Below are 144,179 nucleotides of genomic sequence, written 5' to 3'. Positions count from 1 at the left end.
TTCCTCCCACCTTTCAAAATGTACAGGAGTTGTAGGTTAATTGGTATATTTAGGGGACACGGGCTCATTGGCTAGAAGTGCCTGTTACTACTGTGCTGTGCCTCTAAATTTTAAAAATACAAGATGAAGTGCAGTTACTTCCTGAGTTACACCAATAAATTCCCACAAACTCAAGTATTTTAGAGGAAAGGAAAAGGTCAGAAAGAACTGCAAGCTGCACACTACCCTGACTTAGATATATATATTTATTCCATCCCCACTCCTGAAACTAATTCTTGCAACTCCTTACTCAGTTCTGCAGTAAGAGCACCCTGACCAGATGGACTGCTGAGAACAGTTGGAGCTGGGCAAAAACCAATGGCTTCATCAGAAATACTTTGGGCTGAAAATATAAAGAAAATATATGGCTGACAATGTAAAATATTGATTGTAGCTGGTTATGAAATGTCAGTTAAGAATCTGCTCCATATAACTGCCATTCAAATCTTACAACATTAAGAAGCATTAAGGAAGCTTATTTAGTTTTACGAGCCCAAAGGACCCCAAAACCCAGCAGCAATAGACATTCACCAAGACAAGTGACTTTCAAAACAAAAATTATTTTTAATCAACTTCAAAAATGAAAATAGAATCAAACTTTAACTTAACTCTATACTTAATTAACCCAAATTACCCCCTTCTAATTCTAAGCGCACGTGTATGTAATGTGTGTATAAATTGAAGAAAAGTTCTTTGGTTCACAGTTCAATCTCACTTCTCCTTCTTCGAAGTTCTCTGGTTGCAGGCAATCACCATACTGTGCACAGAATTTAACATGTATAAAGTTCACCAGGCTTGGTGCTTGAAGGATAAATGTTTACTGCTCAGGAAGGTTCTTGTAGGGTTTGCAGAGAGAGATATTTGTTACTCCAGGATTTCCACAACTGAGGTACCACCACTAGTCACCTCAGGGTCTTGCTGATGAAAGATGCCCCATCAGGGTCTTCTAGACAATAACCTCTTTCTTCAAGCTACCACAGAGTTCCATTCCTTCCTCTATTTCAAGAGAAACATCAGTCAGATAGCACTTCCAGCCATCTACTGCTCTGGAACTTGCTTTCATCAATATCAAAAAGTTTTCCCTGGATTGCACTTTTCAGTTACTTGTCAGTGTCCCACACACTGACTGACTGAGTGACTGAGCTGTTAACTCAACTCTCTCTCTTTTCCAACTGAAACTCCAAAGAGAGCATGTGACTCATGTCTTGCAAAACCCCCACCTTCTCCAGCAAACAGCAGGAGTTCTTTCTTCTGCTTCATCTGTTGTTATCTTAGGTAAACAATCCAGAATTGATCTTTCTGTGAGCACTTTGCAGAAAGGGTATTGATAGACAGCATGACTCCAGCAAGTCAATGGTCAAGCATTTTATGACCTCAGTTCAATTAACACCAATGTGAAATGTGCTCACATTCTCCAGAGATCTTCAATGTGAATTCTTCAGTCTTTCAAATAAGATCTGTTTTAAAATGTGTGTATGTATGTGACCTACTCTAAATCTTATAAATTCTCCCCAAATATTAATATTGTTACAGTAGACATTAATTGAACTTTGCAGTTTGGGTCACTTACCTCACTGGCAATGAATTTCAGCTATGTCTTGATTTGTGGAGTCAGGAGGAAGAAGAAATGGGGTGGGCAGTCATGGGCAGCAGGGATCCTCAGAGTCACTTGAAGTCGGGAGGAACTTAACAGGAGCCATCGAAAATTGCATTTGAGAGATATAATATTTTGGGGATTATTTTTCCACCAAAGTAATCTGCTCAAATTAGTAAAACAGATCCATTGTCATCTTGGCTTGGAACTGACTAATATTGTTGAGATTCCTTAATTGATTCTTGGTCATTGATTAGCCTGTGCTAAAGATAAAACCTGTTTGGGTGCTTTTATTTTTTTTAAATTTGTTTTTATTAATTTTCCATAAAAAAAAATAAAAACAATATACAGAAATAGTCCAAAAGTAATATACATCGTCCTTGAATCTAACAATCAAGTACTTTTAAATTAATTCAGTATTTCCATATATTGGCACTTACATTGAGTAAGAAAATTAAAAGTTAATGCATAAAACAAAACAAAAACATCTAACTCCGATGGAAAAATGATAACCCCCCCCCCAACAAAAAAAACAACAACTGGAGAGTAATTTCAAAGTAAGTAGGAAAGAGATTTTTCATGAGTAAACACAATGAACTTGGAGAATAAAAAACAAACTGGAAGAGCTTCAATTTTGTTTATTAGTTTATGTCATATGAAAATATTGAAAAAATGGTCGCGAGGTTGTTTTGAAGTTAAAACCTGTTGGTGTGTTAACCCATCCCCATAAATATCAATTGTTCAATAACTCTGTAAAGACTAGCATATTGGAAACTAACGGAATATCCCTATTTCTCATCAAATACCATTTGTTTTTATTGTAGCCGTGTGCTACTCGAAGGAAGACAAACACACATAGTGCAGTCAGGTTAAGCTCTGCATTTTATTAGGGGCTGAGACCCACTTTTGTACTCGCCATGTTCCCTCACGTCATAACAAAAGTGGGTTTTCCGCGTGCGGGTATCATCTTGCATTAAAATGGCCTTCTTCCCCGCGTGCTGACCCTATCTGTTGGCTGTGTGCCAAGCCGAGTGCCATTTTGGGGTGACTGGCCTTTAAGCTGCCCTTGCCGTCCGCCCACTAGTTCACCTGTTGGGGCTAGTGCCACTGCGCGGGCTGCTGGCCTTTAGTTGTGCTTACTGTCCAGAGCACCAGCAGGCCACCGCATTATTTAGTTTAACTCCCAGAATAGAATGGCGCCATTTGCTTTTATTTATATTTTCTTTCCTGCCTCCCAATCCTTGTCATGAATGTGATTTATTCATTTTAATACATTGGAATTTCTTGCTGAAGATTCGTTCAAAATAAAATGGGGAGGTTTTTTTTTCAAATTTCTTTTGACAAATATCAAAACCGGTTTCTATCTGCTGTGGTTGAAGCTGGGCAGAGTAATTGACCTGCTCTTCAAGGTCAGCCAAAATGTGTTTCTGGTCTGATTTAAATATTTCAAAACAAAATCTCTAACTGACACTAGCACAGAATTTTAATATAAATAATTTCAATTATAAAATGTTTGCACCTTTGATGCAAACATCAAGAATTTCCTTGATGCAGCTTATGCAACAATATTTGTAAGTGATGGCTCCTTTAGTTAATTTGTTATCTATTTAATCAAATTAATGGTCAGAGACTTGGTGGATTATTGTGGTGCCCTTAACAATATAACAACTCTACCAATTATGGGAAACAAAATGATGAACATCACAGTTAAGAATGGATGGATTTCTATGAATTATTTTCATCCACGTACTTTGACAGAATCAAATGTCAAAAGAGAGAAACGTATTTCATTTCATTAAAAGATGATAAATTAATGGCTGGTTTCAATTACAAAGTCTCCTCGCCAGACAATGGAATTGTGTTCCGAGAAACCCATTGTAAGTGGAAAAATTGTAAGTAGGAAAAGAATACCGCACCTACCGAACATCATAGCCTAGCCTAGTCAATCTTAAATGTGTTCAGACCACTTTTCACAGCCTACAGCTGGGCAAGATCATCTAACACAAAACCCATTTTATAATAAAGTTTTGAATATCCCATGAAATTTATTGAATATTGAAAGAACTTTTGTTCAGCCTAGCCTAGCCCAATCCAGGCTAGCCTACCTTAAACGTGTTCAAACCACTTTCCATAGCCTACAGCCGGGCAAATTTATATAAAACAAAGCAGGAGACACACATGGGTGTTTAGTAGACATGATGGGATGCGAAAACACAAAATTAAAAAAACGCTTTCAACACGGTGTCGGTTGCTTTCACTTGCAATTGTTTACACTCGTTCACGTGATCGCTACGGAGACTGTGAGCATGGTTGAATGGATGCCTCAGGTCACTGCCATTGCCTAGCATCAAGAGAGAGTATTGTACAAGCAGAGGAACAGATCAAAATTTAAAATCTGAAATAGGGATTCGACCGAATGCATTTCAGATTTCAGATTTATTCTCAGAGTATGTACATGACATCACATACAACCCTGAGATTCCTTTTTCCTCCAGGTGTTGGAGAATTACCATCAAAACGATCAAAAGAACTGTAAACAGGTAGCGAATATAAACAAACGGACGTTTGTGCAATACAAAGAGAACAAAGAAAATCAATAAAGTGCACAAGAAAGGGTCCTTAAATGAGTCTCTGATTGAGTTTGCTGTTGAGGAGTCTGATAGAGGAGGGGTAGCAGCTGTTCCCGAACCTGGTGGTGTGAGTCTTGTGGCTCTTCGACCTCATTCCTGATGGCAGCAGCAAGAACAGAGTGTGTACTGGATGGTGAGGGTCTTTGATGATTGCTGCTGCTCTCCGACGGCAACGTTCCCTGTAGATGTACTCAATAATGGGGAGGGTTTTGACTGTAATGTTCTGTGCTGTGTCCACTACTTTTTGGAGGGCTTTATGCTCAGGGGTATTGGTGTTCCCAGACCATGATGTCAGCATACTATCCACCACACATCTGTAGAAATTTTGCAGCGTTTCTGGTGTCATACCAAACCTCCGCAAACAACAGAGGAAGTAGAGGCACTGACGTGCTTTCTTCATGTTGCCATTGGTGTGTTGGGTCCAGGAAAGATCCTCCGAGATATTGACTGCCAGGAACTGCTCAACCTCTCCACCTCTGATCCCCCAATGATCACTGGATCGTACACCTCTGGCTTTTCTTTCCTGAAGTCAACAATCAGCTCCTTAATTTTGGTGACATTACATGCAAGGTTATTCTTGGTGCACCAGTCAGCCAGGATTTCAATCTCCATCCTGTGTGCTGACTCATTCCCTTCCTTTATACAACCCACTACTGTGGTATCATTGGGAAATGGTCTTATTGTCGTACCGAGCCACACATAGTTGTAGGTGTAAAGTGAGTAGAGTAGGGGGCTAAGAATACAGCCCTGTGGTGCTCTAGTATTGATGGAGATTGTGGAGGAGAAGTTCTTACCAATCTTCACTGATGGTGGTCTGAAGGTGAGGAAATCCATGATCCAATTATGCAGTGATGTGTTAACTCCCAGGTCTTGGGGTTTGCTGATCAGTTTTGAGGGGATGATGATGTTAAATGCCAAAATCTAGTTAATAAAGAGCATCCTGATATATGCACCTTTGCTGTCCAGATGTTCCAGGGCTTTGTGAGACGACATCTGAAATAGACCTGTTGCCACGATAAGCGAACTGGAAAGGATCCGTGTCACCACTCAAACAGGAGCTGATATGCTTCAACACCAGCCTTTCAAAAGACTTCATCACTGTTGATGTAAGTGCTACTGGTCGACAGTTGTTAAGGCAGGTTACTACACTCTTCTTGGGCACCAGTATGATTGACCATAACTTCATACCATTGTAACTTTGAAAAATCATAAGTCAAAACATCGTAAGTAGAGGAGCATATGTATTTGGAGAATTGTCTTAAGAGTTCTGGACACAATAATAAACATGAACTGATGCAAATAGCTCTGACCACCATGGTAAGTGGGTAGTGGTGGAATATGTATGTCACAGCTCATCAAATATTAATTGCCTTATAGAATCACCCAATCCTATTGAGTTTATTTTTTTGCTATGAACTCTCTTTCAGAATATTGATATTATTAATAAAAGAGGTTAGAAACTTCTGCTAAAAATAAAGAGAAATCCAAAGCAACTGTACCCTTACACAATGTCCAAATGAACCTATCACTCTCAGCCTGCTATGGGCTGCAAATGACTGTATTCTCTCACTTTGCCATTTAGACTCTTCCCACCTATCACAGACACTTCTGATCTCCTCATCTAATTTAATACTTTCCAGATTCCTTGCCCCTGCGGCTTATTTCTCCATGGATGTCCAGACCTTTTACACCTTCTTTCTTCGTCAAGATTGACTGATGCATAATTAGCCACTTCTTTGCCAAGCTGAACTTGTTTTCACATACAACAAGTTCTAATTCAGCTCATTACCTCCAAATAAACAATTTAACTACAGGAACCATCAAACAATCCCAACATGTTTGTGGAATATACATTATTACAGTCCTACTCAGGACCCTGACTCACCCCTAATTTCAGTATATTGAAAACTGCATTAGCACTGCCTCCTGGTCTGGTGCAGAACTTGCTAAATTCCTGCTAAATTCCACTCATTTCTCATGTTCATAAGGTTCATTACTGACTCTGCTCTTCAGGACTACAGTTCAAGAACAGGTTAGCCTGGAAAGATGGCATGCAGAACTTTGTAGCTGTATAACATTAGAGAAGATGACTTATAGTCTGTGAGATAAATATCATGTGTTTTGAAAAATATGGCCCCCGTATTTACAAAATGTGGCTTTTCATGTTTAATAGATTCTCTGAAGACCTCTCTTCTTGGTAACCCCCAATACAGACTTTATGGTATAAATATTTTATTCCCTTAGCATTCTCCAGATTTTCTTTCACTTTCTCTTTTTTTTGTTTTCTTTCCTTTTTTCTCTTTTAGGGATTGGGGGAGGAGAGGTGGGAGGATGGGATGGGGGAGGGGGTGGGGTTATATACCACATATGTAACTTTTTAAAATAATTTTTGAATTGAACATAATGCCATTATTACTGAAGTTTAAATTCATAAATAACTAAAAAAAAGAACAGGTTAGCCGCCAGTAGCCATTACATGCCCACTGATATCCAAAGCTCCTTTGATGACACTTCCACCCACTCTGCTTCCTTAGCATTCAGTTCTGTTCTCCTGGTTTCTTTGCCTCCTTTACCTTTCTTCTGATGACACCACCGACCATATCAATGTGATGTCTTCCCTTTTTTATTCTCAAAAATTATTTCCTCTCCACTACATCTAACAAGGCTCTCATCTGTTCCATTTCCACACATTTTCTTACTCTTCTTCCAACGACTGAAAAGATTGGGTTCCCTTGTCCCAGTTCATCTGCTGCCACATTAATGGATCACTCCACAGTGTTATGCTGTGTCCAAATACATTTTCAGTGCTGCAAAGGGGCTGTCCTCTCTGTGATTTTGTGATCCTCTTTTCCATTTCCATCTAATCCCAATCTTCATCCCACACAATTGAAGAAAATACAATGTCTGCTCTTTAACCTTATTTCTTCCCATCATCCAAGAACTCAAACCTACTTTCCAGGTGAAGAATCAATTGACTTTTATATCTTCCAATGTAGTATACAATATTGCCTTTATCGGGGAAACCATATGCAGATTAGATACCTGGTTTGTGGAGCACCTTCAATTTGGGAACCGTACATGGAACACAACAGAGAAGTCCTACCATGGACCTCCACCGCCTAAAATGACGGAAGGAAAAGAAGACGAAATGAACTGACCCAGTATGTAAAAGTAGATGACACAATTTTCTTGTTTATTTTCATTGTGTGATGACATTGTTTAATGGGTTTAATGTATCATATATGTTGAATGTTGAGGGAGTGAGGGGAGGGGGTGAAGGAGGGAGGGAAGGGAGGGGGGAAAAAGGGGAGAAAATGACACTGTGTATATTCAAGAGGGAAATGTTTGTGTGTATTTTGGTCAGTATGGTTCATAGTGTGAAAAATAAAAAAATAAATAAAGAAAGAGATTATTCTATATTCTCTGTTGCCTGTCACTAATACTTCAATCCATTTTCACTTTGGTCTTTGCACCTTTGTCTTCTTAAGTGGTTCTGTTGAATCTTAATGCAAGCTCTTCATCAGCTGAATTTAATTGAACTATTCACTTCAATTCTCCATCTCATAATTCCACCACTTTTTTCTCTCTCTCTCTCTCTCTTCTCTTGGATTTTGTTTATCTCCTCTAATTTACACAAACCTCCAACACAGCTTTCCATTATTGTTCGGATATTAACATTTTTTCAGTGTGGACTTGCATTATTCAACCTCTCCTCGAATCAACTTCGTCACATTAGTTACTTCTTCATTTTCCATCTCTCCAGCCTTCCCTACAATTTAAAACCTACTTTGTTTCTAAGTTTTCCTGGTTCTGAGGAAAAGACCTGGTTCATTAACTTTGATTGTTTTCTTCACAGATGTTGCCTGCTCTGCCAAATCTTTCAAAGATTTTGTTTTTGTTTTTTTTTAATTGCAAATGCACATGCAATAAGTACTAAATCTGTTAGGTCACTATGATGGTGAACTCTATTCCTATTCAGAATTGGATGTTAATTGATCGAAATACCTCCCGTGTCTGGTTGGCGATCTTGTTTCACAAAAAAAGTTGATAAATTTGCCTCTAGGTGATGTCAGTCTGTAGGATTGGAAATGACAGCTATGGGGGAATTGGCATTTTAGATTACAGTGATAACAAACTATTATTCTTCAATAATCCACAAGAAGATAGACAAGATGGCAGGCAACAGATAACATTTGGAACATGAATTGAGTCAATACATATTATGAATGTTTAAATTTCCAAAGCTGACAAATTATCCCAATGAAATAAAAATGAACTATCTGTTTGATTATGTGAGTGCTATGTCTGCAATTAAATGTTTCTTCGTGTCATTTTTTAGGCAAGATAAAAGAGAAATGGCAACACATGTCTTTATGAAACATGAAAGTCTGCAGATGCTGGGTTTGTAGTAAAAACATACCGAAATGCTGGGGGGGGGGGGGGTCTCAGCCAGTCTTTTCAGCGTCCACAGGAGACAAAGATATATGGCTAACATTTCAGATTTGAGCCTATCTTCAAAGAATAAGCAGAATAAGACAGAAGCAGGAAATCTCAGAAAATCTCAGATTTCAAAGCATGGGGGACGAATCTGGATCCACAAGAGGCGTTAATGGGATATGATAAGGGACAAGATAAGAATTTATCGTGTTTGTGCAAAAGGAGACTGAACGGAGAGACAGAGATAGGGAATGGCACTGGGGGAAGAAGAGGGGAGGGGATGATATAATGAAAGGCAGAGAATTCAATATTAATGGCATCCATTTGGAGGGGGCCCATTTGGAAGATGTGTTATCCCTCCAATTTATGAGTGGTCTCAAATTGGCATGTCTTTTGCTGTACTAGTACTGACAAATTTTAAATTTAACTTTTGAGTTTACATGGGATAACAGCTCCTATTAAAGGCTGCTCCTAACCTTTTTAATTCTTCCAACTTCCATACCTTTTTTTCACCCTAAAATTCTTTTTAAATAAGTTTAATATAAATACATGAGGAAAAAAAGAAGAAACTTCCTCCTCTCGGAATCGACATCTATTATTCTGGAATATATTGAAGACCTGAGGAAGGATGTTAAAGAATCTAAAATTGATGGAAAAGTTATCAAAGAATCTATTGCTTAGGTTGCCAATAAACTGGATGTGTTACAGACTGTTATTGATATTCACAGTGCCAAAATTAAGGATACAGATACTTCATCTGAATTTCTGGAAGCCCAACTTCAAGACTTGCAATGAGATAACACTATGTTAAACAGATCTAATGTTATTTTACTGAAGAAAGTCACAGATTTGGAGGTTGGGAGCAGAAAAAAAACAATTTAAGAATTATTGAACTCAAGGAAGAAACTGAATTTGGCCACCTTACCAAATTCTTTGCTGAGTTTCTCTGTGAAGAGTTTGGTCAAGACTTGCTGCCTACAGTACCAGAGGTTGATAGAGCACATAGATCACTAATTCCTAAACCAGCTCCCATTGGCAAGCCTCGTTCAATTATTCTCTGCCTACATCATGTTCAGATTAAAGACCAACTTACACAGGAATCCCAGTGTAGAGGAATGTTGCAGTATCATGGACAATCCATTTGAATCATTGATAATTACCCCATAGAAGTCATGAAGGAATGTAGTCAGTACAAAGAAGTTATGTTTCAAGTTTACAAAGGTGACTTTAAACCATCTCTGCTTGTCGTGGCTTGACTACGAATAACTTTGTCAGATAACTCTAAGAAATAGCTGTTTAGCAATTTCTGGAAGAATTTTCTTCTGCTTCAGTTGTCCAATAAAGTACTGAGATTCCGGGTTTGACTAAATCTCCTTTTGATCACTATTTCCCTGTTTTTGTGTGGCTGTTTAATTATGTCAGTGTTTGATTCTCTTTGGAATTAAATTTTTTAGATTTTCTTTTGATTATTTTTATAATTGGGGGAAATTCCATTTTATTTCATTAATCTTTACTCTTTTTATAAGACATTTAATTCTTATTTTCCTTTTATAATTAATAAATTTTTCACTAGTTGGGATCTACTGTAAGGTTACTAATTTGAAGTATTTTAAATTTCATTAATAATTCTGATTTTGGTAACATAATCGCAAGTACATAGCTGTCTTCTTTTTTTTTAACCTTGTCTTTCTTTCTTAATCAAAACATGTCTAGTGATTTATGGGAGTATGGGTTTTGCTTTCAACTTATTAGGAACACTGCCAACAGAGAGATGTGGGAGTTATTTGCTTTGTTTGCTAGCTGGCTGTTTCCAAGATAGCTTGGGGTAGTTGGGTAGGTGGAGGGAGTGGTAGTTTTAGATTGGGCTTCTTATGTGAAGTTTTTTTTTGCTTCTTCAAAGATGAAGCTATTTTGGCACTTACAGAGTGTTTATAATTTTACTGCTGACTAACTATATTGATCTCAATTTTGCTTTCAGCTGGCTAAAAGTATAAAGATAATTAGTTGGAATGTTTCTGGTTTGAATCATCCTATGAAGCAGTGCAAGATATTTTCACAAGTTAAAAACCATCAACCAGAGATACTTATTTTACAACCCATTTTCATTTATCTGATACCTCTCTCTCTTTAAGATTTCGGAAGGGACAACACTTTGATTCAGTCTAGAGCTGTCTCAATACTGATTGATTAGTCTCTTCCATTTATTAAACATAACGTTATTGCTGATCCTAATGGACACTATTTGATTCTCTCCGATAAACTTTATGATAAATTGATTGTTTTAGTTCATATGTACAGTCCTAATAGAAGATCCAAATATTTTGAACGGCTCTTTTTCTCTTTTACTGGATTTAAATTTATATTGTTTGAGTGCAGAAAGTGACCTGAACTGTTGGGTGACCAACTGTTCGACCATTCGTCTCCCAAAACTGCCGCATTAAACAAGTCTGCTATATCCATTAACCCGTTCTTGTTACAATGTGGCATTATTGATATTTGGATATTTTTTTCATCTTGATGGTAAGGAATTCTCTTTTTTCTCTAAGGTGCATCACACATATTCTTGGATTTATTATTTTCTTGCAGATAAACAATTAATTCCATCCATTGTTTCTTGTAAATATGAATGCATATTAACCTCTGATCGCTCTCCAATGATATTACCAATTACTAATCTGGATTTACCTAGAACTTCTAAACAATGGCATTTGAATCCTATTTTATTGTCTGATCCTGACTTTTTGGAATTCATAAAATATCTAATTACTTAATTTTTTTAAAAACATCCTCTCTGGAGGTTTCTCATTTGATAATTTGGGATTATTTTAAAGCCGACATTAGAGGGCAAATTATTTCATTTAGGGATAATGTCAAAAAGAGAGCTAATTTAGAGAGAAATAAATTGGCCAATCAATTGAAGCTTATAGACCAGCAGTATATGGTGACTTTGAAACCTGAGCTTTATATAAAAAAGGGTCAAACTTAATACTAAGCATGTTTTACTTCTTACTTATTGTATTCAGACTCAAATTTTACAGAGTAAATCCAAATTCTATATCCACGGCGATAAAGCTGGAAAGCTTGTAGTTAGCCAATTGAAATATTAATCTACTAAGCAACTTATTTCAGAAATTCAAAAAGTTTATGGGGTTATTACTATGCAGATAGATAAATGAAGCCTTTCAACAGTTGTATTCCAACCTTTATAAATCAGAATCTCCTAAAGATTCAATTTTTATGGAAGAATTTTTAGATAAATTGACTCTTCCTTTGCTTTCTTCAGAAGTCCACTTACTGTCGGAGAAGCCTATCTCCCTTGAGGAGATGGTTGCAATAATTAACTTTTTTTACAATCCAGTAAAGTTCCTGGCCCTGATGGTCTTTGAGCTGAATTTGATAAAAACCTTTTCGCAGTCATTGGCACCACATTTAGATTCAGTTCTCTCTGAATCTTTTGCTGTTGGGAAATTACCTGCTTCTATTAAGCCTAAATTTCACATATTCCCAAATAAGGACTGATCTGATTGTTCCTCTTATAGACTGATCTCTCTTTTGAACACTGATGTGAAGATTCTGTCCAAAATATAGGCCTGTAGGTTGGAAAACTTTATCCTTTTATTATTTATGAAGATAAAGCTGGGTTTTATTAAGGGTCATTATTCTCAATTTAATATCTGTAATTTATTAAATATTGTTTATTCTCCACCTGTCTCATTTCCTGAGTATGTTATCTCATTAGATGCTGAAAAAGCTTTTGATAGGGTAGAATGGGATTATTTATTTAAAGTGCTAGAAAAAAATAATTTTAGCCCTAAATTTATTAATTGGATTAAATTGAAATATATCTCCTGTTGCCTCAATTTTTACCAATTCTTTAAAATCCAAACATTTAATCCTTACCATAGAAATAGGCAAGGTTGTCCTCTTAGCCCATTACTATTTAATCTAGCATTAGAACCATTAGCTGTGGCCTTTCAGCAATCTAATGACATCTTTGGAATCTTAAGATTGGCAGTGTTCATAAGCTCTCTTTATTTGTGGATGATTTCTATTGTATATTTCAGACCCTGATTTTTCGGTCCCATCCATTATGTCACTGTTCCACTAATTTGGTCAATTTTCAGGTTCTAAATTAAATCTTCAGAAAAGTGAGCTGTTTGTATTAAAGTCTTCTGGCTCTCTGGATACTGCCCTTCCTTTTAAAATACAGGTAGGTCCCAGGTTAAATACTAGTTCCATTAATTAATGCTTTAGGAAAGCAGATAATTTTGTCGCATCATATGGGAGAATTATCCCTTATTTTTCTTTTTTTCCTTTTCATTTGGGGAGAGGGTCTTCATCTTTTTCTTTTTATCTCTTTCCATCTTTTTTTCTCTTTTGTACTTTTCTTTCAAAGATCAGCATGGTGTGTAATTTTGCATTTATAAAAAAATAGTGCAGAATTTGATAATTGTGATAAAGTGTGGATTCTTATTTCTTTTTATATCAACGTGTAGTTTGGTTTTGCTATTTTATTCTATATATCTGTGATATTTATTTGATTCTGTTTGCTTTGTAACTCTATGTTGATTGAAAATCGTTAAAAAATTCTTTAGCTCAGTGGTCTCCTTTTTTGATGTCCTTAATTGGATGAATTAATATTATTAAGATGAATATCCTACCCAAGTTTTTATACATTTTTTGTTGTTTCTGCTTTTGTTCATAAAACTTTTTTTGATTCACTTGATTCAATTATTTCCTCATATTGTGGAAAAATAAGCATCCTTATCTTAGTAGAGTTTTCCTTCAAAACCTTAAAAAGAAAGGTAGTTTGGCTTCACCTAATTTTAGATTTTATTATTAGGCAGCTAATATTAGATGTATCATTTTTTGGATTCATTCTAATGGAGACTTCAAATTGGATTAATTTAGAACTTAACTCTACTACAAAAAACTCTCTTATTTTGATACTTGGAGTGTCTACTTTTTTCTGCTTCCAAATTAATTGCTAATTTTGTTGTTTATCATACTTGGAGAATTTGGTTTCAATTTAGAATTTTTTTTGGATGCCATAGATTGTTATTTGTTTGCCCGATACTAATTAATTCTTTTTTCCACCTTCTGTCCAAGATTCTACTTTCCATGAATGGCTTAAATTGGGTATCCACTCATTTGAAGATTTATTTATTGATAATAATTTAGCCTCATTCGAACAACTATCTCTTAATTTTAAATTACGCAAACATCATTTTTTTGGGAGGATACCGTTTGTACCTTATCTTTTGTTCTCAATGTGAATCTGAGACCTAAACCTATAATTGGCCTTTTTGGATCAACTAAGAAAACTGATTTGAATTTAACTATGCCTCAATCCCATGTAGTCTTTTTTGCTTCCCTTTTGCTAGACGTTCAATACTGATGAGATGGAAAGATATTGTCCTTCCTATTTATTCTCAATGGCTATCTGATATGATTGTATGACTATCTTTGGGAAAAAAATCAGTTATTCTACTATTGTGATGAATTTTAATTTTCTAAGTTTATACGGTCCTCTTATCAATTATTTTCATAATTTATAAGATCACTCGGATCTTGCTTTGTGAGTTTGGGTTTTTTTAAATGTGAGTGAAATTATATGTACTTATTCGATAACTTCAGAAAGGAAGGGGTTAGAATTTGCAGTAGAATTTAATATTTACTTTTTAAAAATCTTTTTCAATTAGCCATATGTTGTAACTGGTTAAGTGTTTACCACTTTTCTTTCTGTTTGACTGTTATATAATTGAATTTATATATATAATCATTTAATTTTTTCTTATATAACAGTATTTTTTTTTGTATTTTCCTTTTAATATATTGCTTTTAATTGTATAAAATCCTATAAAAATATTGAAACATTTAAATTTAGACACTCGGCATTATCAGACCCTTCCAGCCCACGAGCCCATACCTCCCAATTACACCAAATTGACCTACATGACAGGGGCATTTTGAAGGGGGAAGGAAAATGAAGTGCCCAGAAGAAACTCATGCAAACTCCTGACAGACAGTGGTGGCTTTGAACCCCAAAGGCAGGCTCTGTAATAGTGTTGCTCTAACTGCTATACTAATTGTACCACCCATCAAAAATAGAATTCCATAGCAAGCTTGTTTAGAGGATTCTGTCTTCCACAATAAGCTAAGTGCTGAAACATAGACACCTTGGCCTTCAAGAAATATTGAGAAAATGATACTGAATATCAGCCCAGGGCAAGTTATCATTTGTAGAGGATAAGCTTACAGCATTTGGAAGGAAAATTATGATCTCATGTTATACGCATCAGCAAGAATGGTTCAACCATCAAATCTTATAGTCCAATAAAAATGTTATCTCCTCTTGAGAATGTTGCAAGGGCCATTGTAAATGAAAGACCATAATTTCAAGAGTTTTCGTCAAAGGCACAGAAGGTCTCCAGCGCAGGATTAACACACAACATGATTCAATAAAGAGGGAAAGTCATTAGGTCTTCATGGATGCAGATGATTAGATACAAAGCTGTGGGTAATTAACTTGTGAAAACAATTAAGAATAAATTGGTGGGAGATATCACCAAATGACCCATGAAAGGGACAAGGAAAATGTAATACGCACAATCAATGTGATTTAATGGCTTTGGAGCTGCGGAAGCTACCTCAAGGTCCATGACCTGGTCTTGATCCTGTCCTCCGGTGTTGACTGCATGGAACTTCATGCATCCCAAATGTTTCTCACCTGAGCACTCTGGTTCCCTCCCTCATCCCAAAGGTGTGTTCGTTGGTAGGTGAAGTGAAATGAGGAAGAATTGGAATGCTTTGAGAGTTCGTATAGACTTCACAGTCTAGGGTGCTTCTCCATTGCAAGAATATTAATATGTATGAAATACCATTGGGGTGAATAGTACCTGGGTCTGACCAACAATTCTGTGATGAATTTCAGGCAATGTGTTTCTAATATCCTTCACGGAAAGATCACTGTTGAAGACTCTCCTGCCATTGGGCAATAAGGAACTAGAACCTATGTATGAACCTCAGGCACTTTGAGCTCATGGAAAATATGTGGGGGGGGGGAATGTCACAATATAACAGAAATATTGTGAACAAATAGAATGGCATATTTTCCATTGTGTATATTTGTGATGTAGAAATGTACTTGGAAAGCCTTTGGTGGATAACACCTTTAGCTGAAGAACCTTGTCCCCCTCCACTTTCTAGCAGCTGCTCTGTTTTCCCAATGTATTTCACTTTCGAGGGAATTAGTAATAAAAGTATCCATAGGGATAACAGGGTTTTGATGAAATCCTCAGCCAAACTTGAGTGAAATCTGGAATCTCCAAGCAATTGTTTAACTTGCTCACAAATCATTCAGCAAATAATCTGCATGAAATTGATGATCTTGCTTAAAAAATCCTGGATCGCTGTCCCTTCCTGCTGCTCAATGTTGAATCCTGTGTGTTAATTAAACCATTTTTAAGGTTCAATTTTGATAGCAACTGCATTAAGTCAGTGCTGCATATTGATTAATATCAAGATCTGTCTATTCTGTGCACTTGGAATGTGCACATTTCCCAAAATGGAGTGTCAGGGCATTTGTGTTAACATTGAGCATCAATGTACCAGGCAGTGCTTGCTACAGAACATGTCAATCAATTGGATAATACCATACTAACCAGCTGATGCTTGTGAAACACAAACAGTGAGCCCACATTTAATGGTTTGTCAACTGAAATGTGAAATATCTTTCGTAATTACATTAATAAATCTACTGAACTCATCAATGATTTTTCTTAAGTTTACAATATTTTCATCAGAAAATGAATCTGATGCAATAAAAATGTTATCAAAGGCTTACGGATATTTCTGTGAAAAATTACAATGAAAATTTGCCAGATCTTACTATTATTTGTTTCCAATTAACAATGTCTCTTGAATCCTGATGTAGGGTCTTGTCACAAAATATTGACGGACAACCTTTGCCTCAACAAAATGCTGACACACAGAATTGTTCTACTTTATGTTCTTTTAATGTACCTGCTTAGAAATTCATCACCATCAGTAGAGCTAAACTTCCTCTATAGTAGTATTTCTGCACTGCGTTCTGCTTCTGAAATCATTTCACTAATTTTATGGGACAACACGCTTCAGCTATGACATATACAGGAACTCCCGACTTAGGATCATAATTCGGACTGAAGGATGGGTCATATCTTGGAATGGATGTAAGTTGGAATTGTGTGTTTATGATAAAAAAAATAAACAAAAAGGATAACATTTATGCAGTTTATGTTGTATTTTACAAACTATAACAGGGATACAGGGCATGTAAGATCCAAAATGTGCTTACTTACCTTGTTAGTCAGTGCCCCAGGGTCCTTAGGCTGCGTGAGTCTTAAAATCCAAAGGGAGTAAGTATAGGATAGCGAAGCGGAGTGGGAAGTTAGAGGATTGGGAAACCTTCAAAGAGCATCAGAGGGTAACTAAGAAAGTCATAAGAGACGGGAAAATGAAGTACAAGAGGAAATTAGCAGATAATATTGCGGAGGATAGCAAAAGCTTTTTTAAGTATGTGAAGAGGAAGAAATTGGTTCGGTCTAAAATTGGTCCATTAAGAATGGAAAAGGGTGAAATTATTACCGGAAACAAGGAGATGGCTGAGGAATTTAACAAATACTTTGCAACTGTCTTCACCAACGAGGATATAGGTTATGGTCAGTTAGGGGGTAATGGTCATGCGGTGTCAAGAGACTTGGGAAACTTTCCTGGGGAAGTAGGGGATCTAATGGATATCCAGATCCAGAAACAGGAGGTTGTGAGTAAATTGTTGGGACTGAGGGCTAATAAATCCCCAGGGTCTGATGGGCTGCATCCCAAGGTGCTTAAAGAAGTTGCTATGGAAATTGTGGAAGCACTGGTCGACATTTTCCAAAGTTCCATAGATTCGGGGGAGGTCCCTGAGGATTGGAGAGTGGCTGATGTGGTGCCGCTTTTTAAGAAAGGAGGGAGGGAGAAAACGGGAAATTATAGACCGGTCAGCCTGACGTCGGTGGTGGGGAAGATATTGGAATCTATCATAAAAGGAGTAATAGCAGAACACTTAGGCAGAAATAACAATATAAGGGCTAGTCAGCATGGATTCCTTAAGGGTAAGTCATGCTTGACTAACCTTCTGGAATTTTTCGAGGATGTGACAAAGAGAGTGGACTTGGGAGAGCCAGTGGATGTGGTGTATTTGGACTTCCAGAAGGCCTTTGATAAGGTACCGCACGGGAGACTAGTGGGCAAGATCAGGGAGCATGGTATTGGAGGTAAGGTGCTGACATGGATAGGAAATTGGTTAAGAGATAGGAAACAAAGGGTTGGGGTAAGCGGGTCTTTTTCAGGATGGCAGGATGTGACAAGTGGAGTGCCGCAGGGATCGGTGTTGGGTCCTCAGTTGTTTGTAATTTATGTAAATGATTTGGATGAGGGGATTATTAATAACTTGAGCAAATTTGCAGATGACACGAAACTGGGTGGCGGTGTGGGGTGTGAGGAGGATGTCAAGAAAATGCAGAGGGACTTGGACAGGTTGGGGGAGTGGGCGGCTAAATGGAAGATGAATTTCAATGTAAGCAAATGTGAGGTTATCCATTTTGGGGGCAATAATAGGAAAGCTGAGTATTATTTAAATGGAGACAAGCTAGGGAGTGGGGAGGAGCAAATGGATCTGGGAGTACTTGTTCACCGGTCACTGAAGACTAGCATGCAGGTTCAGAAAGCTGTGAAAAAGGCTAATAGCAATATTGGCTTTCATAAAGAGGGGATTGGAGTATAGGAACAGAGACGCCCTTCTGCAGTTGTACAGGGCCCTGGTGAGACCCCACCTGGAGTATTGCGTCCAGTTCTGGTCTCCAATTTTGAGGAAGGACATACTAGCTATAGAGGGTGTGCAGCGCAGATTTAAAAGGTTAGTTCCAGGGATGGTGGGGTTGACATATGCTGAAAGGCTAGAAAAACTGGACTTGTATCCGATGGAGTTTAGAAGGATGAGGGGGGACATGATTGAGGTATACAAAATTATCAGGGGGATAGACAGGGTGAAGTCGGATTACTTGTTCCCAATGATGGGGGAGACGAGGACTAGAGGGCATAGTTTAAGAATACAGGGTAGGCCCTTTAGGACGGAGATGAGAAAACATTTTTTTACCCAGAGAAGTGTGAATCTGTGGAATGTTCTGCCACAGAGGGTGGTAGAGGCAGATTCGCTGATTATGTTCAAAAGAGAGTTAGATAAGACTCTAGTGGGCAAAGGAGTTAAGGGTTATGGGGATAAGGCTGGAAAGGGGTACTGTTGGTAGTGATCAGCCTTGATCTGTAAAATGGCGGTGCTGGCTCGACGGGCCGAAGGGCCTACTCCAGCTCCTATTGTCCATTGTTTATTGTCTATAATTGGCTCATGCACGGTGGGTTCACGTATTGGAATTCAATTGGTGCATGCGCGAGCTAAGCATCCTAACGATATTGAATGCGCGCCCTTAACTCTCGCGCATGTGCCAACCAAACTCCAATGCATGAATCCACCGTGCATGCGGTAACCAAAGACTCGCGCATGTGCACAGGAATCAAGATGGCCGTGCCCAGCCTCTGGACTCCAGGATGCTGAATACCAAGGTAAGTATGTATACTTTGGCTCTTACATGCCTTTATAGCTTGTCAAATACAACATAAACTGCATGAATTTTATAATTTTTCTTTATTTTTTTAAACAAAATTTCTGTCATACGTGCAGATAAGTCGCATAGGTTACATGTCGGAGAGTACCTGTATTTAGCATTACCAACTCTGGAATGAGTTCCTTTCCAATAGTTGGATTGAGATTCATCAATGAATAGTCTGGGAGGACAGATAGTCCAGAATGCAAAGTTTGGTCATGTTTGGCTCCTTGCTTCTTGTACAGCAAGTCTTAGGAAATCAAGAGTGAACCTGTCACTGAACTAATAAATTCAAACAGCAGTTGATAATTTTCTCTGTGTATTTATAGTGTATAAAAATTTGTGTTAAAAGTTCCAAGCATTAACATTGAAAATCTCTATGGCATCTCTTTGCAAATCTTCCTGACAAACATACATCCCTTAAGGGGATGAATGATGGTTTTATATCTAATTTAAAAGCCTTGAGGGCAACATGTGGCCAACTTCCATGAAGGATCTGATAGAGAGTACCTAGCTCACCACCAGGCAAGCAGCCTTGGCACTTGTTTGAAAGCTACGTCAATTTAAATCAAGTCAAGTTTATTACCATCTGATTGCACAAGTTCAATCAATAAAGCAGCATTGTCCGGTCTTCAGAGCAAAACACGCAGACGCTTAACCAGACATACTGCAGCACACATACAGACAAACTATACACATGAAGGATAAGTATTCATATAATCAAATAAATCAATCAATATTGTTCATTTGGTCATTCAGCATTCTCACAGTCAGTGAGAAGAAACTGTTTTTAAACCCTTTGCTCTGGCTCTGATTCTCCTGTATCTCTTTCCCAATGGGAGCAGCTGTATGATGCTGTGTGCGGGATGGAAGGAGTCCTCAATAATTTTGTGCACCTTCTTCAGAGAAGGATCCCAGTAGATCACATGGGGTGGGGGGGGGGAGTTGATATGGGTCAGGAGATACTTAGGGTTCTATGGATAGACCTCCGATCCATTTATCTGCAGCAACCATACAGGAACCAGATGCAGCTGGCCAGAATGCTCTTGATAGAGCTTCTGTAGAAGGTTGACATGATGATGGCCAATAGCCTTGCCCACTTAACTCTTACGAGGAAGTGCAGAAGCTTTTATGCCTTAGAGACAGGAGAAGAGCTGTAATGGGTCCACAATAGGTCCCTAGTTAAGTGGACACCAAGGAACTTGATAGAATGATCCAAATGCCTATCAGAGAATGTCCTGGTGACTGACATGTTCTGTGTAAAACTACTGGCAACATGAGGCTGGAGTCCTCAAGTTACTTCATATGGCACACATATTTTCTCTAGTCTTGGAAGTGTTTAATTGAACAACCCCTTAAGCCTCTCCTTCAACTTGTCCCAAAATTCGACAGCAGAATTTCACACCTTCCTGGTTTCCAGATTTCAAGCTGCTCCTGGTCATTTTAGAGATTACAATACATTAGAAATGTGGTAATTCTCAGCCTTTTCTTCTTTGTCTTGAATAAATTCAATTATTTCTCCATTCTGGAAATATGAACTGAGATAAACTGTTATTTATCTTGGATCCCTGAAGGATAGCTTTAAGTATCTTCAGTGGAAGTGGGACAGCCAGAAAATAATATTAAGTCACATGGTATACGAGTCAAAACATTAAAAAAAGGTTTACTGGTTACAATCCCAGAGGACCCCAAAACCCAGCAGCAATAGATATTCACCAAGACAAATGGTTACTTAAACAAAAGTTGCTTTTAATTATCTTTAAACATTAAAACAGGATGAAACTTTATCTTATTACTATTAATTTAACTTAACCTAACATAACCCTCTTCTAATTCTAAGCACACTTGTATGTAATGTTTATATAAGTTTAGAAAAGTTCTTTAATTCACAGTCCAATCTCACTTCTCCACTCCTCCAAATTTACTGGTTGCAGGCCATTCTTATACTGTGCACAGAATTTAACATTTATAAAGTTCACCAGGTTTTGATGCTTGAAAGGTAAATGGTTACCACTCATGAAGGTTCTTGTCAGTTTTTAGAGAAATTTGTCGTTCGCTGGACACAAACTGATCCCTTTTAATCAGCCATGTCAGTGTCTTGTTGAAGAAATTTGCCCCATCAGGGTTTACAGATGATAACCTCTTTCTTTCAGGTCACCACAGATATCCTTTTTGTTTCTCTTATTTCAAGTGAAACATTAGACAGCCAGTTGTCTCCTTTTGTATGACTAGGCTGAACTAAGCACTCACAACCCATCTTCCAAGTGGGGCTTTTCCACAAGCTTTCCAGCTTGTCCTGTTCCAGTCCCAGCTGTTACTGCTGACTGTAAAACTGCAGAACTGATCTCTCTCTCTCTCTCTCAGACAAACGTCAGTTTGACTCTCTCTCTGCTTGCAAAACCACATGACCCTCTTAGAACAGTAAACATCACTCCCAGACAGCCTGCAGCTCTGAACCTACTCCTCCAAGTTCTTTCATCAGTTGCTTTTCAAAACAACAATCCATTAGTGAAGTCCCTTGGGCACTCCCCAAAGCTTTTGCAAAGGCTCTTGGAACCGGACTGTCTAGCATGAGCAGAGCTCCAGTATTTTAAATGAAATCCATTTTGAAGTGTTTGTATGTGATCTACACTAAAAAAAACCTTCCCCAATTTATCTATAATTTGTCACAACTTCCATAATCCCCTGTGTAGATTGGAAATAGTGGAGGAAGTATACAGGGAAAGTAGATCAGGGGTCATGATAAAAAGGGTCCAAGGAGTTGCAAAGTCAGGCTGGGGAGTCTGGGGGTATATTTCTGTCATGTAGGTCACTGGCAGGGTTATTGATTTTGGGCAAAAAAACAAACAAAACAAAAAAAATTCATGGTATCAATCTGGAAAAATGGTTTATCACTTCAGACTTCTCAAATTCTAGATAGGATGAAGTCCTTTAATTAATGGTGAAGCAGCTAAGATTCTAAATTTCAATAATATTCAACAAGTGACATACATATCAGCCTCCATGCTCACATATGTCATGCATATTCGACCCTGTGTTGAAATCCCAGAAGGGGGCTGCTGAACCACGGGTGCATGAAAACTTTGTGCCACAGAATAGAAATTTTTGGCATAATTTCCTTAAACTATCTTGGATGTCAGGTTAAATATTTTATTAATACATGACTTGGATTTTGCAGATGTTATGAATTGTGCGTAAAGAGCTGCAATAGACAATGAACCAGACAGTGTATAATTTTAAAACACTAATTTTATTTCTTACTCTTAAACTATCCTTGACTAAATCTATCCCCAACTTTGCGCGGGTGTACTAGTGTGTGTGTGTGTGTGTGTGTGTGTGTGTGTGTGTGTGTGTGTGTGTGTGTGTGTGTGTGTGTGTGTGTGTGTGTGTGTGTGTGTGTGTGTGTGTGTGTGTGTGTGTGTGTGTGTGTGTGTGTGTGTGTGTGAGATATACCCAAACCATTGCAGTCCAGGCCAAAATCTACAAAGTTACTTCAAAGTTTAGTTTTTCAAATTCAGTGTTGAAGCATAGGGCTTTGAATTTGATGCCCAGAATTAATGTTGAATTGATGGGAAGACTGGAGTTGTGGCTGTTACAGACTCACAAATTCTCCTTGTGTTGCCTTTCACATGAGCTGTGGTCACAACACTCCAGGTCCTTTTGCAGGCAAGTCTTGAACTGGGCAGCCTCCATGAAGTTTCCAAGACCCTGGCACTGGTCTCTCCAAGTGACCTTTTCACCGTTAGTCACACTCAAAATGAAACAGCCTCTCCAAGTGACCTTCAAGTGACAATCAAAATGAAGCACTTTGCTTCCCAAAAAACCCTCCTGGCACAGGTCTATCCACCAAAAAAGCCCATTCCACACAAAAAAATAGCTAGCCACAAGAGCTGCTTCAAAAAGTTGTTTTCTCTTCAGCAGTCATAATGGTTGACTCTTTGCAAAATCACAGTGTCTTTGCAAATGTATCGAATCTGGAACCGACTGTGACAAACCTTCCCTCGGTTCTTCCAATGTATTGAATTCTCACTGGGCTGTGATTTGTGTTGTGATGGTGCTTGTATGAAATGTTAAATGTTAACTGTTACCATTCAGTTCCTCCTGTCTATACTAACCCTTACAGTGGTAATCCCATTTTACTGAAATATGAGCTTGTAATACAGAATTAAGCCAAAATTTATTACACGGCACAACAAATTACTGCCTGAGATGAAAAAGAGCTGCAGCATTCCAAAAGCACACAAATCAATGTGAATTTTAATGAATCTTGGAAAAAGATATTCTCATAATATTTATTATTGATCATCGCAATAAAATATTCATATGAATTTGCCTTTTAGCACATACTTAACCATATAACTATATAACAATTACAGTATGGAAATAGGCTATCTCGGCGCCTCTCGTCTGCACTGATTTAAATGATCTCCTCTAGTCCCATCTACCTGCTCCCTGTTCGTAACCCTCCAGTCCCCTCACATCCATGCACTTATCCAACCTTCTCTTAAATGACAAAATTGATCAGCCTATGCAGAAAACATGAAACTTACAATAAAAAAAAATATTTATGGGGCAGCCCTGTTGCCGTAGCAGTTAGCACAACACCTATACAGTGCCAGCAATTGGGACTGGGCATTGAATCCTGCGCTGCCTGTAAGGCATTGTTATGTTTTCCCCATTTCTGCGTGGGTTTTCCCCCGGGGACTCGGTTTCATTCCACTGTTCGAAACAGGTTAACTGGGTGTAAATTGGGCAGCATGGACTCGTGGGCCAAAATGGCCTCTTAATGTGGTGTATGTCTAAATTAAAAAATTAATTAAGAAACAATACTGAACAATTCATTCAGCATTAAGTCTTTAAAGAACATGATACTGCAACAAATATCATCATTTTGAATTTTTAAAAATGCATTACTTTCTTTTATATTTTGTGGATTCCTTCTGTAAGTTGCTGGAGATGTTCTTTCAAAAGCCTTTTGTCCTACTTCTCATTTATTCTGAGTTTTAATATGTGACCTCTTTCAACGAATGACATCCCTTGCTTATCAGGACTGCAGTGCAGAGCTCCGCTGACTGATGTTTCTGCGCCTTGGCTGCTGCATTTATTGCTCTGCTCCTTATTCTCCTCAAATTTAGTACAAGGCTGCAAGCTACAGCCCCACTGCAGCACAGTTTCAGGGAAACGAATGGGTCATGAACCTGTCCTGATTTTTGTCTCTTTATCAAGAGATAAAAATCAGGACTATAACTTTTAGTAAATGATCCTGAATGCTGGTAAACAAGAAAAACTGCAGGTGTTGGGGGGTCTAGTGCCACAGAAACTCAGCAGGTTACAGCATCCAAAGGAATCATTTTCCTGACATCTTCAGTTGTCATCTTCCTGAATACTTTCTGGAATGTCTCTACCATTCGAGCTATTCCCTTTTGGCCACGTCACATTTTAATTCATTTTTGGGACCTGAGTGCTACTGGTAAGGCCAGCATTGATCACTCATTCCTAATTGCCCTGAGAAGGTGAAGGTGGATCAGTCCTTCTCGTGATGGCTGTAGGGCAGGATGTTCTGTATTACCCCGAACCTCAGCCTAATTCGGACTTCAAATTTACCAGCAGGAAATAATTTGTTGTATTTTGTTTCCCCTTCACCTCAGCAGGATGTTCTCTTCCACCCAACAAAAAAAAACATGTGGTTGCCAGTAAGGTCATAAAAACACCCAGAAATGCTGGAGGAACTTAACCAGTCTCAAAGCATCCATCAGAGGTAAAGATGTATTACTGTGTTTGGGCTTCAGCCCTTCTTCACACCTTTAATTATTTAAATTGCAACAAAAAAAAAGAGTATCATGATAATAATGTTGCCTTTATGAGCTGTATGTCAAATGAGTCATAACGAGTGGGGGTTTCCAGATCAGGCACATTGAGTTAACTAGCTATTGACTACAAAATTAATTATATCAGTTTCCAAACAACAAATATGTAGGTTTTTAATCACAGCACCAATAGAACAGAGCATGACCTCAATGCAGTAACTATAAATTCAAATATAAATAAGGACTCCAACGGAGCAGTGTTTAAATCCCGCATCCAGACATCCTCCTTCGCTAATTCCATTATTTATCGAATCATTTGACTGAATTGAATTGATTTGAAGAGGAGCTTAAATAGTATGGGTCAACCTTTTTAATAGCTAGTAAGTCTCGCACCAACCCTCTTTTCAATCTTCTTCAGCATGATGCTGAACCAAGCCATGAAAGACCCCAACAATGAAGACGCTGTTTACATCCGGTACCGCACGGATGGCAGTCTCTTCAATCTGAGGCGCCTGCAAGCTCACACCAAGACACAAGAGAAACTTGTCCGTGAACTACTCTTTGCAGATGATGCCGCTTTAGTTGCCCATTCAGAGCCAGCTCTTCAGCGCTTGACGTCCTGCTTTGCGGAAACTGCCAAAATGTTTGGCCTGGAAGTCAGCCTGAAGAAAACTGAGGTCCTCCATCAGCCAGCTCCCCACCATGACTACCAGCCCCCCCACATCTCCATCGGGCACACAAAACTCAAAACGGTCAACCAGTTTACCTATCTCGGCTGCACCATTTCATCAGATGCAAGGATCGACAATGAGATAGACAACAGACTCGCCAAGGCAAATAGCGCCTTTGGAAGACTACACAAAAGAGTCTGGAAAAACAACCAACTGAAAAACCTCACAAAGATAAGCGTATACAGAGCCGTTGTCATACCCACACTCCTGTTCGGCTCCGAATCATGGGTCATCTACCGGCACCACCTACGGCTCCTAGAACGCTTCCACCAGCGTTGTCTCCGCTCCATCCTCAACATCCATTGGAGCGCTTACACACCTAACGTTGAAGTACTCGAGATGGCAGAGGTCGACAGCATCGAGTCCACACTGCTGAAGATCCAGCTGCGCTGGATGGGTCACGTCTCCAGAATGGAGGACCATCGCCTTCCCAAGATCGTGTTATATGGCGAGCTCTCCACTGGCCACCGTGACAGAGGTGCACCAAAGAAAAGGTACAAGGACTGCCTAAAGAAATCTCTTGGTGCCTGCCACATTGACCACCGCCAGTGGGCTGATAACGCCTCAAACCGTGCATCTTGGCGCCTCACAGTTTGGCGGGCAGCAACCTCCTTTGAAGAAGACCGCAGAGCCCACCTCACTGACAAAAGGCAAAGGAGGAAACACCCAACACCCAACCCCAACCCACCAATTTTCCCTTGCAACCGCTGCAATCGTGTCTGCCTGTCCCGCATCGGACTTGTCAGCCACAAACGAGCCTACAGCTGACGTGGACTTTTTACCCCCTCCATAAATCTTCGTCCGCGAAGCCAAGCCAAAGAAGAAGAAGCAGTGAATGATATTTATTTGTGTTAGGCTATATCTATTATAATAGTCAAGATCTCATTTGGAATAAAATTCATAAAGTGGAGCAACCAATTGCCACAGGAGTTATGTTACTATAATCTGAATCTTGAAATTTTTTGACAGGCAGTAAAGTGACAGGAAGGGAACTCCATTCTCTCATGTGTTCCACGAGATATCAAAAAGTATATCTCGTCAGATGTTTTGTTTAATATTCACAGCAAAGTCTTCCTGGCTGGCAACAAAGGAAATTGGATCAGCTGCTGCAGTTAAAAGGATGCTGCTGTGGGGCAGAATGTTCCTGGAGTGAAAAAGTAAGTGAGACGAAATTGTAGGAACTCTAGAAAATGAATGACAAAAAGAGAGGACCAACTAGAGAGTGGGGGTGGGAAGTTTGTAGGGGTTGTAGTTAACCTACAAACTTTTAGGACTCAAATATTCTTAGAAATTTAAATAGAGATAACTAAGGCTTTCTTTAGGAATTATGACGCAGGAAAAAAAGAGTTGACAGAAGTCTGATGGAACCTCGGGCGGGAGTGGGGGGATCAATTGCAATACTACCCCTCTACAATCTCCTCACATCCAAGTAGCTAAAAGAGGTAGAATTGGCTTTTATGCCCTCACCTGTTATTCCTTGACATACGTCCATGTTCTGTTCTGGATAACCAGTCAAATCTCGGAATGGGTATATGTTGGAATGGTGTACTTACCTTGTTAGTCGGTGTCCCAGGTTCCGTAGGCTTGGTGCAGCTATCTTGGTTCCTGTGCGTTTGCGGGAACCTTTGGTAGACGCATATGTATTGGGTTAGCGTTTTGGAGTTTAGTTGACGCATGTGTGAGAGTTAAGTGTCTTAAAGATATTGAATTAGTGCCCTTAGCTCTCGTACATTTGGCAACCAAACTCCAATATGAAACCTCACCTGACAGTTGGTTGCATGCACCAACTGAAGACTCAGGCATGTGCACAGGAATCAAGATGGCTGTGCCCAGCCTACAGACCCCAGGATGCCGACTAACGAGGTAAGTATGTACATTTTGGCTCTTACATGCCCTGTATCCCTGTTATAGAAACAAGCTATCAGCTAAATTGATGAATGCGGGCTCAATTTTAACATTTAAGAAGAATTTGTACAGGTACATGGATGGGAGGGGTTTAGAGGGCTAAAGATTGGGTGCAGGTCAATGGGACTGTGATTAGTTAATCACAGACTAGAAGGGCTGAAGGGCCTGTTTCTGTGCTGTAATGTTCTATGGTTCAGCTCCAGTTCCTTAACATGGTGTGTAAGGAGCAGCAGCTGGATGCACCACTTAGAGGTGTAGCCATCAGGAACACTTGTGCTGTCCCAAATTTCACACATTCCCAATTGGTGCATGCCACTGCCCAAGCTGCCATCTGCTCTATTTACTTGGGTTATTATGAAAATATCTGATCCGACCTTACCTATATCACGTTCTCAGCCTCTGCTCACTGAAGTATCTCGAGCAAAAACCTCTAACTCTCCACTCCTACACTGGACCACTCTCACACTGGCTGCTCTACTTGAGTTTCCTCTCTTTATATTTGCTGCTAGATTTATCTGTATCATAGGCTGCAACCAGTCATTGAGGTTCTCACTCTGCTTCTAATTAAATGCCCCTGAAACAAAGCACAGATCCCAACACTCACCAGTTGTTGAGTTCTTGCTCTGCTTGTATTTAACATTTGAATTCTGATACAGAGACTTGACATACATATCTTTCCCTCCACAGATGCTATTTTACTGAGTGAGTTCTTCCAGCACATTGTTTTTTTTTTTGCCTCAGATTTCAGCATCTGCCATTTCTTAAGTGGCTAGAATTTTTGATTGGGCAGCAGCCATAAGCACAATACCAGTTAGCACATTTATAAGTTAAAATCTCTTTGCCATTGTCCATTTCCCCTCATAGGGACTAGAATGTGCTGCATTCAGCCAAGGACCTGCAGAAAGAAGTGTTGAACAAATCTATATTTGAAAGGGTCTTTTCTCATGTGATGCAGATGGAGTGATCATCAAGCAACATTGAGAGTAATATTCAAGCACAATAAATTTCCATTAAAAACACAGCAGAAACGGATCTTCTAGGACATCAATGCATGTATATTAATACTTTCTAACTGATAGCACTGACATTTTCGTACCTGATTCCATAAACATCCCATAAAACAGATGCTGTTAAGGATATCTGAGATTGAGTTGAGTTGAATTGAATGGTTATTGTCATGTGTTGTAAGATACAGTGAAATACTTTGTTTTACATGCTATCCAAGCAAGTCAACCTATCCTTGAGTACAACAGGCAATGCAAAATAAAACGTAAGTGCAGAGAACAGAACAAATATTCCATTTAAACCAATGCAAAAACAGCATTGCTTTACAAGTAAAAGATCCATTCAGTAGCCTGGCAATAGGGAAAAAACTGTCCTTGAATCTGATATTGTGTGTCTTCAGACTTGTGTATCTTTGCCAAAGGTGTTGGGGAGTGGGGGGATAGGAAGCATGGCCAGGGTAGAATGGGGTCTTTTCATAATTGTAAGTGTACCCAAGCCATGGGAAGTGCACATTGTGCAGATGAAGGGGAGATTGGCATGAGCTGCAATTCACAAATCTCTGGAACTGAATAATTAATAAGATTACACACAAATTATTTTTTCCCATTAAAAACATACCAAAGCGATGCTAAAGGAAGATAGAAACATGGGGCAAAGAGCTGGTTCTTGTAACTTTGGACTGATGGATACCAAGACAGAAAAAAGGCTTGGACAATTTGTATCACTTTGAGCTTTCTATATTTTCTTTTATATTTCCAACTAAACACTTATGTTAAACTGTAAAACATTACTATTCTGACCTCCATGGGCTTTTGCTTCACTGTATTTCAGATGTATCGTGTTATATGGCGAGCTCTCCACTGGCCACCGAGACAGAGGTGCACCAAAGAAGAGGTACAAGGACTGCTTAAAGAAATCTCTTGGTGCCTGCCACATTGACCACCGCCAGTGGGCTGATATCGCCTCCAACCGTGCATCTTGGCGCCTCACAGTTCGGCGGGCAGCAACCTCCTTTGAAGAAGACCGCAGAGCCCACCTCACTGACAAAAGACAAAGGAGGAAAAACCTAACACCCAACCCCAACCCACCAATTTTCCCTTGCAACCGCTGCAAACGTGCTTGCCTGTCCCGCATCGGACTTGTCAGTCACCAACGAGCCTGCAGCAGACGTGGACATACCCCTTCATAAATCTTTGTCCGCGAAGCCAAGCCAAAGAAAAGAATTTCAGATGTGATATTCTCAGCCCCACAATATTAGTTTGCTTTTCATTCAACCTGTAACCTCCTCCATACTGCAGCTTCAGGGCTCTCCATTTAAGTATAAGCTCTTGCACAGTCTTCACAGACCTCTATCTCATTGTTGTTGACTATTGTTTAAGCTACCAATTTATCTAATTAGGGGATTTCCTTTTAAGCCATTGTAGAGATTTCTTAAGAATGGAGCTCTTAATAATACAGATTTACATCACCCCTTTACTACTTTACCAAGAATAAATGATGTTGGAGACAATTATGAACGGTTTTGACCTGAAAGGTCATCAATTCATTTCTCTCCCACTGATATTGGTCATCCTTCTTAGTTATTTCAGCAGATTATTTATTTTCTCTTTAAATTGTGCTAAAAATCATTTTTGGATGAAATTGTGCCAGTCCTGAAATTGAAATGGCCATATTTGTGTGTTATCCATGCTGGTGTGTGTAACCTTTTCCCCAGCATCAAGTATCACCTGATGACATTATTATTATAACAACAGTTATTTCTCCACACGTTGACATAAATTGGAACAGAAAGCAATTGAGCCAAAAACACAACACACCAGTTTGTTACATTTCTTGCTACTTAATCTATTGATATCAGGGCAAATGACAAGTCAACTTTAGAAATGACTGCAGGCGAATTATGCATCTCCCAAAGCCTACAGAGTGTACTTCAACTGTAAGGGAAGATTTTTTTTTTAACATTGATGCTGAGACACTCATTTCAGAATGGCTCAGAAATAACACGGCTGGAAGTATCCCACTCTGGAGGCTATATTATGGCCAAGACTGGCTACCAGCGAATGTTTGAAATCGCAGGATGGGAGGTAAAGACATGTCCCTTATTGAGAAGGCTTGGCCAAGTGATTTTTCAGATGCCACTACCTAATTCGACCTCTCACATGAATGAAGCTTTCCCAAGCTCCAATTTTGTAAGTGTGAGAACACTGAAACTTCTGATTTCCTCATAACAGCCTTCTGCCATGGTTTCAAGCCTAGCCTTCTATCTCCTTGGAGATCACAGACATGTTGATGGTCTACTTCCTTGACATAGGATCATTCTAAGCAGCTACATTGGGTCTTTCTTTAACCCAATTTGCTACTAGTTCAGTAAAGGTCATCCAGGCAATGTTTTCATGAAGAAATTATTTAATCTACTTTGATTTCAGTGAGCATCAAATGGCACTCCTCAAGTGCAATACAGACATTGACTGCATGGTTATGGCCATAAAGGCTTCCTTTAATGGGCTGAACATTGTTATGGTCAGGAAAAAAAATTACTCTCACGATTTGCTAATTGTGGATCACAAGAAGACTTTGCTGTGGCTGAGGGATTCTGAACTCTGAATGTTGTCATTAGCCCTGCCATTTCAAGGTTGGAATACTCCACCTTTATTGAACCACGCCATCTGTGTAAAAGCTATAAATGTGGAATGGGGGATGGGGGGGGGGGGTCATTGTCTCCCTGCCTTTAACCTGACAGTGGAGGTAGTCCACTGACATCTGTGTAAAAAGGGTGAGCGGGCAAGCTGGGACCAGAATGGGAAAGGATGTGTATGTTATACATCACACTTGAGGACACAAGTCCTCCCTCTTTTGCCCCCGGAATGGCAGCTTGCCCAGCATTATGCCCTCATTGTTTGGTTCAGGGTAAACAAGCAAAGCTGGCTTAATGGCGGGTCCTCTTCACGGCAGTATTACGGGATCTCTGTGTTAAAAGGGCTATAGTCTCAGGATGCCAGGGGGATGGAGTGTAGTAGCAGAGGACATTCTAATCACTGAAATGAGTACAGATACAAAAGACCTTGCAGATTGTGATGGTCTGTACTAGCAGCAAGTAGACACAATTTATTCTCCTAAAAATCTGTACACACAAGTTTCAGCTGTGGTGGCTATCGAGTGACTTGCTCAGGAGGGACCAACTCAGGCTTACATTCAGGTCGGCTGATTGACAGCCGGTCAGGTGGAGTCAGTCCCAGGCGGTCCTTCTACAGGTACAGAGATCGCCCCCCTGCAGTATGCTAGTGGTCATATCACCACACAGCTACAGAAAATCTGTAACTGGTCTTCTGAAAATGAGACTTAGTTGCAGATATCATTTCAGGGTGGGATGGTGCCTTGCAGTGTACGTCAAGCAGGCATAGATATCTCATTGTCATAATTATAATAAGTGCATTGTAATTCCCCGATCAAAGCAGTTATGACATGGAAATGAATACGTGAAAATGTGACTGTTTTTACATGAATCTATCCAAAAGCAGTGGTGGACTTTGGTATCTATTTGGATATTCCAGGGCCATTCTGGGATGGATGGTCCCTGCATCTGGAACAGGATAGTTAAGTGAATGGGCTGAATCCAGGACCATCTAGCCCATGTATGCCTTTTTTGAATTGCCCAGCTAAGGAAGAGCATACTTCCCTGAAGCATTACAGCAAAGGTTAGCTAAGTTGTTTCCTGGGATGATAGAGTGACACCAACAGACAAGTTTTCCTGTTTAAAGAGTTTAGGATTAGGTTGAAAATTCAAGCTTCCATTATGGTTATTTACTAATACACAAAATGTAACAATATACATCGACCTTTGCTTGCTATAAAACAAACAGACTGGCACCCCCAAAATAAGAAAAAGAGAAGCAAAATGGAGTCTCTTCCGAGACACTGAGTGTGGGCAGATTCACCTCCAGTACTCCCACAGCTGCTGATGCCACATAGACACCTGAGGTCTAGATCCAAAACTCCAATATGATCAGGAAGTTTTCAAGACCTGATACCCTTCAGGAGCCTTTCTTGCCCTCCGTCTACTCTCAACTCCTGGTCTGATACCTGGTTCCCATGACCCAGGCTCCAGTAGTACACAACCTGGTGTGAGTCCTTCGACCATAAGTCATCATCAGCCCACAGTTTGTGTGAGTCCTTTGACTGCAAGTTGCCGCAGCCTTCAGCCTGCATGGGCTCTTCAGCCGCTGAGCCCCTCATGGATCCATTGCCATGGTCTCCTTTCTTGTAGGGTCATCGGCCAGGATTTTCCTTCTCAGGGGAGGGTGTTCTGTTTCTGGTGACCTGCGCCAGGCTGCTGCTCCCCTGGAGTCCCAGCTTGCCCGCTCACCCTTTTTACTCAGATGTCAGTGGACTACCTCCACTGTCAGGTTAAAGGCAGGGAAACAATGACACCCCCAAACCCCCCATAATCCACTGCCAAGCACAGATGATGCCATCTTGGGAACAGATATTTTAAAAAAACAGACGGTTCCTCTAACAGGCTGTTTAAACATCATAACCAGGCAGTAGGACCCTTCAGAGGAGCTCTGTGTGTCCTGGGTCCACACCAGCAGCTGTGCTGTCATTAGAGCAGCTCCAGCTCTGGCAGAGCCACCATTTTCTTTTCTGAGCATAGCTTCAATTTAATGATTGGCCAGAGTGCGGTGGAATTTTGGAGTTCTTCACTCCAGGCCAGGAACAGCACCAATGCCTGTCCCAGACAAGTCAAACTGCACACAGGACAAACAAACAGCATCCAAACTAAAATGTGAACTCTGCTTCCCTTTCCAAAGATTCTGTCTGACTTGCTGAGAGTTCCTGACATCATCCATTTCAATGGAGGATCACAGGCATATCAAATGGCATAAACAGTATGTATCAGACAGGATCAATTAATTGCACAGGCCAAGTATAAGAACAAAACTTTGCAGCCCAAGTAAATCTAGTAATCAAAGTTAAAAATCAGATTTATTGTCAGAGTACATCCATGGCATCACATACAACCCTAAGATTCTTTTTCCTGTGGGCCAGGCAGAAGTTCTACTTATCGGATGTGCAAAAAAACTGGTACTCAAGAAAAGTTATGTATATAAAAGAAAAGAAATGTAAGCAAACTGATTGTGCAATACAAAGAAAAAAGTATTCCATAATAAATAACATGAAAAGACAGAGTCCTTAAACAAGTCTGAACGACTCTGTGGTTGAAGATGCCTATCCATCTTCAGCTGCTTTATTAATAATCTTCCTTACACCATAAATTCAGAAGTGGAGTCGTCAAAGTTCAGATTTATTGTCAGAGTGCATACATGACATCACATACAACCCTGAAGTCTATAATCAGTCTATAATCAGTTTCTTGGTTTTGGTGACATTGAGTGTGAGGTTGTTGTTGGTGCACCATTCAGCCATGTTTTTAATCTCCCTCCTGTTTGCTGACTCATCACTCCTTTTATACAACCCACTACCGTGGTATCATCAGCAAATTTGTAGATGGTATTGTCATACTGAGTCACACTGTCATAAGTGTAAAGTGAGTAGAGGAGGGGGCGAAGCATGCAGCTCTGTAGTGCTCCGCTACTGATGGAGATTGTGCAGATGTTCTTGCCAGTCTACACTGATTGTGGTCTGAAGGTGAGGAAATCCAGGATCCAATTACACAGAGGAGTGTTGAGGCCTTGGAGTTTGCTGCTCAGCTTTGAGGGGATGATGATGTTGAATGCCAAAAGATAGTTGATAAAGAGAATCCAGATGTATGCATCTTTGCTGTCTAGGCATACATAGGCAATAAAAGAATGTGGGCAATTGAACTGGTAAAACAAGAAGTGGCTCCAAGAACAATCCTGTCCTCGCGATGAAGGGATTTGCAACAATATTCAGCCGGGACTGTTGGATGGATGATCCATCTACACCACTCCAAGATCACCAACGTCAGAGAGCCAGTAGAATTCATTTCACGAGATATGAAGAGATGGGTGAGAGTGCTGAACCAGCCATGCACTGAATATCTGACACCTTCCTGTTCTTTGTTTATTCCTTGAAGAAAGGCTCAGGCCCGAAATGTTGGCAATATATCTTTACCTCCTATGAATGCTGCGATACTGGCTAAGTTCCTCCAGCATTTCTGTGTGTTTTTAATATAATGACAGTGTCTGTAGACTTCTGTGTTTCACTGAATATCTGTGCTCCAGAAGAGGCAGTGCCTTCAGCCAAGCTACTCCCCTACAGTTACAATACTGACATCTGCCTAATACTGTGAAAATTGCCTAGGAATGACCCATTGCAAAAGGCAGGACAAATCCAATCTGGCTAATTACTGCATTCTCAATGAGAAAATGCTGGAAGCTGTCCTTAGACAGGACTATCAACTAGTACTTCCTCACCAATGATTCCAATAGCTGGATTTTGTTAGAGCAATGCACAGTCCAAATGTGGACCAAAAAGCTGAATTCTAAAGAGAGGTGAGACTAACTGGCCTTGAAAATAAGGAAACATTCAACTAACTATTAAATAGCCCTGGAACATCTTAAAACAATGGACATTAGGCATTCTGATGACTGGAGCCATAACTCACACAAAGAAGACGATTGTGGTTGTCAGAAGGCAACCATCCCAACAATAAGGAATCACTTAAGGATGTGTCCTTGGCCCATTTATCTGTAGCTGCTTCATCAATGACCTTCCTTCTATCACAAGGTCAGAATTAGGCACATTTGATGATCAATGTATCATGTTAAACTCCATTTGCTGCTTTTCAGCAAATGATGTCGCCCAAGTCTGTGTGCAGCAAGACTAAATAACAATCTTTGTCCTGAAACATGAACTCTGTTTCCGTTCCCAAGAATATAGCTTGACCTTCTCAGTATTTCCAGGATTTTTTCTTCTTTAATTTAGATTTCCAGCATCTGCAATTTTATTTTGTATCCAACATTCAACATGGGCTGATGAGTAAAATGTAAAATTCACATCAGAAAAGTGCCAAGTAATGTCCAAGTACACCAAGAGATCATTTAATAGAACATTGAATAGTACAGCACAGTTGGCTGACCCATATATTCCTTCCTAAGAAAAAGTACTAAACCCTCCTTATCCCATAATCCACTACTTTTCTTTCATTCATGTGTCTCTTAAATGCCCCCAATGTTTCAGCTTCCACCAGCATTCCCGACAAGGCATTCCACAACTTAACTTTTGCCTTGCACATTCAATGGTATTACAGATGCTGAGAGCCCATCATCAAAATTGTGGGGCGGGGGGGGAAAATATTTACCAGAAACTTATACAGAGCAGGCATAGACACGGTTAATACACAAAAGGGCTGTGCCTCCATTGGAGGTAAAGATTTATAACCAACATTTCGGGCCTGAGCTCCTCCAGCACTTTTGTCATCGTCTTGGCTATCCCTCAAGATCGAGGATGATGGCCTTCGTTCCATTGATTTACAGAGCAAAGACACATGTGCATCTATTTGTTTAACGTGTACTTGCACTCCAAGAAGCACACGGTACGTCACAAATCAACCATTAGTTCCAATGGCTTGGAAACCACGAAGATTTGAGCTGATGGATTTGATGGAGCCTTCATCCGCCTTCACAACCATTGAGTTCAGAGTATCTTCATCCACCTGTTCCACCACTGAAAACTTGGTTGGATTGTTCTTTGTCAGGGACCTCACCCTTGACCTTAGCACCATGGATAACCCTATCAGGACCGTAGCTCCAGACGGAATCACACTCAGGATCACAGGACCTCACAAGTGTCTCCACCACAACAAGGTGACAATCCACGGAGAAGACTTTTTTCTTCACTTTGGTCAATAGCAGCATATCTTGTGGTGAACGACTTGGCTCCAAAAAAATCTCACATCATTCCAACAGTGCAGGCACAAGTTTGGAATGCAAAGCAAACAAAAATGATTCAATAAAATCGAGGACAAAGCTGCTTATTGGATTGACATCCTATCAACCATGCTAAGCAATCAGTCCCCTCATCAGTGGCACACAAACACTGCAGTGTGCACCATCTACAAAATACAAAGCAGTTACTTACCCAGGCTACTCTTTCCAAACCAATCGATTCTACACCAAGAAAAATAAGAGCAGCATGTGCACAAGTAAACACCAACTCCAGGTGGTCCTCCAAATAGCGTGGGATTTGAACCCCGGTCCTGATCGCTGGCGCTGTAACAGCATTGCATTAACTGCTACTTCAACCGTGCCACCCATCTTCTTATCACTAAAATCAAAGCAACTTTGCAAAAATAATTGGTGAACATCACAATGTTGCAAGAGATCCAGAATACTTGAAGAGTAATTTTTTTTGGTAATACAAAAGTAACAATAATGGCCATAAATGTTATTGCACAGAAATAAAACGCATTTAGATAATTGAAACTGTGCTAGTATATACTTCAAATCAGCTATGTATTTCAAATGTACTCTCCTGCCTTATCCACAAACCCATTATCTTTTATCACTTTTGGGTAGAATGAAGCTGATTGATCCTATTGGTGGAGATTCATTTCCTTCCTCTGGTACCAGTTAACAAAAGCAATGATGTTAATATATTTTAATATATTTTTCCTTGTTTTGTACCAGGAGGCCTATATTTACAATTTCCTGTTGAAAGTTTGAATCATGTCTCATTCTAATCATTTCACCATCTTTGTTATTTGCAAATTGTCATTCATATTATGGAAAATAGTAATCGAGTTTCACCGAGCAGAAATAGGCCCTTCACCCCTTTGCACCCATGCCCACCAAAGTGTCAACCCATATCTTTCTGAAACTTTACTAGCAATGAACTTGTCCATAGACTAACAATTAGAAAAGATTTGAATCACGACAAAAGAAAAAGAGCATCAAGAGAAAAATAAACTTGCATGGGAGATCAAAGTCTATGCTTGATTTTGTTTTGCTGTGTATTTATTAATATTACTTTTAATTGTCTTTTAGCAATCAATGGCTATTTTTGAGAAATTCTTTGGACATTATTCGATGAACTGGTTCAATATCATGTCTTCTTTTCATTACTCTGGCCACTATAATGTCACATCCCACTGCCAATATTTCAGCTTCTCTGGCAATTTTATATGGTTCCTTTTCAATAACTACATTGAATCCTATTACAGGATCCTGTTTTATTTAGTGAGTGTCACTTTGGGGGGTTGCTGCAGGCAACATTTACAGAGTACATGCCACCATCAGGTCCAAAATATAAACAAGGTTGATGCTCACAGCTAAAACAAAGAACGATGATTGCTTACTCAGGGAAAACAGATGGTGAGACAGGGTCATGTGATTATGAGTCATGTGATTGGGACACTTGAAGAAGCAGAATTCAGAATTGATCAGCCAACCATCTGATAACCACAGAGGTGGAATGACTTTGTGTGCAAATGGACATTTCTGCTGATTCTCCTTGTCCAGGAAGTACTGAAGCACTGTGACCATTCTAATGGTCATTTTGATTGACCCATATTTGGGTAAAGGAAACAGACAAATTCCTGCATTAGATTGAGGAAGGAAGGGGTTAAAAACCAGTGAGAGTAAAAGCTAGGTTTTGCAGCATTCTAGTAAGGCGGGCAAGGCAATTCAAAAGGAACAATTAGCATGACAACTATAGGAATTTACTCTGAACCAATCAATAAGCAGGTCTGATAAGAGGCTGTCAATCTTATGTAGCAAGGGAATTTGTACTTAGTAGTAACTGCATTGGGTAAGAATGTATTGTGTGAACTTTTTATTGGGCCAAATGTAGCCCGACCCCTGTGTAAACTGAACAAAGGCAAGCTGCGAAACACAAGGTCAGTCTCTGCCAGCCTTTATAGAGAGAGCATCTTTGTGAAGCCTTGTGCAGATAACTCACAATTCTGCAGAATAAAAAGTGTCTGACCAGGACGAAAGTTTGGGTAATGTCATTTTGTGAAGTCCACTGAATGAACTGGAATCCACAGGATCGTGACCATTATGATGTCATTTCGACTGACCTGTGCCTGGGTATTGTAAGCATTATGGAAGTCATATGTTTTGTTTCCCCTGCACAAGGAAAAGTTGTGAAGTGGAGTATGAAAGGACATTTCTCTAGAAGGAACTCATCAAGGATTCATGAGTTTTCTAATCCCCTTAGGGCAAAAACTTTTAGGCCCATATGGGATAGAGTCAAAGTTGAAGGAAGTCAACTACATAGTTAGAACACCTGAATGAAGATCTAAAACACAGAGTTGCTATGTCAACATGTTAAAACTTTATTTTGAGAACTTGACCTTCACCAAAGAACAGCATTTACCAAATGTATTATTTGTTTTTTATGTTATTTACAATTTTAAACCATAATAATATTTATATTATATTCAATTCAAAAATTATTTCAAAAAGTTATACATGTGCTATATAAAACAAACCCTCCCACCCTCCCACCTCCCTTCCGCTGCCTCCAAAATGCCTAGAAAGAAAAATAAAAGAAAGAAAGTAGAAAACATAAAAAGAAGGACCGGAGAATGCTAAAGGAATAGAGCATTCATATCATAAAATCTATTATTGGAGGTTTCCAGGAGATTAGGTCTTCAGGGAGTCTATTTAACATACACACCCACATTTTGTAAATATGGGCACCATATTTTCCAAAATATATGATATTTATTTCATAAACTGTAAGTAATCTTCTTAAGTGGTATACAGGTATGAGGTTTTGCATGCAATTTTTCCATACTTAAATCTATATCTGACTTCTGTGATATTGCTACACATTTCCTGGAAACTGCTAAGGCAATTTCTACAAATTTAGTTTGATAGATAGTTAATTTTAATTTAGGTCTTATAACCTTAATATTACTCAATAAAAATAATAATAGAGCCCGTGGGAAGTTAACCCCTGTAATTTGTTCCAAAAAGTTACTGACTTCCAACCAGAAATATTTAACTTTAGGACACTGCCAAGCAGAATGCAAAAAAAGATTCAATCTCATATACACACCTAAAATATAAATCTAATAATGCAGGATTCAATCTATTTAGTTATTGAAGAATCAAATATAACGGATGCAAAAAATATATTGAACTGACCAATGCCTGATGTTTATAATTTTTGTAATATTATTGTTACATAATTCCATCCAATCTTTTTCATTTATTAGTCCTGTTTAAACCCATTTCCTATCTTAATCTCAATTTATGCACCCCTGTTTTGGGAGCTTTCCTTTGAAGTAAATTATGCATTACAGAAATATATTTATGTACATTATTATTGCAAATCAATAATTCCAATGCACTCCAGTTAGGTATCATCAGACTCAGATATATTTTATCAATAGAAAATGCCTTAACTTGATAATAGCAAAGGAAAGTATTATTAGGCACATTGAATTTATTCTTTATTCATTCAAATGTTATAAATCTTCCAGCTTTAAAACAATCCTCCATCCTCTCAAATAATGGGGACAAGGCAGATAGGTGGAGTTAGGTCATAAATTAGATCAGCCATGATCTTATTGAATGGCGGAGCAGGCTCGATGGGCCATTTTTGGTCTACTCCTGTTCCTACTTCCTAAAGTGTTTCAAAATAGGTGTTTCCCGACTTACAAACAACAATTTAGAATTGCATTTATAAATAAAAACCAATAAATTTATTTCTCCTATTTTACTATATTAACCCAAATAGCAATTTTATCTAAACTAAACAATATATTAATAAATCTCATTTGAGCAGCTTTATAATAATTCTTAAAATGGGGAAGTTCTAAGCCCCCTAATTTAAAATTCCAAGTCAATTTTTCTAAAGAGACCCTCGGCATTTTCCTTTTCCATAAATACTTCCTAACCATCGCATTTAAATCCTTTAAAAAATGTTGAGGAATTGAGATGGGGATCGACTGAAAGAGATATTGAACTGTAGGAAAAATATTCATTTTAACACAATTTACCCAACCTACTAAAGTAGGGTATTCCACTCATTCAATCATCAGCAATTTTATTAAGTAAAGGTAAATAATTTTATTTATATAATTGTTTCAAATTATTATCAACCTGAATACCTAAATATTTAATTCCAGGATCTGGCTACCTACATTTAGTAGCCATTTCATAATGTGTGTAGTCACGCTTAACTAAAGGCATAATTTCACTTTTCTCCCAATGAATTTTATACCCAGATATTTCCCCATATTCTTCCTATCTTTCATGTAATTGAGACAAAGAATTTATAGGATCTGTCAAATAAACCAAAACATCTTCAGCAACTAATTTTATATTCTTCTTGATTAATCTTTATACGCTTAGACTTAAAATCTTGTTTTATAAGCTCCACTAAGGGTTCTATTGCCTAAATAATCAAGGTTGATGATAAAGGACAACCCTGCCAAGTAAATCTACTAAATTGAAAAGAAGTAGAAACTTGTACCTTAGTCATCCCCTTGCACAAGTATCTTTATTCAATGTTTTAACCCAATTTATAAATTTCAACCCAAACCCAAACATTTCGAATATTTTAAAAGACCCATTCTAATCTATTGAAGGCTTTCTCTGCATCCAAGGCTACTGCCACACTTAGATCACCTCTTTTCTGAGCTAAATGAATTAGGCTAATCAATCTAATAACATTATTAGCAGATTGTCACATTTTGTCAAGTCTTATTTGGTCCATATGAATTAAATTTTGTAAATATTTAGCTAATCTATTTGCTAAAAATTTTGCAACGATTTTATAATCTGCATTCAGTAATGATATTGGTCAATAAAATACTGGATTTAATGGATTCCTGTCTTTCTTTGGTGTAACTGTAATTAATGCAGTTGAGAAAGATTCTGGTATGGAATAAGATTCTGCCACTTGATTTAACAACTCCATAAAAGGAGGTATTAAAAATCCTTAAACTTCTTTAAAAATTCAGACAGAAAGCCATCCTCCCCTGGTGACTTAACATTTTGCAATTAATTAAATGCTTCACTAACTTTTTTTGTCTTGAACGAAGCATAATTCAAACTAGGTAAAAATATCTGAGATTTAAAGAAAAATCTCTACAGGAATCAAATTTATATATTAGAATGAAAAACTTTAAATAAATCATTACATTCTTGAAATTTATAAGTAATCATTTTCAAGTTTTTTTTAATGGCATTAATTATTCTAGAAGTTTGTTCTGCTTTTAACTGCCATGCAAGAACATAATGGGCATTTTCTCCTAATTCATAATACCTCTGCTTGGTTCTCTCAATTAATTTTGCTGTTCTACAAGTCTGAATCATATTATAGTGAAGTTTTTTTGTTATTAATTTCTTTCTCATCTGAAACCTTTCTTTGCAAATCCTTCCCTGAAATTTCTATTCCCGTTTCCAATTGATCAACCTCTTTCATATAATCTTTCTTAATTTTTGCTGTAAAACTTATTATCTGACCTCTTCAATGCATCTCAAACAATAAACTTATTAGCTACCGAATCAGAATTTATTTCTAAAAATTCTTGGATTTGCTTTCTTATAAATCACAAAAATCCATGCTCTTCAACAATGTAGAAATATATCTCCACCTATAAACAAATTGCTCTTTCTCAGGAACCAAACATGTCATTAAAACCAATGAATGATCAGACAAAAGTTTTGGCCTTATAGTCCATATGCATAATTCTTCCTTGCAGTTGCACTGATATCAAAAATAAATCTATTCTAGAATAAGAGTCATGCCTATCTGAATAAAAAGAATAATCCCTTTCTTTAGGATGTAACCTCTGCCAATTATCTATCAAGTTCAATCATTTCACTTAAAGTTACTTTGCTGCTTTAGCTCGAATAACTGATCTTGTCATTTTATCCAAAACCAGATCAAGACAATTAAAATCCCCTCCTATCAATATTTTTTCATGTGCTTTAGCTAAAAATGTAAAAATATCATGAATAAATCTTTCATCATCAATATTTAGTGAATAAATGCTCATAAGTGTCCACATTTCAGAATAAATTTGACAATAAATCAAGACAAACTTCCCCACAGGATCAGTAACCACCCTTTTAATTTTAACAGTTAACATCTTCTTAAGCAATATAACCACACCTCTTGCTTTACAATTAAATGTTGAAGCTACCACTTGGCCTACCCAGTCTCATTTTAATTTCTGATATTCTTCTCGGTTAAGTGAGTCTCTTGCAAGAAAACAATGTCAACTTTAATTTTCTTTAAGTAATTATCTCTAAGTAAGCTAAAAAAAAACCCTCTTTCTCTTAATATAATTATTAACCCCATAAAATTTAGTACCCTACCAATAGCCATTGATCTACTTCTAAACTATTTGGAACTCCCCTTTGCCTCACAAGAAGTATTGGTTGTTGATGGAACTAAGAAATATAGGGATCATGAGATGGTACAAGCTGACTCTTGTGAGAGTCATTTCAAACAAAACATTGTCCCAGTTTTTCTGTCTAATTCAACTGTTTTTCAGAATTTGGATGCTAAATTGTCTCATCTTCAGCCCCAGGAATAGGAGCAAATGAAACTGCTCCTTTTAAAATTTAGGAACCTGTTTCTAGACGTGTCTAAAAGAACTCCAATAACTTGTCATGATGTTGATAAACCTATCAAAAACATCCATATTTAATGTATTTTGAAAAGTGTAAACTGGTAGGTCAAGAGATTGAAAACATAAAAAAAATGATAGTATTAGACGTTCAACCTCAGATTGGAGTTCACCTTGTTTCCTCGTGCCTAAATGAGATTGGATGGTTAGATTTTGCACTGATTATATAAAAGTTAATAAAATAACAAAGACAGAGGCTTATCCTATCCCTATGATGGATGATTGCAAAGACAAGGTTTGAAAGGCTACGTTTCTTACAAAAGTGGACATTAAAAGGTTACTAGTGTGTTCCCTTAACAGACAGGTGTAGGGAAATTTCTGCATTTGTGACATTACCAGGGTTATATGAATACAAAGTTTTACCATTTGGAACAAAAATTGCTCAAGGAAAATTCCAAAGGATGACTAGTTCTATGATTCAAAGTTCAGAGCATAGGAATGCATATATTGATGATTTGGTGACAGGGAATGACACCTGGGAACCATATATCTCTGCGTTAGAGACATTGTGCTACAAACTTTCAAAGGCAAACCTTACTGTTAATTTAGCTAAAAGTAAATTTGGCCATGCTACGGTGACTTACCTTGGTTATGTTGTTGGCCAGGGCAAGTTGGCACCTATCCAGACCAAAGTTCAGATGATTTCTGAGTTTCCCATTCTGATGGGTAAGAAAGCTATTCAAAAGTGTTTGGAATGTTAAAGTACTATACAAAGTTCTGTAAAAACTTTAGTCAGTCTTCTTTTGATTAATCTTCTGAAGAAGGGTGAAAAACTTATTTGGACAGAAATTTGTCAGAAAGCATTTGATAAACTGAAAGCCATTTTATGTCACCAGCCTGTGCTCAAGTCACCAGACATTTAAAAAAAGCCATTTTCTTTAGCAGAAGATCCTAGTGTGAAGCTGCGGGAACAGTGCTATTATAAAAGAAGGGTTGTGATGATATTGACCATCAAGAGGTTTACAATCCAAGAAAGTCAATGAACATCAACCATAGAGAAAGAATTATTGTCCCTTGTACTGGTTTTACAACATTTCAAAGTTTACATCTGCATAGCTCACGGACCCCTTTTGGTATATACTGACCTTAATCCTTAGTGTTCTTAGATAAAATAAAAAACAAAAATTGATGATTGTTAAATTGGATTCTGCAAGGATATGATTTAATGATAAATCAAAGGTAAATTTTATTAAAGGTAAGTATAATGTAATTGCTGATGACTTTCAAGATGTTATATATCTTTTATTTTAACTGTTTTGAGGGGGGTTGGGAGGCTCCTATTCCTGACCTGTAGATCATATCTCTCTGGTCCATGGCAGATCATATCTCTCTGGCCCTGCACTCTGACTTTGGACACTTGATAACAATGACGCCAATGGCAGGCTCCTATTCCTGACCTGTAGATCATACATTCTGGTCCATGGCAGAACATATCTCTCTGGCCCTGCACTCTGCTTTTGGATTCTTGATAACAAGGTCACCAATGGCAGGCTCCTATTCCTGACCTGTAGATCATATCTCTCTGGTCCATGGCAGATCATATGTCTCTGGCCCTGCAGTCTGCCTTTGGACACTTGATAACAAGGTCGCCAATGGCAGGCTCCTATTCCTGACCTGTAGATCATATCTCTCTGGTCCATGGCAGATCATATCTCTCTGGCCCTGCACTCTGCCTTTGGACACTTGATAACAAGGTCGCCAATGGCAGGCTCCTATTCCTGACCTGTAGATCATATATTCTGGTCCATGGCAGAACATATCTCTCTGGCCCTGCACTCTGCTTTTGGATTCTTGATAACAAGGTCACCAATGGCAGGCTCCTATTCCTGACCTGTAGATCATATCTCTCTGGTCCATGGCAGATCATATGTCTCTGGCCCTGCAGTCTGCCTTTGGACACTTGATAACAAGGTCGCCAATGGCAGGCTCCTATTTCTGACCCGAGATCATAAGCATGAGTGACATCACCTCCTCCAGTGATAATCCTTAAAACCAGTGCCGTGCAAGATGCATCACAGCTTGGTATGGAAATAGTTCTGATTAACACTGCAAGAAACTACAGAGAGTTGTGAATTTAGCTCAGACCATCATGCATATGAACCCACCCTCTGTTCACTATGTCTATACCTTCCACTGTCCTGGGAAAGCTGCCAATATATTGAAGAATCCATGCAGTCAAACTACCCACTCCCATTTCCATCATGACCTTCAAAATATGAATCTAGATTTAAGGAGAATTTCTTTCTTGCTATTATCAATCTTTTAATTAGAACTCTCATTGATAAAAGAGTACTTTTATCTATGCCATTCACTTTATCTTTGTAGCACCATATCCTGCAATTTTTGACTTTCTGTTACATAATACCCTCCATTTTTCATTTATATTATTGCTCTACCTGGTGTACCTAAGTATGTACTTGTTAAAATGTCAACATACAGCATGGTAATAGGTCCTTCCGGCCCACGACCTTATGCCACCCAAATACCCCAATTAACCTACAAGTCTCATGTGTTTTAAAGAGTGGGAGGAAACCAGACTACCCAGAAGAAATCCATCCATGCACAGGGAGACAGCACCATATTCAAACCCATGTAACATCATGGATAACATATAAAACAAAACTTTTTACTGTATCTAAGAACATGTGACAACAAACAATTCAATGGAAATGAGAACTGTGTTATTTGACACGAAAACCATCTTCTCCATACCTGAACAGTACATTACTTCTTAATTTCTGAAATATTTACTTTATTAACATGATTTTATTGCAAATCACATCAATATACTATTCATTCACCTATGATAATATTAATTTGTGGTTTTGCATCATGCATGTCAAAATAAAAATGTTATGAAAATTCAAAAAGCAGTAGAAGCAGAAGTAGGAAAATATTGATTTCAATGTATTCTGTGAAAAAACCTTTATTCTTTCTTCTCACTGAGATAGCTTTCAAAAACTAAAAAACCTTATTAGTACTAACAAAGGAACAACAATGGAAAATATACCAGACAATAGAAAATTTAAAAATAATAGTTTTTATTAAACTATTAATTACATCACATTTCTTAATTATCGCTTAACTTAACTATCTTAAACCCCACTATGCATATATGAATATATGTGTGTGTGTGTGTGTGTCTGTGTGTGTGTGTGTGTGTGTGTGTGTGTGTGTGTGTGTGTGTGTGTGTGTGTGTGTGTGTGTGTGTGTGTGTGTGTGTGTGTGTGTGTGTGTGTGATTAAATAAAAACCATTAAAGTTTAAGTTTGATTCTGAAAAAGTCAATTTTAAAGTTTTTTCAAACATCTTGTTGAACTTAATATTCTTAAATTGGTAATTATGAAGCACTTTTAAATATTATGTCTTCAGATCTCTTTAAACTCACAAGTCTTTTGAGGAATTGTCTTTCAGAGAGATATTCTTCACATGAGTGTTCTCTTCTGTTGTTTGGAGATTTTGGAATCTGTGTTCCACATAATGAATCTGCCCTCTTTATCTTAAAGAGACAGTCAGAAGTGATCTTACTTATTTTAAAGCCACTTATTTTGTGTTCCCCTTTTCCAGGAGTAACACATAACAGTACTTTTCTGGTTATTGTATCTTCAGTTCCAAAACTGTCATCCTTATTCAAAGAAACAATTAAGTGACTCTTTGTTATGGCCACTGATTTTGTGTATCTCCTATGATAAAGATAATACAATACAGAACAGCATCTCCTTCTTTCTCCAGAGACTACTGTTTTACCCTCCATCTTTCAGAGGAGGGTCAATTTCTCCTGGTTTCAAAATGTCTCTCTCTTTCTCTTCATTTATGTTTCTCTGAAATCATCTTTCAGTTTAATTTCTGTCCAAAACACACTTGTCACTTCACATTCACAAATTTCTGACCTCCACCAGGATGTGGACTACACATTACAACTGAAAATAGGAAAAGCATGTCAGAAGGAAAATGTCAAAATAATTAGGGGGGGGGGTAGAATTTTAACATGAAAAGGAATTGGGAAAGTCAAGAAGGTACTGGATCTCAGGAGAGAGAGTTTGTAGAATGCCTATGGGATGGCTTTTTGGAGAAGCTTGTCAATAAGCCCACCAGGGAATCGACAGTTTTGGATTGGGTGCTGTGCAATGAACCTGAGGTGATTAGGGAACTGAAGGTAGTTGAACCCTTAGGGAGTAGTGATCATAATATGATTTAGTTCAGTTTCAAATCTGAAAAGGAGAAGCTGATATCAGGTGCATCAATATTTCAGTGGAACAAAGGAAATGACAGTGGTATGAGAGAGGAAATGGCCCAAGTTAACTGGAAAAGTAACCTAGATGGAGCGAGGGCAGAGGAGAATTGAATGATATTTCTACAAGAAATAAGGAAAGTGCATGATAGATATATTCCAAGAAAAAAGAAAATTCTGAATGGAAAATGGCACAAGTGTGGCTAACAAGGCTAAAATTAAAGCAATAGGGAGGCCATACAAGGATGCAAAAATTAGTGGGAAAGCAGAAGACCTGGAAACTTTTTTAAAATTACAGAAAGAAACTAAGAAAGTTATTAAGAAAGAAATGATGAATTATGAAAGGAAGTTGGCAAATAACATACAAAAGGATACTGATATTTTTAAAATATATGAAGAGTGAAAGAGAGACACATGTAGATTGCATATAATGCTGGAGAAATTATAATTGGTAATAAAGAGATGGCAGAGGAACTAAATGAGTATTTTGCATCAACCTCACTGAGTAAAATATTAGCAGTATACCTGATAGTCTCAGGTCTCAGGGAATAGAATTAAGTACAGTCAAGATTACTAGAGAGAAAGTGGTTGATAAGTTAAATAGACTAAAGATAGATGTCTCTTGGACCGGATGAGGTGCACCCATGGGTTCTGAAGGAGGTGGATTTAGAGTTTGTGGAGGCATTGGAAATGATTTTCCAGGAATAAATAGACTCTCTCATGGTTCAGGAGCATGTGGTTCCACTATTTAAAAAGGAGGGAAGCAGAAAAAAGGAAGTTACAGGCCTATTAGTCTGACATTAGTGGTTGGAAAGATATTGGAGTCGATCCTCAGCGATGAGATGATGAAATACCTTGAGGTGCTTGATATGATAGGTCCAATCCAGCATGATTTTATGAAGGGAAGATCCTGCCTGACCAAACTAATGGATTTTTTTAAGGAAATCTCAAGGAGGTTTGATAAGGGAGATGATGTGAATGTTGTGTATTTGGATTTTCAAAAGACCTTCAATAAGGTGTCTCATAAGAGGTTGCTTAATACGATGGGAGCCCATGGATTTAAAGGAAATATATTAGCAATATTGGGTGCAGCATTATCTGATAGGCAGAAGGCAAAGGGTAGGAATAAAGGAATCCTGTTCTAGTTGGTTGTCAAATACCAGCGGTGTTTCACAAGGTTGGGTGTTGGGGCTGCTTCTTTTTACAATGTATATCGTTAATTTAGGTGACGGATTAAATGGTTTTGTGGCTATGTTTGCAGATGACACCAAGATAAGTGGAGGAACAGGAACTGATAAAGAAAGTGAAAGGTTGTAGAGAGACTTAGACAGCTTTGGAGAGGGGGCAAAGAAATGGCAGATGAGATACAATGTTGAGAAATGTACAGTTGTACATTTTGGAAAAGGAAATAAACAGGCAGATGATTATTTGGATGGGGAGAAAATTCAAAATTCAGGTGCATAAGGATTTGGGGGTCCTCAGGATATCCTGAAGTTGAACCTCCAGGTTGTATTAGCAGTAAAGAAAGTGAATGCTACATTGGCATTCATTTCAAGAGGAATCGTGTCTAAGAGTAAGGAGGCGTTGATGAGGCTCTATGGGGCACTGGTGAGACCTCATTTGGAGTAGTGGGTGTAGTTTTGGGCCACTTATCTAAGAAAAGATATACCTGTATATATTTTACCATGTGTATGATTTTTTTTAACTTGACGTAGATTAGAAACAAAATCTTGGTTGCGATGGTTTCCATGGATATTTGATTGTTGGTGTTTAGAGGTCCAAAGGAATGTTTCATATTCCTTTTATATATATAAAAAAAGAGAGATTAAATAAGCTTTGGAGAGTAGGGTCTTACTTCGGGCAGCTAGAATAAACAAATTTCTGAGATCATTATCATGTAAAGTAGAGCTAAATCTATTCTGATTTGGCATGCATGTTGCAGCCTCTTGCATGTAACACTTTGAATTAATGGCTTATGTTATCAGGAATAGCACTGGTAATGCAATCTGTTGTTTGTGACATTTCAGTATGAGCTTCAGATTGTCTACAAATTATTAGTGAGCAGAAATTCTTGAGCATTGGCTCTTGCCAATCAGAGAGGAATGCCAAAACAATGTTAATGTTACTTGTGGCACAGCAAAATAAGGCTGGATCCTGATAACAAAGTGTGATCAGAAGCACCAGCATTCAGATGTTAAAGCTGAAGGCAATCCCAGACTCATACACATGCTCTGTGAAATGCAGAAGTCCAGACTTGCTGACAGATTCAGAAAACTGAAGCTGGTCATTTGTCCACTGTTGATCTCCATCTGGATTGGAACCCAATCTTTTTAATTTTAGCAAGGATTGCAGGGCAAAGGTTTAGAAACCAAAAGAGATAATTTGCTTTCTTTACAAGTTATTTACAATTTGAGCAGGCTCGAAGGGTCGAATGACCTACTCCTGCTCCTATCTTCATCTTCTATGAGTGCATGCTTCAATATTAAATTTAATGAATAACATTTATTTCAATAATTTATAAATGTTTATCACATTCAGAGACATTTTAAAAATATTACAATCAATTCCATATTTATATCCCTAATTTTGAAAAAAAAAACAAAGATTGAGGGATGTGTTGGGATAGCCTCTTTCACTGGTCAAAGATCTGTCACCACTGAGATCACATGCTGCCCCCAAGGTTGTAGAAAATTACCACAATGGATTTGATGCATCCAGACATGTGGAATGTAATCCCACTTGGGCAATTGGTAACTTCCAGACAGAGGTTTTGATCAATGTACAGTTCTACATTTGTTCCCTACTCTCTCAGAGCTGCGCTGTTTCTTTTTTTTCCAAACTTTATCTATTGAAGAATTATTGGTAAACATACAAAATACACTTCACAACAAAATTTATATATATATGAAAATAAAGAGAAAAAAAGAACCCCCCCCCACCACCTCTTCAGCCAGCTCTCTTAAGGAGAGCCAAAAAAAGATATATGAAAAAAAAACGAAAAAAATAATAAAATAAATCAAAGTACCTCTAAATGCGTATATTCCAAATATAAAGACCACTTATTAACAAAAATGAATAATTATCATGCAAATCATGTGATTTTATCCATAACAATACAAGCTTTCATTTCATTATGCCATCGCATTATACTAATCACTGTCTTATCCTTCCATGTACTTGCTATACATTTTCGAGCTATGGACAACGCTAAATATACAAATGCGATTTGAAATTTATCTAACTCAATCCTTTTAAAGGAATCACATAACTCAGTAAGAAAAAACAGATGGATCTAATGGTAACTTAATCATATACAATTTTTCCAAAATTGACTTAATTTCTTCCCAAAATGGTTGTACATCCATACAAGACCAAACAGCATGTAAAAAAGTTCCAACACACGTACCACATCTAAAACATGAATCTGAATTACTAAAGCAATATTTTTTCAATTTCTCAGGAGTTAAATATAACTGCCTGTCCCGCATCGGACTGGTCAGCCACAAACGAGCCTGCAGCTGACGTGGACTTTTTTTTACCCCCTCCATAAATCTTCGTCCGCGAAGCCAAGCCAAAGAAATATAACTGATGCAAAAAATTATAATTAACCATTCCATATCGTGCATTTGTCAATCTAGTAACACTATCATGACACGCATCCATCCAGTAATCTTCAGGAAAAACAAAAGTTAAATCATTTTCCCATTTAAACTTAGATTTCTCCCATTCCAACTTATCCATATTATCTTGTTATACTTGATACATAACAGAAATATAACCCTTTTTAGGCATAGAAGACTCAAACTCCGACAATACAGGTAAAACCATCTCTCTACCATACATTTTTTTTTACCAGTGACTGAAGTTGATAATAAACAAATAAAGAAGCTTTACCAATATCAAAACACTCTTTCAATTGAGTAAAAGAAAGAAATTTGCCTTCTACAAAACAATCCTGCAATATTTTTATACACTTAAAATCCCAGTTCTTTAAATGACTATTAAACAATGAAAAAGGAATAAGCTGATTATCATATAATGCCGTTAAAATAGATAATTTACCTTTTGATCTTATAGTCCTATTCTTTTTTATCCATAACATCAACAAATGTTTTAATATCGGCACATTATACTTCCGTAATAAATCTATATTCCACCGAAATATAAATTGATGTACTGCAGTTTCAGAAATACATGTCATCTCAACTTTAGCCCAACTTGGAGATTAATCAAAATCCATTAAACCACTAATAAATTTAAGTTGGGCTGCCTCATAATAATTCTGAAAATGAGGTAATTGCAATCCACCTAATGCGTACTTCCAAGTATGCTTATTTAATGCTACCCTTGGTAATTTACCTTTCCATAAAAAAATTCCTAGTAGCTTTATTTAAATCCTGGAAAAAGTTGCTTGTAAGAAAACATGGTATTGATTGAAACAAATATTGAATACGTGGGAAAATATTCATTTTAATACAATTAACCCAGCCAATTAAAGTTTACGGAAGGTCTTTCCACTTAATTAAGTCTGCTTTTATCTGTTTCAAAAATGGAACATAATTTAATTTATATAAAGATTGATACTCAGTATTCACAATTATTCCTAAATATTTAGTTTTATCTGTCCATTTCAAATTAATAACATTTTTATAAACTGAATTATCTCCTTCACCTACCAGTAAAATTTCACTTTTATCCCAATTAAATTTATACCCAGATAATGATCCATACTGTAATAAACATTCCAGTAAATGTGGCAAAGATTGTTCCGGATTTGTTAAGTATGTCAAAACATCATATGCAAATAAATTAATCTTATATCCTTCATCCAAAACTCTCATCCCTTGTATCTGCTCATTTTGCCATATTAATTGAGCTAACAGTTCAATGACTAACGCAAATAGGGCTGATGACAATGGACAACCCTGTTATGACTCCCTGCAGGGTGGTCAATTTCCAAATTTCCAAAAAGAAGAACATGCACGGTCATCTTCAGAACAAGTCTAATGGCGGGACCATTAGGGTAACAGCAGAGGGGACACAAACTGACATTCGCTGACTCTCTCGGGGGGAGGGTGGGGGGGGAGGAGCACACATATGGTGTTCTGATGCCTGTGACGCTAGTGCTGCGGGTGCTGGCCCTGAGGACATGGTCATAGGTTACCATATATATATATATATATACATATAGTGTTTAAAAATATATATATTTTAATAAAATTTGAACTGTATTGCAAAAGCAACAAATCCAAACAAATGATCACCTTAGTTATTTATTAAATAAAAATTCTAACATGAATTTTTTTATTTGCCTATATAAATCCAGCAAAAACCTATTTCAACATAAATCAGCGATTTTCCGCTAGAGCCATTTTTCCTATTCAATGATTTATCATTTTGCATACTACATACAATACATCCATTTATCTTTCTTTGGCTTGGCTTCACGGATGAAGATTTATGGAGGGGTAATGTCCACGTCAGCTGCAGGCTCGTTTGTGGCTGACAAGTCCGATGCGGGACATCCATTTATACAATATAAATAAAGAACTGAAAGAAATGAATATGGACCCTCACTCACCCTCTTTCTAAGCCCTCCAAAACTCCACTGGACGTCGACGGGCTAGCACTGCCGAAGATTGCACTAGAACTATGGGCCTGAGCTACATGTTCCAGGATCCCCGGTCTGTGGCCCACCATGCACGCACCAACCAGCCCCTACCGCACATAAGCTGTCCGGACCCGGTACTCCAATCCATCGTGCATGCGCCAGCTGGCACTCATACATGCACGCAAGAAGAAGCATGGCCACACACAACCTATGGACCCAGGATGCTGCATTTAGCAGGTAAGTGCCCCTCCCTTGCACTTTCTGTGGTTTCTGCTTCTTAATTTGTCCTCCATTTGGGAATGTACGGCCTATACTCCAAAATGGAGGACAAGTTAATGTCCAACTTGAGGTGGCACCAGATGGAGGACAGAGTTATAACCATATAACCATTTACAGACAGAAACAGGCCAGTTTGGCACTTCGAGGCCTTGCTGAACATCTTCTCCCACCTAGTCCCACTGACCTCATAACCCTCCACACCTCTCCCGTCCATATACCTACCCAACCTTTCCTTGAACATTAACATCGATCTTGCTTCTCCCCCCACTGCCGGAAGTTCATTCCACAACCCTCTGTGTGAAGAAATTTCCCCGCATGTTTCCTTTAAACTTTTCCCCTTTTACTCCCAATCCGTGCCCTCTTGTTTGAATCTCCCCCACTCTCAGTGGAAAAAGCCTATCCACATTGACTATCTGTCCCCCTTATAACTTTGAATTCCTCTATCAAATCACCCCTTAACCTAGTACGCTCAAGAGAATAAAGTCCCAGCCTGCTCAACTGTTTCCCATAACTCGAGCCTTGAAACCCTGGTAACAATCTTGTAAACCTCCTCTGCACTCTCTCTACACTGTTTATATCCTTCCAGACATCTGGCCACCCTACAGTGTTCAGTGTTGTAATCTAGGACCAGTCCGTACCGTCCAGCAACTCATTACTGCTGGGAAGGGGTATAGCATGGGAAGGGAAGATTTTGCTTCCTGAAAACTTTTGGGTGTGTTTTCTGAATTTTGGACTGCTGATCATGAAAATCACCTTAAAAATTTCCAGTTTTTAGATATAATATACTTCTGTGATTTCCTCTCATAATTTAAGACTACGTCAAGCATATAAAATCATGAAGTGAAACATGCCATTGAAAATTCATTTTCTGCATTCGCACTTGGACTTCTCCCTGCTGCAGTCAGTAATGAACATGGAGAAAAGTTTCAAATAAAACACAAAGATCTGCAGGCCACCCTGATTGAGGTAAAAACACACGCTGGAGAAACTCAGTAGATCAACCATTGTACTTCATTCTTTCTTTTTCCTCTTTGGCTTGGCTTTGCGGACGAAGATTTATGGAGGGGTAATGTCCACGTCAGCTGCAGGCTCGTTTGTGGCTGACAAGTCCGATGCGGGACAGGCAGGCACGGTTGCAGCGGTTGCAAGGGAAAATTGGTGGGTTGGGGTTGGGTGTTGGGTTTTTCCTCCTTTGTCTTTTGTCAGTGAGTTGGGCTTTGCGGTCTTCTTCAAAGGAGGTTGCTGCCCGCCGAACTGTGAGGCGCCAAGATGCACGGTTGGAGGCGATATCAGCCCACTGGCGGTGGTCAATGGGGCAGGCACCAAGAGATTTCTTTAGGCAGTCCTTGTACCTCTTCTTTGGTGCACCTCTGTCACGGTGGCCAGTGGAGAGCTCGCCATAGAACACGATCTTGGGAAGGCGATGGTCCTCCATTCTGGAGACGTGACCTGCCCAGCGCAGTTGGATCTTCAGCAGCGTGGATCGATGCTGTCAGCCTCTGCCATCTCGAGATGTTGGAGATGAATTCGCTCCAATGAATGTTGAGGATGGAGTGGAGACAACGCTGGTGGAAGCGTTCTAGGAGCCGTAGGTGATGCCGGTAGAGGACCCATGATTCGGAGCCGAACAGGAGTGTGGGTATGACAACGGCTCTGTATACGCTAATCTTTGTGAGGTTTTTCAGTTGGTTGTTTTTCCAGACTCTTTTGTGTAGTCTTCCAAAGGTGCTATTTGCCTTGGCGAGTCTGTTGTCTATCTCGTTGTCGATCCTTGCATCTGATGAAATGGTGCAGCTGAGATAGGTAAACTGGTTGACCGATTTGAGTTTTGTGTGCCTGATGGAGATGTGGGGGGGCTGGTAGTCATGGTGGGGAGCTGGCTGATGGAGGACCTCAGTTTTCTTTAGGTTGACTTCCAGGCCAAACATTTTGGCAAAGATAAAGGTAACATAACTAACGTTTTGGGTTAGAGCCCTTCATCAAGTTATGGAAAAATGTCATCAGGTACCCAAACAAAATGGGGGGAGAGGTAGGGGATGGAACACAGTTCCAAAGGCAGGAGGCAATAGGTGGATAAGGGAGGGAGGGCACAGGAGCGAGAAGGGGGAGGAGGGATGGCTCAGGGAATAGAGAGAGAAAGGGATGGAGAGCTAGGGGATAGAAGACAATGGGAAAGGGAAGGGAGGGAGAATGGAGAGTAGGTTAGCAGAAACCAGAGAAGCCAATGCTAATGCCATTCGTTTGGAAAATCAAGTGTTGTTCCTCCAATTTACAGGTGGTTTTGGTGGGATAGCACATGAGGCCATGGACAGATGTGAGCATGGCAGTGTGGCACAGATTTGAAATGGTTAGCCACTAGGAGATCCCTGTCACTGATGCGGACAGAGTGAAGGTGCTCAGCGAAGTGATCTCCCAGTCTGCGCCCAGTTTCTCCAATGTAGAAAAGCCACAAAGGGAACACCAATGCTTAATTTGAAAGAATTGTTTGTGCCCCCGAATGGTGGGAAGAGGTGTGGGTGCAAGTGTGGCACAGGTGTATTGTGAAGGGTTGTGGCTGTCATGTGACAGCACTGCCCACTACCTAGTCAGAGGACAGACCTCCTGCCAATCAAAGTTTGACTACACCCCACCAATTAGTGTACACCTTGCCTTGGACCAATTTAAATTCCTTTCTAATCATCTTAGCCTTACTGGCACTGATCCATTGGTCCCCCTTAAATTACCTGAGCTGGAATCTCCAACCTGCTTGTACTTGGCCTTGGGCCATTGGCCATTGTAATCAGCTTAACCTTACAGACACTGAGTCATTGTACCTTTGTTCTCACTCTTTGCCAGCTTGGGACCACCCTGCTTCACTCCAGACCTAGAAATGTGGAAGGGTACTGGAGAAATAAACAGAGTGGAGAGAGTGCAGAGAAGGTTTACCAGAATGTTGCCTGGGTTTAAGCATCTGGCGTATGGGGAGAGATTGGACAGATTGGGTCTTTATTCTTTGGAGCGTAGAAGGTTGAGAGGGGATTTGATAGAAGTATTTAAGATTATAAAAGGGATAGACAGAATGGATGTGGATAGACTATTTCCATTAAGAGGAGGAAAGTTTAAAACAAGAGGACATGAGTTAAGAATTAAGGGGCAGAGGTTTAGAGGTAACATGAGGGGGAACTTCTTTACTCAGAGAGTGGTAGCTGTGTGGAATGATCTTCCGGGAGAAATAGTGGCGGCGGAGTCAATTGTATTATTTAAGAAAAGGTTGGACAGGTATATGGATGAGAAGAAGATGGAGGGTTATGGGCATTGTGCAGGGAGGTGGGATTAGAAAGGGGTGTTTGGTTCGGTGCGGACTAGAAGGGCCTAATGGCCTGTTTCCGTGCTGTAATTGTTATGTTATGTTATGTTATGTTATGAAATTATTGGTAAAATGTGCACAGTTTAAAAGAGTTGAGAGCATTTAATTAGTGCCCCTTGTAGCATAGAGCCAAGCCTGCACTGAGTTCCTCACCATTGATTTTTCCTTAATTATTGTATTTACCCAGTTCATTGTATGAGGATGTATACTTTGTTTCCATATGATTTTCCCATATTTGTTATCAATTATAAGCGTGTGTTTCATTGCTGCTATTTTTCCCACACCTGCTCATAAATTGTGCAGTTTGTTTCAGTGCCATTATATTTTCCAAACGCTGCTTTAAAGTGTGCGTGTGTGTGTGTGTATACGTGCACACGTGTGGCCATTTTCTCACGCATTCCTACTGTAAATAAAATCCTTTACCACTGAAACTGTGTGTCCTGAGTCTTAGCCTTTGTGACCCACCAAACCTGTTTTCTCACTTACAACAACAGGAGAAGGTGCTGGGTGTGGGGGTGCCATTGGTGGGGAGGGATGAGTGGACAAGGGAGTCACAGAGAGAGCGATCCCTTCCGAGGTCAGAGAGAGGAGGTGCGGGGAAGATGTCCCTTGTAGTGGAATCATGTTGTAGGTGATGGAAATTACGGAGAATAATGTGTTGGATGCGGAGGCTGATAGGTTGTAGGTTAGGAAAAGGCGACTCCTGTGTTTGTTACGTCTGGGGGGAGAGGGAGCCAGGGCAGATGAGCGGGAAATTGAGGTGATGCAGGAAAGGACTGAAATGATGGTGGTGAAAGAAGGTATACATTTCAGATGATCTGGACTGGAAGATCTCATCTTGAGAACAGATATGGTGGAGACAGGGAAATTGGGAGAAGGGAATTAGAATCCTGGGAGCAAATTATAGTTGATGGAATGATTAAAAAATTTATTTCAATTGGTAAATTTTGTTACAAGAACAAACACCTAAAGTAGGTTTGTTTAATTCAAAAGAAAGGTGGAATTAAGATCTAGAGATGATAAGAGATCAGCAGGATTGGCAAATATGTCTATAAATATTGGAACCATATAAGAATCGAACTGCAGTTATTGGGGGGACATTAACATGCATATAGACTGAGTGGATCAGGTTGGTCGGGGTAACCTTGAGGATGACTTCATAGAATGCATCCATGATAGCTTTCTTGAACAGCATGTTGCTGCACTGACAATGGAACGTGCTAGCTTGAATCTGGTCTTATGCAATGAGATAAGTGATCTTGTCATTAGGGATCCTCTTGGAAAGAGTCTTCACAGTATGAATGATTTGCACATACAAATGAAGGGTGCAATAGTTCAGGGCTCTGTGCACAGAGATTGTAACGCCAGATCCAGCTCCAACAGAGTCATCAACTTTGCAGATGACACCACTGTGTCACGTTGGCCTCATCAGCAACAATGGCGAGTTGCACTACAGAGAAGAGGTGTGAAATCTCATGAAATGGTGAGGGAATAACAACCTGAGTCTCATCGTGGACAAGATAATGAGGATGATTGTGGTCTTCAGGAGGAGGAGGGATGACCACCTTCCAATACACATCAATTGCTCGGTAGTAGAGAGAGCACTAAGTTCCTCGGTTAATAAATGATGTATCATGGGCACATAACATCTCTTCAATTGTCAGGAAGGCACCACAGCGACTGCACTTCTCGAGAATACTGATGTGGGTAAGGCTATTGGCCTCCATTCTGTCAACTTTCTACAGTAGCTCTATCTAGAGGTTCCTGGCTGGCTGCACTATGGTGCTGTAAGGTACTGTACAGCATTGGATCAGAGGACAATCCAAGAGACCATAAAAGCGGCAGAAAAGATCACTGGGGTCTCCCCCCAAACCCCACCACCGACATGATCTGCCAGGATCGTTGAATGAAGAGGGCACATAAAATCATTGAGGACCCCTATCACCCCATACCCAGCACCTTCCATCTCTTTTCATCGGGAAAGTGATACAGGAGTATCAGAGCCAGAACTACCAGCTTCTTCCCATGGGCAGTGCGACTGCTGAATGACTGATGAACTGCTCATACAAACCCTCCATAGGTCTACTATTTATTGAACAATATTTATTTATTTTTATATATGTACTGCATCTGTATTGTTTGTCTGCATAGTGAGAGGATTTGAGTCCAGGAGTAGGGAGATCCTGCTGCAGCTGTACAGGGCCTTGGTGAGACCACACCTGGAGTACTACGTGCAGTTTTGGTCTCCTTATCTGAGGAAGGACATCCTCTCCATGGAGGGGGTGCAGAGAAGATTCACTGGACTGATACCAGGGATAGATGGACTTGCATATGAAGAAAAGTTGGATAGACTAGGCTTGTATCCTCTGGAATTTAGAAGACATATAAGAATTATAGAAACATATAAAACTCTTAAGGATTTAGGTAGACTAGATGCAGGAAGGTTGTTTCTAGTGCTGGGAAAAACCAGAACCAGGGATCACAGTTTAAGGATAAGAGGGAAGTTTTTTAGGACTGAGATGAGGAAAAATTTCTTCTCTCAGAGGGTGGTGGATCTGTGGAATTCTTTGCCACAGGAAGTAGTTGAGGCCGGTTCATTGTCAATATTTAAGAGTAGGTTAGATTTGGCCCATTGGCTACGGGGATCAAGGAGGATGGGAAGAAGGCAGGAACTAGGTACTGATCAACCTTGATCATATTGAATGGCAGTATTATCTTGAAGGGCCAAATGGCCTACTCCTGCACCTATTTTTCTATATTTCTCTGTCATATCTAGAAGTGTGTTAGCATGTTTCTGCACTAGGACCAGAGAATGCTATTTCAATGGGTTGTACTTGTTCAATCGGATGGCAACAAAGTGCTGGAGAAGCACAGCATCTATAGGAAGCAAAAGGCAATCAATGTTTTGTGCCTGAGCTCCTCAACAGGAATGTGAAAAAGCAGGTAGATACCTGAATAAGAAGGTATAGGTGAGGGGGGAGGAAGTGGGGGGGGGGGGGGAACACAAGGTCATGGGTGAGAGTTAATAATAGAAGAGAAAAATGCTGAAAGGGGAAGTGGGCAGCTGGGAAGGGTAGCTCCCTGATAGAAGGAAGGGAAGGGGATGGGGAATTGGAGAGATGAGACATAGGGATGAGGGAAAGGGAGTGACTGGAAGAGATGGTCCACAGAAACTGGAGAACCTGCTGTTAATATCGGCCTGCTGGAGCTTGCCAAGGCAGAATAGAAAGTGTTGTTCTTCTAATCTGCAGGTGGTCTCTGGGAGTACTTGAGGCAGTGGGAAGACAGATCAGTGAGGCAATGGGGCGTGAAATTGAAGTGGTTGGTCCACTGGGAGGTCCGTTGCCACTGCAATGGACAGCACAGTTGCTCAACAAAGCAATCTGTATCCAGTCTCTCTGATAATGAGGAGACTGCATCGGAAGCATCAGATGCCATAAATTACCTCTGTAAACTCACAATTGAAGTGTTGCTACCCTTGAAATTGTTGTTTGGGCCCGTGATGGGTGGTGAGGATGAAGGTGTAAGGGCAAGTGCAGCACATTTTGCAGCCACAGAGGTAAAGTTCTCTGCTTTTCTTTTCCTCTGATCATTTAACTTTTGTTATTATAAAGCAGTTACATGCCTGCATTATTATGAGATGAGGATCAGACAGTTTATATTTAATAGGGGTCAGCTAAGATGAGCAATCAGTGCAACTCGGAAGTTTGAAGACCAGCAAATCATGGGTATTAGCTGAAAATCTTCCATGGTCATTCACTTTGTGTAGATATACAAGCATTAGTTACACTCTGCCTCCGCACATTTAGTTTCAATAGAACCAAATGTACAGCGTATGAATGTGGCTGGCTCGCTTGCATGTGTTTAGTGCGACAAGTCAGTGTTTAAAAGCTGAGAATAATGGAGATTAAGTGGATGGAGAAATGTAATGAAGTGTAAGGAAGCATTAATGGATAGCGTGTAAGAAAGAAAAATTAATCTGCATCGTAAACCACACTGTAGCTTTGTGTAATCTTGTTCAATCCACATGGCCAACTAACAAGTTGAACACACTCGATGGCAGAGTTCTAGCAGTAATTGCTCCCTTGCAGGAATTCTGGATTTTTATTTGTTTTACATCCTCTCTGGCCATCTGAGATCTCAAAGATTGTTGAATAATGATAGAGAACATTGAAGCATCTGAGTAGAGAAAGCTGGTCCTGTTGCAAGAAGGATAGGGGAACAAAGGACTTGGACTCCAGTGTGACCACACATGAATGGTGATTGTACAGCAGGAGCTAAAACTTGAATTAAAAGGCAAATCCCACTAAAGCAAATACTAGAAAAAATGTCTGCAACTGACCAACATAAATACTGGAGAGTGATAGGGTAAAGTCAAACTAACAGTGTTAGCCAAGTGCCACATTAGCAAGATTATTGTTTGTAAGATTAACAGAGCAATTAAGGTGAAACGAAACAAAGGACAAAATTGTGAGAGGGGTAAATGCAGATGTTCATATCTTCAGGTCAAGATTATGACTTTTTTAGTGATATTTGGAGGAAGAGGCCACCTGCAAATTGGAGGAACAACACCTGATTTTCCATCTGGGCACTCTCCAGCCAGATGGCATTACTATCTGGTTTTTGTTAACATGGTCTCCTCTTCCCCCTCCCCCCTTCCCTTCTTAGCTCTCCTCCCTCCCTTCACTCAGCCATCCATCCTCCCCTTGCTTGCTGCTGTCCCCTCCCTCCCTCCCTTCTCCACTTATCACCTCCTGTATTTGCGACCACTGTGATGGATTATGTTATATTTTCTATTGTATCTGGATATGTTTTAAAAGGAGATAAATTGTGGCAGGTTTTTTTGTGTAGGTCACATATGAACACTTCAAAACAGATGTCATTTGAAATGACAGAGCTCTGCTCAAGCCAGACAGTTCAGGCTCTGGGAACCTTTGCAAAAACTTTGAAGAATGCCTATAAGGACTTCACAAGTAGGTGTTAATTGGACACGCTGTGGAGTAATGGATTATTGATTTGGAAAGGAACAGATGAACAAACTCAGAAGTTTAAGTCCAGTGCCACAGTCTGAGTGCAGTTTGCTGTTCTATGAGGGTCATGTGGTTTTATCTGTGAGTGAGAGAGAGAGAGAGAGAGAGAGAGAGAGAGAATTCAGTTTCAGTTCTACAGTTCAGCAGCAGTAGCTGGGACTGGAACAGGACAAGCTGGCAAGCTAGTGGAAAAACCCCATTTTGAAGATGGGTTGTGAGTTCTTAGTTCAGCCTGGTTAAAGCCCTTGTGGTCCATACAAGAGGAGATGGCTGGCTATATAATGTTTCACTTGAAATAAGGGAAACAAAAAAGGAACTCTGTGGTGACCTGAAAGAAAGAGGTTATCATCTGGAAAATCCTGATGGGGCAAGTTTCTTTGGCAAGTCCCTGAAGAGGATGATCAGAAGGAATCAGTTTGTGTCCAATGAGCAACAAATCGTTCTCTAAAAACCAACAAGAACCTTCCTGAGTGGTAACCATTTACCTTTCTAGCACCAAAGCCTGGTGAAATTCCTAAATTATAAATTCTGTGCACAGTATAAGAATTTCCTGCAACCAGTGAACTTGGAGGAGTAAGAAGTGAGATTGGACTGGAAATTAAAGAACTTTTCTGAACTTATATACACATTACATAGTGTACTTAGAATTTAAGGGGGTTAAGTTAGGCTGTTAAGTTAATAGTCATAGGTTAAACTTTGGTTCTGTTTTCATGTTTAAAGATAATCAAAAGCAATTTTTGTTTAAGTAACCTTTTTTATTGCTGCTGGGTTTGGGGTCCTCTGGGCTCATATCACCACCCCTCCCCCCTGATCTTTTGTTCAGACGCCTGCCGACATTTTTCCATACCTTGATGAAGGTTCAGCCCAAAACATCAGTTACATTATTTTTACCTTTGCTATATAAAGAACACTGTTTGACCCAATGAGTTTCTACAGTATTTTTTTTATACATAGATTTTTTTAATAGCTTTCCATTTCATGGGCGCTGAGGGTAGTATCTGTGATAAAAGGAAGAGTTATAATTTCTGCTTGAGTGTAACTCTCCATTTACAAGTTTGCAGATGGCCTGATTTCAAATAATAATTAGAGGGTGAAAAGAGAGGTGGTAATCTGGTAGCATGGTGTCTGGATAACAACCTCTCCTGTAATGTCAGCAAAATGAAGGAGCTGGTGACTGACTTCAGGAAACAAAAGCCCACACCCCGGTATATATCGACTGTGCTGAAATGCAGAAGGCAGGGAGCTTCAAGTTCTTTTTGCGTAAATATCTCCAACAACTTGCCCTGGTCCAACTTTGTTGACTCTACGACTAAGGAAGTGCCCCAACAACTCTATTTTTTCAAAGGCCTAAAGAAATTCAGCATATCTCCAAGTTCTCTCACCAATTTTGACTGTCGCACAACAGCTTGGTACAGGAATTGCTCTGCCAAAGACCACAAGAAAATGTAGATGTTTTGAAGACAGTTCACACAAACCAACCTCCCCTTTATTGACTGTATTTATACCTCTTCCTGTCTTTGGAAAGCTGCCAGCATATTAAAGCACCCATCACACTCTGCTCACACCCTCTTCTCTCTTTTTTTGGGTAGAAGATACAAGCTTGAAAATGTAAACCTCCACATTCAAGGACAATTTCTTTCCTGCCGTTATTAGGTTCTTAAATGGGACTGTCATTGGTAAAAAATGATGTCCTTTCATTTCTTCTAGCTGTATTTTTCTCTCTTCTTTCTTTCTTTGGCTTGGCTCTGCGGACGAAGATTTATGGAGGGGTAAATGTCCACGTCAGCTGCAGGCTCGTTTGTGGCTGACAAGTCCGATGCGGGACAGGCAGACACGGTTACAGCGGTGGCAGGGGAAAATTTGTTGGTTGGGGTTGGGTGTTGGGTTTTTCCTCCTTTGTCTTTTGTCAGTGAGGTGGGCTCTGCGGTCTTCTTCAAAGGAGGTTGCTGCCCGCCGAACTGTGAGGCGCCAAGATGCATGGTTGAGGTGATATCAGCCCACTGGTGGTGGTCAATGTGGCAGGCACCAAGAGATTTCTTTAGGCAGCCCTTGTACCTCTTCTTTGGTGCACCTCTGACATGATGGCCAGTGGAGAGCTCGCCATATAACACGATCTTGGGAAGGCGATGGTCCTCCATTCTGGAGACGTGACCTACCCAGCGCAGTTGGATCTTCAACAGCGTGGATTCGATGCTGTCGGCCTCTGCCATCTCGAGTACTTCGATGTTAGGGATGAAGTTGCTCCAATGAATGTTGAGGATGGAGCGGAGACAACGCTGGTGGAAGCGTTCTAGGAGCCGTAGGTGATGCCGGTAGAGGACCCATGATTCGGAGCCGAACAGGAGTGTGGGTATGACAACGGCCCTGTATACGCTTATCTTTGTGAGGTTTTTCAGTTGGTTGTTTTTCCAGACTCTTTTGTGTAGTCTTCCAAAGGTGCTATTTGCCTTGGCGAGTCTTGTCTATCTCGTTGTCGATCCTTGCATCTGATGAAATGGTGCAGCCGAGATAGGTAAACTGGTTGACCGTTTTGAGTTTTGTGTGCCCGATGGAGATGTGGGGGGGCTGGTAGTCATAGTAGGGAGCTGGCTGATGGAGGACCTCAGTTTTCTTCAGGCTGACTTCCAGGCCAAACATTTTGGCAGTTTCCACAAAACAGGACGTCAAGTGCTGAAGAGCTGGCTCTGAATGGGCAACTAAAGCGGCATCGTCTGCAAAGAGTAGTTCACGGACAAGTTGCTCTTGTGTCTTGGTGTGAGCTTGCAGGCGCCTCAGATTGAAGAGACTGCCATCCTTGTGCATTATTTATGTCACACTGTACCCTGCACTTTAGTTTTGCAATTGCACTACTTGCTGTCATTGGGTTGACTTGCCTGGATAGCACTCAAAACATAGTCTTTTATTGTGTCTTTGCACATGTAACAATAAACAATTAAATTCCATCTGAAGGTTATTCAATCTGCTGAATGCTTCGAGCAGTTTCTCCTGGTGCTAGTAATAGAAATATTGGCTCTCGGATTAAGAGACCGGGTTTATCATAAAATATGAACAAACCAGTACTTGGCAATTAAAAGAACTGAAGAACCACTTGACTGAAGTGAAAGGGGAGCTTAACAAATCCACACGTGTGTATTCAAGAAAATACACTGTTAATGATAAAGCTTTTAGTTTCTAGCTCAAAGGTTTCTAACTTAATGTTTTTCTTGTCTGCCGATGGGCTGACTATATTTCCCATTGTTTGTATTTATTGGATTTTAAATCTTGTTTGAGAATGTTTAATGAAGCCCATTCTCTTTCCTTACTGCCCACGCAACAGCTGCCACATAAGTAATTGTTGCTGCATAGATTCATTTAGCTATACATTGTTGGATATGAGCTTTATTGACTCATTTTATGCAATTAAGCTCATGATTTTTTTTACAAATGTGAATGACAAATTCTTAACAGACTATAGTATGGTTAGAAAATTTCAGAATTTATTAGTCGCCTTGACACCAGATTACTCTTTTTGTGCAGAATTACAAAGCCAATTATGTCTTTATTGCCAACAAAGGTTGTCAGCCAACTGTGTATTCATCCGCTTGAGCCTTGGGTCAATAAATACTGCATTCAGTGAATCTTGTAAATTAGAGAGAGAATATTACACTGCATGGGAAAACAGGAAATGTATATTTGAGTTAATACTTGAAATTTAATTGTATCTCACTAGAGTGCAAATTACTAAAATTATTTGTGTTTGTTTTTGTGAAAGTAATTAATTGTGTCCTAGCTTGAACCCAATTATTAATTATTTGCAAGTTCAAATTTATTTGTCATCTGATTGCACTAGTATAACCTGACAAAACAACATTCTCCAGTCCACTGCGCAGAACAGTGCAAAACACACGTACAGACATAGCAGACATTCTGACAAAAGATACAAATATACAGTACATATGTACATATATAAAAATTAAAATTATTAAAATATTAGTCACAGAAAGTTGTTTTAGTGGTTGTTCAGCAGTCTCCCTGCCTGTGGAAGAAGCTGTTCCTGAACCTGGTGGTTTTGTGTCTGATAATTCTGTACCTTATCCCTGATGGGAGCAGGCGAAGATGCTGTATGTAGGATGGTATGGATCCTGCCAGACGTGCAAACCCTCTTTAAACAATGATCCTGATAAATCACATCGATATGGTGGGGGGAGGGGGCGAGGATGTGGGTGAGGGTCACCCCAGCAATTCTCTCTGCTCCTTTTATGGTCTTGTGGATGACCACAGATCTAATGATCTACAGCAACTATATCGTACTGTGATGCAGCCAGCCAGCATGACCTCAATAGAACTCATTTCTTAAGAGAACTTGGTGATTTCTACTCTCTCCACTATTGAGCTATTATCATGTGGTGGAGGGTGGTGGTCCCTGATCCTCCTGAAGCATACCATCATCTCTTTTGTCTTGTGGAGTCTCAGACTGTGGTCTTTCCTTTTTTTTGAATCCTTCATTTATAAACAACAATATAATTACATGACATTCAATTGTAAATTATTTTTAAAAAATTATTACATGTGGTAATATACTCCCGTCCTCCTCAACTCACTCTCCCACCCTCCCAACCCCACTACCCCTAAAAAAGAAAAACAAACTGGGGAATGCCAAGAAATAAAATATTTATACAGAAAAATCTTTAGGCAGTTACCAAAAAATGAAGTCTTCAGGGAGTCAATCATTACATGAAAATCAAAATTTTGTAAATAAAGGGTCCATATTTTCCAAAAATTATGATATTTATGTCACAGACTATAAGTAATTTTGTCTAATGGTATACAATTACAAAGTTATGTGTGTCATCTTTCCATGTCTAAATCTATTTCTGACTTCCATGATATTGCTATATATTTCCTAGCAACGCTAAAGCAATTAACACACATACAATTTGATAAATATTTAAATTAATTTTGGTCTTATAACCTTAATATTACTCAGTAAAAATAACATCGCGTCCTGTTGGAATTTGACCACAGTAATTTGTCCCAGAAAATGACCTACTCCTAACCAAAATTGTCTAACTTCAGGACATTGCCAAGTTGAATGAAAAAAAGATTCCAACCTCAGATCTATATCGAAAGCATAAATCTAATACGGCAGGATAGACTGTGGTCTTTCCATTAGGAAGTCCAAAACACAATTGCAGAAAGGGGGGTTGAGACTCAGCAAGGACAGCTTCTCCAGCAGCCTCTGGGGTAAATGTAGAGTTGAAGTCAATGAACAACAGCCTGGCATTTGAGATCTCATTCTCCAGATGGGTCAGAATGGAATAGAGAGTTAAGGTTATAGCATCATCAGTGGTTTGGTTCCATCTATAAATGAATTGAATTGGTCCTGTGTCTCTGGGAGGTTCCAATGCCTTGAATGGGTTCCTCCTCAGCACTGGTTATGCAAGGGGCCTGTTCTTCTGTTGACTATGGATCCTCAATGAGTACCCATGCTTTGCTTTCCAAATTGCATAGAAGAGTTCATCCCTGGCTGACCTTAATGCGAACTTGTCTCCTGTCCTGAAGGCTGCATCTCAAGCTCTGAGAAGTGCATGGAAGTCTATGTCCATATCCATGATTTCTGGTTAGCCCTGTTTCTATAGCATTTGATCACCGTGACATCCTCAATGCACTTGCTGATGCAGCCATTCACTGAGCTTGTGTACTAATAGATGTTTACATGGCCATTGTAGGCGCAGAAAAAGCTCCAATCCATGGTCTCAAAGCAGTCCTGTGGTGCTGTTGTGCCCCTCACTGCTGACCAGGTCCTGATCTCTCTGCAAACTGACTTTGTTCATTTGCCAGCCATCTGTATGCTGGGGCTAGCAGGACAGATATGTGATCTGAGTATCTGAGGTTGAGGCAAGGGGCAGCCTTGTATGCACCAGGGACTTTGGTATGCACCTGATCTAGGGTGTTCTCGCCTCTGGTGGTGAAGTTGAAATGCTGTTGAAACAGAGCTAGAACAGTTTTGAGGTTGGCGTGGTCGAAGTCACCAGCTCCAAGCATGCAACCATCAGGGTGAGATGTCTGGGCTTCACAAACAGCACCAAAAGGCTCTCATTGCTTTACCCTCATTCACTGAAAGTAGAATGTAAACTGTGGCAATCTGTGTGGATGTGCATTTCACTAACAGGTACTCTATTGAAGAGATGGTTTTTAAAACAGAGACATTTGTGCGCCAGTTCTCACTGATGTAAATGCACAGTCCCCCTCCTCAAGTCTTGCCAAAAGCAGCAGTGTCTCTGACTTCCCCCGGAGGAGATAAGGCCATCAAGCTGGATGGCTGAGTCTGGAATGATGTCCTGGAGCCATGTTTCTGTAATCACCAGACCACAATAGCCCTGCAGTTTTTCTGGTTCAGATGAAGTCTTAGTTAATCTATTTTCTTCTCTAACAATCTTCAATTTGTGAGTAAGATCATCAGGAGTGCCAGTCTGAATGGATTAACACTCTATGTAACCACAATGCTGGCCCATTTTCCACACTTCTAACTTCTGACACTGCACTTCCGTCAGCTGCCCTCACGTCTCCAGCGATCCGCTCCACGGTTTACTACAGTTTGGCTTACTTCCTGCAGTAAGTTAAAACTGCTCAGTAACTTACTAGTCCAATCCTCCAGTTTGAAAGTCAATGTCATATTTCTTATTTTCTCTTGTGTGTGCCCAATCGTGGGCAATACATTCAGTGTAGGGAACTATTTAAAGGGCGAAAAGGTCCCATGGAGAAAAGAGATTGCAAATGGTGGAATATGGAGCAAGCAATTAAACATGGGTAGATTCGTAGAAGGAAATAGTTGACATTTTAGGTCAAGATCCCTTGTTTTGACCGAAAGAGGGGCAATAGCAGTGTAAAAGGGAGAGGGGTGGACAAGAACTGGAAAGCAATAGGTAGATAGTTACGTAGTTGAAGAAAGTGTTAGTGACAGAGATGGGAGGTGATAAGTGGAAACATTAAAGTACTGCTGATTATGGAATCTGGGAGGATAATAGTCGAGCTAAATGCTTCAAAGAAGGTTATGTCATAATTCACATTTGCTTTGAGCTCCTTTAAAAAGAAATGTGCTTCAGTGTTTTCACTGAGTATTGTGAAGCTGAATGAGTAAAGGTTGGGGGGCTTTCTGACTGGGCTTCAGAGAAACTGCCCAACATAAATTTATTAATGTAGCCACAGCAGATAAATTCAATGGCTTACAATCAGATTTAGTGCTATTTGTTCTCTGAGAATCAATTAACCCTGTGCCCTATAAGTAAATGTATTCAAGTCACCAATTAAATATGAAGCAAATATATTTATCTGAGAAGAGAAGCCTCAAAGCATGGAAAGTGTTTACCATGAAGAAGCTATAGGTCAACATTAGCAAGTCTTATCTGTCTTTCAACAGATTTAGTGCAAAAATATTTTTTTAAACTGAGCGAAACATAAGAAATAGGAGGAGGAGTGGGCCATTTAGCCCATTGAGCCTGCTCTACCATTCAGTGATTTGATGATAGGCTCATCTCCATGTACCTGCCTGTTCCTTATATCCCTTAATCCCCTACTATGTAAAAATCTATCCAACCTTGTCTTGATCAAGGATGAAAAAGACAAGAGTAGCAGAATTCACAATGGAAGCGAGTTCTTTGAAAATATTCAGTGTTTCTAACTAATCAGAGATAAACAATCTCTTCACCTATAGAATTTACCAATGTTGTCCAGGGTACTTTCAGGCTCTCGGATAATTTTATGAATGAAAGCTACAATATTTGATTGTTTTTACAAAGGTTATTCTCCTTTCCATTACTGATTATGGCAAGACCACACATCATTCATTCTGCAAGGATAAGCTGTAGCCAGGCCTTTCCTATTCTTCCTTGCTGACCACACCTTGCCAGGGTGTTGCATCGTTCTATGCCCTGGTATTAAGGTCACCCAGGAAAGACGCATTCTTTGCCTCTCGGATGAAGGCCTGTGGTTTTTTTTGCTTCCAGGGATGAGTTATGTAGATTGTCAAACTTTGCATTCTGTTTCCCTGTCGGAATTAGTCAGAGAATCCCAAGACATTTACATATTTCACAGGAGGAGACGTCAGATTAATTGAATTTTGAAGCCCCTTTCATGAAGATTGTAGTCCTTAGAATTCACATGACTGGAATAGTAACAAGTGACCCCCACCCCCCACCCCAATCTATTCTTGTCAAAATGCCAAAGAAGAAGGAAGGCTGCAACAATAATTTTGCATTGCAGTAATGATATAAAAGGTGTAGAATATGGTGTGAGTATTTTCAAGTGCCCGTACACTTGGTTCAGTAGAAATGTGTTTAATGACAGTGAAGGTCAAAGAAAAACTTCTTGTGAGTTCTCTTTGTGGATGAGGAACTACCAGTAACCTCACTCGCATCACTGGAAAGGCAAAATGATTGAATAATTGTTGGGCTGATGGTTATATTTTATTATTTAATGTAGGAATACTTCATAGTCTTGTGGATGTGAGGACCTTAAAACTAAACCTTGCTCTCCAAGTCAAGTAGCTGCAAACTCTGATCAGTGTTTTAGAAAGGTGAGGCCTTGTATTCATCTTTTATAGTCTGGCCCGTGGAGACTGATGGAAGTAGCAGAGTGGTAGCACAATGTGTTAGCCTCACTCAAAATGACAGGAGGTCAGTGCCTTTGGTAATGGATAACAATAACATCCATGATAAGCAGAGGAATCTTCCTGTGGATAAGTAATCCAAAAATATTGGTGAGAAATTATCTGGGAGCTACAAACTCTTGTAGTATTCTGAACGCCACAAAGATTGTGTGCTTAAAGCAAAACTTTGCAGGGGCTTTAAGATCCAAAAGACATACTTTCCAGATTTTTCTGTTTTTATTCCTATACAGTTTACTTGGCATTAGAGAGGTGCTCTTTAATTTGTCTTTTTTTTGCTTTGAAAATTAATTGTGGATGCAGAGCGGGAGGGGAATGGTGGGCGTAAGGATGACAAATTAACACATTTAACATCTACCATTGTGTTTGAAGATCCCAATTTACTTGCATTCATAAGGTCTCTGCTAGTCTTCAGCATTCACTGATCTCAAAGGGGAAAATTGGCTAAGATGGGAGCAGGCAGGAGTATTCTGAGGGCACAGTGGTTGCTATTCTACTCTGGAGCTAACAATTATCTGATTACATTCATGTTTGATAAAATGTTGGAAATTCTCCTCTAGTGTTGAATACTTGGTGGAACATGAGTAATACCATCATGTGTAAAATAAGGCTGATTTAAACAAATGGGCTCTTTAAGGCTATCTTAAATAAGCAATGTGATCTTCAGTTCCCTTCATCTACCAGGTTATCTCTGGAGCAAAATAAGAATCAATTCAGGAAATCCCTCTTTAGCTCCACCTGCCCCATCCACAAGGCCATTATCACCCCAATGCTGAAGGAGAATGTAGTGTTGGGCCTTACATCCTTAATGAAGGGCTCAAGCCTGAAACGATGGTAATGTATTTTTAATCTTTGCCATGTAAAGGACACTGATTGACCTGTTGAGTTTCTTCAGCAGTGTGTTTTTACTTCAAACACGTTGTGTGCAGACTTTTGTATTTTACTTCCATCCACCATGATAAAGTGGTTTGAGAGATTGGATATGGTTCACATGAACTCCAGCTACCAGCTTGACCCATTTCAATCTGCATTCTGCAGAAGCGGGTCCACACCAGATGACAACACTCCCTGTCCCTACGCTCTGCATTGGGATGCATTGACACTTCAGGTTGCTATTCATTGACTATAGCTCTGACTTCAACATAATAGTACCAAGCAAACACATTCCTAAACTATGTGACCTTGATCTCAGAACCCCTCCCTGCAACTGGATCCATGACTTTCTGTCCTGAAGGCTACAATTGGTGAGGATTGGTAACAGAACCTCCTCCGTGATGATCCTCAACTGCGAGCACAACCTTACAAGTCACTGGAAGGTTGTGTACTCAGGCCCCTATCATATTTTCTGTACACCAACAACTGCATGGCTAAAGACTGCTCCAACTCCATCTATAAATTTGTGGATGACACCATCATAGGCAGGCTCTTCAACAACAACGAAGCAACATGCAGAAGAGGGAGAAATAAATTTTTGGCTTTATGCCCGGCCAACAGCCTCTCCATCAAGGTCATTGAGCAAGGAGCTGAATTTTGGCATTCTGGACGAGGGGCAGACCTCACTCTCTGACCTGTATCGAGGATGATGGGGTGGGAATAGTAGACAACTTCGGGGTAATTTGTCCTCGTCCACCCATGTCAATGCAATGATTAGGATGGACCTCTACCTCCTTAGACGCCTGAGGTAATTTAGCATGAAGTGAGTGCCTCTTAAAAATGTCCACAGATGAAACATTGAAGCCTTCTGTCGGGGTGCATTACTGCACATTATGGAACTGCTTCTCTCAAGACTGTAAGAAGCTACAGAGGGTGTGAAGTTGGCTCAGGCCAACTTCCATTGACACCATCTATAACTCCATATGCCTTGGAAAAATAGTTAATATATTAAAAGACATTCCTTCCTGGCTATGCTCTCTTTTCCCACCCCCCACCCCCACCCCCACCACTCCTGTTCAGGTTCATCCACCCGATTAATAGACAATATCTTTCCTGCCATTATTATCATCCTGATAAATAACACACGAGTGAACTAATGTTGCCATTTTTCTGTATCGATTGATCTCTCTGTCTTTTTGTACGATCTTGTTATGTATGTATGAGAATGTCCAACTGGTCTATTTGCAAAATTACCTCTATCATTGTATCTTTGAAACATGACAATAGACTTGAACAAACACCCCACTTCTTCCTCTCCTCTCCAAATCTACTGCCCCCCACCAAGGTGCTTGAAAATTAGTTCCATGCAATAACATTGAAGCAGGACACCATTAGGAGGAGGGGGTGGGGGCAGTGTGCAGTGAGAGGGACGGATTTGAAGGGCATATCAAGATGCAATGATAATGGATTTTTAGAAGGATCCTAGCAATTTGAATGGGAGATTTTGATTATTTGCAATGATAGGCTGTGATATCAATAAGCATATAACCATATAACCACTTACAGCACAGAACAGGCTAGTTCGGCTCTACTAGTCCATGCCGTAACAAATCCCCACCCTCCTAGTCCCACTGACCAGCACCCAGTCCATACCCCTCCAATCCTCTCCTATCCATGTAACTATCCAGTTTTTCCTTAAATGTAACCATGATTCCGCCTCGACCACGTCTGTCGGAAGCTCATTCCACATCCCTACCACCCTTTGCGTAAAGAAATTTCCCCTCATGTTCCCCTTATAATTTTCCCCCTTCAAGCTTAAACCATGCCCTCTAGTTTGAATCTCCCCCACTCTTAATTGAAAAAGCCCATCCACGTTGACTCTGTCTGTCCCTTTTAAAATCTTAAACACCTCTATCAAGTCCCCCCTCAATCTTCTACGCTCCAGAGAAAAAAGCCCCAGTCTGCACAACCTTTCCCTGTAACTCAAGTTTGTAGAAATCTCATTCCTCTCCTCAGACTTTAGAAAATTCCACAAGTTCAGGGGTCGAAACTTCTTTCCAAAAGCCTTGAGTGTGGTGGAATGATTTGTATGCTTATCATTGTACCAGATTGGTCATATTCATGAGCAGAAATAGTTGAAGAATTATTGTGCAAGAGCACTTCATCAAAGATGATGATCCTTAATTCCAGTTGCTTCTTGAAGCTGAAAATACCTGGGCCCTATTCTCTGGCCATATTACCAAGATCATGATGTACATTTTTAATATACTTTGTGTTTTTAGCATTAATAGCATTAATAATGTTTTAAGCAAAAGTGCTGAAGTTCTCACTTGAAGTAATTCAATTCATAGTTCTCGAGGAAGGTACTCTTAAAGTGTGGTGCCAGAAGGATTTGTACTGTCACGTTAATCATCAGGTGTTAATCATCACGTTACTCACTCCTTGTGATTAAGCTTGTTCTGTGAATGATCCTCCTCCTCATGTTTCTGTTTCTTTTCCTCCTGAACTTCAATTTATTTCTGGTTCTCCTCTCTCTCTTACTTGCTACCAATTTCCCTTCTTTCTCCCCTCCATTAGGATGTTATTATGTTGTTGCTGGTTCTACTTTGTGCCTTTCATTAAAATTAAAACGAGTCTCAAAAGCAAGAGGAATGAGGATTTAAAAAAGAAATACTCTACAGTCAAACTAAGTGAAGGTAGGGAAATCAGAAAGAAAACAGAAAGACAAAAGGGGAAACATAAATCAAATACCTGCCTTTCATATTTGGGATATTCAATTAATCAAAAAAGCTCATCTTGTGTTTTCAAATAAATAATCCAAGATTCTTTTCTCAAACAAATATTTAATATTTGAAAGATGTCCGACCCATGTTTGGCTCAATCTCTCCCTTACCAAGCCTCCAAATACATTGAGGATCATGCTATTCACATTCCCCATATCAGACTTTTGAAACAGATACCTTATTCCATCATTAAAAGATGCCTACCAGGTGAACAGAGGAAAAGATTCAAGGATTTGCTCAAATCTTCTTTCTAGGTGCAATATCCCCTGAGAGTTCTGGGAGTCACTGGTCCATGGTCACTCAAAGTGGAGAAGAAACATTTGGAATAGTATTGAGAATCACAAAACCATGTATTGGAAACATACAGAGGCTCTGTCTAAGCAGCAGAAGTAACAGTGCCTCACAAATGATCCTTCTGCCCTTGTATGTGTGTGCGTGTATATCTTTCTATCTATCTATCTATCCATCTACACACACACACACACACACACACACACACACACACACACACACACACACACACACACACACACACACACAGAAACATGTCTTTCAGTTCAGGTCATCCTCACCAACTTTTATATTAATCAACCACATTGCTTTCCCCCTTTTTAAGAGTGCCCCTATCTTGATATATCCTGTGCTTTCTTTAGTTATTCACTTCTCTTGGTCACTCACAGTATTTCTAACAGTGAGAACAAGATGCATGGTACTGAAAAATGAGTGTCCTAGTTGTAGAAGTCCAGTTTCTGTGTTTAGTCAGTCAACAACCTTAGGCAGGTTCTTCAAAAAGATGCTTCGAAATGCATTGTGATTTTTCTTCCCTGGAATTATTGCACATCCTTGTCACCAGTTAGATGATAGGCATGCAGCAATTGTAAAATTGGTGGTGCTCGAGGAGAAACCAAGGACTTCAGAACAGGTGTTTAGATAATTTAAAAAGTGATCAATAACTATTTGGATATGTCTTGCATATGACCTGGACATTGTCACATGCTAACTCAACTTATTTACATACAGATGTATCACATTAATGCTGCTCTGAAGAACCTTGAGGTCTACTGTGTTAGAAGCATTATTTGGTTATTTTTAATTACAGAGATATAGCAGGGTAACAGGCCCTTTCAGCCCACGAGCTCCTGCCCATGTGACCAATGAGCCTCGCTCAATGCATCTTTGGAATATGGGAGGAAATTTGAACATCCAAAGGAAGTCCAAGAGATCACAAGGAGAATGTATAAACTCCTTAAAGATTTAAACCCAGGTCACTGGTGCTTTAAGAGTGTTGTGCCAACTGTGCTACCACATTTATAAATAGAAGGATATAAATCCTGTTATTATAAATACAAGGATTTACAAATTCAAATAAATGATGTTGCTTATTTTCCAAAATTATACAATTCAAATTGACTATAGGTAGTGATTGGAAATAGTGACCAGTGCAGAGTTGTTTCTTACCAGTTTGAAAATTCAACTGGCTATTTTCCCACACGAGGTGCATTTGACCCATTGTCACAGGGTGGAATTATGTCACTGTCCTTGCAATAATTCTTTTGGTGCCTTTTAGGAAAGTAGCACTAATCTAGGGTTAGGAATTACAACGATTATCAAACCAAAACAATCATGTTTCAGTAGCATTGTGCTGGTTTGGGATCCCTTCAAGGTTACTCTCCTCAGATAAGCATCAATTTTGGCCCCCCAAAACCAATCCATGTTACACCTGAGGCCCTCTCCACCACCTCAAAACAAGGCATAGAACCAACCCCTCCAATTAGCTGATTTTCCAACCATCCTCTCCTGTATGTTTGCTCTTCTTACCATAGGATTTACAAACCATGATTTGTTCCAAGCTCATTCACCAACTTTTCTTGATCACAGAGTGAACATTCAAGCAACTGAATTTAACAGAGGGCAAACAACTGAAGCGAACATTATTTTTAGTGCCTGACAAATGCTGCCTGTCATCATTCAAAACAGAAACTCTATGTGAAAATTGGCTGCATCCAATCTTGAACTATCTGGTATATCACATTTGTCATTCATTTTATGAATAAAAATATTTAAATAAATATAGTTATGTATTATCGCAATGATTTGAAATCTTAGGGTTAAAAAAAAACTCTACAAAGCTGTAAATTGTTCTTCAGTGAGCAGCTCTCCTCAATTGGTTCTCATTTACGCCGTAAGATCAGAGTTTAAGTCATATAATTGGCATAGATTATTTATACTGCACTTTGGATGTATTAAAATGAACCCCCTTTTCAGAGGATGATTTATAGTTATTTATCTATAGATCCAAAGAGGAGACCATTATTTTGGCAAACCATCTAGATTAAATTCCATCCTTTAGACATCAAGCATGTATTAATCATGCCTTCTTAAATTAAAACAAGATGGAATTTAATGTTTTAGTAATAGTTGAAATAAAACTGCAGCCCGATTACCTTTAACAGAGGGCATTTCAAGAAGCAGTATTTTCCACCCTTCAAATAAACTGTGACTGCTCTGTATTCTAATTTTCTAAATTGCTCCAAATTCCTTGACATTTTCAAGTGAGAAAAATACTGAAGTCCATAAAGCAGGGACAATCATTCTCAGACTGAACTTTCTCCAAATGAGTTGATCTGAATGGTGTAAGGTAAAACATCATGAGATGGGAATGTGTAAGGAGTTACCCTGTACAGGGCTGTAACAAGATGTGAATGCATCCTTGTACTTACAAGATAAGAGAGACATTGATGGATTGAGAGGCAGGAAGCTAGCAGGGAAAGGATAGCAACAGTTTTAGTCATTGGACAAGTAATGATATGATGATGTTCTAAGCACGTATCCAAGGGTATAAAAAATCACCATTTTGCTGATAACGGCAGAATGCATTCTCCGACTAACATTGTTAGTCGCAAGTGTTACAATCCGGTAATAAAGAACAAAGAACCCTGATTTCGACTCAGTCTGGTGTTTGTCTCACTCATTCATGAACAAAGCAGACCTAACAATGGTCAGAAAATTAATACGTCGAGTATCCCTTATCTGAAGTTCCAAAATCCAAAATGCTCCAAAATCCGAAAATGTTTGAGTGCTGCCACAAGCTGGTGCCAGCTTGTTACCAACAATTGCCACCGCCAGATCTGTGACTTTTGACCTCCAACAGAATTACTAGTATTTGGTGCAGCATTTATCTTATAAGTAGAGATTGCATTTTTTTTTTGTTATTGGTAAGTACAAAACATGATTCACATTATTAAACACATATAACATATAACAGTTTACAGCGTGGAAACAGGCCATATCGGCCCTTCAAGTCCACACCGGTTCACTTGAACAACTTGTTCCATTTGTTTGCAATGACACAGTCCGCTTGTCCTGTTCGACTCTGTTCATGCTTGGCTGTTCAGTTTCTGTTGGTTATAGTATGTTTGCTGATGTCATGAAAATATGTGCTCAGTGGACAATGCAATGGGATAATTCATGGTTTTCATAGGACAGATGTTGGGTGGCTATTTGTCTTTAAAAATAGAACTTGATCATTCATGAATAAGATTTAAAAAAATGTATGTATCAAGAGGTACTGAATCCGGAACTCTACAGAAAAGGGTGCAGATGCTCAGTTACTGAAGATATTCAAGACAGTCACTGATAGACCTTCAGAAATGAAGGGAGAGGAAATTAGTGTGAGGGAGTGCCATTGTGATAAAAAAGACCAGCCCCCACACTGATCCCACCACCCCGCACTCACCTGTCCCCAGGAGTCTCTAGTCACCTTGTGCTATAACCTTGTCATTCCAAATTCTGAACAAATCCAAAATCTTAAAAGCTTCTGGTCCCGTGCATTTCGGATAAGGGGTAGTCGATCTGTATTCACAAAAACTTGCCAATAAAAAATATTATACTGCTTTAGTCTGATTATAATAATTATAATCCAATGATCTTTCAAAAGTGAAATGTAAATGTGAAAATCTGTATTCAAATTATCAGTCTTCAGGATTGCTAGCTTTAGTTTCTGTGCTTTCTGGGATAATGTATTGTGAAAGGCAATGCAAAGGATTTGCTAGCTTTGTCATTAAATAGAACAAGTAGGTACAGTGGCATAGTTTATATTGTTCCCAAAATTCTGGGCACTATTTCTTTGGCACTGCTCTGGGTATTCTTAGATCAGAATCATGCATTTTTGGCATCTCCACCAGTAAGCTTGGCCTTTGCCTCAGCAAGTAGCTAATTAAAGGTACCAGACAAGATCTGATGATCATTTACTTTGTTATCCTTGTACCAGTAAACCAGCCAAGGAAATACAACCAGCGTCGAACTGGAAGATTTTTTAAAAAAAGTGCTACATACATGGCAATAAAAATGGTTAAAAAGCACTGGCGTGACAATGTGAATGCAGGACCACTCAGCGCCGTAATTCAGTGTCCAACATAGTCATAGCTTCGTCAAAGTTATTCTTGAGCTTACTGGTGTGGGAGAGAAGGCTCTTGTAGCATCTTTCAATTAAGAGTGGGTTAGATTCAAACTAGAGGGCATGGTTTAAGATTGAAGGGGGAAAATTATAAGGGGAACATGAGGGGAAATTTCTTTATGCAAAGGGTGGTGGGGATGTGGAATGGGCTTCCGACGGACGTGGTCGAGGCGGGATCATTGGTTACATTTAAGGAAGGACTAGATAGTTACATGAATAGAAGAGGACTGGAGGGGTATGGACCGGGCGCTGGTCAGTGGGACTAGGAGGGTGGGGATTTGTTACGGCATGGACTAGTAGGGCCGAACTGGCCTGTTCTGTGCTGTAAGTGGTTATATGGTTATATCTGCCTGATGGGAGAAGTGTAAATAGTCCATGATTCAGGTGTGATGATATTTCTCTCCCTGCTCAGTCATCACTCCCGACGGATGTTTCTGAGGGTAGGCAATTGGATGCTAAGAATCTGCAGGGCATTCTTCACTACCCACCAGAGTGCCTTGCGATCTTGCACAATACAATGACCATATCACACCGAAATACCATATGTTAGCTCCCTCTCAATTATGCATCTATAGAAATCCAATAATATCCTTGAACAGAGAAATAAAGATGCTGTTGTGCCTTTTTAATCAGAATTGAAGACTTTAGGGACCAAATAAAATATTCAGAGATATTGACACCAAGGAATTTAAATGTTCCACCACCAGTCCATTGATGTAAATTGGGACATGATGTGGCTTCTGGCACACCTGAAGTCCACGATGATCTCCTTGGATTTCTGAGTGTTGAGTGTCAAGTTATCAGCACCCCACCAGGCCAGGTGCTGAATCTTATTCCTTTAGGCCGTTTCAACATCCCCTTTCATCAGGCCTACCACTGTGGTGTCATCTGCGAACTTAATTATTAAATTTGTACTATATACATAGGAATGCAGTCAGAGGTAAAAATAATGAATACAAAATACCTGATCTCATGGTTGGCACAAACATTGTAGGCCAAAGGCCTATTCCTGTGCTTTACTGATCTATTTACTGATTACAAAGACAAGTTCAATATGATTTTTGTGAAGAATTACAACCTGAAGCTTGGACTTCCCATTTAGACCACTAATCACAGAACACTACCGCATAGAAATGGGCCCTTCAGCCCTTCGAGTCTGAGCTGAAATATTATTCTACCAAGTCCCAGTAACCTGCACCTGGATCATATCCTTCCATACCTCTCCCATCCATGTATTTTTTTAAATATCAAAATTGAGCCCACATTCATCAATTCAGCTGGCAGCTTGTTCCACACTCCCACCACTCTCTGAAGAAATTCCCCTTTATATTTGCATTAAACATTTCCCCTTTCCCTCTTGGCCTATTTCCTCCGGTTTCTCAGTGGAAAAAAGTCTACTTGCATTTACTCTCTCTATATCAATCATAATTTTGTATATCTTTATCAAATGTTCTATACTCCAGGGAATAAACTTCTCACTTGTTCAACCTTTCCCGATAACTTAGTACAAGTCCCAGCAACATTCTAGTAAATCTTCCCTGCACTCTTTCAATCTTATTGACATCCTTCCTGTAGTTCGATGACCAAAACTGCATACAATACTCCAAATTTGGCATCACCAATGTCTTAACTTCATCTTAACATCCCAAATCCTATGCTCAGTACTTTGATTTCCAAAGATCAATGTGTCATAAGCTCTTTTGACAACTTTATCTATCTGTGACACCATCCTCAGGGAATTATGTACAGGTATCTGCATTCCTAGATCCCTCTGTTCTACCACGCTCCTCAATACCCTACCATTTTCAATGTATGTCCTAACTTTGTTTGTCTTTCCAAAATGCAACACTTCATATTTGTCTGCATTAAATTCCATCTGCCATTTTGCTGCCCATTTTTCCAGCTGGTCCTGCTGCAAGCTTTGAAAGCCTTCCTCACTGTCCACTAAACCTCCAGTCTTTTTGTCATCTGCAAACTTGCTGACCCAATTTACAACATTATCATCCAGACCACTGATACAGATGACAAACAACCAATCCTTGAGGTACACCACTAGTTATAGGACTCCATTACAACTTGCTGGTTTCTCCCATAAAAACCAATGTCAAATCCAATTTACTATGTCATGATAAACACTGAGCAACTGAACATTCCTGACTAATCTCCCATGTGGGACTTCGTTAAAGGCCTTAAATGTAGTCCATGTAGTCAACATCCAATGCCTTTCCTTCATTGACTTTCCTGGCTGAATGGCTCTATAAATAACCACAGAGTCATGGACTGAAGGAACGATAGGCTTTAATACACACAAGACTTTGGCTGGCCTGGATCCAGGTACAGGAATGCCGGAAAGGGGGAAGTAGCTTGACCTTTATGGCCAGGGCAAAAGGGGAGGATACTTAGGGGATGAGTCATTAGTGAGTGGACCAGCCTCATATGTACAGTAACCGGAAGGGGCTATACAGTGGAGGAAAACATATCAGTACACTGGTAATCTCCTCAAAAAACTATAAGACCCACCCTACCATACACCAAGTCATATTATCTATCCCTAATCAGTCCCTTACTATATCTGATCTCTTGCCTACTACTGATGTGAGGCTCACTGGCCTATAATTCCCTAGATTATATTTAGAGCCATTTTTACACAACAGAACAACATGAGTTAACTTTCAATCCTCCAGTACCTCACCCATGGCTAAGGACATATTAAAAATATCTGCTAGGGTCCCTGCAATTTCTTCGCTAGCCTCCCTCAAGGTCAAAGGGAATGCTTTGGCAGGCCCTGAGAATTGATCCACCCTTATTTAAGACAACAAGCCCCTCCTCCTCTTTAATCCGTGTAGGTTCGATGATTTCACTGCTTGTTTGCCTCACTTCCCTCGACTCTGCCAGTCTCCTGAGTAAATACAGATGCAAAAATCCCATTTAAGATCTCACCCATCTATTTGGACCCATACAAAGGTGACCACCCAGATCTTCAAGAGGGCTAATTTTGTCTCTTGCTCTCCTTTTCCTCTCAATATACCTGTAGAAGTCCTTATGATTTTCCCTCACCTTGTCTGTCACAACAACCTCATGTCTTTTAGCCTTCCTTTCTTTTTTTCCTACATCTTGTGTACTCCACAAGTACCTAATTTGCTCCTTATTGCCTATGCCCGCTATGCTGCTCTCTCCTCTTCACCAGATCTACAATATCCCTCAAAAACCCAAGATTCCCTACGTCTTTTAACTTTGCCTTTAATTCGAGGTGGCCATCTTTCGAAGAGACTCAGCAGCGGAGCCGCCAAGTTAAACAAGAAAGGTTACATCCTATGGATACTGTGTGGCCAGCTGAATTTCTCCAGCACATTTGCGTATTGCCCAGTTCCCCCATCAACTTGCTTTTGTTTCATATTCCAGAATCTGCAGCCTCTTGTATCTCTCAATGAGATCTTCATTGCCTCTTAATGACTGCATTATTTCACCCTCTCAGAGAAATTCCCTCTGTTCCACTAAATATCCATAGATTCCTTTTTTACTGCCTTGACTGATTTATTTTTCTCTCTGTTCTGATGGTCCTGGAACTGAAACATTAATTGTTTCTCTTTCCCCAACTGTTAGCTGACCTGCTGAGTTTTTCCAGCATTTCCTGCTTTCATTTCACATGCATGGTATTTCTTCACCATCTTAACTATGTGTGCATTGGGGATCCTTGGATTTGTACAGTGTGTTCTCCCTGTACCTCAGCCCTTGTGCATGTCTTACCAGCATGGAAACAGGCCCTTCCAGCCCATGAGCCCGTGCCGACAAACTATCTCAATGAACTTATATGTTTTTAAGGGTGGGAAGAAACTGGAGCGCCCAGAGGAAACACAAACAGACACAGAGAGAATGTATTAACTTCTCACAGACAGTGCTGGATTCAAACTGTGGTTACTGACATTGGAAGTGTTACACTAACCACGCCACCCTTAATGTTCCCCGTAAGCACCTTTAACCCATGTCCTCTATTTCTTGCCACACAACCTCAGTGGAAAAAAGCCTGTTTGCATTTACCCTATTTCTACCTCCCATAATCTTGAATAACTCCGTCAAATCTCCCCTCATTCTCTAATGCTCCATGGATGGGCCAATTTGACTGATTGTATTCAGTCAGATATAATCTGGATCTTGGTCTAGAAATCACATTTGATGGATGCAGATTTAATCCACACAATCAATGGAGAAATTGTGAGCTCCAATGGAGAAAAGAATTGGAGGATTTTGGGGGAAAGTGTTCAGTATTGGGAACATTTCAATTGTACCTGCAGAGATGTATCAGTGATCCATTAATTAAATATTGTATTAAATGGCTGAAAGACATTCAATAAATCTGAAAAGTTTCCACATTTTCAAAATGAAACCATTTTTAGGGTCCAGTAAATGCTTTTTGAAGATTCCCCCTTCCCCCACCAAAAATAAATTTGTAATGCATGATTACTTTTAAAATTTATTTGAAAGTGTATAGTAATTAATATTCACACTCTATTCTGAATGGATCAAATGACCATATATTACCATTTATTAATAATAAATTGAATTACAGAAGATATAATAGGTTAAAAAAAATGGACTGAGCTGGATTTTGAGGTCAGAACTGCATGAGTCAGACTTCCAATGTAGCTGAAGATTGCAATTGCATTATCCTTTGTGCTCAGTTAATTTAAACCCCAGTGGGAATGCTTTACAGATTATAAATGCAGCTGGCAATTTTTATGGTTCAACACATATGGTTCAACACATGAAAGAGAACATAGATTCTCAAGGTGGGGTGTAGGCCCTACCGGTGGGGTGTGGAGCTTAAAAATATTTTAAAGGGGCGTAGGAATATTTTGGGAAATAATTAAAAAGTTGTTTTGAAAAAATAAACTCATGTTGGTGGGAAAGATGTCAGTAACTTCCAAGTAAAATCACTTTGTTCTTTTTTATTTTCATAATATGTTTTGGCTTTTCTGATGTTTCTCTTTTGTTTCTCAGTTATTTCTCTTATTTTAACTGTTGTTATCCTTGGTTAACATTATAATTATATTTTTTTCCAACTGGTTTTATCATCCATTCCAAATGATCTCATCGGCAAGAAGGATTCCAAATTATCTCAACAATCCTGTTGCTCCTTTACTTTTTCAGTTCAGTAGTGAGTGAGGCCTGTATCTGTAGGTATTTTTGTGCACTAGGATATTGATGAGGAGGCAGGCGGGTCCGCCCCAGGTGGGACATGAAAATCGGAAAAAAATGGGGATCCCAGAAAATAAAGCATGAGGCTAGTGCAGTTTTGATGTCCTCTCATCGAGAAAAAAATGTCCGAAACTGCGCTAGTGTTTTTTTTTCCTTTTTTTTTAGGGTCAGTTTTCTTCCTATGATTTGATCATTACTTTTATTACATTTTTCAATTTTAAGACAGTAAAATATAGATTAATCTGTTCCTCAGGGAGCTCGCACTGTTGTATTAATCTGTTTCAGGGACTCGCGCTGTTGTATAGTCAAAATGAGCAGACCAAGCAAGCAAAAGGTTTGTCAATATTCAGTGGGGTTCTTGAAGTTTGGGTTTATACCTGCTGTACATGACGAATGTGCACCTTTTTACCTATTATGCCAACAGACTTCAACAAAAAAATCAATGCACACAGGCCGTCTTGAAGTTCATTTGAGGGTAAAACATCCTAACCATGTCAATTTGAAATTGGAATATTTTAAATCACTGAAAGAGAAATTTGAAAATAGAACAAAAATCACTTCATTATTCATTGCGCAAACTACAGACCTGAATCATACCCTTGAAGCTATGAAATTTCTCTTCTGATCGCAAAACATGGTAAGAACCATACGATTGGGGAGGAACTGATTAAACCCGCAAACTGTTTCTCAAAAAAGTTCTGCAAAAGTATGGCAAAGATGTCCAAGCAATGCCATTGAGTCATAGTACTGTCTGCAACAGAATAGATGACATGGGTCAAGATGTTGAAAAACAGCTTATTGAGAAGTTTAAATCACAAAAGTTCTCAATGCAACTGGATGAATCTCCTGTACGGGACAGTGAGACTCTGTTATTGGCATACGTGAGCTCTATTGATCAGGAAGAGTTTCAAGAAGAGATGTTTTGCGAATCATTAGACAGTTGAAAGCTCAAAAATTATTTGGATGGAAACGAAATGCCAAAAGGAAACACTGTATCTTGTGCTGCAGATGGTGCATCTGCTATGATGGGTAAAAAAATAGGATGTTTAAAATTAATGGAGGATGAAAATCCAAACATGTTGGTTGTGCATTGTGTTATCCACTGAGAAAACATAGTCGCCAAGAAAGTTTCTCCTGTTCTACACGAGATACTGCATTCTGTGATCAAGTGTATCAATCCCATCAAAGGTAATGCCAAATGTGAATGTTTTGTCTCGATAAAAATGCAGAACATGTAAGATTATTGCTTCACTCTGAAATAATGTGGTTGTCAAAGGGAAACTGCTTCAAAAGGTTTATGGAACTCTTTGATCACTTCAGCGAGTTTTTGAAGGACAAACCTGAAATGAAGCTCTTGCTAACAACAGATGGCAAAGTTTATGTGAGTTACTTGACGGACATTTTTGAGAAACTAAGTACATTGAACAAGCAACTCCAAGTAGCAAATGTGATGCTCATTAATGCAAAAACAAAGATATTTGGATTCATGACTCTTCTAGAATTATGATAAAGGAATATTTCTGCAAAAAGTTTCAGTCAATTCTATTGGTTGATTAAGTGGGAGGTAACTAATGCTGCTACAAATGTAATTGTTGACCATTTGAAATTGTTGGTTATTTCAATGATACATTTTGTGATTTAAAGGCAATGGATTTTCCCTCTTGGTTAACTCAGCCATTGCTGGTGGACTTATCTGAAGTTCCAGTGCAATACCAAGAGGTGTTATCTGAGTTGCAACATGATGAGCCTGTGAAAACTCTGTTCAAAAGTGAAAGGAACCATGAGGTGGCCGTCTAACGAGATCGAAAAGAAATACCCAAACTCAACTACTTTAGCAAGGGAACTATTGATACATTTTCCATCGTCTTGTTTAGTAGAATGTGGCCTCAGTGCTGTTAGTGATTTGCTACAAGCTAAGAGAAACCGACTGGAAATTACAAAACGTGGAGATTTAAGATTGAAACAAACAAAATCAAAAAAATCTGCAACCAGCGTCAGGGGCAAGGTTCCCACTGAAGTGACGACAATTGTTGAATGTGTGTTTGAGATGGTTGATGTTTTGAAGTAATAGTTGAATATGAAATATGTATTCCAGTGTATTCCTGACCTTAATTGCATTGAAATACACTTGCAGTAAATGATTTAATTAATTAAATTAATGCTTCTTTTTTTCCCGCTAATGGTGATGCGTACCTATTTTTGCCTAAGGCAAAAAAGTTTGAGAACCACTGGTTTGGAAAAAGTCCTCCAGAGGCCAGATTGAGAAAAGACAATCATTTTTTTCTTCCCTGAAGCCCACAAATAATATGATTCAAGTTGGTTGATGGAAATCTTCATTCTCACTTTTTAAAATTGCTGATCATTTTTTTTCCCCAGATTTGAATTAGAATAATTTTTTGTGCTGAGATTTTAACTCATCTAAAAACACTGGCCAAATTTATTGTTTCTCTTTCTCACCTTATGGTTACTCGGCAGCAATAATGGTCACTCCTCTAGTTTATCTGATCTGAGTGCAGGTGGGAACTGAACCATGATCACCCTGTAGTGGCAGAGCTTAATTATTATAACTTAGTTAAAATTTGTTCTCTGATCTTGTTTTATTTAGACATTGCATTGGACATCAGCCAGCATTTACGCAATAAGAGCAAAATTAAGAATCACAGTAAACAACTGACAGAAAATAGAAATCATTAACATGTTTTGAATGACTCGTTGATGAATGACAGCTCAGGCTTGAAGGGCCAGGTGGCTAACTTCAGCTCCTATTTCCTATCTTCCTTGTGAAACAAGCTTCCTCTTGACCTATTCTTGGATCCTACGTACCTAAATGTAAAGGCGATTTTCCAATATTTCTAAATAGCGGCTTTTAATGTTGTGTTTATACTAATAGATGAATGTTTAACAATATATTAGCATGACTACATGCCTCAAAATCTTCAGATTGAAAAATGAGCAGTACCTTCAAAGAAGGAAATCTTGACACCACGCTGAAACAGATGCCAAAGTCATACTGGCAGAGTCCTGAGGCCCAGATTGTCCATCTGGTCATTCGGAGCAGGACACTCTGAAAGAGAAGAATACAAATAAATAAAATGTAACAGCAAATGAGAAACAAAAAGCAGGGAATTTAGAGCTAAGTATCAAGTAGAGATCAAGAACTGTTAACACAAAAAGCATATTTTAAAGAAAAATGGAGCACTAAGGAAAAATTGAGTTGATTTAAAAACACTAAAACTTGCAGTTCACTGTTGAAGAAGATGGACGTAAAATCTTTAATCTCAGATTCAAATTTGTAAGCTCCTACTCTGTTAAGGTTGCAACATATTATTCGTGTCTGGAAAAACAACCAACTGAAAAACCTCACAAAGATAAGCGTATACAGAGCCGTTGTCATACCCACACTCCTGTTCGGCTCCGAATCATGGGTCCTCTACCGGCATCACCTACGGCTCCTAGAACGCTTCCACCAGCGTTGTCTCCGCTCCATCCTCAACATCCATTGGAGCACTTTCATCCCTAACGTCGAAGTACTCGAGATGGCAGGGGTCGACAGCATCGAGTCCACGCTGCTGAAGATCCAGCTGCGCTGGGTGGGTCACGTCTCCAGAATGAAGGACCATCGCCTTCCCAAGATCGTGTTATATGGCGAGCTCTCCACTGGCCACCGTGACAGAGGTGCACCAAAGAAAAGGTACAAGGACTGCCTAAAGAAATCTCTTGGTGCCTGCCACATTGACCACTGCCAGTGGGCTGATATCGCCTCAAACCGTGCATCTTGGCGCCTCCCAGTTCGGCGGGCAGCAACCTCCTTTGAAGAAGACCGCAGAGCCCACCTCACTGACAAAAGGCAAAGGAGGAAAAACCCAACACCCAACCCCAACCAACCAATTTTCCCCTGCAACCGCTGCAACCGTGTCTGCCTGTCCCGCATCGGACTTGTCAGCCACAAACGAGCCTGCGGCTGACGTGGACATTTACCCCCTCCATAAATCTTCGTCCGCGAAGTCAAGCCAAAGAATTAGGAGCAATACTTTAGGAATAGACCTGTCATAAATTATAGAAAAGAGAGGAGGAAGGAGACTTCCTGATTAGGTCTTCATCCTTCTTCCATTACCCTGAACTGCTTTAGCCAGTGATGGTCCAGCCCCTCCACTCTCATGGATTAAGCAGGCTCTGATAACTAAAATGAAAACATTATCTGTAGTGACTACTTCAGTAGAGCTACTAAATCAACACTGGTTTAGTCCACACAAGACTGTTTATTTGAGTTTGCCATGCTTCTTTCATATCCCTCCCGTTCCGGGCTCCACAGGACGGGGTAGTGACGTCACTATATGTTTGCTACCGATCTGTGGGGCTGGCAGGTTTAAATTAAACACAGAAGGAGGCACAGCAAACCGACCTGTCGTTACTCGGCACGCAGCACCTCGCGCAGGCGGTCCGTTAACCAGGTGAGCACCTAGCGGTCTGGCCTGTGGCTCAACGCGTTTGCTGAAGAGCCGCGTTGGCGATGGTTCATGACACCACGCTGTGCACCCACTCGGCCTGATACACGACCGCTACATATTCACAATTCTTTCACCTTTTTGCACCATTGCTCAAAGTTATCTGCCATGTTCAATGTTTCAAAAATGTATTTAAAAACTTTGAAAATATGTTGTTTCTATCCTTTAATGCCTTGCATCAACTGATAAATAAAAGGTGAAATCCAAACCAAGGTGAAAATTATTCCAGTATAGATCTTTATCATACATCCCTCTAATTGTGAAGTAATTTTCTAAAGCATAGGGCATTATTATGTACATCACAGGTGTGAATTAAACATAAATTTTCTCAACAGTTCTGTACAGCTCAAGGACACTTTTGGCCAGTAAACACCATTTTCCTACTATATGGTCAATGGACCGGGTGCAGGTCATTGGAACTAGGCAGATTAATAGTTCACCACATACTATATGGGCCATATATGGCGAGCTCTCCACTGGCCACCGTGACAGAGGTGCACCAAAGAAAAGGTACAAGGACTGCCTAAAGAAATCTCTTGGTGCCTGCCACATTGACCACCGCCAGTGGGCTGATAACGCCTCAAACCGTGCATCTTGGCGCCTCACAGTTTGGCGGGCAGCAACCTCCTTTGAAGAAGACCGCAGAGCCCACCTCACTGACAAAAGGCAAAGGAGGAAAAACCCAACACCTAACCCCAACCAACCAATTTTCCCTTGCAACCGCTGCAATCGTGTCTGCCTGTCCCGCGTCGGACTTGTCAGCCACAAACGAGCCTGCAGCTGACGTGGACTTTTTACCCCCTCCATAAATCTTCGTCCGCGAAGCCAAGCCAAAGAAAGATATGGGCCATAAGGCTTGTTTCTGTGCTGTAGTTTTCTTTGTTTCTATGCAATTCCTTGTGACAAAGAAGGAGGCTTTTTGATCCATGAGGACTATCCCAGTTTAGTGATTGACCCGATGTTCCCAGTGATTTTTCCTGTGACATTTTCCTCACATGAACATCAAATTTCTACACCCCCCCCTCTCAGATTCCACTAACTCTTCTTCACACTTGTGGCCATTTATAGTGCCTACTTAACCAACCAGCTTGCGTCTTTGGGACATGGGAGGAAACTGAACCACCTTGAAGAAAGCCATATGGTCACAGGGAGAACATGCAGACAGCAGTGGAGATCAATATTGAACCCAGCTGACTGGAGCTGTGAGACAGCCAGCTCCACAAGCTGTGCCACTATGCACGGGAGGCAAGGAACAGCTGAGCAGTATCCAAGCTCTTTCATGCTCATAAACGATCCTTTCTCTGTTGATTCTGTTTGTGAATTAAAATATATGATCAATTTTTAATATATTTTGTATTGTATTTCAATCATTATATTCCTTTAATTTTTGTGCAATAAAGAGCAAACAAACAACCTGAAAGAACAAGGCAGTTTTTTCATTGACCTTCAAAGTGGGTTGAACTGCTTTTGCATCATTAACATGGAAATATACATTTGTTATATTGCTACACCAGTTTTCTTGGGACTCGGTTCAGTTTCTTTGTGTTCATGCAACCATTGTTATAACACCTGTGCAAAGAGGGTATAAAGTTAAGCTGTGACCTCTGAAAGGTCAATAGCCATGCGAAAAGAGGCCTGGATTTAAACATTTATGGAAGTAATGACGGCTGGCTATTTCCCTTTGATAACACCTGAACTTTGTGAACTCGTACAGAATCATGTGGTGCCCTGACACCAGTGGACAACAGGAAAATCTGGAGAAGTGGAAGAAGCTCGAGCAATAGTAGGACTTTACTGATTCAAGTCTTCAGATCTTCTTGAGGTTTGTAGGTAGGTGGTAAGGACTTTTCCCTATGTTCAATTGTGTTCCCTGTGAACCAAGTGTTCAATTTGTGCTACACTTAAAGAAATGGCATTAAGTATTTCCTCAATTCCAGATCTGCTAACCAGACCATGAAAAGTTAAACTTCCACAATAACCAGGCAAATTGCATGTCATCCTGGGTATAATGTTTTTATCACATAAAATTATGTTGTATTTTATATCATATATAGATATATTTTAAAGGAGATAAATTGTGGCAGGTTTTTTAGTGTAGGTCACATGCAAAAACTTCAATGCAGACCTCATTTAAAATGCCAGAGCTCTGCTCGAGCCAGACAGTCCAGGCTCTGGGTACCTTTGCAGAAACTTTGAAGAATGCCTATAAGGACTTCACAAGTAGGTGTTAATTGGACATGCTGTGGAGTAATGGATTATTGTTTCGGAAAGCAACAGATGAACAAACTCGGAAGATTGGGTCCAGTGCCGCAGTCTGAGTGCAGTTGGCTGTTCTAAGAGGATCATGTGGTCTTCTCTGAGAGAGAGAGAGAATTCAATTCTACAGTTCAGCAGCAGCAGCTGGGACTGGAACAGGACAAGCTGGCAAGCTTGTGGAAAATCCCCATTTTGTGAGTTCTTAGTTCAGCCTGGTCAATGCCTTTGCTGTCCATACAAGAGAAGATGGCTGGTTGCATAATGATTCACTTGAAATAAAGGAAACAAAAAGGAACTCTGTAGTGAAAGAAAGAGGTTATCATCTGGAAAACCCTGATGGGGCAAGTTTCTTCAGTTACACACTGAAGTGGCTGATCAGAGGGAATCGGTTGTGGATATCCAACGAGCAACAAATCTCTCTCTAAAAACCAACAAGAATCTTCCTGTGTGGTAACCATTTACCTTTCAAGCACCAAAGCCTGGTGAAAATTCATAAATGATAAATTCTGTGCACAGTATAAGAATTTCCTGATAACGGTGAACTTGGAGGAGTAAGAAGTGAGATTGGACTGTGAATCAAATAACTTTTCTAAGCTTGCACAAGCATTACATACACTTAAAACTAGAAGGGGGTGAAGTTAAGAGTAATAAGTTAAAGTATGATCATGTTTAAAGATAATTAAAAGCAACTTTTGTTTAAGTAACTATTTGTCTTGGTGAATTTCTATTGCTGCTGGGTTTTGGGGTCCTCTGGGCTCATCACACTATCAAAACTCTTCATTCTATTAAACGCAGTGTACACAGACCTGAGCTGCAGACCCTGAGTTAAGACTGGAATTGCATCAAGATTTGTGGCAAAGTTAATGCTGACTTCATAAATGGATGTGTTGTCTTTGAAGAGACCATTGAATAACTATCTGGCAAGTCCCAAATCAAGTTGTAAGTTTCCTATAAGGAATAACTATATATTTTTTTTTAGTTTGCAAAAGCTATGGAGAACAAGTCAGAGGTTGGAGCAGCAATATGTTTTGGTAGAAAGTTGAAATAGACAGAAGGTGCTGTAAACATTCTATGATGTCCTGCTGTAACAAATGGATCGAGGATGATTGCCATGTGCTACCCGGGATTATTCTCATTTGTTTATAACTGAATTAACAAGGTTTTGTATGAATTATACTTGAGAGATCACTAGCATATTTTCATTTACCATGTGGATATTAAGTATAAATCAAATGCATATCTATCTAATTTTATGAAGACTGAACTATGGTTGATATATGCCATTACTAGTCTGCACAAGCAGAATATAAATCATACCTGGGCATGTTGTGAAATTGTTAATGATTAAAGAGGGACATAACAATGTCAAGCTGTATTGGTTATGGTTTTAAAGGTAAGGATAATTTGTTACTTTTTTTAAAATAGAATTTATATTATATTCCTTGTACTGCATGAATGAACTATCCAGTTGCTTTTATTTTAAAAGTGATGAGTCTTGGGATGTCGTCGTTGGAGGAAAGTGCACTGCTCTAAAAGCATATTCATCATTAATGTCAAAGAATGTCAGTTTTTGCTATTAATATTGTAAAGCAAATGGAGGAATATAAAGTGTAAAACAACAAAATAAATAACCATATTTATGGGTAATTGGCAAATATGAATATGGTCTATCATCTTAATATTTTCTGATTCACAAATTTCAGTCATCACAACACAGCCTTATTTCTACAATGTTTCCTATGCTTTACTTGGTAATCACACTGCAACCTTTCCCATAAATAAAACCCTTGTTAGAGGTTCAGGCTAATGATTCTGCTTTCTGATCATTTCAACTGTAGATGCATTTGAAATGTTAGGCTGAGTTTTGACCATTGTGGTCACAAGTGGAATGTTTAAAAAGTTTCCAAAACACCATTAACTCTGTCTTTGAAAAAGTTGTGAAATTGTTGAAAACTTTGAAATATGATTAGGAATAGTGTGGGAGAATTAATTTAAGATTTATGTAAAAAAAACAATTCTTTAATTTAAAAATGTGAATCTGACATCTCAAATAAGGAATATATGCTATTTCAACCTTTTCATTTTGTTAGTATCATTCCTTTTGATTTTCATGATTACATTTAATTTTCTGAATTTGTGCTCAATTTTCTGAATTTGTCATCAGGGATACTATCATGGCTATAGAAAGGGAGGACACTGCAGAGGGAGTGTCCATTGAGTCAGTATTGGTGGAAGTCAGAAACAGGAAGGGAGCTATCACTGTGCTGGGATTGGTCTATAGTCCCCCAAATAGCCCTCGGGACACGGAGGAACAGATAAGCAGTCAGATCTTGGAATGGTGCCAGAAATACAGGGCTGTAGTTATGGATGATCTCAACTTCCCTAAAATTGACTGGCACCTACTGACTGCAAGAGGAACAGATAAGGCTGAATTTGTCAGGTATGTACAAGAAGGATTCCTGACACAGTATATGGACCGGCCGACGAGAGGAGAGGCCAAAGTGGATCTAGTTCTGGGGAATGAACTTGACCAGGTCAGAGACCTCACGGAAGGGAAGCATTTTGGTGAGAGTGACCACAACTCCCTTAGCTTCTACATAGCTATGGAATAGGATAAAAACAATCAAGCCAGGAAAGTACTTAACTGGGGAAGGGAGGAGGCAGGAACTAGTGAGAATAAATTGGAAATAGGTTTTTAAGTGTGATTGCACAGAGGTAATGTGGAGTAAGTTTAGAGACCATTTGTGCAGGGTCAAGGAAGAGATGTGAGAAAATGGAACCATGGCTGACGAAACAGCTCAGGCAACTAGTCAAGAAGAAGAAGGAAACGTACCTTAGATATAGGAAGCAGGAAACAGGAAGGGGTCATGAAAAGTATATGGTAACCAGGAAGGAGATTAAGAATGGACTTAGGAGAGCTCGAAAAAGCCATGAGAAGGCCTTGGCCTGCAGAATTAAGGAAGACCCCCCCCCAAAGCGTTCTATGCATATTTGAAGAACAGAAGTATGGCGAAAATGAAGGTGGGGCTGCTAAAGGATAAAGGAGGCAACATGTGCCTGGAGGCAGAGGAGGTTGGGGAGGTCCTATATGAATACTTTGCATCAGTATTCACAAGAGAAAAGGACCTTGATCACAGTGAGGTCAAAATTGAACAGGCCTGTGTGCTGGACAATGTGGAGATTAAAGAAATGGAAATGTTGGATCTTCTTAAAAAATTCAAGATAAGAAAATACCCCAGGTTGCTGTGAGAAAAGACAGCTGGGATAGTAGCGACAATCTTTGAATCTTCTTTGGCCACAGGGGAGGTGCCAGAGGATTGGAGAATGGTAATGTTTAAAAAAGGTAATAGAGAGAATCCTGGGAATTATAGGCCGGTAAGTCTTATGTCAGTGGTGTGCAAACTTATGGAGAGAATGCTTAAGGATAGGATATATAAGCATTTGGAGAAGTACAGACTATTCAAGGATATTCAGCATGGCTTTGTGAAGGAAAGGTCATAGCTCATGAATCTAATTGAGCTTTTGAGGAGATAACAAAAAAAAATTGATGAGGGAAGGGCGGTAGATTTGGTCGACATGATTTTAGCAAGGTATTTTTCAAAGTTCCCCATGACAGACTCATCCAGAAGTCATGAGTCATAGGATCAGTGGAAAATTAGGTGTATGGATTTTAAAAAATTGGCTTGTAGGAAGAAAGCAAAGAGTGGAAGATCAGTGTTCTGCCTGGAGATCAGTGATTAGTGGAGTACCACAGGATATGTTCTGGGACCCTGCACTTTGCGATTTTTATAAATGACCTGGATGAAGAGGTGGAAGGATGGGTCAGTAAGTTTGCAGTTGACATGAAGGTTGGAGGAATTGTGGATAGAGCTGAAGGTTGTCGAAGGTTACAAGAGGATATGGCAAGATGCAGAGTTGGGTAGAAAAGTAGCAGATGGATTTCAATCTGGTTAAGTGTGAGGTGATGCATTTTGGAAGGACAACCAAAAGGGTTAATGGTTGGTTACTTAAGGAGGGACCTTGTGGTTCAAATCCATACAAGGTCACCACATAGGATAGTTAAGAAGGCCCAAGGGATGCTGGGATTCATTAATAGAGGGACACCGAGGAACAAAGTGGAGAGGTCATGTTGGGACTCTACAAATCTCTGGTAAGGCCACACTTAGAGCATTGTGTTCAGTTCTGATCACCTCATTATAGGAAGGACGTGGAAGTTATGGAGAGGGTATAGACGAGATTTACCAGGATATTGCTTGGATTTGGAAACAAGTCTCATGAGGCAAGGTTAGCAGAGCTGGGACTTTTCTCTTTGGAGTGTAGAAGGATGAGAGGAGACTTGATAGAGGTCTACCAGATTATGAGAGACATAGACATAGATAGCCAGCGCCAGTATCCCAGGGCAGGATCATCAGACACCAGAGGGCAAAATGAAGGGAGGGAAATTTAGGGGAGACTTCAGAGGTAAGTTTTTTCCGCAGAGAGTTGTGGATGCCTGGAATGCCTTGCTGGGGATGATGCTGGAGCCTGAAACGTTGGTGGAATTTAAGAGACTCCTAGACAGACACATGGATGAAAGAGAAATAGAGAGTTATGGGTAGGGAGGGTTTAGTACTTTTTTTAGGAAGGAATATGTAGGTTAGCACAACCTTGAGGGCCAAATGGCCTGTACTGTGCTGTATTGTTTTATGTTCAATAAGAGCCAGTTTCTTTCAATGTATTTTGCTTATTGTGTTCATCTTAAAAGTATTAATTGTTCTCAAATTCCATATCTGTTATAAAAGTACAGTTGCCAGGAACTTTGAATACAATTTCAGTGGCTAAGAACTTCCAAAATATTGTAAGAAAATAAGATGACTTGTAGTGGCAGCTACTAACTCTGAAATACACCACAGGACATTGAAAGGTCTCAGTTGAACTGATTTATTCAAACTTCACGCACGCCCTTTAAGGGTGGTGTGAGCTCCGCCCTGAGCTGGTTGTGACATCTTCACATTCACCCGAGGCATGCGCTTTGGCCTAAACCACAAGGCACTGAGATCCCCGATGGCGCCATCTTCCCGCAGCTGCACCGCCGGCGCGGTGATACAAGCGGGGCGGGTTCGCCATGAGAGATGTACGCCGCCACAGGATATTCACTGACATTCAAGTTTTCCACTGGGAATTCTGTACACACTCGGAAAGACCATAGTTGCCTCAGGAACGCAATTGCATGAAAAATGCTGAAAAATAAAAAGCTGAATCTATAACCAAATATAATTCAAAATTTTGCATACTCCTCTATCCTCAAGGGGCAGTTAAATCAGACTAAATTTTGTCTGATTTGTCTAAAGTTCTTTTAACAGGGAATTATGTGCAGGATCATTTGGTCAGCACAGTCCTAGTGACTCGCATTCAACCATGATCTCAGGTGCATTTGACCATTTGCTCTGCTTTCCCATTGCATCCCAAAGACATGTGAATTGGAAGATTAATGGGTCACTGCAAATTTCCTCTTGTGCATGGATGAACATTGGAATCTGGGTGACTTAATGAGATTAAGGAGAAATAGGATTCATGTAAATGAGTACTTGTCATCAGTGGTTCAGTCAGCTAAAGGGCCGATGGGTGTTTAATCCCGCATGTATGGTTCTGATAAAAGAGAACAGTGAGAGTAACTGGATAGCACATCCAAAGAGGCAACGTGGGTATAATGACAGAAGGACATATTCTGTATTGTATTATTCTATTCCTTTAAAGTTGCTACTTGAATCTGCAACTTATTCACTCGTTTGCATTCAAAATAAACTTCTACTTCACAGCACGTCAATGTTTATGCTCCTTTAGAATTAGTTAAAATTTGAATTTAATTATCAGTTTCATGTACTTTTGTATAATTTTCCTGCCTCTCATGTGTTTTGTATTATTTCTGCATAAGCCACATTAAAAATACCTCGTAATTCAACTTTGTCATCTCTACGGGAAACATTAAGCTGGAATTTGCCAACAGCCGGCTAACAGGTCTATAGAGAACTGTCAAATGGTTACGGAGCACACTGCGGCTGGCCTGCACATGATACTGTGGACATACCTGACTTGCCAGGTGCCAGATGTGGACACATTCGATCTGTTTGTCCCTGAGTTCAGAGTCGCTTTGAAACTTGGATACATTAGAATGCGACAATCAATCTACATTACTTAAGCATTGCACTCATGGCCAGCTTCAAGAGTTTTGAATGCTATGTACCCCCAAAAAGTTTTGTATGGAGCGGATGTTTGGGGTAGCCATGAGATGCAGCATGACCTGATCCATTTTCACATTGGAACTGTATGAAAGTAGAAAGTTACCTTGCCGCAACAACATTTCTTGGAACTGATGAATAGAGCATTATCACAAGGAATCACAAATTCAAAGGGGCTTCCTTGTAAATAATGATCTGAGATGAAATTCCACCAGGAAACTCTTTTCAATAAGGAATGGATTGGTTTACAGCAGTACATCCTTCATCTATAATAGATCATTGAGGCTTCAATGAGTCTTCCAACCATAATATACACATCCCTCCTCCCCTTAATTACATAGTTCGATTGCTTTTTCTCAACATTAATATTTCTGTTAATTTCAAAATGTACATGACAGTGGAAGTCAAATTGAGGCAGATTCGTGTCACTAGTCCAATTACATGGCTCTAATCTTTTAATTTTAAGCAAATGCAATTGAAGGATGTTTCTTCAGTTAGTGGAATCGCACCACAGCTGCTTTCTCCGCTATTGTTCTGCATCATTTCAAACAAAACAGATCAGCTTTTTATGCATCAAACGTACTTTCCTAAGATTATCTTGCTAAAGCAAAATTAATGTTCATTTATTATCAGCTAACTTGTACCTATACAAAGAAATGAAACGGCATTTCTCTGGACCACAGTGCACACACAGAAACACATAATACTCAGCACATAATAATCACATATATACTGTACATAAAAATATGTGTAAATATTTCAGAATAATTTACTTCTCTCATGTAGGAGACCCAAAATTACAGGTTATTAGGAAAGAATTTCCCAGCCTGGCAGTCGTCATTTATCTCTCCTTCCTGATGGCTGTAGATCAATACAGGTACTGTGTGATGGATGGGGGTGGGGAAGATCGTCGATAATTCTTTGAGCCATCTTTAAACTTTCTTTCAAATGAATTGATATTTATAGACCAACTAATTTACTGAGAGTGTGACTGGGTCATGTTTTCTCATGATGCTATTGCTATGTGAATCTTTGAATCACAGAAAAAAAAAACATTTTCCTGTTTTGTCCATACTGGGTCTCTATCAGAGGAACTCTTGAGTACCACCCATTAGGTCTTTCTCTGTAACCTTCTCCACCATACTTTTATCAAATTCTGGCTGCTGGATGGGTTGTATCATATCACCCAGAATGGAGGTGCTAAATGGAGATGCTTTTTTGTGATTTGTGATTTTTATGCTAAATTTAATTTGACCACAAGAAAATCAATGTTTAATTGGCAAGTGGAATATGTTCCTGTCATCAGTTGATTGCATGTGTTTTGTAGCTTCATGTTTTCTGGCCAGAATGTGAGCATCTTTCACAGGAGGAGAGAGAACTATTTCTTGGCTTCACTTTCTACCTTACCCTGATAGTCTACAAACATGATGACTTTATAAAATCACACTCAGTATGTCTGCATTTCTGTTTTTCATCTTAAAAAGTGTGTGTGAAGGTCAATTTTTGTTCAATTCACAGACTTCAGGGAAGGCTGGGCAGTCGAGCTGAGTTGGGAAATGTAGCAGCTCCTGATTAAATGATGGGGTAGACTCCATGGGCCAAATAGCCTATTTCTGCTCCTAGGTCATTGTCTTAATTTATCAATATTTTGCTGAAGAATGGGCCATCATGCTTGAAACTGTTAGGCTACCTGGTTGGAGAAAAAACTTGATGTTTGATATTGGCTGTGGTGTAGATAGAGGAGGTAAGTGCCTTTGGTATTAGAACCATAAAACACTATAGAACAGAAACAGGTCCTACTAGTCTATGCTGAACTATTAATTTACATAGTCCTACTGATCTGCACCAACTCTATAACCCACCCCACCCCCCCCATAACCCTCCCATCCATGTATCAGTCCAAATTCCTCTTAAATGTTAAATTGAGCCCCCATTTACTTCAGCTGGCAGCTTCTTCCACGTGTCCACCATTCTCTGTGTGAAGAAGTTCTCTCTGAACCATTCCTCTTTCACCCATAACCCATGTTCTCTGGTTTGTATTTCACCTACCCTCAATGGAAAAAGCCTAACGACATTTACTCTGTCTAGACCGCTCATAATTTTAAATACCTCTATCAAATCTCTCCTCATTCTCTTCTAACCTCCCAGGAATAAACTCCTAACCTACTTAACCTTTCCCTGTAACTCAGTTCCTGGAGTCTGGGCATCTTACTAGTAAATCTTCTCTGCATTCTTTCTATCCTATTGTTTTCTTTCCTGTAGTTAGGTGACCAAAACTCCACATAATACTTAAAATTTGGCCTCACCAATGTCTTGTACAACTTTACCATAACATCCCAACCCTTATAAAGGTGCTCCTCAACCTACGATGGGGTTGCGTTCAGGCTTTCTCATCATAAGCCAGAAAAGGTCGTAACTCAAAAAGGTCATAACTGGAAAAGGTATACTGCACCTACCATTTTTATAATTAAACGTTGAATACAAAGATTGCATGTGCGGTTGAGTCAGAGATTCGGCTGTACGCTATTCCCACGCGATGCTGCCATCACCCAGAATCACATGAGAATAGCGTTCCTCATATCACAAGCACGTGGACACATCAGAACTCGAAAATGAAAGTACAGATTCGAACCATCATAACCTTGAAAATTTGTAAGTCAGACCATTGTAAATTGAGGACTGTCTGTACTCAATACTTTGATTTATAAAGCCCAATATGCCAAAAGCTTTCTTTGCAACACTATCTACCTGTGACACTCTGCATGGAGTTAAGTATCTGTATTCCAAGATCACTCTGTTCCACCGTACTCCTCAGTGCCCTACCATTTACCATGTATACCTTTTCTTACTTTGTCCTTCCAAATGCAACACCTCACACTTGTCTGCATTAAATTCCATCTTCCATCTGCAGAAATATACAAACTCTGTACTCTCAAAATTTCACCTTTGAAGGTCCTCCACTTACCTCACATATCCTTTCCATAAAACAATTTATCCCAATCCACGCATCCTAGCTCCTTCCTCATTTCTTCAAAATTTAGAATCTCAACTTGAGGCCAAGACCTCTCCTTCTCCATAATTAAACTAATGGCATTATTATCACTGGACCCAAAATGTTCCCCTACCCATACTTCTGTCACCTGCCCCACCTCATTGAGAATGCTGTTGTGGCCCTATGAGAGGAGGAAGGCCACCTTGGTAATGCATGCTTTGCCTTTTCCTCTTTTATCTGATCAACCAGCCTTTCAGCAAGTGTATCAAGAAACAACCAACTGTAGAGCGCGTCAAAAGAACCAAAGACTTGTTGATCCAAACCAAGGCTTTTATTAACTAAAAGACTGGAGCATATTTCATGTAGGTCAACCAGTCCAGAATGACCTGGTCTGGCTAGGAGCAATCCTTTAGACCTGCTAGTAGGTGTGGCTATGCTCTCAGCCAATCACAGTCATCCTACACTACAATCTGTACATATACACATTGGTGATAGAATCTGTACTATCACATTCACCCCTTCTTTGAGAACTGACCCCAGGGTGGATGGAGGGCTGTAGAAATAAAAGAAGAAAGAAAAATAAAAGGGCCCGGTGGAGGTTAGGGGCTGTACCGGTCAGGGGGCCTGACCATCCGGCGTGACTGCCGTGGTTCCGGGATTGGGGTCGCCAGAGTCGTGTTGCCGGCAGGCCCGTAGGGTGCGGCCACTGCTTCGCTCAATTCCCCAATGACGTTGTCGACAGTCTGGCCTGAGCTGGTGGGGTGGTGCTGGTCCCTCTGTTCAAGCACATGACCTGGGGGAGAAGGAATTGGGGAAGGTTGGGTTAAAGGCACTGCTGCGTCTGATCCGGCTTGGGCTAGGTCCCTTACTGAGCCCGTCCGAGAACTCAACGTAGGCATAATGCGGGTTCGCATGGAACAGAGTCACTCGGTCAACAAAGGGGTCATTCTTTGAGTACCAGACGTGGCATTGTAGGAGGACTGGCCCGGGAACTGTGAGCCATGCCGGTATGGTTGTTCCCGATTCGGATTTCCTTGGGAAAGAGAATATCTTTTCAAGGGGGTTGGCACTGGTCGCAGAGCATAGGAGGGAGCGAATGGAGTGTAGGGCACTAGTGAGCATGTCCTGCCAGCGAAAGGTGGGGAGACCTTTGGACCGGAGGGCAAGCGTAACCACTTTCCAGATAGTGGCATTCTCTTTTTTGACTTGCCCATTACCGCGAGGGTTATAGCTGGTGGTCCTGCTTGAAGCAATACCAAGCTCCAGAAGGTACTACCTCAGCTCTGCTCTCATTTATGAGTCTTTGATCCCCTGTCACTGTGGATGTAACTGGGGTACCCGAAGATGCCGAAGATGCTGTGCAGGGCCTCTATGACTGAGGAGGCAGTCATGTCCGAGCAGGGCACCGCAAACGGGAAGTGGGAGTACTCATCGATGGCCGTAAGGATGAGGGAGTTACGGTTGGTTGACAGAATGGACCCCTTGAAGTCCACGCTGAGATGCTCAAAGGGGCGGGTGGCTTTGATGACGTGGGTGTTCCCCGGACGGAAGAAGTGGGGCTTGTACTCAGCGCACACCGGGCAGGCTCGGGTCATGGAGCTAATCTCGACTGTGTAGGACAGATTGCGAGCTTTGACAAATTGCACGAACCTAATGACCCTGGATGACAGAGCTCCTCGTGGAGTCTCTGCAGCCTGTCCAGTTGTATGTTGGCGCAAGTCCCCCTGGAGAGCGCATCTGGCGGGTCGTTGAGTTTACCAGGCCGATACAGTATGTTATAATTAAAGGTGGAGAGCTCGATTCTCCAGATCGCAATTTTGTCATTCTTGATCTTACCTCACTGGGTATTGCTAAACATCAAGGAGACCGTGCGTTGGTCGGTCAGCAGTGTAAGGCACCTGCCAGTGAGGTAGTGTCTCCAACGATGTACTGCTTCGACGATGGCCTGGGCCTCCTTCTCGACAGAGGAGTGTCAGCTCTCAGGATCCTGGAGGGTTCTGGAGAAGAAGTCTACTGCCCGGCCGGCCTGGTTCAAAGTGGCTGCCAGTGCAAAGTCGGACACAGTGGTCTCGACTTGGAACAGGATGGACTTGTCGATAGCGTGCAGCGTTGCAGCAGTGATGTCCGATTTGATGCGTTCGAAGGCCGCTCTGGCTTTGGTTGACACAGGGAAGGAGGTGGTCTTGATGAGTAGCCGTGCCTTGTCGGCATAGTGTGGAACCCATTGGGCATAGTAGGAGAAAAAGCCCAGGCAGCGTCTGAGTGCCTTCTGGGTTTGGGGGTGGGGGGGGGGGGGAGTCCATGAGAAGATGCATGCAGTCATGGTCCGGCATTACCACCCCGTTCTCCACCACACAACCTAGAATTGTGAGCTGAGTGGTCCGGAAGACACACTTGTCGAAATTGTAGGTCAAGTTCAGCCGAATTGCAGTCTGAAAAAAATTCTCAAGGTTGGCATCATGATCCTCCGTGTCATGGTCGCAGATGTTGACATTGTCCAGATATGGGAAAGTAACAGTTAGCCCATCTGGTCCACCATCCGGTCCATTTCCTGCTGGCAGACCGCGACGCCATTTATGACCCCAAAGGGTACAATGAGGAAATGATACAGCCACCCATTCGCTTCGAAGGTCGTGATAGGCCGAACGTAAGTCAATGGTGGAAAATACATAGTATTGGGCGATCTGATTCACCACATCCGTGATCCGTGGAAGGGGCTACGCATCCAGAAGCGTGAAGCGGTTGATCGTCTGGCTGTAGTCAACCACCATCCGCGGCTTCTCCCCATTTTTAACAACCACCACCTGAGCCCTCCAGGGACTCGAGCTAGGTTCAATAATGCCCTCGTCCAGCAGTCTGTGCACCTCGCTTGTGATAATTTTCCTGTATTCGTAACTATATTGGCGGCTTTTGGTGGCCACAGGCTTCCAGCCAGTGGTGAGGTTTGCGAAGAGCGCTGGCAGAGCAACTCAGAGGGTGAAAAGACTACAGGTGAGGTCCTGGGGTCTGGGGGCAGGTGGCTTGGGCTGCCGCTGGCAGGAGGCTTCTGGGGTGGAGTGGTTACAGACAGAGAGTGGAGCGTGAGGCCCCCCAAAGTGCAAGGAAACAGTTTGAAACTGGCACTGAAAATCCAGTCCCTGCAGTGCAGGGGCGCACAATTGGGGAAGGACTAATAGTTTGAAGTTTGTGAACATGATGCCCTGGACTTTCAGGGTCACCACGCAATACCCCTTTAACCCAGTCGAGTGTGCTCTGGTCACCAATGAAATCCTCTGGGCAGTGGGGAGAATAGTCAGTCTGCAACGGTGGGCCAGGTCTGGGCGGATAAAACTGTCAGTTGACTCCGAGTCAAATAAACAATTGGTAGAGTGTCCATACACATTAATCAGTTCCATTGCTTTTGTGAGGGGATGGGGAAAGTCCTGGTCAAGGGTTACTGATGCAGAGACTTGTAATGGGGACAGTGGAGTCCAACGTGATGACATCACGCAAACAGTTGGGCCTGAAGAGACAGCGTCGAGGAGTTGGTGTTGCTGCCTGCAGCCTGCTGGGGGTGTTGGCCAGCCACGGTATGTGTTGGGAGTTGCTGCTTGCTGTCGGCAGTGAAGCGGTCAGTCGGGTGGTCGTCGGTGGCAGGTTCCCGGTTGGCAGTGTCGGTGAGTACTGGGTTGGTAGCGTCGGTCGCGGCAACGTGTCCCCGGTTGGCAGCGTCATTGGGTACAGGGTTGGTAGCGTCAGTCGCAGCTGTGGGTACCTGGTCAGCTGCCTCGGTGGTGGTGGGTTCCCAGTTGGTAGCGGCAGTGGGGGCGTGATGTGTCCCTGGTTAGCAGCGGCGGTGGGTCGCTGGTCGGCAGCGGCAGATCCCTGGTTGGCAGCGGCGGCGGCCATTGAGGTTGGGGCTGGGGCCTGGTTGGACGTTGCTTCATGAGGGAGGGTGAATGTCATTGCTGCGAGGGTGGGTTGTACCTACCGTGCTCAGTGTCTGCCCCGTGACATCAGGCGCTGCCGCGCGGTGGTGTCCTCGCTCTCATTAGATGAGAGCTCTGAGGAAGAAGTGTTTGAATGGGTGATGGTTGGGCTTCACACGAGGCACTGTGTTTGACGGTGGCCATTTTGGAGCGACAGACTACAGCAAAGTGGCCATTTTTAAGGCACTTCTGGCACCTGGCTTTTCTCGCCAGACACTGGGACCTGCTGTGCTTGTTCCTCCCTCAGAAATAAGACTTTGGTATTGCATCAGGCAGCATAGCGGCAGCCGACAGTGCCAGGGGGTAGTAGGGTAGAGGGAGGGCATCCTACTCACATCAGAGTGTGGGGTCCAGCCCCGAGAGTACACGTCCATACTTAAGACCGCAGCCTCCATTGCCTCTGCGATTCAGATCACGTCCTCTAGGTTTTCTCCCCCATGATCTAGCAGGCGCTGCCTCACCTCATTTGATAGAACCCTGGCCACATAGGCATCCCAAATGAGATCGTCTGTGGTCTCTGCAGTAGTTCTGTCTGTGCAGGCATGGTCACTCCCCATTGCCCTTAGTGCCTGAATATAAGCTCTACAGGACTCACCAGGCTGTTGCCCCCTTGTTGCAAGTTTGTACCAAGCATAGACCCTGTTCACTAGTCGCTCAAAGAGCCCTTTCAGCACCTTCATGGCTGTGGCGTAAGTGGTCGCGTCCTGGATACTCTGGTAGACTCTCGGGGACACCATAGTCATCAATATTAGTAGTCAATGGCTGTCCTCTATCACGGCAGGGTCAGAGAGCTGTAAGTATGTTTTGAAGCATCTCACCCAGTGCTTAAAGTCATTCGAGGCTTTAGCTGACTGTGGGTCGATGTCGAGGCATTCCAGCCGTAGCATATGCTCCATCCCTTCAAAATTTTTTTAGTTAATAAAATTGTAGAGTGCGTCGAAAGAACCAAAGATTTGTTGATCCAAACCAAGGCTTTTATTAACTAAAAGACTGGAGCATATCACAAGTAGGTCGTCCAGTCCAGAATGACCAGGTCTGGCTAGGAGCAATCCTTCAAGACCTGCCAGTAGGTGTGGCTACGCTCTCAGCCAATCACATTCATCCTACACTACAATCTGTACATATACACATTGGTGATAGAATCTGTACTATCACACCAACATATTTCTAAACGATTTACTTAACTTCTCCCTGCACGAAATGAGATGATAGCGTGGTTAGCTGTAATTCGCATGGTGCAATTTGCATATAAGCACAAATGACAAATTATGGTCTGAACATCTGCTATTTCCTCTCTGATTTCCTTTAATAGCCCAGTCTATATGTAGTCAAGGCTCATTAACTTCCTCTGCTTGAATTCTACCTCATTTTGTAGAATCGATTCCATGCCTTCAGTTATCTCTAACAATTTTCCCACTTTCTATTTCAGTGCATTTGCATCTTTCATAAATTTGATGCAAATTCTTGATTTAATATTCCTTCCACCTTTGTTCAAAGGTGGACATTGTGCCCGCCATTTATGTTTCTTTCTCTAAGAAAATACATTTTGCTCAATATTTTATATTTCATTTAAAATTACTGCAAGCTGCTTCTATGTGTTCTTGAGACTGTTTAAATTCCTTTTTTATAATTCTATTGTTTTTGATGATTTAAGTGTCGCTGGAAATATTGCCTGAGAAGATGGTGGTGACCCATCTTCATGAACTCCTGCAGTCTTTCTAGTAAAGGTACTTGTGTAGTTCCCTTCAGGGATTTCCATTATTTGGCATCAGTGGTGATGGTGGACTGGCCTGATTGCTGTTTCCTGTAATGATGAAGCGTGTCCTGGAGGGGCACCAGCTGGTGCCGATATTCATGTACACCTGCTGCTCTTGCTGTTCTTGGTGGTAGAAGCCACTGATTTGGAAGAGCTATCAGAGTGACCTGTATAAGAAACTGCAATTGTTTCTTCATTTGCTGAGAATTTGTTACCTACATTGAAGTAAGCTGAACTCCTTGGTTTCTACAATATTCTAACGATATGGTTGCTGGGTCATTTTAGGATAAGTTAAAAGTCATGAGATATGGATCTGGAGTTGCACATTGGCCAGATCCTATATGAATGGCAGAGACAGATTAATTTTTATGACAATCCAGTTAATTTTTTTTTAACTCCGTAGTTAAAAATCTGAATCATGAACTGAATTTAAATTCCATTGGTACCATGATGGAGTCGATATCTGGGACTCTGCACATGTAGTTCTCTATTACCAGTTTGCTAATTTAATAACTGCAATTACTTCTTCATTGCAATATATAATATGTTTTTAAAGGAGGGAGATTATGGGGAGGGGGGGGGGGTTTAGAGTGTTGGTCACAAACAAACAAACACTTCACAAAAAAGATCTCATTTAAAATGCAAAAGCTTTGCTGGCACTGAAAGCTTTTGCAAAGACAATGAAATGATGAGACTGCTTTCCTAAGGAACTTCTAAAGCAACTGTAAATGGATTATTGTTTTGAAAGCAATAGTTGAACAGGCTCAGAAGTTTGGGTCTGGCACCGCAATCTGTCTGATTGCAGTTTACTGTTCTAAGAGGGTCATGTGGTTTTGCAAGCAGAGAGAGAACAAAGACAAAACAGGTTTCTCTAAGAGAGAGAGAGAATTCAGTTCAAATTCTGCACTGGCTTTTGGAAGCTGGCAGCTTGTTTAAACCCCATTTTGAAGACGGGTTGTCAGTTCTGAGTTCAGCCTGTTGAAAACCCTTGTGGTCCATATAAGAGGAAATGGCTGGCTAGAGTGTTTCTCCTAAAATAAGGGAAACAAGAGGAACTTAGTGGTGACCTGGAAGAAGAGATTATCATTTGGAAAACCCATGATGGAGCAAGTTTCTTCGTCAAGACACTGAAGTGACTGATTGGGGGAAATCAGTTTGTGTGTGTCCAATGAGCAACAAATCCCTCTCTGAAACCAACAAGAACCTTCCTTAGTGCTAACCATTTAAGCACCAGAACTTGGTCAAAATTCATGAATGTTAAATTCTGCACACAGTATAAGAATTGCCTGTTACCAGTGATCTTGGAGAAGTGAGAAGTGAGATTGGACTGTGAATCAAAGAACTTTTCTGAACTTTACACATTACAAACATATATAATTAGAATTAGAAGGGGGTTAAATTAAGTTAGTAGTGATTTAAAGTTTGATCCTGTTTTTATGCTTAAAGAAAATTAAAAATGACTTTTGTTTAAGTCGCCACTTTTCTCGGTGAATTTCTATGGCTGCTGGGTTTTGGGGTCCTCTGGGCCAGTAACAGCTGAGAACTTGCAGTATGAGTTGAGCACTATACAATCACCAGTAAATATCACCACTTCTGACCTTGTGATGGAAAGCATAAGAGTGACGAGCAAAAGAAGATGGTTAGCCCAGGAACTTCACAGGGCATTGCTCTACATTAATGTCCTGGGTTTGGGATGATTAATCTGCAAAACTATCTTCCTCTGTCTGGGTTATGAATCTAACCCCTCGTGTTTTCTTGCTGATGTCAATGACTTCTAGTTTTCTCGATTGCTTTGAGGTAGCTGCACTGTCTACAATAGGGTGAAACCTCTGTGCCAATCTCCACCATGGCCGCACTCTTCATGATGACCTCAGTCTCCACAATAGTCTCAGTTACTGACACTGCAGTCTTTGTGATGGTCTGAGTTACTCCTCTCTCCTCCGTGCCCACGATCACCATGATGGTCTCATTTACTGGAGTCTCCGTGGATGGTCTCAGTCACTGCAGTCTCCACTAAGGTCGCAGTCGCTGTGATGGTCTCATTCAATGCACTCTCCATGATGGCTGCAGTTGCTGCGATTGTCTGTCTCCACCATGCTCCATCCTGCTCTGGAATTTAGCCAAATGCACTTCAGCTTCACTCTGATGACAGCCAAACCTTGCTTGTTTTTCTGCATATCCTGTCTCCACTCCTCACTGAAGCAGCTTGAGACTAACAGGAGAGTAAGAGGCCATTCTGTCACAGTCCGTAGAAGGCTGTTTCCACCAATTTTCCATAGTACCTTGAGAATGCAGTGATTTGAGCTGCCAGATCTGGTCTGACTCTCTCCCGTTCAACACGCTTGTACTTCATATAAAAGAATGAACTGTCCTCAGTACGAAGAAAGGATCTTGTCTTCTACCAGTGTCGTCATGGACAAACACATTTGCTACAATAGATTTGTGTGGACAGAGTCAGTTAACATCTTCTTTGAGATGGTGACAGGTAAAATAGATGGGGGAGAGCCAGTGGATGTGCTGTACCTGGACTTCCAAAAGGCCTTCGATAAGGTCCCACATAAATGACTGGCTTCCAAAATCAAGGCTCATGGGATTGGGGGCAAGGTATTGATGTGGATTGAGAACTGGCTGGCAGGTAGAAGACAGAGAGTAGGGATAAATGGCTCGTTTTCTGAGTGGCAGGGGGTGACCAGTGGGGTGCCACAGGGATCTGTACTGGGACCCCAGCTGTTCACAATTTACATTAATGATCTAGATGAGGGGATTGGATGTAATATCTCCAAATTTGCAGATGACACTAAGCTAGGAGGGGTTGTGTGCACAGAAGAGGGGGTCAGGAAGCTCCAGTGTGATTTGGATAAATTGAGGGACTGGGCAGATACATGGCAAATGCGGATAAATGTGAGGTTATCCACTTTGGTAATACAAACCGGAGGGCAGATTACTATTTGAATGGCAATAGATTAAGAGATGGGGAAGTGCAGAGAGACCTAGGGGTACTTGTACACCAGTCTCTGAAGGCGAGCATGCAGGTACAGCAGGCGGTTAAAAAGGCAAATGGTATGTTGGCCTTCATATCAAGAGGGTTTGAGTATAGGAACAAGGATACCTTACTGCAGCTGTACAGGGCCTTGGTGAGACCCCACCTGGAGTATTGTGTGCAGTTTTGGTCCCCTTATCTAAGGAAGGATGTTCTTGCCATGGAGGGAGTGCAGAGGCGATTCACCAGGAATGGCAGGAATGACTTATGAGGAAAGATTGCGCAAATTGGGATTGTACTCGCTGGAGTTTAGAAGATTGAGAGGGGATCTCATAGAGACCTATAAAATTCTGGCAGGACTGGACAGAGTGGATGCAGATGGGATGTTTCCAAGGATGGGAAAATCCAGAACCCGGGGCCATGGTTTGAGAATCATAGGCAAACCATTTAGGACCGAGATGAGGAGGAATTTCTTGACCCAGAGGGTGGTGAATCTGTGGAATTCATTGCCACAGAGGGCAGTAGAGGCAGGTCCATTAAATATATTTAAGAGGGAATTAGATATATTTCTTCAGTATAAGGGTATTAAAGGTTACGGAGAGAAGGCGGGGACGGGGTACTGAACTTTAAGATCAGCCATGATCTCATTGAATGGCGGAACAGGCTCGAAGGGTCGAATGACCTACTCTTGCTCCTATCTTCTATGTTTCTATGTTTCTTCTATCGATTCATTTACTACCTGCAGCAGAGTCTGACAACCATTGATTTCAGTATTGGCCAGCTAGATCAGAGACCAGGACACTCTTTGTGATGAGTATTGAAGTCCTACACTCAGAGTACATTCTAGTCTCTTGCAAATTTCAATGTTAATTCCAAGTATTATTTAATGTGGAGGAGCATTGATTCATCAGCTAATGGAACAATGTAGTGGTGATCGGTAGGTTTCCTTGTTTGTTTGACCTCATGCTAAGAAACGACATGGGTAGTAGAGTCGAGTGGTATTCTGATAATAGGGAGTAGTCAGTTATTTTCATTTTTGGATACCTTGTGTTACGTTTTTAGCCCACAGTTCTCTGTGCAGCCACCTCTGACAGATCTGTTCTGCCGGTGTGAAAGTGTTGGAGGAGTCCAGCATATTGTCTGCATGGTATGATTATGTATCAAACCTTGTTGGTGCTCTCCCACTTTAGCCACCAGTGCCCAAATTTTTGTGAGGAGAACATTGCAGGGAGAACATTGCAAGGTCTGGGAGAAAGTCTTCTGGATTTGAGTTTGTTACCGACATTGAAGCAAGGCGGCCTACTTGCTTTCAACAATATGCTAACGATGCAGTTTCTGGACCATTTCATGCTAATTAAGAGTCACGTGAGATGGATCTGGAGTCGCACATTGGCCAGATCCAATTATGGATGGTAAAGAGGGTTTATAATAATCCAATTAATTTTTTACCTGTGGTCAACCAAAATCTCAATAATGAACTGAATTTAAATTCAATTACTGCCATGATCGGGTTTGATCTTGGGTCTCTGCATGTGTCAGCCACCATTATCAGTCTATTAGTTGAATGGCAACTCCACTAGTGACTAATCCCTTTATTGTATGATATAATGTGAATATTTAATCATTATGTGTGCTAAAATGTGAATTATAATTTTTAAACTTGGTTTGGTATATTTGTAGATATTTTTTTAAATCTGCTAATTTTCTGATCAATAAATCAAACATATTGTGTTGAACTTTGCAAGTCTAGTTGAATAAAGTGCCATCTTCTCAGTGATATTTGAAGCAGTCCCTGATTCATTATCCACTCAAGCAAAACTCATTAATATGACAAAATGTCCACATAAACTTCAATCTCACTTAGAGTATTTGAAAAATCAGGCTCTCCAAATTTACTGCAGAATTGAAGGTATATTTCTATATTTAATTATTCAATTTTGATGCAGATGCATGTAATTGAAAGTATGGCTCCCCATGTTATTATTTATAAGCAAATGATTTGTTGGAATATAAATAAAATCTCATTAAATACATTGAACTTGTGTATGTCACTGGAGCATACTATGACATGGGCTCCGACTTCATTAATTCTCTTTTCAAATTCATTGCTCGACAAACAGCCTTTATATATTTTGTTAAAAAATGCTGTAACTCCAGTTATCTATGGCATTTTCCCAAGGTCTCCCTTCAGAAAAGAGAAAAAGGCCTCTTCTATGTCATGGTTGGAGTTAACAATATTCTATTGTCCAGTTGAGAGAATAGGAAAACATTCACAATAACAGAATAATAGAAATTATGTCCATTCAAATACGCTGCTGGAAGATGAAAAAATGGAAAATACATGGGGTTTCCATTTTAATTCTAGGTGTTTTGGGAGACATTCAAACATATGTCTTTAAATTAAAATTGTCTCATTTTTATTCAGACATAAATCCCCGATGTGATCAATGTACAACAGAGTGATGCTTCCTTAATTCATATGTGCTGGACTTGCTCCAGCTTAGAAAAATTTTGGAAGTTTTTCAAACTTTATCAGCGATTCTCAATTTAAAATTGGAACCTAGCCCTTTAATTGCTCTTTTTGGAACATTCTAAGAAGATGATGCGTTACTAACTTCGGCCCACCACCACGGAGATCGAGCCGGCACATTGTGCAGTGCACGTGGGAGTAAACAGGAGCATAACACACTGTAACACTTCCCTTAACACGGCAAACCGGCATGGTTGAAAGCTGGAGCAGTTCAAAACCTGCAGCCCTAAAATGGCACTGGCCAAGCTGCCAAGCTAACAGATCAATAACAGGCTGGGGAAGAAGGGTATTCACATGCAAGAATGTTCCCGCCCATTATTGTTATTCATGCAGCTGATGTTGTCAATCAAACAAACGACAGGAACTCCAACTGTATAAAAGGAGCCTTTCCAGCCTCAATAAATCTCAGAGCTTAACCTCCCACACAGAAAGTGTATGTGTTTCTTTGTAGCAGTCGGCTTCAGCTGCATTTTATCTTTTATTTCATTGGATGGCCAGACATGCAATTTTGAATAAAATGGAAAAAATAATCTTCTTTGGCTTGGCTTCGAGGACGAAGATGTATGGAGGGGTAATGTCCACGTCAGCTGCAGGCTCGTTTGTGGCTGACAAGTCCGACGCGGGACAGGCAGACACGGTTGCAGCGGTTGCAAGGGAAAATTGGTGGGTTGGGGTTGGGTGTTGGCTTTTTCCTCCTTTGTCTTTTGTCAGTGAGGTGGGCTCTGCGGTCTTCTTCAAAGGAGGTTGCTGCCCGCCGAACTGTGAGGCACCAAGATGCACGGTTTGAGGCGATATCAGCCCACTGGCGGTGGTCAATGGGGCAGGCACCAAGAGATTTCTTTAGGCAGTCCTTGGACCTCTTCTTTGGTGCACCTCTGACACGATGGCCAGTGGAGAGCTCGCCATATAACACGATCTTGGGAAGGCGATGGTCCTCCATTCTGGAGATGTGTCCTACCTAGCGCAGTTGGATCTTCAGCAGCGTGGATTCGATGCTGTCGGCCTCTGCCATCTCAAGTACTTCGATGTTGGTGATGAAGTCACTCCAATTAATGTTGAGGATGGAGCGGAGACAACGCTGGTGGAAGCGTTCTAGGAGCCGTAGGTGATGCCGGTAGAGGACCCATGATTCGGAGCCGAACAGGAGTGTGGGTATGACAACGGCTCTGTATATGCTAATCTTCGTGAGGTTTTTCAGTTGGTTGTTTTTCCAGACTCTTTTGTGTAGTCTTCCAAAGGCGCTATTTGCCTTGGTGAGTCTGTTGTCTATCTCGTTGTCGATCCTTGCATCTGATGAAATGGTGCAGCCGAGATAGGTAAACTGGTTGACCGTTTTGAGTTTTGTGTGCCCGATGGAGATGTGGGGGGGCTGGTAGTCATGGTGGGGAGCTGGCTGATGGAGGACCTCAGTTTTCTTCAGGCTGACTTCCAGGCCAAACATTTTGGCAGTTTCCGCAAAACAGGACATCAAGTGCTGAAGAGCTGGCTCTGAATGGGCAACTAAAGCGGCATCGTCTGCAAAGTGTAGTTCACGGATGAGTTGCTCTTGTGTCTTGGTGTGAGCTTGCAGGCGCCTCAGATTGAAGAGACTGCCATCCGTGCAGTACCGGATGTAAACAAATTTAGGAAAAAATAATACCTCACCTACAAATGCACAATAGCAAAGAGATATTATGTCTTGATTAAATTTAGAAAAAATTAGATATGTGGTTAATAACTCAAATATTAAATTTTAAATGATATGGGGCTCATTCTTGGACTTTTCTCACAATCTTAAGATTCAGTGTTAATCTGTAAACTTGGCATTGTGTCGTCCCTCTCTAGGATTGTGCCACTTGGATTTATTAATATTAATCTTCAACCTCGGTTCGGGGAAGGGGTTTTGAAATTTATTTCCTTTTTTGTTTCTTTTTTATTATGTACTATTTTAGAAGTTGTACTTACGTTCATTATTGTAATGTTTTTTCTGATCTTGTAGCACATTTCATAATTGTATTGTTCAATATTTTTATTGTAAATATAAAAATATTTTACAGAGAAAAAAAGATATGTCTTGATATATTTTTTTAAAAACATGATGATTGCTTCAGCTTTTACTCCTATCTTTATGCTTCAGGTACACTTTTGGATTTACACATTGCCTCACCTACACACTAGGAACATTTTACAAAAGCCTATTAACTAAGCATCCTGCATGTTTTGTGATATGGGAAGAAATGGAAACCAACAACAACATGAAGAATGTAAATATTCCACAGAGATGTGACCTGGATCTCTGCACTGTGAGGGAGCAGCTCTAAAGCTCTGTCTAACTCCATGCAGAATATTGTTTCTCCGATTTGCGGGTAGCAAGTTTTTCTGAGTATTTCTCTCATTTCTTCTGCCTCCATCGCGTCTCCTTCCAGGATGAGGACTTCCATTCCAGAGCATCCAAGATGTCTCCTTCTTCAAAAAATATGGCTCCCCCCCCCATCCTGCCATCAACTTAGCCTTTACTTGCATGTCCTCTGCCCCCAGAAAACAAGGACAGGATTTCCCTGTCCTCCCCCGCCACCCCACCAGACTACGTACTCATTATATTATACACTGCAACTTCCGCCACCTACAGTGTTATCCCACTTCCAGAAACATCTTCCCCTCTCTGCCCTCTGCCGGGACTACTCCCTCCATGACACCTTTGTTCACATCCCTTCCCACTAATTGCCCTTGCTACACTTGTGCCCATGTCTCCTCTCTCACCACCTTTCACAGCCATGTATTCCTTCCTAATGAATCTGCAGGGGTCATCTACTGTGCCATTAAACCATACAATCATAGAACATTACAGCACAGAAAACAGGCCCCTTGGCCTTTCTAGTCTGTGCTAATTATTATTTTATGTAGTCCCACTGACTTGCACCCAGTCCAAAGTCCCTTGCATTTATATATCTTTCCAAATTTTTCTTAAATGTAAAAATTGAGCCTGCATTTATTGCTTCAGCTGATACCACTCTCTGTGTGAAGAAGATCCCCCCAAACATTTCCCATTTCACACTTAACCCATGTCCTCTGGTTTATACCTCAGTGGAAAAAGCCTATCTGTATTTATCTTGTCTATCCACCTCATAATTTTAAATACCTCTCTCAAATTTCTCCTCATTCTTCTACGCTTCAGGGAATAAAGTCCTATCCTGTTTAACCTTCCCGTGTAACTCAGTTCCTGAAGTCCCAGCAACATCCTAGTAAATTTTCTCTGAAGTCCTTCAATCTTATTGATATCTTTCCTGTAGCTAGGTGACGAAATCTGTACATCATACCCCAAATTTGGTCTCACCAATGTCTTGAATAACTTTAACATAACATCCCAGCTCCTGTACTCAATAGTTTATGAAATTTATGAAGGCCAGTATGCCAAAAAGTCTCCTTACAACCCAATCTACCTGTGAAGCCACTTTTAGGGAATTATGTATCTCTATTCCCAGATCCCTCTGTTCTACTGAACTCCTCAATTCCCTACCATTTACCGTATATGTGCTTTCTTGGTTTGTCCTTCTAAAAGGCAAATACCTCACGCTTGTCTGTATTAAATTCCATCTACCATTTTCATCCCAGTTTTCCAACTAGTCCAGATCCCTCTACAAGCTTTGAAGGCCTTCCTTGGTGACCACAACTCTTTTAATTCTTGCGTCATCTGCAAACTTGGTGATACAATTTACCACATTATCATCCAGGTCATTGATATAGATGATAAACAACAATGGACCCAGCACTGATCCCTGAGGCCCACCACTAATCATAGGCATCCAGTCTGAGAAGCAATCATCCACTACCACTCTCTGTCTTTTCCCATTCAGCCAATGTCAAAACCAGTTTACTACCTCACCATGAATACCAAGTGTCTGAACTTTTCTGCCTAACCTCCAATGTGGGACCTGCAAAGACCTTACTAAAGTTCATGTAGACAACATCCAAATCCTTTCCTTTAGCAACTTTTGTGGTACTTACCTTTGCACTTTATTGATTTTTCTCTCTGTATTGCACAGTCAATTTGTTTGCATTATTTGTTCACATGTCCACATTGTGTAGTTCTTTTTTGCACTACCAGTAGGTGGTAATTCTGTCTTGCCCACAGCAAAAATAATCTTTGGGTTGTATGTGATGTCTGACAATAAATAAGATATCTAAAATCTGGTAACCTCCTCGAATAAACATTACCGACCATGCAAAATACCATGTTGACAATCCCTAATCAGTCCTTGGCTATCTAACTACTTGTATGTCCAATCTTTTAGGACACCTTCCAATTATTTATCTACTACTGAAATTAGGCTTATGGTATATAATTTTATGCATATTGGAGCCTTTTTATATACAATGGAACAACAACATGACTTGTGGCTAAGAACTTTTTAAATATTTCTGTTAGGGCCTTCCTCAAGGTTTGAGGGAATATCTCGTTGGCCTTGGGGATTTATCCACCCTTATTTACTTTAAGACAGCAAGCACTTCCTCCTCCTCTCTAATTTGTAGAGGTTCTATGACTACACTACTTTTTTTTTCTTGAGTAAATACTGATCCAAAAAAAAACATTTAAGACCTCTCCCATCACTTTTGGCTCCATACACAGCTGACCTCTCTGATCTTCAAGGGGACCCATTTTGACCCTTACTATCCTTTTGCCTTTAATATACCTGTTGAAACCCTTTGGATTCCCCTTCATATTGTTTGCCAAAGTAACCTCATGTCTTCTTTTAGCCATCCTGATTTCCTTGTTTTTTTTCTTGCACTTTTATACTCCTCAAGTAACTTATTTGCTCCTTGTGACCTATACCTACTCTACACCTCTCTCTTCATCTTAACTAGATTCCCAACATCCCTCAAAAACCAAGTTCCCTATGTCTGTTAACTTTTCATTTAATCATAACAGGAATATACAAACTCTATACTCTTGAAATTTTGCCTTTGAACTTCTTCCACTTACTGAACACATCCTTTCTAAAAAGCAATTTATCCCTGTGCACACTTTCTAGATCCTTTCTCATTTCTTCAGTATTGGCCTTTCTCCAATTTAGAATCTCAATGCAAGGACCAGACCTATCCCTTATTTTTAATTAACTTGAAACTAATGGCATTATGATCACTGGACCTAAAATATTCCTCGACATATTCATCTGTAACCTGTCCTGTCTTGTACCCTAATATAAGATTCAGTATTGCACTCTCTCTAGTTGGTACCTCTATATATTGAACACATTTGATAAACTCAAAACAATCCAGCACTTTCACAGTATGAGAGTCCCAGTCAATATGTGGAAAGTTAAAATCACCTACTATCACAATTTTACTTTTTTCTTCAGCTGTCTGATGTCTACGTACAGTGTGGCTCCCATTAGTGTAGCCTTACCTTTCCTGTTCCTCAGCTCCACCCATATAGCCTCTAAGTCTGACCTGTCTGAGAACAGTTGTGATATTTTCTCTGATGAGCAATGCCACTCCTCCCTTTTTCATTCCTCCTGCTCTATTTTGTTCGAAAGAATGGAACTATGGAACATTGAGCTGCCAGTCCTGCCCCTCCTGCAACAATGTCATAATTCCTTGTGCCAATCCACTTTTGAAGCTCGTCTGCCTTTCCTCCAATCCCCTTGCATTGAAATAGATGCACCTGAGAACATTTCCACCACTTGCAACCCATTGACTTCTGACTTTGCATGCAGTCTTCACATCATCATTTTTTCCTCCTCCACTCCACAATTTGATCTGGCACTCTGGTTCCCACCCCCATGCAAATCTAGTATAAACCCACCAGAGCAGCATTAGTAAACCTTCCTGCAAGGATATTAGTCCACCTCCAAGTCAGATGCAAACTGTCCCATTGGAATAGGTTCCATCTTCCCTGGAAGAGATCCCAGTGATCCATAAACCTGATGCCCTCCCTCCTACACCATGTCTTTAGCCACAATTTAATCTGCATTATCCTCCTATTTCCAACCTCACTAGCACGTGTATGGGTAGCAATCCTGAGATCATAACCCTGGAGGTCCTATCCTTCAACTTCTTTCCTAACTCCCTGAACTCTCTTTGCAAGACCTCATTACCCCTCCAACCCACATCATTGGTCCCTACATGGACCACAACATCTGGCTGCTCACCCTCCCTCCTGAGAATGCTGTGAACTCAATCTGAGAACATCTTATGTGTTTCGCTAACTATGGAATCCCCTATCACTACAGCTCACCTATTCTCTTCCCTGCTCTTCTTCGTCACAAGACCAGACTCCATGCCAGAGACCTGACCGCCATGGCTTGTTTCCCCCACCCCCTAACATTATCCAAAATGTTATACTTGAGGGAATGCCCAAAAGTGTGCCTTGTACTGATTACCTGTTCCCTTTCCATCTCCTATCTGCCACCCACTCCTGATGAAGTAATCACAAATATTGTTAACTATCTACATTCTGTAAGAGGAGCATGTCCGTGCCCTGATTGTCATTCCCACTATCTATGAAATAGAATAAAAGTTAGAAAAACTTGTCCTTGCCTTGCCTCAACTTCTGCATCTTCTCCTCAGCATCTGCTCACCAAAGCCTCGCAATCTAAATCCATGAATGTCCCACTCCCACATTTTGGCCATTCTGCTCTGTCCCTACAACACTTTTATTTGCTCCTTTCTTTCTCTGTGAATTGATTGATTGGTACACTGCTAATTGTACCTGGTTCTCCAATTGTGGCTTCTTCAATAGCAGTAACATTGGATACGGACTGGAAGATCGTTTCATTGAGCATCTTCACTTTCTCCCAATAGCCAAACATTTCAATTCCACACCCATTCCTACATTGATACGTCCATCCATGGCCTCATGCACTGCCAAAATGAGGTTACCTGCAAATTGGAGGAACCACACTTAATATTTCATTTGGCAACTCTCCAACCAGATGGTATTAACTTTGACTTCTCCAGTTTCTCTTTCTCTTGCTTTCCATATCCCTCTGTCTCCTTTCCTCCAGCTCTCTCTCTATGCAGAGCTACTCCCTCTCCTGCCACCTTTCAGCTGTTTTTCCTTTTCTTTCCTCTCACCCATACCCACCTTTGACTTCTGCCTGTTGGTCTGTGCATCTGCTCCTACCCCTTCTTCCTTCCTCTCCTCCCTCCCACCTTATTATCCAGCCACCTGACTGCTTTTCATAACTTGATGAAGGACTCAAGCTCGAAACGTTGGTTAGATCCCTTTGCTTCCTATAGACACGACATGACCTCTGAGTTTCTCCAGCACCCTCATGTGACAATGTGCCTCTGACTTTACCACAGATTGAGTCAGGCCACTTGGATTAATGCTCTGAGAAGTCCTGGCTTTGAACCCTGAGGGATTCACCACTACTTGTGGCCAAACAGGCAAGGTGTGACCTTCTGAATGAATGGGTTGGAGGTGAGGAGTGGAGTTGGTAGAGGTGGGCCTTGCCATATTCAGGGTGGAATTCGTAGCGTCCAAAACCTCAGTGAGAATCTGTGAAGATTTGCTTGATTACTCCGTTTAGTGGCCAATGACAGTGGTAAATTTCCATGACATCTAACACTGCAAGCAGGCAGGTATAGATAGGACCTAGAAATGGTCATGAAATGGATGAGTTGAATTGACTCCAATAGAAGAGCTGGTGAGAAAACAATTACATCTGCAAGTGATGAACCCCAGCCCTTTTAACTAAAAATGTATCAGGAAGATAAACCTCCCTCTGATTGCTAGAAATCCCTTTCTGGCCTTGAAACCATAAAAAAAAAGCAATGACCATAAATCAATAATATTGATATTAGCCATCTCGGTGTATCTGAGATATTGCCATCCTGCAGGGCTCAGATTACCTGTAAACGCTTCAATTCAGATCCCTATATTTGTGTGAAGTATTGTGAAATAAAATATGTTCAAAAAATTCAAAAACACAAGGTAAATTAGACAAAAGAATGGATAAAAGGAAAATCGTAATGTCACAAAATACAATATAATTGCTGCAATTAGTCATATTTAAAATACAAACAAGGATTGTTTGACATTAATAGGGCATTGCATTAACTAGTAGTAAAGGCAGAGATTCTTTTGGCTTGGCTTGGCTTCGCAGACGAAGATTTATGGAGGGGGTAAAAAGTCCACGTCAGCTGCAGGCTCGTTTGTGGCTGACAAGTCCGATGCGGGACAGGCAGACACGATTGCAGCGGTTGCAGGGGAAAATTGGTTGGTTGGGGTTGGGTGTTGGGTTTTTCCTCCTTTGCCTTTTGTCAGTGAGGTGGGCTCTGCGGTCTTCTTCAAAGGAGGTTGCTGCCCGCCAAACTGTGAGGCGCCAAGATGCACGGTTTGAGGCGATATCAGCCCACTGGCGGTGGTCAATGTGGCAGGCACCAAGAGATTTCTTTAGGCAGTCCTTGTACCTTTTCTTTGGTGCACCTCTGTCACGGTGGCCAGTGGAGAGCTCGCCATATAACACGATCTTGGGAAGGCGATGGTCCTCCATTCTGGAGACGTGACCCATCCAGCGCAGCTGGATCTTCAGCAGCGTGGACTCGATGCTGTCGACCTCTGCCATCTCGAGTACTTCGACGTTAGGGATGTAAGCGCTCCAATGGATGTTGAGGATGGAGCGGAGACAACGCTGGTGGAAGCGTTCTAGGAGCCGTAGGTGGTGCCGGTAGAGGACCCATGATTCGGAGCCGAACAGGAGTGTGGGTATGACAACGGCTCTGTATACGCTTATCTTTGTGAGGTTTTTCAGTTGGTTGTTTTTCCAGACTCTTTTGTGTAGTCTTCCAAAGGCGCTATTTGCCTTGGCGAGTCTGTTGTCTATCTCGTTGTCGATCCTTGCATCTGATGAAATGGTGCAGCCGAGATAGGTAAACTGGTTGACCGTTTTGAGTTTTGTGTGCCCGATGGAGATGTGGGGGGGCTGGTAATCATGGTGGGGAGCTGGCTGATTATTCTGTCTACTGCAACAACGTCAAAGGCTGCAGTTTCATTTCTTTTTTTCTAAATAGGAACTGATTAGTTATTCTATGTCTGTTTGTGAAAGAGTTTACCAAATAAAATTATAGAAATAGCCTGTGACTGAGATGGTCTCGGCTGTGCCTCTGGAAAGAGTCTTCCACTGGAATGGTGCCTCCCAGCACTGGGTTGCAGGGCTTCTCTGAGCAGCTTTGGCCAGCAACAATCACCCAACAGCTTTGACCCTGCTGCTGGATTCACTAGTTGTTCACACTTCATAAACATTGAGAAATGTTCAAAAGTTATTGACACTATTTTAAAAATTATAACACTGGAAATAACTCTCATGCACCTGAAAAATTAAATAATTTGTTAATTAAATTAGATGAGATAAAGTAGAAATCAATTTACTCCTCTCCTGTCAACTTCGCAGTGACAACATTGGAAGAGCTTTAACTAGACTGAGGTACAGCTGCAAATATCCTAGTCAAAGAACTGTGAACCCAATGAAAGTTCATGTTGGACCTGTACATGCAGCTTGTTGCATAGGCAGGCTGAAATCCGTACTGGATGAGACAGCTTCAATAAAGAAATTCACTGAAGGCTGGCAGAAATGCTGGTACAAGTATTGGGTCCAATGTTCTATATCTACCTAGTACCTCCCAACCCCTGGATGATTGTGTGAATGCTCAGCACAGGGACAAAATTTAACGTCTCTCTTCTGCAGTTTGGAAATGTAACAGGGTAGAACCACCTAGTTCTGTGGTTGAACCTGTTTCGATTGCCTGAAGAGAATGGTGAATGGCCAGCCGTGGCAAGTTATACCATGTCTCTGGGCTCCAGAAGAATAGGTGCATGTTCAGTTTCACTGTACTAATCTGATGAAGATGGTGAAGAAAACAGAACCCTTCTCCATCCTGCAGAATACTCCACCATCTTTTGTGCTGCCCCTGCCCTCAGAAGGACATAATGTTTGACATTGATGTCAATCATGCAATATCCAGCTATCTGTTATAATTACAGGCCCTTCACAATGGCTGTCAAAGTCTAGCAGACAAGGATGGCACCAGATGCCTGTTAGAGTCAGTTGAATTCTAAGAGAAAGATTGAATTGGGAGGCAGTGATTGGTGGAAGAGTTATGATTCGAGAACTGCTCTGTGTAGTTGGTGCTGCCTTCGTAGCTCATTCCCAGCCAGAGCTGCAAGCGTTGTGCGATGCATTTGCATCTGCCTGCACTGAATTTAGTTTGAAAATTAGCCTGGGCAAGACGTTCGTCTTTAGCCAACAAACCCACGACACTCCATCAATTACCATCAATGGGTAACCAACGTAGAGAAATTATGCTACTTGGGCTCCACTATGACAACAACAAACTCATTCGACATAGAACTGGAGACACGCCTGGGAAAAGCATCCACTACCTTTGGACGCCTCTGTGCCTGCGTGTGGGATAACTGCCACTTCTCCACCAAGTTGAAGATCTGAGTCTACGAGGCCTGCGTGCTGAGTACTCTTCTCCACAGCTGTGAATCCTGGGTCACACACAGAAAGCAAGAACACCACCTTAATGTATTCCATTTCCACTGCCTCAGATCCATCCTAGGGTACTCATGGAGTGACCGAGTCACAAACGTCCAAGTCCTGGAGAAGACTGGAAGTAGGGACCTCTACTCAATCATCCGCGCTCGCCCTCTGTAGTGGGCCGACCACATTGTCCATATGGAGGACGGCCGATTGCCCAAAGATGTCCTCTACGGTGGGCTACCAGATGCTCCCCACCCTGTTGTCCGTCCACATCTTTGCTACAACGATGTAATCAAGCGTGATCTCCAGTCACTCCATGTCACCCATACTGACTGGGAGGACCTCACACAAAATCACACTGCATGGCGTTCCACGATTCACAGTGGCACATCACAATGTGCCAACAACTACAAAAAGTTCTGTGAGGGCAGAAGAGCTACAAGGCACCGTGTTCATCTTCACTTGCGAAGGGATGGGCCACAATAAAGATGATGGGAGGATGGTTGTGAAAGTTGACATTAAGTCTCCAATGTTATATGAGTAACTTGGCTGAATTTGTTTAAAAGTAGGAAATGATCATACATGTATGCATCTAATGCATATATGAATTTTACCAAGCTTTTTTTCTAAAGGTCATAGAGGGAAAGTTGGTTAAGATAAAAATAATTAAAAGCCTGCGGGATGCAAAGAGATTGGCAAATTAGATCCAAATTATATTAATGGTAGGAAGAAAAGTGCAATGACTGATAATATAGGGCTAAAAACTCAGCTCTTTGCTTCTTATTATAGTATATATTAATTAATTTGACCTGAGTGTAGTGGGCATAATGAAGAAGTTTACAGGTGCTTCAAACATCAGCTGTGTGATTGATGCTGAAGAGGAAACCCTAGGATTCTGGATACATTTAAATGCTCTGAACATTGAAGAAGGACAGAAAATTGCCAAAATAGGCTCAGCAGGCCATGGGAATACATAATAAATAAATAATAAATAGAGGCACAGAAAGACCTTGGATGGAAAGTCCATAAATGTCATATACTGTATACACTCAGGCTACATGAGCAGGTTTCCTATGAGGCCAGGACTCCTATAGTGAATAGGATCCTCAAGGATCAAGTCAGGAGTGTGATGGAATACTCTCCTTTGTTGAACTTCAACAACACTTAGGAAGCTCAACACCCATGGGTGTCATGGCATGTTCACCCATGGGTGAACATAGCAGCCCACTTTGGTAGGATACAACTGTTCAATCACTTCACCACTGGTCCACCATAGTAGCAATAAGTATTATCTGCAGGCTCACTGCAGCAACTCTCCAAGATTCCTTTCCAAACCCACGATCTCTACTAACTAAAAGGACACGAACATCACCACCAGAATTTGCCCTCCAAGTCACACAATACTGATTTGGTTATCTATTGCTGCACTTTCACCACTGCTGGGTCAAGATCCTGGAACTCCCTCCCTCATGGCAATGTGGGTACACCTACACCTCAAAAACTGCAACAATTCCAGATGGCAGTTAACTACCACAATCTCAAGGGCGGTTAAATGCTAGCTCAGCTGGTAAAGCATACCAATGAATTAAAAAAAAGGACTATTTTAACTCCAAATGAACTGATTTTAGTATCTCAATGGAATCCCCTTATTTCTATTGCAGGTATGGGTATGAATGACATTTCTTGTCTTCCTACATAATTCGGTCAGTTGGTGCTTTTTCACATGGCAGGATGCTCTGAACATGACCTGTCTTGGATTGCAGAGCTACTGTTGCTTTACATTGTATAAATGAACAGTTTGGCCACAAATATAATTTCGCTAAGGGCGTTGTCAGGGGAGGAGGGGGCAGTGTCCTGAATTTTAATGAGATGAAAATTGAGAATTGCCTAATGCAACGTATGCAGAAAGGGAGAAGAATTTGATAGATCTCATTTCACAGCTGCATTGCTGCATGTCAAAATAATTGTTTTCTGCTTCAGGCTCCCCAGATTTGTTCATAATTAAATTTTTCTTTGTTGGGCAAGATCACGAAAAATATTTGCAACCAACCGTTTCAAGAAAAGAATATATAATTTAGCATTTATTTTATTTTTAAAGTTGAATGTTAATGAGGAATAATTGCTATAAAATGTCATGTTCAAAAAATTTACAATGTTTGTAGCAACCCTTTAAAATTTCTGGGGATTAATTTTGATTTTGGAGTATAGGTAATATTGGATCACACTCTCGTTAGAACATCTTTCAAGAAAATTGAAAGAGGTGCATAAAGATGAACTAGTCCAATAGCAGACCAATTAAAATCACTCTAATTTTTGGTTCTTCATAATTTACTTAAGGATGGGATGAGGAAAATATCCATGTGTTTTCTAAGTTAGATTAGTTTACAAACCTTAGTTGTTACAAAATGAGAATTTTAAGTATTTGCTCTCTGAAATCTTCGTTGTGCGGCTTTTTGCTGGAAATAGTGAAGTTGAGTGTTAACATTTGCTTCTTCAGCAAAGAAATAAGTCAAGATTGTGATCTCTATGATGCTCTGGAGTCTTTACTCATAATGATAGGAACATGGGAATTGTAAATGTGAAGAGAAAACCCCAGTTTGAGTGAGTGCAATGGAGTTTACAAAACATTAAATACTGCTGGGTTACTGAACAGCATCTGGCGGTGCAGTCTAAATCGAAATTGAATCGTACAAACAACAGAGTACCTACAATTTGAACATGTTGTGGATAGGTTTCTGCTTGAATCCTCTGATATTATCAACATACACCGGTGGGATTGGTCAACAGTGGGAAAAACAGGGAATTCTAAATTTAAGAGAAGTATGCTCAAAGACTAAACAGACATACAGGCAGTTCCCAGGTTAAATACTAGTTCCATTACCTAGGTCCATCTTTAACCCAAATTTGTATTTAATTCAGAACAAGTACATACAGTCCTTATTTAGTGTCAGTTAGTCAAATGAATATCTCAGAATATAGTACATTTTAAAAATCTTTATATGCATATAAAATACTTCCCAATGCACTAAAACATCTTAAACATAATAATACCATACATAATAATGCAGTTCATAATGATAATACAGGTAATAATACATTACTGTATAGAATAACAAAGTAACTACATATGGTCCTAAGATCATGATTACAGGAGAAGATAATGGAGAAATGGCTACAGCACAGGACAGGTACTTTCAATTTTGAATTCCAAATTTAACACCCGGCTCCTTTGCTCCCTTCTTCGCTCGCTCTCCTTCCCTCCCCCTCCCCCTCCCCTCCCCTCTCCTTCTCCCTTCCATTCTCTCCCTTCCCCCTATCCCCCTCCTCACTCACCCTCCCCTCCCTCCCTCTCCCCCCCCATATTCCGCTCCCTCCTCTCTCTCCTCCTTCCCCCTCTACCCTCTCTTCCTCTCTTCCACACCTCCCTCCCTCTCTTCCCCTTTCCCTCTCTCTTTCTCTTCCTCTGCTCTCTCCCTCCTTCCCCCTCAACCCCTTCCCTCCCTCCCTCCCTTCCTTTCTTCCCCCTCCCCCCCTCTCTCTTCCCCCTCCCTTTCTCCCCTCCCTCCTTCCCTCTCGCTCGTGGTGGGGCGGTGGGTGGGGGGAGGCAACACTTTTGAAAAGTGAGATTGAAATCAGATTTGCTTACTCTTTCAGAAAAATAATTTAATTTAAATTATACTAAACTACACTCAAACTGGAAGTTGATAACATTCTACTTCCTGTCAGCTGCCGGTTCATAACTACAGGTTGTACGTAAATTGGACGTCTTCAACCCATGGATTGCCTGCATCTGTTACCTTTACCCACACGTGCCTTCTGTAAATAAAATCCTTCACTACGAAAACTGTGTTAAGTCTTTGCCTTTGACCTACCAAACTTCTTTCCTCACTCATTAACAGCATAGTGCATGTGGATAGGGTGGTGAAGAAGGCCTTTAGTATGCTTGCCTTGTCAGTGGACAAAATATAGGAGTTGGGAAGTAATGATGAAACTGTACAAGGCATTGGTGAGGCCAAATTTAGAGTACTGTGTGCAGTTCTGGTCACCGATTTATAGGAAGGATATTAACAAGATAGAGAGAGTGCAGAGAAGATTTACAAAAATGTTGCCTGGGTTTCAGCATCTGGAATACAAGGAGAAATTGAGCAAATTAGGTCTTTATTCCTTGGAACATAGAAAGCTGAGAGGGGATTTTATAGAGGTGTTTAAGATAATGAGAGGGATAGATAGAGTTGATGTGAGAAAAACTTTTCCCATTGAGAGTAGGAGAGATGGATACAAGAGGTCATGGGTTGAGAGTTGACAGGCAAAGGTTTAGGAGTAACATGAGGGAGAACTTCTTTACTCAGAGATTGGTTACTGTGTGGAATGGGATTCTGAGAAAGGTGATGGAGGCAGGGTCAATTTCGTCATTTAAGAAAGAGTTGGATAAGTATATGGATGGGAGGAGGATGGAGGGATATGTGCTGGTAAATGGGATTAGAGGAGGGTACTTGGATCATTGCGGACTAGAAGGGCCAAATTGGCCTGTTTCCGTGCTGTTATTATATGGTTATATATCATGTGATGATTTAAGCTAATTCAAGATTCAATCACTCAGATCAGACTTTCTTTATCCTTGATTAAAAATTGTGAGATGCTGTTAATTTGTGCTTTAAATTGTTATTTTTCATGGATGTAATTTTTTTTGTTTATTGCCACGTTATTTGTACAGTGAAAAATAATTCTTCCATGAGCAGTGTAAAAGGTCAACTTTTAGATACATTCAGCCATTTAAAGTAGAAGGGTAAGAGCACAATTTTCAGTGTATAGAGTTGCAATGGGGAAAAAATGAGGACACTTCACTCAGGAGCCTGATGACTGTTGGGAAGAAACTGTCTTTTGGCTTGGTGAATGATTTCCCATTCTTGTGTCTTTTCCTTGATTGGAGGACCAGAAAGGAGTGTGTTCAGGATGTGCTGAGTCCTTCATTATGCTGGGTAATGGGATATGCAAATGGAGTCCGTGGAGGGGACTGAAGTTCTTTTGATGTTCAGACTTGCATTCACCATCTTCTGCAGCTAATGGATAGAGCAGCTCCCATGCTACACTGTGATCATCCAGCAAGTATGTACCTGTAGAGGTTGTTGAGGACCAGGGTTGACATACTGAGCTTCCATAGTCTTCTAAGAGACTAGAGGCGCTGGTGTCCTTCCTTGACTGTCACATCAATGTGCTTAGTGCAAGTCATGTCATTGAAAATGTTTAATCCTAAGAATTCAAGGCAATCTACTCTCAATTTCAGTGCCAAAATGTAGACAGTAGTATATTCAGTATCCAGTCTCCTGAAGTCTATTATTGTCTCCTCTGTCTTATTGATGTTGAGTGAGAGAGATTTTTATCTTGGCGCTCTGCCATTAGATTTTCCTTCTTTCTTTATTCCGTCTCATCATTATTTGAACCCAGCTGACAACTGTGCTGTCAGTTTGAAGATGGGGTTGGATCAGTATTTGGATGCAGAGTTGTGGGCGCAGAGTGGGTAATAGTAAAGGACTGAGTACACATCCTTGAGGAGCACCAGTGGTGAGTGTTATTGTGGTGGAGACGCTGTACCCATGTTCAATGGTTGTGGCCTATTATGTAGGAAGTCAAGGATCAAATTGCAGAGGGAACTGCTGAGGCCTAGATCTCAGTTTGGAGAATAATTTTCTAAGTACAATGTTATTGATTTGAATAATTTTTCACATTCTAAAGTATTTAATTTTCTTCTCTTTGGCTTGGCTTCGCGGACGAAGATTTATGGAGGGGGTAAAAATTCCACGTCAGCTGCAGGCTCGTTTGTGGCTGACAAGTCCGATGCGGGACAGGCAGACACGGTTGCAGCGGTTGCAGGGGAAAATTGGTTGGTTGGGGTTGGGTGTTGGGTTTTTCCTCCTTTGCCTTTCGTCAGTGAGGTGGGCTCTGCGGTCTTCTTCAAAGGAGGTTGCTGCCCGCCAAACTGTGAGGCGCCAAGATGCACGGTTTGAGGCGTTATCAGCCCACTGGCGGTGGTCAATGTGGCAGGGACCAAGAGATTTCTTTAGGCAGTCCTTGTACCTTTTCTTTGGTGCACCTCTGTCACGGTGGCCAGTGGAGAGCTCGCCATATAACACGATCTTGGGAAGGCGATGGTCCTCCATTCTGGAGACGTGACCCATCCAGCGCAGCTGGATCTTCAGCAGCGTGGACTCGATGCTGTCGACCTCTGCCATCTCGAGTACATCGACGTTAGGGATGAAAGCGCTCCAATGGATGTTGAGGATGGAGCGGAGACAACGCTGGTGGAAGCGTTCTAGGAGACGTAGGTGGTGCCGGTAGAGGACCCATGATTCGGAGCCGAACAGGAGTGTGGGTATGACAACGGCTCTGTATACGCTTATCTTTGTGAGGTTTTTCAGTTGGTTGTTTTTCCAGACTCTTTTGTGTAGTCTTCCAAAGGCGCTATTTGCCTTGGCGAGTCTGTTGTCTATCTCATTGTCGATCCTTGCATCTGATGAAATGGTGCAGCCGAGATAGGTAAACTGGTTGACTGTTTTGAGTTTTGTGTGCCCGATGGAGATGTGGGGGTGCTGGTAGTCATGGTGGGGAGCTGGCTGATGGAGGACCTCAGTTTTCTTCAGGCTGACTTCCAGGCCAAACATTTTGGCAGTTTCCGCAAAGCAGGACGTCAAGCGCTGAAGAGCTGGCTCTGAATGGGCAACTAAAGCGGCATCGTCTGCAAAGAGCAGTTCACGGACAAGTTTCTCTTGTGTTTGGTGTGAGCTTGCAGGCGCCTCAGATTGAAGAGACTGCCATCCGTGCGGTACCGGATGTAAACAGCGTCTTCATTGTTGGGGTCTTTCATGGCTTGGTTCAGCATCATGCTGAAGTAGATTGAAAAGAGGGTTGGTGCGAGAACACAGCCTTGCTTCACGCCATTGTTAATGGAGAAGGGTTCAGAGAGCTCATTGCTGTATCTGACCCGACCTTGTTGGTTTTCGTGCAGTTGGATAATCATGTTGAGGAACTTTGGGGGACATCCGATGCGCTCTAGTATTTGCCAAAGCCCTTTCCTGCTCACGGTGTCGAACTAAACTGCGTACCTCAGTTTGGCAATTGCAGGTTCCAGCATTGTTATTTTATTTATCATTATAACCTGAAGTCAGACTAATTGTAACTGATGGACTGGACATTACAGGTAGTACTCAACTTACGACCGTAATTGGGACCGAAGAATTGGTTATAACTCAGATTGATTTTAAATCAGATTCGCATGCTTTAATGAGATATTAAAGCAATTTTACCAACAAAAAAAATCAACAAATGAACCTTGAATGAAGAATCTCAGCATAAAAAAAAATTGGTTGTACGTGCGGGAGGATGTAATTCACGTAGGTTGGAAGTTGAGGACGACCTGTATTAGAAAACTTAATTTTGATGATTACTCAATTTTCAGTTGTATTAATAAAATTGCATCAGGTTAAAACCCAATACAAATCTGTATTGGGCTGGATCATGAAAAAGAATATAAATCAATTTTACTGGAAACTGAAGGAGCATCATTTCAAATGCATTTTGGCACAATTTCCTTCTACCAAATTAATCTCTATTTGGAAAATAGATATTATGTAATCCTGACATCTGCACAGCCTGGCAAGGTGGTGTATTTTCACCTAGAAGTCTGCCCTCTGGATTTCTATCATTATTATGCAGCCAAATTTCCAGGATGATGCCTTAAAATAATCCAATCCAAAGACTAACCTAATAAAATATGAGCACCTAAAATTGAGTCCATTGGCTTTACTTTGAATTTAGATGTTCAGAGATTAAGGCGGGATAGAATCTTGTTCAATAAATATGATTCGTTCTTTAATTTACAGGGGCAAGGGTTTCCATGTGAAAGCACTGAAAATATATTGGTATGAAGTTCGGTAGGACGGGTAAGAAAAAAGTAGAACAAGTTCAGTGGTGGTGAAGGTTAATTCATGGAAAGATCCAGATTACTACCACAGTGAGGTTTCATTTATGATTTTTTTTCAGAGCTTGTGACTACTAAGACCAGAAATGGAATCATAGAGTTATAGAAACAGGCCATTTGACTGCTTTCATCCCATATCCCTCTTAACCTTTTTTATCCACTTTCCTGTTTAAATGCCCCTTAAAATTTTAAATTGTGCCCACCTCTATCATTTCCTCTTGCATCTCATTCCATACACCTATCACCTTGAAGAAGGTGCCTTTCAGGTCCTTTTCTAAAACTTGCCCCACCCATTTTAAATCTAAACCTGTGGTGATATGTAATTACACCACTAGGTCACCAGGGGTCCTCCCGGTGGCCTTGTCTATAAAGCAGTCCAGAGCTACAGTCTTGCCTTCCAGGTTCATCTTGCAGAGAGACAAGACCTCTTAGTGGACATATTAGTTTATTAAAGCTGTCTTATACTCGCACTGCTGGTGTGGTTATTGTCAGTACAATACCCTCTAGTTTTGGATTCCTCTAAAGCTAGATACCACAGATTTAAGGTGAGAGGGGAAAGTTTTGTCATTTGCGAGGTACATTTCCACAAAGCCATGAGCATGATGTAATCATCCCCAACCATCTTACATAAGAAAAGGGCATTTTTTTCACAAGTGCACATGTGCCTGGTTGAAATGCAGAAAGACGAGTGAGTAGAGAAGATACATTTATTTTAAGCAATAGGATGCTTTATTAAATGGGGGAGTAATAGAATTTGATGTGCAGGTAAATACAATGTGCATATTGTATTTTGCAGGAAAAAAAGCATAAGGGTGTAAGAAGGAAAAGTGAATCCAGTAGCTGCAGGCATAGAATATAAAGAAAAGAGGTAGCAATGAAGATGTACAAGTCTTTAATTAGGCTGCAGTTCAAGTATATCATGTTTAGCTTTGGACACTGTTATAAAATGATGGGAAAACATTGCAGCACAGTTTCACTCTGATGTTACCAGGGCTACAGTTACCAAGAGATACTAGAGAGGATAAAGCATTTTCACTGGAGCAGAGAAGGTTAAACTGTAATATGATATGTTCATATAAATAATAAATTGTTTCCATTGTCCCATGATCTAGTAATAATGGGGCAAAAGTGAATTTTGAAGAGGAAGTTAGAAGTAAGCCATTAGATGAACATATGTCCTTTTCTATGTTTGATTTAGAGCTGGCTAATTCTGCTGCACTGTTATCTATCTGTAATAATAACTCAGTGCCCTCTCTCCACAAATCACCACCTGATCTGCAGGGTTTTTTTTAACGGTATTTAATTTCAGCTTGTCACAGTTATACAGTGTGGAAACAGAACCTTGGCTCACAGAGACTGAGCTGACAATCAAGTACCCATCCCGCACTAATCCCCACGCTTTTATTATTTCCACATTCCCAACAACATCCCTACCATTCTGCATTGACATACCAGGGGCAATTTACAGTGGCCAATTAACCTTCCAACTTGTACATCTTTGAGGTGTAGGAGAAAATTCTCACAGGTGGCACCAGAGGTCAGGATGGAATGCAGGTCACTGGAGCTGTGAGGCAGGAGATCCACTCACCATTTGATCTCTCTAACCTGAATGCATTGTATAACACCACTGCAATTTCTGTCTCTGCTACTTGGTAGTTGGCAGGCAAGTTGATTAGAAACAGCAGGGAGAAGGCAACTGAGATGTTGTTGACTTTCAGCTGATGGAACAGCCGCAGCACGGCAATTGGTCATAGTGTCACTTAGTTTGTGAAGCAACATCCATCATCTGTGCAGTCAGGGCAATCTTATATTCTTGGTGAAGAACCACCAAAGGTCAGATAAAGTATTAACACTTTCTGGGCTTACCCTTGCAATACAGCCTTTTCTGTTGAAGGTTTGAGGGCTTCACAAACAATTACATGTGAAAACGACAAGAAGTGAAAATGAGCCTTTCTTCAGTTATAACATTATTTTCCAGCAAAGGATTACTGGAAAATCTGTTCTACTTCATAAATAAAATCAGTGAATTAATTTAAAAAAAAATGGAACATAATGAGTTAATGAATCCAAAAAGAACTGAATGAGGAAAGTGCATACTTGAAATCCATACATACCTGAATTTGTAGTGTCCAGCAGTTCTGGTTACTTGTACTTGTTATTAATAATGTTAAAAATTAGGATTGTGCTTTGTACATTTTAATGTTTTGGAATGATTAGTTTAGCATGGCATGGATAGAATAGTGGTTTGTGCTTTGTACATTTTAATGTTTTGGAATGATTAGCTTAGCATGGCATGGATAGCATAGCGGTTTGCAAGACACTAATACAACGGCAGAGACCAAGGTTCAAATCCAGTGCTGTCTGCAAAGAAGTTTGTACATTCTCCCCCATGTCTTCGTGGGTTTCCTCCAAGTGCTCCAGTTTCCTCCCACCCTTCAAGACATTAGGGGATTGTAGGTTAATTGGTGTATTTGGGGAGCATGGTCTCATGGGCCAGAAAGGCCTGTTAGTTACCATGCTGTACGTATAAATTTAATTTGTAAATAATTATAGGTTACAGGAGGTAGGTCAGTCACTGCAGGGTACCCAGCTTTACTCAGCTCCTGTAGCCACATTTCAGTTTCTGGTCATGCCAATAGTGGAGGACTTGAAGATGATTATGCAATTGAATGTCAAGCCATTGCCTTGAAATTGTGTGGTGTGAATGTTACAAGTCACATATTGCTGGATATCATCAAGATATTAAATGCAGACATAGATTGCTTTGTTCTCTAAAGCACTGTGAGTGGAAATGAACTTTGTACACTTATTAGCAGTCAGTCCCACTTCTATACCTTTATAATAACTGCAAGATCAGTGATGAAGCAGATGTAGATGGTTTTGTCTGAGACACTGTCATGAGGAACCACTGCAGTAAAATTCTGTGGGTGCAATGACTGATGGTCAATGGCCATAACCATCTTCCTTTGATTCAGGTGTGATCATAACCTTCAACTAACTATCACCCAGATAATTCAGCCACAGCGTATCCCCAAGGCAACCCTGATCTCATCTTGTCAGAGATACTTCATTTATGCTATTACATCTCTCACCATTATTGCTGAAACTCAGACCTATCTCGTTTCCTCTCCTTGGAAAAGGATCATCAACATTATTAGAAATCATCACCTGAAATGTTAACTCTCTCCCTTTTATCAGATCTTGCCTGAACTGCTGAGCACTTCCAGCATTTTTTTCCCTGTTTTGTTTAATGGATTGACAAAACTTTTCCCAAGTTGAACCCTGTTCTAACTTTTTCCCTGTTCTTGTGAATATCAAACTTCTAGCCATGTTAAATTAGGGAATGACAAATCATTCTGAAAAGTGATACTATGAGTCCTTATATCAGTGTTCTAAAAGGGAGCATGGTTGGTTGGCAGGATTCAGATTCCTACACGCTCTGAGAAAGTAGATCGTGGTCTTATTTATACAATGATGAGGGTTTCGAGCAGACCAAACCGAACATCCTACCACTCACTGGGAAAATTATAATTGACTCATCTTTCCATATTTCTTTTACCAATTACTCTAATTCCATGCCTGCTGGTTTTTACCCTTTTGCTGATTCCTTCCAATTTATTCCCCTGGTAAATCGTAATGTCCTATATGAAGTCTCCTCTGAGCCTCATCTGCTCCAAAGAAAGCCCTTATTTTCTATCTTTTAACTTAGATGAAACTTTCCAGTTCAGGAAGATCCTCATCAACCTCCTCTTTACCCTTTCCAGTGATGAGATACTCTTTGTGTGATCTGATGAACAGTATCTAGTGCACCATAACTAGTATTAACTACAGGTCTTGAAGAAACTTGTTCTAATATTCTTTGCGTTGATAGATAAAAGAACACATCCTACACCTTCTCCTTAAATTACTTTTTTGAGCTGCCCTATCTTTAAGAATCTTTGGAAATAGATTGACTCGATATCCTGTATATTGTACATTCCCTTGGCTTGTTGCATTAAATGCATAACCTCATACTCTTTGTACTGAATTCCATTTTTCGGACCAACTGACCAGGTTATCTTTTTGTAGCTGAGAGCTTTCCTTCTCATGAATGACTTCTATGTAATGTGCAAACTTATATTGTGCATTTCATATATCTAAAAAAATGTAAAAATGCAATGCTGGAGAAATTCAGCAAGTCAAACAGCGTATTTCATATAGCAAAGATAAAGATACAGAGCTAACATTTCGGGCTTGAGCCCTTCATCAAGGAATGACTAAAATGCAGTTACCTGGCAGCATTTTGCTCATATCTTGTTGAAGGGCCCAAGCCCAAAACTTTGATCTAAAAAAAGTGTCAGCTTGTCCCCTATCTCCTGCTTACTGATCCAATTTTGAATCCAGTTTGTCACATTTTTTGGATTCGATGGGATTTTACTGCTGTGCTCAATCTGTCAAAGGAATATGACCAAATGCCTTGCTAAAGTCTTTATTGCTTTGGACTCCTTGTTACTTGGTCAAATTTAATTAAAATATAAATAAGCCCTTGGTGATCTGTACTTACAGAAATTAAGGTTTATATTGTTCATTAGGATTATAATTCATGGCTGAACACCTATAATGAAATTGCGTGAAACCGTAGATGCTGGAACCCCAAAATACAAACAGAAATTGATGGAAATTCTCAGGAGCTCGGGCAGCATCTATGGAAGGAGAAGGTGAATTGACATTACAGGTTCAAGATTTTTCATCAGAACTTGAAAGCAGTCAATGAAAACAGTGTCGAAATTGAAGGCAAAGGGTAAGAGAAAAGCAAAGAAAGGGAAAAAAGAAAGTGGAATACAAGAGATACAGAGATGGTGAAGACTTGTTCTTGCGTCTGTTTGGAAGAAATATAATATATAATATAATATAATATAACTGCCTGTCCCGCATTGGACTTGTCAGCCACAAACGAGCCTGCAGCTGACGTGGACATTACCCCTCCATAAATCTTCGTCCGCGAAGCCAAGCCAAAGAAAGACGAGTATAATCGGAAGGAGATGAATGAGAAATGAGAGAAAACAATACAACCGTGAGATATAAGACATGGAAGTGACTAGAAATCAGAAGTCAGAAAATATGCTGGAAATATTTAGCAGGTTGGGCAGCATCTGTGCACAACACCCCGTAATTTCACATTTTATCCCTTCCTCGCTTTTTATCCAATTCTGCAATGTAAGCACTCCTCCAGTTTTTTGCCATTATTCTCATTGCCTGGGAGAATTTCTAAAAATTAAATTTGGAGCTTCTGCAATTTCCTTGAGAATCAGAATTTATTGTCATGAACAAATCATGAAATTTGGTGTTTTGTGGCAGCGTCACAGAGCAAACATTTATATTATGAACCATCTTACAACATTACAATAAATAAAAAAACTCATAGCGTCTTTTGTTCATTGATTACCTCAGGAATCAGATAGCAGTGGGGATGCAGCTGACCTTCTTCCGCTCAGTGCTCCTCTTTAGGCTCAATGGTAGCAGAGTGAAGCGGCCGTAGCCTGGGTGGTGGGGGGTCTTTGAGAATAGAGGCTGCTTTTATAAGATGCTGCCTTATGTAGATGACCTCAATGGAGTGAAGTCTGGTGCCTGTGCTGTTACAGGCCAAGTTAACAATACCTCTGGAGTTTTTCCTTGTCCTGAGAGTTGGCGCTTCCATACCAGGCAGTGACGCAACCAACCAGAATGCTCTCTACAGTACACCTGTAAAGGTTTTCGAGAGTCTTCGGTGACACACTGGATCTCCTCAAGCGCCTCACAAAGTATAGTCGCTGGTGAGTCTTCTTTATGTTTGCATCAATACGGAGGCTCAAGGACAGATCCTCGGAGATGTTGACACGCAGGAATTTGAATTTCTTTATTCTCTTCACTACTGAGCCCTCGATGAAGATTGGCTCGTGTTCCCGACTTCCTCCTGAAGTTCACAATCACCTCATTGGTTTTGCTAACATTGAGCACAGATTGTTGTGGTGACTCCACTCAAAGAGTTGCTCTATCTCCCTCCTGTGTGCTTCCTCCTTTCCGTTTGTGACTCTGTCTTTAGCAGCTTGGGATATATTTTATCCAGGTCAGGCAATTTATCCACTTTTATGTATGATGAACCCCTCAGTGTATCCTCTTATAGCATATTCACCCCATCCATTAAATCTTTCATATGTTAAACCAGAAGCTCTGAAGATGCTGAAGTCAAGTGCAATACACAAACATCCAGGCCCAAAATATTAGTTCCCTTTACTTCCTTTGGATGCGACACAACCTGCTGAGTTTCTCCAGCACTTTTGTGTACTGCACTTCTGAAATGTAATATGTGATTGAATCTGTATGGTGTCTGCTTAAATTATTGTTTGCATTAACATGTGAGAACAGTTATTGTGTTGAAAGAACCAAAGAGGTATTATGGGTCTGTCAAAAAAAAAGAGATGCTGGAGGAACTCAGCATGTCAAACAGTATCTGTGAAGGGAACTGGACAGTTGACAGCTTGGGCTAAGACCCTTCATCTCGACCAGGGGTAGCCAACCTTTTAATTTTTAATCTTTAGACATACAGCACGGTAACAGGCCATTTCAGGCCACGTGTATGTACCAGGAGTGAAGGTTCATTGTGTGCCATGGACACATAGGCCGAAATGGCCTGTACTGTGCTATATGTCTAAATTAAAAATGTAAAATTAAAAGGTTGGCCACCCTGATCTAGACCAAGGGGTAGAGAGTGACAATAGATGAGAGAGAGAGAGAGATGGGGCAAGAGCTGGCAAGTGATAGATGGATCCAGGTGTGGTAGATTGGCAGACTGAGTGATGTGAGCTGAAGGAGCGATAACAGCAGATGCTGGGAAGAGAGGTAGTGGAAACAAAGAGTTCTGGTTCTTAATTTGTTAAGAAATAAAGGGTAAGGGTGGAAGCATATAAGAGATTAATGTTAGACAGATAGATCTGTGCAAGAGGAGATGGAGTTCTCGCTGGGTGGACTGAAATGGAAACAGGCATTTTGTGGAGGGGCAAGAAATTGGGTAACAGAAAGCTGGGAGACAGTTGGAAAGATGGAGGTGTTTGAGAGGACCAGGGCAGATCAGAAGGGGAGAAAAAGGGACAGAAAGGAAGAGATTACCTGAAATTGAAAAATTCAATGATACCCATTTTCTTTACCCCCCCCCCCCCCCCCACTCTACCTGCTCCATTTTCCCATCACCCTATACCTCCTCCCACCATCTCATCTCCTATCATTCACTGTCCATTCCCTTCCATAGATTCTGTCTGACTACTGGATCCATTCAACACCTCGTGTATCGTGCTCCTGATTTCAGCATCTGCAGCTGTAGTTTCTCATGTCTCCATTATACAATTGTCAACGGAATGAGCTTTTAATAGATACTGTCTAAATAGCCAGGAGCAGTGTTGAGATGTACAATAACAGATAATAATTGATCAAAGACCAATAAATGTGAACTAGGTGAACTATTAAAAATTCATCGGCTTGTAATCAAAAAATGGAACAAATGGAACTACAGCATCAACGATAATAGTCATTTCTTCTTCTGACAGCATAAACCTATTAAAAATGGAACTTTGAAGGGAAAAATATAAAATAGATTAGCTTCACTTCAGTGCTTTGAAAAGTTATAAATAGAAAGTCAATTGTGTTTCTGTTCAATCTAACATACCCTCATGAAAACAGAAACAATAACATTGCATTTATAATTCCTGGACCATATTATTCAGTTATCAAACCTAGTATCATTTACACTTGGCTCATTTCCATTTAACACATGCAAAACCCTGTACTGAGGATGCTTCATTCCTGACTTACTATTTACCTAGCAGCCATAGCCAACCTTTGCATTCTTTAACTTGAACAATATGACTCCTGCCTGTAGCTCTCTTTTGAAATTTTTATTTATTAAGTTATAATTAAACACACAATAATGGACACAGCTTAGAAAAACAAAATATATACATGATATATTTTGAAAATAATAACCATTAAACCTCCCACCCCCTACCCTAACCCACACACCACTACCCACCCCCCTCTAATCTACCCCCAGAAAGAAATAAGAAAGAAAGAGGAGATCACATAACATAAAACTCATCATTGAATTACGATGGTTCGGAGCAACACCACTAACGTGCGGAAAAGGGATTTAATAATTCAACCCCATATAATCCAAATACGGGATCCAAGTTTTAACAAAAAAGGAATAATTATTACATAAATTATATATTATCTTTTCCAATGGAATACAAGATCTCATTTCCAAATGCCATTTCTGAATACTCGAATGAGTCTCATTTTTCCAAGTAATTGCCAAACACTTTTTAGTCACAGCTAAGGCCCGTCTCAAAAAAGCAATTTGAAATTTATTTAATTTAAATTCTAAACTCAGTCTATTAATATTACCCAACAAAAATACTAAAGGATCTAGTAGAATTTTCAATTTAAAAATAGCTTCTAAGAGTTACTTAAATCTATGCCAAAAGGGTTTCATCGTCTCACATAACCAAGTAGAGTGTAAGAAAGAACCTACTTCCTTATGACATCTAAAACGTAAATCCAAGGAAATAAACTCATATCTTCTTAATTTCTCTGGAGTTAAATATAATTGATGAATAAAATTATACTGAACCAATCGATACCTTACATTTACAATTATAGTCATACCATCCTTACATAAATTCATCCAATCATCCTGAGAAATAGATATAGCTAAATCTTTCTGCCTGTAGCTATCTAATAATAATAATTGCAATCTGTGAATACCTTGTGAGCTATACATTGGTGCTGTTTTCATCCACTGTTAGATTAATTCTGATGTATCATTCTTCCCTTGGACAATTTCTCCTAGACCTTCACTAGATTCCATGCTGCTTTTTATCCTCTTCTTCATACCCGAGGAATTCAACCCTAGAGACTCCATATTCCAAGCATACACCTATAGCACAGACATTACACAAATTCAATTCCATGCTCAGATTTAATATATTCCAACCTTTTAAAAAAAGGTTGGAATTTATTAAATATATTAAGTTTAAATTTTAAACTTTAAAAGCAGGGAAATCACAGCCGATAAATGTTCTTAAACACTCATCAAGTGTTCAATTTGATATCTTTCTATAAGTGTTATAGTCACCCTCCAAATTTCATGTCGTATAAAAATAGCCAATGATCTATGACAATCTGAGGAGTTGACCAATTATTGTAGGAAGAGCAAAAGTTTCAAATTTCACATGCTATTCTTCATTAAGCAAATCTATTTGAAGCATTGGTTCTGCTGAAGAGAATTTCTCCATCAAGACTCTTGATAGATAAGGATCCCTACTAAGAATCCTCTTCCCCTTTTCTCCCTTCTTTCCCACTTTCGGAGTTCGTTCATCCCCAAAGGAAGCATGATTCACATCTGGAACTAGTTCGGTTCAGAATAAGCATTTAAAAATATGTGACTGCAATGATCCAAATCACTTCCGCGGGTGGCATGTTTGGCGATTGGGACTGGGGTTTGAATCCTGCGCTGTCTGTAAGGAGTTTGTACTTTCTCCCTGCGTCCGCTGGGTTTTCACTGGGAGCTCCGGTTTCCTCCTACCCTTCAAAACGTACTGGGGGCTTGTAGGTTAATTGGGTTTAAATTGGGCAGCATGAACTCGTTGCCCAAAATGGCCTGCTACCGTGCTGTGTGTCTCATGGGCCGCACGGATGGTGTAGCAGTTAGCACAACGCCTTTAGAGTGCCAGCGATCGAGACTGGGGTTCAAATTCCGCGTTGTCGTAAGAAGTTTGCACGATCTCTCTGTGTCTGCGTAGGTTTTCCCTGAGGGTTCTAGTTTCCTCCTACTGTTTGAAACCTACTGGGAGTGTAGGTGTAAATTGGGTCGCACAGACTCGTGATCTGAAATGGCCTGTGTGCATGTCTAATTTAAATTTCCTGTCAATTATTCAAATTCATTCAAGTACACCATTAAATTTGAAAATTAAATGGATTTGGACAAATAGCTGGAAGAATGAATCCAAGAAGCAATCTGTCAGTGATAACTGGAGTACCACTGGTGGAGAATCGTACACTTTGTTTCGCATGATCTTGACAGGGAGAGAATGAGAACATATATTAGCGTGGAGTTCAAAATCAGCAGAGCTAACGTCAAGCTAAAATTATATGTTGATGACAACATAATTCTCCTGCTCTGCTACTGCAGGCGACTATTGACAACAGACAGCCAAAGTCTCTTGGCAAGATGGTATTTTCTCCACTTCCAGTCTGCTTGTATCTTGCATGCATTGACCACCTTGCTGAGTAAAATGAGACTGCCTGGAGATTAAAAATTCTGGTGCACTTCAGATCCTTGCTACTCTCTGTAATGGAGGATTTAGACTAGCTTATGAAAGAAGGGATGCAGATGCATCAGAAGACATAATCTCAATTCCACCATGAGGCCCAGGATACATATTTAGTAGACACACCTAAACTTACACTATGGGGCCCAGGGATGCATATGAATCAGTAGACATTATCCAACTTCCACCATGAGGTCAAGAGATGCAGTTGTCTTTTGTTGGTCGCAGACTGTCAGGAGACCTTGAAGATAATTAAATCATTTGTTCAAAGAGATAAGATCTGAAGTAAACAACTTTTGGGTAATATAAGCCATGGTCCCACTGCTGAAGTTTGAGACTCTCCAGAGGTGGCAACATCTCTCAGCAAGAAGAAGAACTTCAAGATTCCAAACCGACGTAAAATTCTGGTGCAGCTCAGATCCTTGCTACTCTCTTTTAGATATTTAGCAATCATTTTAGAACTAAAAATCATTTTTTAAAATATTTACTTATAAAGGGCATCATATTTAATAAATGAGGAATATATAGATTTTTTTAACCATTGTTCCTTATAAGGTCATGCACCAACATCAGCTTATATAGCAGTGACCCTGTCCTTTCTAGATGGATGATTTTAATTGACTTATGATTTACATATTGCAAGTTCAGAACAAAATGTATGTGCCCTATTAGAGGATGTTTTGTTAATTTATTTCTGAAGTCTCGTGAAGATTTCCATTTAGCTGCTTGCTTTTCCCTACATTATAAATCTTTAATAACACCTTACCTCACCATTGCAGGGCAGGTTATTTAAGAGACTCTGGAGATGAAGTGGTATAGTAAGAAAGGAGATTGTTGCTAGGCAACCTTATTGCTGGATGACCACTAGAGTAGAATTTCAGCTTATGGCTATTGCAGTGGAATGTTGTTCAGCATCCCAAAGGGAATTATACAATCGCACAATAGCTACTGCAATTGGACTAATTTTTTGCCACATACTTGATGAATTCCTTTATTTGCATAGCACGTGTACTCATGTAGTTTTATCGACTAAAGATCATTACAAGCTTTAACAAAAACAAATTTTAAGTTTACTTAAGGTGCATATTCTGCAAGGTGTGTTATTTGCTTCAAGGTACCAAGAAATATTTGTCTTCTAGTCTTTTAGTTACATTCTTATGCATGAGATGTTCTCTCTTGTTTTTGTTTTATCTAAACACGGTCGTGCATGAGTAGTTCCCATGATTTCACTGGATTGTGCTACAATGTAAATTGGCAGAAATTCTCTGCATCTTGTATCATTCTTACATACAGATTGGATGTGGTGAGGTGCTTTCTTTAGTTGTACCAAAATGAGCTCGGCAGGGATCCCTCAATTGTACCAGCTTGATATTTTAATTATACATTTTCTGCAAGCGTATAATGTCTCCTCACATGATTACTGAATTACTTACTACCTGTAAGAATTCAAAAGTGCATTTATCTAAATAGCGCAGCATTATACTATATTATTTGCCGTCCTGTCCAGAGAAGAAACAAGCCTTCCGTCGCGCATGCAGCCATCTTCAGCGCAAACTCCGGGAGATCCAAAATGAGTGGTGGACTAGCCTCGCCAAACGAACACAGCTCAGCGCGGACATTGGCGACTTCAGGGGTTTCTACGAGGCTCTAAAGGCTGTGTACGGCCCCTCACCCCAAGTCCAAAGCCCGCTGCGCAGCTCAGACGGCAAAGTCCTCCTCAGCGACAAGATCTCCATCCTCAACCGATGGTCAGAACACTTCCAATCTCTTTTCAGTACCAACCGCTCAGTCCAAGATTCCGCCCTGCTCCAGCTCCCTCAACAGCCCCTAAGGCTAGAGCTGGATGAGGTTCCCACCCTGGATGAGACATATAAGGCAATCGAACAACTGAAAAGTGGCAAAGCAGCAGGTATGGATGGAATCCCCCCAGAAGTCTGGAAGGCTGGCGGCAAAACTCTGCATGCCAAACTGCAAGAGTTTTTCAAGCTTTGTTGGGACCAAGGTAAACTGCCTCAGGATCTTCGTGATGCCACCATCATCACCCTGTACAAAAACAAAGGCGAGAAATCAGACTGCTCAAACTACAGGGGAATCACGTTGCTCTCCATTGCAGGCAAAATCTTCGCTAGGATTCTACTAAATAGAATAATACCTAGTGTCGCTGAGAATATTCTCCCAGAATCACAGTGCGGCTTTCGCGCAAACAGAGGAACCACTGACATGGTCTTTGCCCTCAGACAGCTCCAAGAAAAGTGCAGAGAACAAAACAAAGGACTCTACATCACCTTTGTTGTCCTCACCAAAGCCTTCGACACCGTGAGCAGGAAAGGGCTTTGGCAAATACTAGAGCGCATCGGATGTCCCCCAAAGTTCCTCAACATGATTATCCAACTGCACGAAAACCAACAAGGTCGGGTCAGATACAGCAATGAGCTCTCTGAACCCTTCTCCATTAACAATGGCGTGAAGCAAGGCTGTGTTCTCGCACCAACCCTCTTTTCAATCTTCTTCAGCATGATGCTGAACCAAGCCATGAAAGACCCCAACAATGAAGACGCTGTTTACATCCGGTACCGCACGGATGGCAGTCTCTTCAATCTGAGGCGCCTGCAAGCTCACACCAAGACACAAGAGAAACTTGTCCGTGAACTACTCTTTGCAGATGATGCCGCTTTAGTTGCCCATTCAGAGCCAGCTCTTCAGCGCTTGACGTCCTGCTTTGCGGAAACTGCCAAAATGTTTGGCCTGGAAGTCAGCCTGAAGAAAACTGAGGTCCTCCATCAGCCAGCTCCCCACCATGACTACCAGCCCCCCCACATCTCCATCGGGCACACAAAACTCAAAACGGTCAACCAGTTTACCTATCTCGGCTGCACCATTTCATCAGATGCAAGGATCGACAATGAGATAGACAACAGACTCGCCAAGGCAAATAGCGCCTTTGGAAGACTACACAAAAGAGTCTGGAAAAACAACCAACTGAAAAACCTCACAAAGATAAGCGTATACAGAGCCGTTGTCATACCCACACTCCTGTTCGGCTCCGAATCATGGGTCCTCTACCGGCACCACCTACGGCTCCTAGAACGCTTCCACCAGCGTTGTCTCCGCTCCATCCTCAACATCCATTGGAGCGCTCACACCCCTAACGTCGAGGTACTCGAGATGGCAGAGGTCGACAGCATCGAGTCCACGCTGCTGAAGATCCAGCTGCGCTGGATGGGTCACGTCTCCAGAATGGAGGACCATCGCCTTCCCAAGATCGTATTATATGGCGAGCTCTCCACTGGCCACCGTGACAGAGGTGCACCAAAGAAAAGGTACAAGGACTGCCTAAAGAAATCTCTTGGTGCCTGCCACATTGACCACCGCCAGTGGGCTGATAACGCCTCAAACCGTGCATCTTGGCGCCTCACAATTTGGCGGGCAGCAGCCTCCTTTGAAGAAGACCGCAGAGCCCACCTCACTGACAAAAGGCAAAGGAGGAAAAACCCAACACCCAACCCCAACCAACCAATTTTCCCTTGCAACCGCTGCAATCGTGTCTGCCTGTCCCGCATCGGACTGGTCAGCCACAAACGAGCCTGCAGCTGACGTGGACTTTTTTTACCCCCTCCATAAATCTTCGTCCGCGAAGCCAAGCCAAAGAAAAGAATACTATATTATTTTGGAAAGTATATGCATGAATTGTGGAAGTCTCAATACAACATGCAATTTATAATAACTTTTTCACTAAATATGAAGCCCAAATAATGCGTTCTGTGTATAACTCAGCCTCCTCTTTTTCATGACTAAGTACTGTGAAGTAGATCGATTATCATCATATTTCCATTTCCAGAGGAAAATGCAACTTTGGTAAAAGGATCATAAAACATATTAGTGATATTTTAAGCACATTAATTTTCATCTATGCCAGAAATCTTTCTCAAAAATTTCAGCAGATATTTGGAAAAGAGGGGCAGTGGATTTTGCCAATTTCGATTCCTGGAGTGACATTACAAGAAAGCCTCCAGCTCATTTTGCCAGTGATGTCTCTGTGAAAGAAGCCTCAATTTAGTTTCATTCTGTGGCTATTTATCCAGCAATAGATTCCAATTTAGTATTTATCTAATTCCCTTTGTAATTTATTATTGATTCGGCTGCCAATATGGGACATATGAGATTATAATAATACTGCAGATTTTTGCAACCTTACTTAAATCAGTGTGGTGCATGTAATTGGCAGCAATATGCCCTGAGAGGACATATTAAGTATTTTAACCAAGATTTAGCATGATGTCCTTGTTTTTCCATTCCATGAATCCAGGAATCCTTTCCACCAAACATAGAATCGTGAC

Source organism: Narcine bancroftii, chromosome 4 (assembly GCF_036971445.1).
Source record: "Narcine bancroftii isolate sNarBan1 chromosome 4, sNarBan1.hap1, whole genome shotgun sequence".
Lineage (NCBI taxonomy): Eukaryota > Metazoa > Chordata > Chondrichthyes > Torpediniformes > Narcinidae > Narcine > Narcine bancroftii.
The sequence above is the reverse complement of the archived record's forward strand: the minus strand, read 5'-3'. Positions refer to the sequence as shown.